The sequence below is a fragment of the Lutjanus erythropterus genome, chromosome 15 (genome assembly GCF_056507025.1).
Source record: "Lutjanus erythropterus isolate fLutEry1 chromosome 15, fLutEry1.hap2, whole genome shotgun sequence".
Lineage (NCBI taxonomy): Eukaryota > Metazoa > Chordata > Actinopteri > Lutjaniformes > Lutjanidae > Lutjanus > Lutjanus erythropterus.
Window position 1 is genome coordinate 19,254,645 of NC_139331.1, and position 116,125 is coordinate 19,370,769.

Here is a 116,125-nt window from a genome sequence, read left to right on the forward strand (position 1 = left end):
AAAAGAGATGGAGGAGCACAGGACAGAAAGAGCAGGAGAGATGGAAGAGATTAAATGTGGTGAGATGAGAGAAAAAGGTTAAAGAAGAGTAAGAATATAGTGCAGAGAGATGATGAGGGAGAGACAGAGCTGCTCACTGTGCCATGTCCACGCTGCCTGCGATGGCAGTGCCAGGCATAGAGAAAGAGTGAAGAGAGACAGTCAGAGAGTGCGACACAGTCTGAGGATGAGCTCTTGTAGTCTGGCTTAGAAAAGAAGACTTAATCCACAAGACTGGCTCGGCCGAGGGCTGGAAAAATTACACTTCTGTTGACTCCCTCACTCCTCAAGAGATGCTGCTGCTGCTGTCACTACTGTTACTGCTGCAGCCCCCTTTCTCCCTCCTCGCCTCTCTCCTGCTGGGCCTGGTCTGTAAAACTTGTCAGAAGAATCACATCACACAGGCACTGGCTGTACAGTACGAACACACACACACACACAAACACACACACACTCTGACCCACAGATACACAGTTACAGAGGGCAGCAGGGCTGTTAAAATATTCAATGCGAATCCAGTGGTGGAAGGTGAGCCGGTACCGGTAAAGGGTTTCCCTGACAACAGCAGCACATGGACCAATGACGCAGTGGGAGAGAGGAAGCGAGAAAGCAGAGGACGGATGCACTTTAATGTAATGTACTCACACACACACACACACACACATACACACACACACAAAGAACTAGGGTTGCACGCCTATGCTCACGCCAAACTAAACAATGCAGTACTGGAGCAGCCTCAGTGGAGGGGGTGTGTTCATAGAGCACATGGTATATGTCCCCGCCCCACTCTCAACTTAAAGAGCCATCAGCTATTTGACAGTAAATATGGAAAGTTTTCCATTCATGTCGTGCTGGCTCTTTACAGGGGCAGAAAGACACAAGTAACAATATGCAGTGCGTCTCTATTTATATCCAAGCAGTATTGTTGCAGCTGCACTACAGTAATGGATCTTAGGTTGTGCTTCACTTTCATTTTATACACATACATATGAACAGGTGAGAAATAAGGATGTAAACTGTCCTTTATTACCTCTCTAGAGGGGATCATGTGATTACCTGTGTGTGTGCATGCGTAATCAACAAACCCTGAACTTCTCCGCAGCTAATCTTGCTTATTGCTGTGACCATCATCCTAATTTTTAAATGCACATTCATGACTGTATACCGAAGGACTTCTGTGACTTGCAATTTTTCAGAAACCTTTTTTTATGCCTCCATGCCAACAACAGAGGAAATATGCTTTTGGATCATCCCATTCTTGTGAATGCCACCTCAACAACACTTTGACAGACTTTCTTCAAACTTTGCAAAAATGTTCACTTTAACTGAAGGATGAACTAATTAAATTTTGGTCACTGTGACCTCATATCCATCCCACTCTTGTGACCCAATATCTCAGGAACACTCAAAGGGAATCTTGTCAAATTTGGATCAAATGGATAGGACACTAGCAGCGCTGTAGAGTAACTACTAAGGCCTACATGTAACTAGTTACATGTAATTAAATTATAGATACTAATAAAAATGTTGGTGATTATAAAGTCGTTAAATCCAAATATTCTTTTCATGTTTCCTTGCTGAGATCTAAACTCTGCTCTGTATACTCTTTTAGTTACATGAAAAATTTTTGTATACAAATTTGTTTTCCTTTTAACCTAAAGTAGGCAGCCATGACCTTAGCATGTACAAAACAATTGGCATTATATATCTTTAACAATTAATGTTTCAATTACAATGGCAAAACAAAAACAATGCAGCAGTCAGAAGGTGTCCCTTTATAAAATAAAATAAAAATATATTAGGATAATACAACATCATTAACCAAGATAAAAAAGTAAAGAGAGAAGACATGCCGAGCATTTGAACCTGGCACAGACACACAGGGTAGGTGCCATGAAATGGAGGGAGAAATGATGGTACAGTTAAGTTATCTAAGTTATTACAGGTCACGTTATTGGAGGCCCGTCCAATAACAGTTCAAACATCAGCCTTAACAACCATGTGGTACATGCTTGTGCACACTTATCTCACCTCTACCAAGGCAAATACACACAAAGATAAAACCAGTATGACAGCTTGAAATCTTCATGCTGCCAAGAAGCTGCGGCTCAAAATAGCGAGGTGACAAAATGATTAAAGACACTGATAAGTCACCTCGGCTGAAACCCATTACAGGTGCATTTCTTGTAGCTGGCCTCACATTTAGGTCAACTTTTATTTTTTAATTTAGACAATATTTCAGTGCAGAGTATTTACTAAAGATCATCCGATGCAATATCCTCTCAAATGTTTTTTTATATACAGGATTTCAGGACAAGACTTGCTGCCTCATCATCCTCGGGGAGCACATGCTGTACAAACACACATACCGGTATTCATGAAAGAGCAATCTGATCTTTGTCCCTGCAGGATAGAGTACTGCTGTAATCCTACACTCAGACTTAAACCAGATAGGCTAGGCTACACACCCTTCTCACACCTACTGGGTGTGTGTATAAGAAAGACAGACACAGGAATGGATGGAATATTTGTACTGTTGTATAAACAGATACACTTAGCAATGCAAGTATAAAAGCTTATTCTTACTTCTTAATTCTAAAGACAAACAGCAATTTCAGTTGACATGCCACCTTTAAGTAAATGGGATGGTTGTCTTATCTGTTTTTCTAAAATAGTGACTGATTATGCTCAACTTCCAGCCAAATCTGGCCCTTGATGAGGTGACAGCTGGCCCACTGACCATTTTCTAATTCACAATGAAAATAAACTCACAATGTTTTCCCAGGAAGGAGATACAGATAGTGCAGTTTTGTCTGATGGGATAAATTAGACTGTTAGTGACAGAGGGCTGATCTTTATGTGATGGGCTTTCAGGCTATGCAAAGTGCAGCAGGTTCAGACACTGAGCTACGCAGTGGAAGACAACTATCAGCTGAAGAAATTAGGATAACTCTGATCCCATAAATGTGTATTCCAATATAAAACAGCCTAAATATGCCATTTATTCTGTCCCTGGTATGAGCAATTTATGTTTATGAATCATTCTGACATTTGAGTGATTGCATGATGGAAGAGGTTACAGCTGTTTACTGTTGAATACAATCTTTACAAAGGTTACCAAAGCATTTACTCTAAAAATGCAGGTGGTTGCTAAATGCAGTAAAATATCTTGTTTATCCGTCAATCCTTGCACCAATTTAGTTAATAAGTTAAGTTAATAAGTCACTTAATTTGAAAATAAAGAATGATGAGTTACAGGTCTTCCAGTGTTTATTCATTTTATCTGATAAATAAGTTTATTATTAATGTTTGTTTATTAACTGGCCCCTGGCCTCCTGACATTTTGCACGAGTGGCTCCCAGACAAAGCAAGTTCAGTATCCCTCTAGAAGATTTTCCTTGTTGTTAAGAACACAACAACAACCAATATCAGCAAAAACATCAATGGAAAGCCTCTGTCAAATCTTTCAGTATTTGAAGTGTTGATCAGTTGGTCTTGTACACAGATGTTAATTCTCACCTGTGTTTCTTTTTCTGGGGCACTTAGTGAAACTAGGTATGCCACAGTATAAAATACAAAAAACCACAATAGCTGTCTTACAAAAAGGGCTAACTGATGTTGATTAATAAAAAAAAATTAGAACACCTCTGGTGCGATAACTCCACACAAGATATTTTGTCTACATGACGTGGACAAAATGACCAAACAGAGCGGACAATCCAGATTAGGAAGTTTTGCCATCTTTGTGGCACTGCAAGTGAAGAGGTGCTGCAGGAAAGGCTCTCCTCCTGCTAATCAGGGCATGTATGAACAGTACTACTGTGACTACTTACAGTGCAGGTGTGTAACAATGAGAGGACTAGGTAAGAGCAAATCTCTAGACCTCAGGTAACTCAGTTGAAAAGAAAGACGGGGTCAGACAAAATACATTGGGAGGAGATGTGTAAAAGCTTTTCTACTGTGCAAACAACAACCATTTCATGAAATGGTAAAAAAATAAAGGAATACACCCCACCTGAATGGAAGAAAACAGAGGTAAACTGAAATACATTTAATTTGCAACATGATGCTCTGAGGTGTTTTGCAATAGCAACCAGAAAGAAATCAATTTGTAAGCTGATAAACGATGAGATATTAAAACTGGTTTTGCCACAGGGTGAGAAAAGAGAGAAGACGTATTTTTGTGCAGGAATACTGTGTGAGTGGAAAACAGCAGATTTGAGAGAACAGCTGATAATCGCGTGGGACAGTGATCACAACATCAGTCAGCTTCACTGTAGTGATAAAAGGTGCAGTGGTGCAGTTGACTGTGTGTCTTAAAGCTCACAGCAGCATTGGAATATAAGATAAATAATGCATATGAAAGGAAGTTGTTCATGAATACTTAGCTAGTAGCAGGATTGGAAAGCTTAAAAGCATCATGTTACGGAAAATGGATGCAGAGAGTTTGCAGAACAGTCAGACGAATATAAGCAAGTCTAACATGAGCACGGGAAACTGAGAGATACTAATGGTACGGATAGAAAGATGAGAAAAACTGTGAATGGGTTAACAGAGCTGTTATGATTATGTTAAAATTATGTTAGGTTTTTTTTTTTTTAGAATTTTATATTAAGCAGTCTTTTTAGTCAGTACTTACTAATTAAAAGATGTCAACAATTTGAAGCCAACAAGGTAAGCTGTCTTTTTATCCTATTACTTCAACTAACCACATTTTTTAAATGATTAGGAGAAGTATGAAATTCAAAACTCCTTGTAAGGTAGCTAAAGTTACACCAAAAGTGGAATGCTTCTAAGACAGAGGAGTTGATCACTTAGTCCTGGAGGTGTTGTAGACATAAAAAATGATAAAAGATGAGTGCAACCCACTTGATAAACTCAGTGACACACCCACTAAACCTATAACATCTATGTTAAGGTTGCCAGTGATGATGATGCTGATGATGCTTGTATCACGGTCTTGTGCCCACAGTATATTCACAGTCAGTTAACATCTGAAATAGGATTCCTGCATGAACACTTGCACTGCAGTACTTCATAACAAAGGGGATCTTTACATCACTTCATCATTCTGTGTAAAATGGCTCCTCTCTCTCCACTGTTCATACACAACTACCTGAACAGACAGATCTCAAACTTTAACTAGTCTGTTTTTTTATAACCCTAATTCAACACCTGAAGCAAACTCATCCTGACTAAACAAACATGTCATACTATGGAACCAGCACATTGACTAGAGAAAAAACGTTGGGCTCGCTAAATATGCAGAATTTAAAATTGAACGTGAAATAATGAATTCAAGTGTTACATTCTATCAAATATCAGTGATTTCCACTACCAACTGCATGAGAAGAAATTATAAAAAAAAAAGTGTGAAAAGTATTCCAAAGGTACACGCACAGAAACAAATCAAAACTTGCAGTCAGTAGTTTAGATATGCAGTCTGTAAAAGTCTGCATGTAACAACAGTGTCGGGTTTGTTGCGCTGCTCTGGCAACATCGTAATTCGCGATATCAAAGCAGGTATTTTGTCATTAACAGCTAATGGGAACACCTGTTGTGTCATTATTTTATATAACTGAGGTGTGGCCAGAGATGAAACATGCAAATACACTTCAATGGTCTTTTTTCACAGCAGCCTGTTTGTAGGATAAATTACATTTACTAATACTATTAATTAAGATTCCTTTCTTTTCAGATTCAGTGGAGTGTTGCTATTGTACATGTCGGCTCACAGGAAAGGCTCTGCTACACTAAATGGAAAAGGACCTTAATTAGTATCATTGCTAACACCTGTGTTTACCCTATTTCATATCAATATAGCTTACAAAAATGCCTAATTTTCAAACTGGAGAATTGTGCTACAGAACTTGCACATGACCTTTTTTTTGATTCAGTATTGGATTACAAAAATTATCCACAACACTGCTTATAAGTGGCCACTGCTTCAACATTTTGCCCTAAATGGCAAATTATTAGACTAAGAGCAGCTCAAACACTGCCAAACAAACCACAATATTAGTTTGCTTTTACATTTTTTTTTTTTTGTGACCAACTTTTTATTAGTTCATTTTGACAGAGTAAACAGAAAACGGGTGTACATATATGTATATATTTTCCTAAATAAACTTGAATTAATTCATATCATATCATGTAAACAAAAGTACCTAGTGTGCAGACAATATACAAACATGACTATTCATGTATAACTTAACTTAATTTCTTAAAGACACCTGCATACATAAACAACACAAACAACTAAATCCACAAACTTATATACATTACATGCGCAGACGCCTACATGTGCACACACACACACACACACACACACACACACACACACACACATGTAAATGTCAACAATGACATGTTGAGGTTTAATTGAGATTGCATACCACCACACCTAAGTGTAACAGTGCAGCAGCTATAAAGTGAACTGCAGTGAAACTTTCAGTGTCCATTTTCAGTGCTGACGAGATATAACAAATGACAAGGCCTTAAATTAACAATTCGGGTCACAGGTATCTTGTTATCCAGTGATGTAAAGAAGCTTGGGGTATTAACAAGCCAGTCCAAACTGCAGACTTAGGATGTTTATGAATAATCGTTAACTGATTAATTGCTATTCAGAATTTTAACAACAACCATCATTGTATGTTCTGTGCACCATTTCTTTGGAGTTTACAGGTTTCCTCACAGTTTGGTTTGGTCCACCTTGACAGTCTAGAAATGGCAGTAACTGCACCCTATTTGACAATGTTTTGGTTTGTTGAATAGGAAGAGGAGGACAACAGCAGTTGTCCCTGATAGCTTTACTGAATTATTATTTTTGCCAGTTTTGCTTGTTTAAATTGTTTGTGCTTCATGAATTAATGGTCCACATAAATAATGTACCCATAAATAAAACCTAATCTATGAAAAATGCATGCACTTTGTATCTTATTAATTACCAGTGATCACCTGATTATTGATTATTAACTGTTCAACTCTCTGAGAAGGAAAATGCACATTTGCAACATTGGTCTTTAACAATATAACTGAAGTTTGGCCAGAGGTAAAACGTGCAAATATGTCTCAATTTTTCAAACAAGAGCGAATTTTGCAGCAAAAACTGAATCTGCCATTTTTAGATTATATTTAGATCATCCACATTATTCTTGTTTCTTTGATTGTGGGGACAGCTGTACACTCTTTTCATTGCTTTCTCTGCAAAATATTAGCTCAAACACTGCTTTTATTTTGCTTTTAGACCACCAGACAAAAGTCCAACAGAGAAAAATAGCTTTAAAAAAACGCACTGTAGTGAAGCTATGAGCGGCCATATTCAGTACTAAGGTTAACACAATAAACGACGATACCATAAATTAAGAGTTCGGGTCACAGGTGTCCCGGTATAAAAGTTTAGAGTATAAAACAAGTCAGTCCAAACGGTGAACGGAATAAACACGTTTAAAAAAACACCCGTAAAAGTCGGCAGGCAAAGTTGTAGCCTGAAGACACGTTATAAAGCTCACTGCCCAAGAAGAACGAGCCTCTGTTCAATTCCATTAATTCACCTGTCACGTCAACTGAAGGAACATTTCGACGAGTTGACGAAATGTCAGCAACAGGTGTCAGCCGGCGCTGCTGGAGCTCTGGATGTTTAAAACGACGACGACAAAGGTACAACTGTGAATATTTATGAGTTTTAGAAAACTAGTCGTGTTTAATACACGTAAAGTAACCGGTCGAGTGAGTCGGTTTGGTAGTTAATCCCACTCCCGTGACCGACCCGGCGGCTCCGAGCACTTCGGTCTCGTTGTAATTCAGCGTTCAAACGCCGACAAAACACCGGTGAAGACCCTCCGTTTAGTCAGCGCCTGACGGTTTAAATAACAGTTCGTCCGCGTTAAAAGTTTGCCGGAGTGAACTTTTCTGTCGGTGGGGAACTCACCTTGGGACTCGGGAGGAGATGCGTCGCTGCCATCCTGGTCCGCCATTTCTCCTGACGTCAGCCAGCTGAGAGGGATCAACTGCAGGAACCCGAGGGACCTGATCCTACCCGGCCGGGCACCCTCCCACGGACAGGTGGGTTACGACACAGGCAAACACCTCCTCTGGGAAGCACGATAAACTCGCAGACATGGGTTATAGTCGCATACTAGAGGCAGAATAAAGCTTTCCTCTCAGTCATTCGCAGTTTGGCTCATTTTGGGGCCTTAAATGCACCTTAAAAACAATAAACATTACCCGTGAATCTTTAGATTTTGTAGTCTTTCGTGCCCAGCTAATGCATTTATTGCCTGAATTAAAGCTTGTCTAAATAGTGATATTATAACTGCTTTTAAAAAGGGATTGCTAGATAAACTTGGGATGGAGCAAAGTGTGCAAGTGAAACTACAGTACATGGTTTGTCTAAAGTATTATGCTGACATCTACTGGTAATAAGGGTATATCAATATGGTGAAATCCTTGCTATACCTGTCAATGCAAATTAAATGAAATCATACAGTACTTCAAACATATGATGGAGGAATTATAATGGGGCCCTGGACACAGACATGTGAAAGACTCCTTATCTCCTAATATAGTAAGACACAGACTTCATGGTGAACTCTTTTTGTTGTCACATTACATCTCTTTGTAGTTGTTTTGTACCTTTATGTTGACATTTGCATCATCTTTTGTATCTCTGTGTGATCACTCTGTGTCTTTTTGTAGTAGTTTTGGTCTTTTTTATAGTTATTTTGGATCTCCTTGTGGTCATTTTGTGTATTTTGTGGGCGTTTTGTGTCTCCCTGTGGTTATCTGCATCTTTGTAGTCAGCTTGTGTATTTATCAGTGACATTTTGTAGGTGAAACCCCAGGGAGCCCTGATCCTTCAGAGGCTCTGCGCAGGTTTGGGAAACACAGCAGAAGATTTTTCTTTAAATTTTTGACATTACATTTGTGGTTATGATGGTGGAAACACTACTGCTTTTTTCCACAGGCGCCACTAAAATCAACACAATATGAAAGTTCCTTTTAGTAACTTTCAGTAAAAGTAATAAGACACTGCAGAAATACTCTGTTACAAGTAAACGTCTGCCATTCAAAATTTTAAGTAAAAGTACAAAAGTATTAGCATCTAAGTATACTTAAAGTTCCAAAAGTCAAAGTACTAATATTGCAGAGTGGTTCATTTCAGAATAATGTATATTATATTTTCATATTATAAACAGTGATGTATTATTTGTAAGTATCACTTTTGATGTCGCAGCTTTGCAGGCATAGGTTGGACCGGTTTCAAGCACTTTAAATACTGCTGGGTAGTTTATAATCTGGAAATGCAAAATAACTAGTAATTCAAGTTATCAGATAAATGTAGTGGAGCACAAAGGAGGGAAAAGTAGTTAGCACGAGCTCAAAGAAACACCTCTCACAGCCTTTAAAATCAGGAATTCACCTGTATTCCTATATTCCTATATCGCCTATATTCCTACAGCATTTCTTTGCTAACTGAAAGGAGAAAAATAACACATAGGGCCAATGTTCCTTGTGTATGTGCAGATTTCAAGACCACAATAGCTGGCATCAGCATAACTGCTTTTTTGTTTTTATCATTCTCCCTCCTTTTCTTACCTCATACAATATAAGCAACGAAAATGAATATTTAGCAGGCTCATGATATCTGAACAGGTATTAAATGCAACAAATTAGGCTGAGTGAAAATATTAAAACCAAATATTACAATATTTATTTTTTTACCAAATACGGCACTATTGATATTTATCCATATTGCAACCCCAAAAATCACAAACCGTTCATGTTGAATGTATCACTATTCTGTCATGTGTCCAGCAGAGGGAGCTCTCCACTTGTAATACTAATTTTTGACTCTACACTCAGTTTACAGGGTTCAATACCTTTCTCATTAGGATTCATTGATACATCAATACAATGTTTAAATCACCATTATCACCTAATTGCAGACCTTTTAAAAATTTATGAAGCATTGTTTGATGCCTGATATATTTATGCATGAATAACAGTAGCACTGATGTGAACATTATGTGACATTAACACAAATTTATCGATTCATCAAACACCAAATTCTGTCAGAAATGCCAGTGAACACACACAGCGCATGAGTATGAGGGCTGTTTCACCTCACAGTTACCCCTTTAACAAAGAGGCATTTCAATTAGACAAAATGAGACGTGAGACAAAAATAAAACAGACCACTGTTATTTCAACTAACCCAGTGATATTTGACTGAGGATTTACTGTTCCTGGCTGAATGTATGCTAATCTCCGCTCATTTCGCTGCTATTTGCCAGACTGTGTAGGCTTACCCCCCTCTGGACCCCCAGTAAAATGGCTACTGATTGGTGCACAGAAAACTGCAACCATGGCAACCAGCTGTTTGGCAATTCCTCTGATGGAGGAGGTGAAAGGAGGAGATTTTGGCCCGTAGGTATATACACCCAGACTCACACAGACAGACAGACACACACACACTTCTGGGCATCTCTGTGGTGTCTGACAGGGCTGAAGATAGAAAGGATGTGAAAATGCTGATTGCAAACAGGGAACTTATTTACTTATTCAACCCTCTTGTATAAGGTTCAACCCCTCATCCCCTTACTTAGTTCTCAGACAAACCCCCTCCAGACAAAGCTGTCCCCTGCTCTTCCTCTTTGGTGTTGAGGGTCTGTTTTTGTGTTTGTGCTCGATGTCTGTTTTTCATTTTGCCATGAGGCCCTAAGCTTTGGTCATGACGTAGAGGCTGAAGTCAGTAGGTGGTGGTTTAGCCTGCGGAGATGTTCAGGGTCGTGTGTGTTAGACTGTGTTCACATGTGTATGATGAAAGCCTCCTCGAACTGTCTGTAATTGGTACTCAAGGGAGAGGGATCTTGAAATTCTCCCCACACAGGGATAAATCCACATCATGAAAAGAATATACACATGGAGTCTCTGCATGGCATGGAGTATTTACCTGCTGAACTGTAGCGAGGGAAGAAACACAAGATTTTGCGTTTGACCTAAATGCGTGCAACATTTGAAGGGAATGGATGTCAGACGTGTCCACTTTGGGATCCTCATCCTCTGTTGATTAACGCTCAGAGAAGTCTGGGGGTGGGCTGCTGAGGAATAAGCAGATCGAGGAAATGACTGATTTTGAGGACAAGCGCCTCTTTGCTACTCACTGGTTCATTTGGATTAACTTGTATGGCTGCGTGTTTTTTTGTGCAGTTGTGCAGGAACTGGAGCATGGGCCAGCAAACATCGGGGTGGAGGTCTGATAAGTTTCTAGATTAAGCAGGCTGGTTTAATGAGCGGGATCAACCATCCAGGGACAAACTGCATCTATTTATATCTGGAGGGATGTGGTATTGCAGCCCCTTAAAACAGTGAACGCCCTCCTAGATGTGATGCAAGAACTGCGCCACTGCCCTCTGAAACCCACGCTGAACCACAATGACTTTTTGCTGCATCAAATAGCACACTGTGCCAAATACCCACATGGCCAATAGAAACGAGGTAGCCAGTAGGGATGTGCATGATTAGTTGACTAAACAATTAAATGTTGCTACCCTTGCTAGTCAGTACCAGACATATTAGCTGCTTAAACTATTCATCAATGCTTTATTTATGCGCAATGCTGGTTAACTGTTGCCTCTAAGATGGTACGCAAGCCTTCTGCCACAATCCAGGGCAGCAGCACCTGCAGATGTCAGTCCCCCTCTGTCTGAGGTGCAGAATTTATTGTTCTATAAGGTTAAACATTGTCCAAAAAGTATTGCATGTATTAAGAGCCATTTCAAACCATTAATCACATTCTTCAATAGCCAAATGATGTTTAAAATGTGTGACACTTTGCAACCTGCACTATGAACATTGCATATTAGCCTACAAAACATGAAAAGCAGTGTTAGCAGCAGCCTGCTCTCCTGGCAGGATAGGTTTGGTGGAAAAAAAAAAACCCTTTAGGCCTTATTTAATGCGAAAAGTTTCTGGCGAAATGAGCAATCAACTCCATAATTGTCTTTGGATTTAGAATTTAAAAAATCCTAAACCCTGATCGGTGCACAGACGAACACAGCCTTTTTCCAGCCAAACCCTGACCACTTCAAACCCGTGAGATGAACACAGACAAAAACACAAATACACAAATCTTTACTGTGAACTAGCCAAAATCATTATTATGATTAAGAATTTTGAGTGCCATGTAAAATTAAACTTTCCATTTGTAACTCTGTATTAGGTCATTAAAGGATGCTCTGTACTGCACCTGTAATTGCCATATTTCTGACAGCATTTGAAGGCAGCATAGCAGCTAATTATGTGGTGCTGCTGAACAAGTGTAGAAAATCAAGGAGATAATGAGGTAAACAATGCATAGGCTGCAAAAATCCCTCTCAAACCAGCCTGCAGAGACATGCCGCTGTGTTGACGCTAGTAACACATCGCCACCTACAAAACACTCATCTCATCAAATAAGCAGATGTCACTGGTGGTATCACATTAGCAATGAATATTAACAGTTTAGCTGCATGTAATCTTAGTAATCTCAGTCTTGAATATTGGCTAGTGCCTCACAAAACAAGAATGTGCTTAAGTTTTAATTTATTCAGTTTTGCAGATGTTCTCATGATGGTGAAATCGCACCCACTCTGGTAGTTAATAATGAAGCACATTACTGTACGTGATTAAAAGAGAAATATGTAATATATTTACAGTACTACATCATAAGATGACCATGACATGTCACCAGAGATTAAGGAAACGGGCTAAATTGAAATACTGGCAGCATGTTCTTCTTTGAAGTTTCCATTCCAGACCATAATACCGGTTTTTGTTTGCCCTTTTCACGTTAATTAGAGCTCATATTAATGCCGAATGTTTGTTAAATGACTTAGTGTCTTTTTATGAGTCGTAAGAAATCATCAATAATACTTTACAAGGAGTAGATGTTTATGACGGTTAAATTGAGCAATATGTTAATAGACTCTTTTTTGAACATGAGGGTCTCACAAAATATCTGCTCTAACTGCTGCTGTCATTCAGCAACCCACATAGTGTAACACTGGTGCATTTTCAAAGCAGAGATGAAAGCAGATGATTAACAGTTAATTGTTATTAAGTTGACTGCACCACACGTGTACTATAACCTAGAATAACCTTTTTTGCTTCTGTTCCTTTATCTCATCACTTTTGCTTTAAGACTGTCTGGATTCTGCCTCTCTGTCTCCGTCTCCGTCTCTACTTCTGTCTGTGTTGCCCCGTCTCTGTATCCTCATGTTACCTTTCAGGCAGCAGACAGAAAGGATCATCTCTCCATAGCAACAAACAACTCCAGACCAGACTCACTTTTTATTTTTCTCATCACGTTTTTAAAACAAAGGGAATAATCAGATCAGAGCATTAATTCTGCTTTAACCTACCCAGAGGTACCATTCTGTGGAGTTATTGGTCATTATTGTTATTATGATGAAATATAGGTCACTCTTTATTTTCTTTTGATGAGGAACATATATTTTTGACATGAGCTCTTTATGTATGGATCAGGGCCAAATCTTATATATTCCCTGCAATTCTAACCTGTTTCTCCCCTGTTACACATTCCTGTTGTTGTTTATACACTTACAAGGAAACTAAGCATGTCTGTGTTGTTTTGGTAGCATGATGCTAATAGCCTGTTTAATTATCTCTGTCTCTACATAATTCACTAGAAACAGATGGCATAATGGAGAATGATCTGAGCTCACCCCCTGCAGATAGACAGATCCCCCACCAGGACTCCCCCCATGTTGTCTAAATAGACTTGCCCTGCCTTGAGCACAAATGCACACACACACTCAGCTGTACACTGCGTTGCTGTGTCTACGTATGAGATCCTTTACAGCTGACCAATCTCGTCCCACTGGGCAATGCACAGAAAAGGGCCAATCACAACAAAGAAAACAAACCTCAAAAACAAGTAGTTCATACACAAACAGGCCAGCAGACATATGGCTATGCGACCCGAGTAAATAGTGCTATTATTTCTAAATCCCTGCAATTAATCCCTCCGGTGGTCGCAGTGGTATTGTCTACAGTGTTTACAGCAGCAGTGTTTACTGTCTGACATCCAGGCATTTATTGTGCTGGGTAAGCCTTGGGCAATACGGAATTATAAAGCATCAGATACACAATATCCAAGCTCTGCATGCAGCCCTGCTGAATATTGTCTCCTACCTGTCCATTCTAATGATTTACAGAATATACACTAATGAGCACTAATGGGGTCTGTAATAATGTTTGACTTCTGAAGAATTTATCGTTATTTATCTTTAATAACCCCACAAAGGAGCGCAGGCTGTTTGTTCTTTCCTAAAACTGCATGCTTGATTACAGCTCATACGAGTCATGTTTCATTAATTACTTCGAATTAATCAGTACAACACTGTACCAGTGGTGGTAACTAAGTACATTTACTCAAATTCTGTACCTAAAGGTCCAGATCCAGGTCTAGATGGAAGCATTTGTTGATTGAGTTCATTTTTGCCATGGGATCCTAACTGAAAGTATCACAGAGACAGACAGACAGATTTCCTCACGTGCTGTTAGTTTTCATTTAACACAATATTTAAATTAACTGTAAGTTTCCTAAAATAATAATAATCAGAGTTTTTTTTTTTTCAGATAGCATGAATTTACATACCTAACAAGCCCAGTGTTCGAGAAGAAATAGGTAAAGATTGTGCTTTGGCTGTTGCTTCTTCTGTCTTCAATCGTTTATTCTTGAGGATCCCAGGGACCCCACTTGGTAGTTCTTGTATATTAAAAATGTTAGTAGGATGAGGGTTAAGTACAATTACCAGGTTCTTTTACTTTTACTTGAGTATTATCATTTTACACTGCTTTACAGAAATACAAGATTGATTTAGTTATAATTTTAAAACACGGTTGTATAGCGACATTGTTAACATGTTACTGTTGTAACATGGTAGTCACATAGACTGTGTATTTAATAGTGGACGGAGTTTCCAAGTCTGTATGTACACCAATGGTAAAATGACACTACTTCTCACTTGATTTATGACATTAGTGAACAGTTTTCTAATAAGTTTATGGTCTCAATTGCTAGTTTCAAGTCTTTTTCTATACAGCATGATGTTAATTTCGTAAATTATGTTCCCATTTAATTAAAGCAGATGATAAAGCAGGATATGCTTCAGGTCGGGGCTACCATGTGATTGACAAATCATTCTGCTTCTACATTGCCTACTTCTCACCTAAAATGATTTCAGAAACATATTTTAGTTTACTGTTTAGCTGAAACAGAACAGACAGAGCAATGAACTTTGTGACCAGGCAGACCATTGTTAATTTTTACTTAACAGACGAGCCAAAACTGAGCACTGTCCAAGCTTCAGTGCGTCACCTACCGGCTCCGTGTTTTTGTTTACACTGTGTATGCTCTGGTTGCAAACCGAGGCTTCAATACAGTTGTCCACAAACAAATGGCTTCACAGTTGGTTCATGCTTGATTAGTCACAATGGCCATTTTTCTGGGGAACAAACTTTTATACCAGTATCATAGTTAGGATTTAAAATTAAGGACATTTTCATAGAATCAAATTTTCATGCTTTACATTATTTACTGGTAACTTTACTTAAGAAGAGCATCTAAGTACTTCCTCAGGCGTTGCACATTACACAATGAATACCCTTTACCTTTATTCAACTCATCATCTGTTACTACTGCTGACGTTAGTTACTGAGATAAATACTAGTATAAAAGCTTTGAACTTGATCTTACTAAAACTCCCTCAGACTGCTGCACTAAAGCATTTCCCACATATTCAGCCAAATCCATTATGTGTGTTCGCCTCCAGCTGTAGTGGTAGTAGGAGCAGTAGAAAATGGTCAGTATTAGCAAGAACGTCTGTGTGATGTTGTACACGCCTACATCGTTTTATGCTTGAGGAGCAAGAGTTGTAACATTTATGTCTGGAGTGCTGGAAAATTGAATGGACTCAGTGTAGTGAAATTAAAGCGATTTCCCACGAGATGCACTGCAGCTTTTGACACAAACACACATGGTGTGCATGTGTGTTAGAGCGCGCGCACACACACACACACACACACACGCACACAGACATGCTGTGCAAATGGAACATGTGCATGTGTGTTATATAGTATTTATAAAGTCAAGAAAGGAGGTTATTCCCAGGGATTTGGTTGTACTTAAAGTTGAAGTACAATAAAATATTCAGCAAGTGTCCAACACATAATTTTATGGAAATTACTCAACTTGGTAACTTCCTCTGGCCCTTTTGACGATGCACTTCATTTCTACTTATGTTCCTGTCAGACTAGATCACTTGCAGGTTAATAAAGTTGGCCAAATACTGTACGTGTACAATTTCAGTCCATTTTTGACCTGATTTTAGAGTCAGACTGAATTTCAGCTTGATCAGGCATCATTTGCTGTGCAGTGTACAGGGTGGAGCAAGTATCAGTCAGCTGCTCCTGAATGGCTGTTGGATGTTCAGATTAATTTTTGGATGGCTATTGTCAGGCTCTTGTACAGTTGGAGCAGAGAGTCTTTTTTCTCACTGCACCTGTGCAAAGCGGCCAGCAGAGCATCTGAAATTGCCATAGCAGCACAACCCATCATGTGGATGGAAAAAATGAACAGTAAAACGTAGCTAGATCACCTCCAGTTCTTTCTCCGAAATGGACAAACTATACTGTCCACGTCTTCCAAGCCACCTGCAAACCCATGGACTTGTTAGTAAATTTTGGCACAGGTGAGCAAGGCAGTACATTTCAGTCGTGTTAGTATTATTGCTAACAAACAAACTTCTTCAACTTAAATGACTTTCCTCAGTAGAGTGTTTGGGTCATGGGTAAGGAGCTCAAATATCTGGAAGGACTTCAGAGTAGAGCCGCTGCTCTTTTGCGCTGAAAGGAGCCAGCTGAGGTGGTTCAGGCATCTGATAAGAATGCCTTCTGGATGCCTCCCTCTGGCCTTGTGGACATGTCCCACTGGGAGGAGACCCCAAGTGTAACTCACTGGAGGAATTACATATCCTAGGAACAGCTAGTGATCCCCAGGAAGAGCTGGAAATTGTTGCTGGGGAGAAGGATGTCTGGAATACCTTGCCCAGCCTGCTGCCACCATGACCTAGCCCTGGATAAGTGGTGGAACATGAATGGATGGAGGGAAGGACTCCAGGAAGACTACAACTCTCATTTTATTTTAGACTTTACACATACAGTGTGAGCATTCACGTCATGGCTTGGCGATCAGACCATACACTGTGAGCGAGGGTTGGGCTGATGAACAATGCCAGCGTCCATCACAATGGTTGACAGTCGTCGACCCTTGAGTCCTCAATCATTGCAGCATTATGATTTAAAAGAATTCTTTATTTGAGGTAGTGTGTCCCCTCAGAGTTGCCTTAGAGTTGTTGCCGAAGTTCCAATTTTTGTGTGTATGTGGTAGAGAAAACAAAAAAAGCTGTTGCTGCTGTTCATTGCACTACGTCTCCAGGCTGTGTTGATTATTTCCTTTTTAAACGCAACTAAGTTATAGATGTGGTGATGAGACAAAGACCCGGTAAGAATTTCACCATACATTGCAATGTTTCACTGTGGACATTGTCATATGCCGACTCTATGTGAGCACAAAAATTGATGACAAATCAATAGGCTTTGGCTTTAAATCCCAGGTGAGTTTGTCTTACAGTAGGTGTTGGAATTAAATAACATTTCTATAATCAGATTGTGTATAGCCAGCTTAAGGGGATGGTAAGGAGAGAGTCCTGGCCAATGTGTCATTTTTACCCACAATGCAGCAGGTCTAGTGTGCAGGGTAAACACAGTTCGATGTCAAGGAGAATACAGAAGAAAACATCACCCCATCCTCTCTTTCTCTCTGTCTTGATAATGTGTGATGCTGTGTGGTTGAATTGCCTGTCATGTGAATGAATGAGCAGGCTACCACAGCGTGACACGTCGCCACAGCATTTGTCTGATGCCGCATTTGGGTTCCACAGCAGTGGAGACGAGATGGGATCTATCTCCCAGCTGAAAGGAACCAGTGGGGGAAGACACTGCTGGTGTCACCCTATCGCTCATCTCTCTCTTTACCACCCTGGTCATATACAGTATCTGTCAGTCTTCTTCTATTCTCAGTCTGTTCCCCCTCTTTCTCTTTCTTTCTGTCTCCCTGAAGTATTGGTGTGATGGATCGCTGCTTCCACGAGGGAGAGAGGGGGAATAACATAGTGAAGTAGAAGAAGAGAGGAAGGGGGATGGAGAAGAACACATAGGATCAAGAGGGAGAGCGATACAGTGAAGAGGGGGGATGGGAGGACATACATACAGTAGGCTCTGCTGGGCTATTTCACATTAGGAGATGTGATGTATTGCTTATTGTGTTCCTTGAAATTTACAGTGGCTTCAACAGTACACTCTTAGAAATAATGGTTCTTCCTGAAGGGCTGAGGTTCCACCCGGAATCATTTGCTCCTGTTTGTAAGACTAAGGGTTCCATTATGAACCCCTTTCATCACTTTTTGGAACAAAGCATTCTTCAATGATTGTTGAAATCCTTGAAGCACTCCTTCTTTCCTTATAATATCAAAGGTAGAACCCCGAGTGTGTTCTAGATAAAATCCTTGGAATATTAAAAAAACATTATTTGTAGAACCCCCAGTGTGGGTTCTAAATGAAACCCTTGGAATATAAAAAAGTTCTCCATAGAACCCATGAGTTTGTTCCTGATAGAACCCTTGGAATATAAAGAAGTTTCTCAGTAGAACATCCTGGGTGGGTCCTAGATAAAACCCTTGAAATATAAATGGGTTCTTGGTAGAACCCACTGGTGGGTTCTTGATAAAAACCATCAGAATATAAAGAGGTTCTCAGTAGAACCCCATGACTGGGTTTTTTCTATAAATAGAACCCTCGGGGATGGTTCTGGGTGGAACCATTTCACCATTGAAGGGTTATCTGTTGAACCTCTGATGGGGGTTCTGGGGAAAATCTTTCACAGAAGGTGTAACCCTACTGGGTGCAAGGTAGAATGTCCTGAAAGGGCTCCTTGTGGAACCTTTATTAAAGGTTCTACCAGGAATCAAACAGAGTTCTCCGTGGGAACAGGCTGAAGAACTCTTTATGGGTCTAGTTATCACCTTTATTTGTAAGAGTATCAACTGATAGCAGCTCATCAAAATGGCACTCCTCGCTCTTTTCGGTCTCATTTCATTTCATACATCCATACAGTTCCCTCTCTTCTGTCAAGCAACTGCCTCCATTCACATCAGTTTTAATATTCTGAAGCACCATGACCGACAGCGACTCGAGGACAGTGCTGGTGTGAGATTTGCTGGTGTGCAGCCAGCTGACTGAACCGAGCATGCTGGCTGGCGGGGGGAAGCTCCCGTCTTTAACTATTCTCCTCACATTCACCTTGCAGTCCCAATTATTCAAGGCAGCGTGCGCGAGCGCTCCCTGCCAGCCAGCCAGCCCCAGCTGTGAAAAGTGGGTCATGGAATTTAAAGGCACACGCAGCCTTGTTGCTCTGCACAGTCGCGCTGGCACCGCTCTGGCTGTCTGTTCCTCCCAACACGCTCTGCAACAGCATCAGTGTGTGTGTGTGCAATTCTGTATCCTGCAGTGAAATCCACCAGGCTGTTTGGGAATGTATGTCAGTGAATCAGAAGACATTCATTATCACATTCTCTGCGTGTGTGTCTCTCTCTCTCTCTCTCTCTGTCTGTCTTCTCTGTAAACTGGCCTACATTCTTCCACATGACTTCCCTTAAGAAATAAAAATAATATATGAGCGTTGATCTGCAGTGAGGTTGACTTGTTCCCTCACAGATCAACGGGCATGCAATTTAAGTTTCTCTCATAGCGTCCTCACACCGGTCTTTTAAGTAACAGTCTTTAGAGATCAGTGAACACTTTCTACCTAGCAACAATGTACAGTAGGACAGTAGGCCAGTCCATATGGGGCTAGACATGCTGCAGAAAAGGCTACTCATGCGAACACTGAGCAATAATGTCATACCCTGATGAGCTCTTTACAGAGTCAGACAGCACACAGGACTGTCCTACTAAACTACTGCCACATTGTGTGGCACTGAGAAGGAACACATTGGCAAACATGATGGTCTGATATGCCCCTTGTGCAGAAACAGAGGCACGTGAAATCACACATACCAAGTACCACACTCAAGTGCACCTGTTAAGGCTCAAACACTCATCAGGAATATGTTGGGAAGTAGGCATATTTGCTTTCTTCTTCAGAATTAGATGGGAATATTAATACCACTCTCATATCTGTACTGTAAATACAGCTGCAGTCAGCAGCTGGTCTGTCTAGCTGGAGACAGGAAAAACAAAGTAATTTTTACACCTAGATATTTGTACATATTAATCAAACATGAAATAAAGTGATAATTGTTGACCATTAGAGTTGCTAGTAGCCTGGGTGTATTTTGTTACTTAATAAATTTTGTTTTGTTAATTAACAAATGTTAAGATTCCTCGCTGGTTGCTCCGACACACACTAGTCGACTAATGACTTGACGTAATGACTGCTAATTGACTGGAAAAAATCTTTAGTCAGGGACAGCTCTGCTTTGGACAGACCCAGACTAGCTGTTTCCGGTTGTTTCCAGTATTTACATATAAGGAACAGAATATAAGAATATTTACTGGACAGTAAAAATAGAGGTATATTGCGTCTCTGGCTACAAGGAACTTTCATAATGTGTTGATTTTTGAGGCCCTGTGGGCAAAAACAGCAGTGTTTCTACTGCCATAACCACAAAATCTAATTTAAAAAAATAAAAAGATCTAAATAAAAATCCTCCTGGTTCTTTTAAACTGGCTAACATATTACTTACTATAACTTTTGCTGGGAAAATGTAATCTGAGGCTCATATAGTCTAATTTCAAGGTCGGGTTTCAATGGTATAACATTTTCACGGCACGATAACCATCACAGAAAATATCATGGTTTCATTGTATTATGGTATACAATAGTACATATTTTTCATATTATATTTAGTTACAACAACCCTTGAAGGCAAGAAAACGGAAGTATTTTGTGGTTGAACAAACGTTTTATTATAATTTCATAAAATCTGATGTCCTATAGTATGTTTTCTATATAACTAACAAATAACTACGGCATACATATTTTTTAAACTCTAATGTAGTAGAATTTAATACTGTACAAAAGCAAATGTATATGATAACCATCAATTTTCCATGGTTTACTGTGAAACTGGTGTACCACTGGTGTAGGCAACATTATTTCAAGGAAATCTGACCCGGTGGCAGGCATTAAGAATAACTTTACAGAAAATGTAGAATCAGTCCTCTTGCTGATGGTCTCGTTTGCTCATAAAGAAGCACCAGTATTAAATGGAGACTTGTTTCATAACCAGTTAAAAAATAACCCCTTATAGTATATTAAAATCTCAGCAAGAAAGCAAATCGGCATATTAACCGAAATTGTTGAATTACTGCTTAAAATGAGGCATGAAGGCACACATCTTTTACCCATTTAAAATTCAAAAGTACACAGGGAAGACATCTGTTTAAACAATACAGAGTCATTCTGCATTTTTATTATCAGCAAAAACAAACCACACACCACATTACATTTTAAAAACAAGAACGCTTATTGTGGATGTACAGAAAAACAAAACTGCAGCTGAAAAACTGAATATTTTAGTCTTAATCATAATAATAATAATAATAATGATCATAATAATAATAAAGGTATAAAAAGGAAAGTGTTTATTTTGTGAAATAAAAACCTTTGGGCCAACAAAATGTTCCCCTCGACATGCGACTTTAAAAATACATGCAAACGTAAAGCTTTCTAGTATGGACACTTTCAAAATACTCTCAACATGAAATCCCATAAATTATAAAATATCAGCCTATTGCCCCTGAACTATTTCATGACAGAGAAAATCCTATGGAGTACCTTGAGTCCTGGATGCATCTCAGTTGCCTATAATGGCGTCCTCTTGAACCTTCCCTTTCCGATTCACTGATCCAGAAAACACATGATCTTTTTCAAACATATCGAGCATTGCTAGCTGAGGAGGACGCCACTTAAGACCGTATGCACCCCATCAATAAAGACAGACACATTTCTTGCAGATTCATTTCTCTGGCATCAATCAACAGTGAAAATGCGTCTTATTATACGACCAGAACCTGGGAAGAACATCAAAAACAGCACCATTTTTTAAATTTTCCTGGATTCTCTCCAACGTGACAGTCACGTTGTTTGAACACAAAAAAAGTTCTACAAAGTCAGACATGGCAGCTAAGTCAAAAAGTATTTTTTGCTGGATTATAAGTTCATAATATCTATACTCTTTTATCAGTGTTTTTTTCTCTGCTGTTAGCATGCAAGACGGGTGCTTTGCAAGTGTTATGTTAAAATCAAACATTGCCCTGCTTTTGTCTTTGGCAGCTGAGGGTATAAGTATATCACATGGCAGGTTTAGGTCTGCTCCATTCCGGTTGGTTTCGCGATTGGCTGCTCGGAAGTGAAACTGGGCCCAACCCCATAACACGAGTCATGATTGTTCCAGAGCTTTTTGAGTGTGTTGGTGCACAGAAGGTCATTAACAACAATAAATAACTAAATCCACCTCTTAAACCTGGGATTATGCAATCACAACATAATTATCTGCAACCTGGAAAAGTCTTAAAATTCTGCGCCCACCCCGAAGATGTTTCACAAACTTAACAAACAATCTCTGTGGAAATGCTGTGTCACACTAATGCCTCCGTGACGTATGACATTTAGGATGTAATACTCCCAGTTTTGGCACACCTTCCCCTTACAGGACCTGACAGGTTTAAGAGTCAAAAGTTTCAAGTTGTCCTCGGGTTCTGACTCAACCGTATTTGCCTTTAGGTTGTCAGTAGTTAAGGTTCAGTGCTGAGAAAAAGGTGATCTGATCCTGAATATCCTTAAAGGCAACATCAGCCACTGTTAGAGAGGCAGGTTAGCAGAGTTAAGTGAACCAGAGTGTGAGAGAAACAACTACAATGTCTGGGCTTTGTGCTTGAACCTAAACGACCAACTGATATGTATTCTGATGAGGGAGAGCAATGAACGACACCGCGTAACACGATAAGTGAAAGGCTGCCAATCATACAGGTTTTGTTGCCTCGTACAGAGAACTACAACACCCATCATGCCTTGCTGTGGTGAAAAGTGTATTAGAAGAGTGGGTAAAAGAAAATCTTCACTGGTTTAGCTTTGTTTGCTAAAATGTCCCCACTTTTCCCAGAGTTTATGTATCACAAAAGGACAGAATTGATGTATTAACGCCTTGTGCTTAAAGTAAAACTACAGAGCTTTCTTACAAGCACTGACGGAGTAAGGATAAGTAGGACAAAAAACTGTTGAAGACCACGTTTCACATGAACAATAAATGGCAACATACAGTACATTTCTTTAAAAGAAGTAACAGCAAAACACCTCAGTAAAAAATAACAAAATCATGAAGCACTGTGTTTACGTAGTGCTACAGCTAATTTCACACCTACTGCAGTACAAACATATTTTTTACCACCTCCCTTTTTGAGATTTGTTGGTGTTTTAGTCTGTATGGCTGTTGGGGTCACAGCATCGGCTTGTAACATGGCTCTGAAGTATGGAATCGGGTGGTGTTCATGTTAAAGCACAGTCGCAGTTCTGGCACGTTCCAGGGCTTGACGTTTTATTGTGGCTGTATGCGAATGAACTGTGTTGGCTCTGTTTTGCTTATGTACCTTTCAAACAGTCAAATATTATAATACATCTTGTTATTCTATGTGATTGTGAAATGAATGACTAGTGCTAAATGCATGGAGTTTATGGTGCAGGTTTGCAGGTTGCAGAATAGTTACTAATGCTGTTATGTTTAGATAAGTTATTCTTTGTGATGACAGTCCATGTTGAGTGGGTTAAGTAGGTGGAGCTGAGATGACGTAGTTTATGGTTGATTGATGGTTGACATTACGGCCATTATAGGCCCTTCTTAGTTGGCGCACTGAGTTTTCTCATTCCCCTTATCCTGCACAGCAACTCACGGACAAAGTCCTGCAACGAAGAGAGAAGAAAAGGGTTAGAATGACCATTGTACACACAAGTATTTTGTTTGATAAATAAAGATAATATATAAAATAATAAAGAGTAACTAATACTTGCATTATAATACTGATTCTAATGAATTATAAAATGGTTATAATGTATTACAACTATGAGAATTATAGTGCAATTATAGTGATTCTTGCCAAAACATGTCAGTGACCAGCACTTACAAAGAATTATGATATTCTATCTTATTAGTCATAAAATGCTTTAGAATTGGTTATGGTTATTGTTATAAGCATCAAGAATGGGTGCTTATAACTACAATTATACAGTGCTTCAAACCCAGTATGCCATATTATAAGTATTTTTATAATGCATTGAAATGCACTAAAGGCATGGCCGTCATAGAAAGTGTTAGCAAGTGATCAAATTAAATACTCAGTAGACACAAGTCACAAATTAGAAACTTCAGATGGCTGGAATCTAGGTTCAGTTTCAAAGTTTGAGAAACTAAAGCAGGCAGAAGTGTCAGTGAAAACAGAAGTACGACTGTAAATAACATGAGTAAAAGCAAAAAAAAAATATAAAATTTTAAAGAATAATTCAACTTTTAAAGGAAATATGACCACTTGTTTTCTTGTCGAGATTTAGATAAAAAGACAGATACCACTTTTATGCTTCTACATTAAATATTAAGCTACAGCCAACAGCCACTTAATTTAGCTCAGCATAAAGACCAGAAAGAGGGGAATGGCTAGTCAAGAGCTGTCTGACGGTCACAGAATCTGCCTCAGCACACCTCAACCCCACTAAATGACAAATTATATAAAATAGTCAAAAACATAGACCTTAAAAAACACATTGTCTTTAAATGTTAAATAAACAAAATATAAGATATTAATAATTACTGGCTTTCAAGGTGCCGGTGGGCAGATTTTAGTATTTTCTGTCTATTTGTATGTGTCCCATAAGTGACATTTTACATGTCTTGTGAGGTTTTTATACAATACTTGCAAGATTTCAGTTTCATTAATGGGTGCTCAGCTCACATGTTTGATATTACACATAAATACTAATAATATTGTCTGTGGATTTACTGTCATATATCTAAAACTTACAAGATCCCAAATTATACATTTATTTAGCTTCAAATTTAGAGAACAGGCATTAGAATGGTATTGATCACCTCATCTTAACTCTTGGCAAGAAAGCGAATAAGAGCTTTTTCCAAAATGCTGGAAAAAACCCCGCGGCAGTTTGCTTTATAGTCTAATATTGGCACCTAATGCAGGAATACAAATTGTGAATGTTGCCTGTATGCATAGTGATAGACAACCAAATGAATTAGATTATTTTTTTTGTGCCATGGGTAATTATACAGGAGAGTGGAGCCCAGGATATTCGAATGTCTCTCTTTGTGCTGAATGCATGAAGAAAAAAACTGGTAAAGTGACTGAAAACAAACACAGATGATCAAACTATGGTGATACTGTCCTTTTCAATGACAGTGATGAAACCCTGGATTATGAAAGAACTGAGTCAATACAGCCGTAAACGGTTCTTTGGATTGTCCCCATCGGAGAGACCTGTTCTACCTAGAACTAGAACTATCTGTGAAAGCTTTCACCCAGAACCCCCTGTAAGAGGTTCTTAAAGGAGGGCTCCTCTCTGGGGGTTCTATCCAGAATCTTTCACCCTAAGGGCGCTAACACCTAACCCTTTTGGAACCCTTATTTTTGAAGCAGGACAAAGAGAGACCCCATTCTGGGTTTAAAAAAAGAGGTTGTCCATGATGTTATGACTGTAGTTAAGAATATGCTGGAATATAATCCCCCTCATTATAGCAGGGGTGACTCTGCTCATGACCTAATTACTGATGCCTCCCCCTCCTCTATCTCCCTCTGTACCTCTCCTCCTCCTCTTCTGTCTTCTATACTTTGTCTTTCTCCCTCTAGCTGTCCTTTCATATATCCCTCTGTATCCCTCTCCTCCTATCTCTTCTTAACACATTCTGTTCCTTCCTTCCCTCCCTTCAGCTCCCGTTACTTCCCAGCGTACCTCTCTCCATCACTCCTTACCTTTGTCACATTCACCTTTTCCCTCCATTGCCTCTGTCTCTCACCGTTTATCCCCAGCTGATGCCTCCTTTGTGGGATTGTGTTCAAAACGGCATCTGTGCTACTTCACTCTCAGGGGATTACAATGTGTGTGTGTCAACCTGCTCAGACACTTCTTTAGCTTTGGACACCGGTGACCTTGTAGTGGTTGTCACGGGCTGACCCAATGCCACACACACTCACAGATGACAGATGGAGCGTCCAGACCGGATGAGATTGCCATATGTAGAGGTAATGTGATTGGTCTGTGCTGTACCTTTAATCACCAAAATAGCTTAACCCTACCTCACTCAAACACAAACGCTTAACACCTTCGTACGCATGGTTAACAATGTCAAACAGAGCCTTTTCTTTTAACACTTTGTCGTATTTAGGTCGGGATGACCATGGAAAGAGAAAACGAATGTGTGTGACTGTCATCAGACATTAATTAACCACACGCATACACATCTGGGACGCGATGCTTCAACATACAGCACTCTATACACCGCAGATCGACTGGTGAATGTGAGCATCAATAATGTCTGTCTACACTCAAGCTGCTGGGTCATTGATATCGAGCATTGTCTTGTATAGATGACAGACACAGTGAACACACTCACCTCTGTTGGTTTGTAGCAGTCTGTTAATGATTCCTGTGTAAAAAGGGAAAAAGGAAAACTGAGTGAGATGTTGAGGGATTAGATGTTTTCAGACATTTCCTTTGAATCACTACAGCATTCAGCCTTTTAAAATAAAATGCTAAATTGTGCAGTTCAACATTCTTGAGTCTGTTTTTTTAGTGGTTGGCGTATGGCTTTTCTTTGTGTGAATAACTGTCCAAATGTAGACAGCAACATGATGGACCTTCAAGATATTTTCGGTAAAGCTAGAATAAAAATAAATGGTGGAAAATGCTGTTTAAGAATTCCAATTTGGCATCAGTCTGCTAGAATCAAACAACAAGAGTGTCTTTGAATGCACCAGCTGAAATATAACAGGCAGTAAATAGGCACTGGTGCCAATTTATCCACTGACAGAAGACTCGATGAACCATTATGGGAAGCAGTGACATGACATGTTTGACGGTAAAACAAACAACAACAACTAACATAATCTCTCTGGGCAACTTCACACCTTCAAAGCACGTTCACTGAAAGCACCGACAGGCTCAGACTGTTATTCTAAGTGTCTGACAACATTATGGAAAGGATTCCAGCAATCACCAGCTCTGGGTTGGTGGAAAAGAAAAACCCTTAATTCATTATGCGAAAATAACCAGGCTTGGTGATTGTTAGAACAGTGGAAAGATGAGTTTTTGGTGGGTTTTATTGTGTTTCTGTCATGTTTGAATGAAGATGACAAGGAGGATGTTAAAATTACAGTTTTGCCAAGAGATTCTGGTTAGTTTGGCAAGGACAATAAAACAGCTGTTTCTGATTAAACGTCTTACTCTAAAACATCTTATGTCTACCTCTGTAGCAAGTCAGACATTTAAAATAACAATCTGAGCCTGTCACTGGCAAAAACAAGCACTTCTAGTGTAATTACTTTGATTGTGCACAGTTTTGCTTCTGCCAACTGCAGTGCTCTCCCTCAAACAGGACCACTTTCAAAGATTGTTGTGACCATTAGTCACTTAAACACACAAGCATGGGTAAATAGGGTCCATGTTTAAAACACTTAATTTACCCTTTAATGTACACTTTTAAATCAAAATCTAGATGTGGCAATTACATCAAACTGAGTCAACGTGAGGCTTTATGAATCTAATTCATATATTCACATATAGTAATAGAAATAACTGGAGTTCCTGGTGAGTTATGAGATTAGTCAGAGGCTGAGTTGTCACACAAACACACACAAGCACACGCCACACACACTGCTGTCAGTGCATATGCTGCTAGATAGCACAGCTAACATCTGTACTAGGATTTTGGGGGCTAGAGCGGGTGATTAAGCACAAACTGCACCAGAAAGCCGGCAGTAAAACTCATGAATAACCCGACACGATGACTCGCTTCACGTTCTGTCTGAACACAGTGGGGTTTGCTAAAAATAGACGTGTAGCTACGAAGACAGACACACAGAGTCACAGGGGTATACCTGCAGTTTGCTGGCTCTCTCGTCATCACTGTTGACCTCCAGCAGGTCATCTATGTCTATCTCTACTTCTGGCATCTCTTCTTCCTGAAACACAGAAACACTCTTGGTTAGTGAGCTGATGAAGCAGAGGCAGGTCAAGAAGACAATGACACACAAACCAGAGAACAGGAAACAGGAAGCTTTGTGTTAAATGATTTCTATTAATGTTTCTTTTTGAGATACTAACCCTTCATTCAAATCAATCCTATTTACACACTTTCCCTCGCTTTCAGTTCACTGCTCAGCGCAAATCAGCATCTGTATTCAAAACATGTATCTGCTCTAAACAGCCCTGACATATATTTGCTTATTAGGAGCAGACATCATATGGAAATGTCATTGTGCTGAGCTGCCAGGGCTGGGCCGTTTAGCGGCTCTGTGGTTGCAGGCTGTATTCTGCTCAGCACCACTTCAAAGGTCCTGTTTTCCTCTGGTTCATTTTATTTTACCACAAGGCTTGTGCAAAAGAGGCGTGCAGGGAGGAGCAGCCCTTCCCTCCCAGCTACCACATGATCTATCCTCCAAACTCTTCCTTCTGGGAATTACAGCCAAAGAAACCATGTTCTTTACAAGTGCAGTTTCTTCATCCTTTACCAACGGTTGAACTGCTCGCTAACAACATACCACATGATTGCAGCAAAATGGACTGTGCTGCTAAGGCTAGGAATAACTCCACATTGGATGATACCACACTTCATTCAGGGGCTAACCTTGTCACTTTAGGAAATAAGGTGGAGTTAGGAGTTAGGAAATAACATGCAAGACTTTTCTTGGTCTTGATAAGCTGCAGTGTCAATTAACTGACACATTGTAACCTATACTGTACATTTATTGCTAGAGTAACAACTGCTAAGTTTAAGTTTTAGTATGTCCTACATGAGGTCAGGGTGGTGACTGGGCATGTAGCAAATGGGGCTTTCATGGAGAAGCCTGCAGTTTGCATCTCATTGCAGACCTGCAATTATGTTTTCCTTTTTATCAACTGTAACCACAATCTTTCTCTAAACTTATAGTGTTTTAATTGCCTAACCTAAACCACAGTTTATTTGCCAAAAGCAATATCTTTCCTGAGCAAGAGCAAGTAAGAATTTCAAAAAAAGTTGCCACTGGACTTGGGTAATGGTACCCCCAAAGTGCTCATGTAGGTTCAGAACAGGTCATAACTGATGGTTGTATAGTGAAAGAAGACCCTAGAAAACCAATGTATATACAAAAGGGTGAGAAGAAGAGATGTGCACTTCTGGCATGACATCCCCAAATTTCAACCCCTGAATTTACTTTGATCCACTAATTATATAATATTAGACTGTTACTATATTATTTGGATGTCCCCAGGGATCACATAAAACCATGAATGATTACAATTACAATTTTCCCTAGGTTGAACCACAGGTTGACTGGACTATCTTGGGTTTTGCACATATTTGTGAGGATATTCAGCATCTCCTTTTGCTGCATCCCAGTGCAATATTCTTGAGACCACTGGGTATCATCCTCCATCAGTGTAGTAGACCACTGAAATCCACCAAACTCTTCAGCTATTTGTGCATTTGGTTGATTTCGGCTCACTGTTTTTGTTATTTAGTGGAATCATAATGGCTCTCACCAATCCATGACCTGTATTAAACCACAATCAGCAGTTTCCAGCAAATAGATTCACACAAGCTGTCTGTACGCTAACAGCCAAGACCGAGGACACAAAGTAAATATCAGGCTGATGATAAACCGGTTGCAAATTAAGGTTTTGTGGCTGGTAGCTTGTTTGAAAGTTGATTAAAAATTGTTTCCATAGTTCTTTACAGACTTTAACATGGCACTAATGCTGTAATGACTCACATGAAAAGGTTGTATGGCATGTAAGTATTTCACAACAACCCACTGCACAATATGGAAACTATTGTTAGACTTAACACCAAAATAAAGAAGTGTTATTTCAGACTGAATACTCTTGTTCAGCCTCAAACAAGGCTTACAGATTTCACAACAGAAGCGCCAGAATTTCATAACTATTAGCGCTGCTGTAATCAAGCATTTTGACCATTTTAATTCTAGACTCAGTCTCTGATGATAAATACCTTATTTAGAGAAGAATGCCTGGCACTGTCTCCATTTTGGTATATGCAGCTGTAGTGGTTGCTTCTGGTGCTATTTGTTATTTTTGTCATTTTTGTTGATTATTTTTTATTTCTAACTGTGCAAAAAATTAAAAAAAAAAAAAGGGTTAGGGGTTAATTTTGCAAGTTCTAGGAGCTTAGTCAAAATTTGTTGCAAACATCCCCAATCTCCCCTATTTTATGTTGCTCAAATTGTTCAGTTATTCTACTGACTGGGACAAATTAGTCTTAATTATTTGAATTTTAATGTGGGCAAATGGAACGCAAGACTGCTCGCAAAGACTCTTTGACAGCGACAGTGATAGCTGTCAAGTATCCAAGATGCATCTCCAAACACGTAAAAAAGTAACAATCTAACCTTGGAAATTTCATGACTGAAATAGTTAACAGTATCACATTTTATTTGCCTTTTGTGTAATTTATATACACCATATATATATATGGCTGTTTTAGTGTTAATACTTTCTTTGATGTATGGGGCTGACTGACTTTAGTAAATGAGTACTGTGTAACATGACAATAACATAGGAGGATGATGTCTGGTTCCCTTTATGCTGCAATAATGAAACAGTTTCTATGGTTTTAAACCATACCGTGTATGTGTGTGTTTGTGTGTGTGTTTATGCCTCTCAGAGGACCCCTGTATGCCTGTTGCCTGAAGCATGCACTGGTATTCAGACACAGGAACATGAAAGATGGAAGGATGACTTGATTTTAGCTCTCAGCATTAAAACTCAGTCACTGTGATTTCATTTTTGCGTGGGTGGGCTGATGTGCGCTGAATGGAATTAGCTCACAATTATACCTTTGAAATTACAATACCAAATGTAAGACGAGTGGCAAGTGTGGTACATTATGTGCTCTGTTCTCGACTGTGTGAATACAGATGAATTACTTTACCTAGTGTGCGATTTTCATGTAAAACTAACTGTGAGGACGACATGTTTCAGGTAGAAAATAAACAGACACCTAACCTCATATCTGCAGTTTACATACAGTCAAAAAAATCTACTTGACATAAGAGACACTCAAACCTGGCTCATTTGCATTCATTTAACACACACACACACTTGACATTCATAGACACACTTGCACACAAGGCTACCCCACCTTCATCCTTATTCCTGAGCTGTTAAGAGGCATTTACACAACCAGCATTTTAAGCATCTCAGTCTCTCTGCAGACGAGCGTCCCCTTCGACCTCTTTCTCTGAAATCTCTCTCCTTGTCTTAGCGAGAGGGTCTCGTTCTCAAATCCCCCCTCATTAAGGAAACAGAAAAGGAGGGATGAGAAATGAGGGAATGTGGCAGAACATATCAAAGCCCGTCATCTATTAGTATAGAAGTGTATATGTGCTGTGGAATCAGAGGACTGAGGTTATATGCAAATGAAATGCATCAGAGGAGAGATGAGTTATTTCAAACTGAGGAGAAGAGAGATAAATGGATGACAGAGACAGACGTGGAAAGAGAAAATTAGATAGTTCTGTTAAAGAGAGGGTAAGAAATTATCAACACAATGCTGTTGCCATTTTGAAATCTCATATTATTAGTTTTTGTGGGTTTTTCTCCACGTCAACAAAGCCAGCGCATCAAGTCAATACTAGAATCTTTGAATGTTTGACATTCGTCAAACCAGATAAAACTATTTTGTCACATGAATGTGCAATTTTGAAAGAAAGTCCTCATTAACTAACTCATTCCTGGTCAGTCCCTCATGTGGGTGTTTTGTTTTGGTGTGCGCCCATTGTACGTTAACATCAGTAGCCTAACTTTTTGGAGAGTATGCAGTGTTGCATTTCCTTGCATCTTTGTGCTATTTTTTTTTTTACTCAGAGGATGTGTATCAGTCAAGCTACACACACACAGCTGAGTCTGTGTTTTACCAGTCTTAGCTATCATCTTGACAATGATTTGATGTCCATGTGCAGATATCTGCACTACTGTTTTCCCTATATGTAAGCCTAGGAGCCCTCAAACCCTTTCTTCCACAACTTCATTGTTACTGCTCCCTTGTAAGGCAGTGTAGGTTGAGAAACCCTCCCATCGTTTCGGTGGATTCCTTAGAAAAACACTGTCCAAATGATCAAGCAACATTATTCTTAAATTAGATCCCACAACACTGACAGAGGCGGTTGAACTAGTTTCATGCCCTTGGGACAGATGAAATCCATTAAGGATCCAAACAAGAAAGGTTAACTTGTTTATACCTGACAGAGATTACCTATGACCTCTGAAATGTGAGGAGGTCACAGAGGTCATGGTCTCAGTCACAAACGCCAGAAAGAAGAGATGAGATATGTAAAACAATAAAAAGTGAGTGGTGTCCTGCTTGCATGTGGTCTGCTGGTTTCTGTTGGCTACAGAGAGACACTTTATTTAATAATAGAGACGAATAAGTAAATTAGAATGAGAAACAGTGAAGTGAAAGGCTGTCAGGAGAGCAAATTTAATACACTGACCTACTTCTATCTATCTATCTATCTATCTATCTATCTATCTATCTATCTATCTATCTATCACGAGTCAGTCTGACTGGTGTGTGTGTGTGTGTGTGTGTGTGTGACTATTCCACTTGTCAGCAGGCAGTCCGTCACCCCCTGTCAGTGTGATCGTTGATGACTAGGGCAAGCATGGCCTGTGTGTGAAGCATGACTGCAGGCAATCGCCAACGACGTGCAAATCTTCACACACACACACACACACACACACACACACACACACACACACACACACACACACACACACACACACAACAATTTTTGCCAGCATCAATCTTCTGCAGAGAGACACTCACCACGGGGCTTTGTGTATTGTCTCTCTGAGGAGTTTGTGAGAAAGAACCTAAGTGTGTTATATATACTGCATGTAATGACAAGAATGGAAACACTCACACACACACACACACACTTAACATGCAGGTAAACACTGAACTTGTTGTTGTCCTGCTGGTGATTTAGAGCCTAAAACAGTTGAGGTCACACCCACTACCTCTGGGGAAAATAATTTTCCATCTTGCCAACAGTGGACGGGTGACAAAATGACAGCACACAAAAGCAAGGAGACAGAAAAGGACAGGCAAGACACACACATACACACACTGACTGGGGTACGTTCAAAATAATGTGAAAATGAGGTGTAATTGCTGATGTTGTAAGTTTATAGACACACATATACTTAATACCTATTTATGGAATAGGCATTCCTCCACCATGTGTAACAACAGGAGATCTTTTTGTTACTTCTCTAATATGATCCCAAGTGGCAAAAAAAAACACAAACATAAACTAGACAGAAATAAAGAAACAACCTTACTGTGCCTGACAGCACACTAATGTACAAGAGAACAACAAGGAGACAGAGGCTGTCATTTGCAAACTCTATACAAATTCTTCCTGTGATTTGAGTATGTAGGACGTTCACATGACAGACCAGGGCTGCGCAATCAAATCACAATATTATCAAAATTGTATTACGGCCAAGAGCATTTTCAGTGAAAATGAAAATTGTGATGCTAAAATGTTCACACTAATCATGAATCAGATCGCAATTGCATTTTGTGCAGCCCTTCAACAAATACAACAAATTAATATACTATATATATATATATAATATAAGATTTACTTGAGGGACACTATTTATCCATGATGTAACACATGATGGAACTGGTTCAGAAAACACCAAAAAAATGTAAGAAGAAATATGTTATATATCTTTTGTAATTTATTATTTATTATTTATTACTTTTAAAATGACCGTAATATGTCATCAGAGATGACACAAACATGTTAAGCTGAAATACTCGCCTCTCTGACAACAACACAACAGTCATAGTGTCCTCCTTTATAATTTCTATTCCAGGCTGGAAAAACTATTTTAGTTTCCCTGTTTTGCATTAATCAAATTAATTAATGCCAAATGTTCGCTGAATATGAATATGTTTCTGTTCATAAGTTGTAACAAATCAATAATCTTTTAAAAAACAGTTTATGTCTTCAGCTCATTATTTGGACTACAGATTGCTCCTTTAAGAAAAAAAATGCATGAAAAATATATATATATATATATTTGATATTAGAGAAGTTATACTATACCCTTGTCAAAAAAAGTGTATGCTCTTGTGTCTAAGTGCCAAAATACTGCACTGGCAACATTAGTGTTTAGTTTATAGTGTGTATATACCGTGAACTTGTGCTGGAATAAAAAAAAAGTGTGTGGTTGTATGTATTAGAGAAGAATAAAAGCTGCATTTGTTGCAGATGAGGGTAAATTTGTGTGTTTGTGTATGCAGAAGAAAGAAAAGAGAGTTAGTGTGTATCTTTATGTGTAGAGGATAGTGTGTTCATGAGAGATAATAAGGAGCAAAGTGTTTGTTGTAATGAAGGCCACTTTGAGTCGACTATGTATGAGAGCCAGCGAGTAATAAGAGAGATTGGGAGAGAAACCGAGAGTGAGACAGCCCAGGCAGCTGGTGTGTTTGTTGTTGTTGTGCAGAGAAACCGTGTGCATGTGTGTCAGACGTGTCTTCACCGACAGCTAAGCAGCCGGCAGCGTTTTCAGTCTGGTTTGTCTGTGATGAGGTGAATCAAAGCTAATGTGGACGGCCCGACCCTGTGACTCACCACAAACCCTATTCAGACTCTGTTCAAACACTCTGCGCGAACAAAGAGTCAAACTCCTTGTGACAAGGAAATCACTTCACTCGATCAAGTGATTCATGATTGTTCCTATTCATAGCCTACTAACGTGAACTTGAACTACCAGTTGTATTGAACAGTGACAAAGACTTCCCAGGGAGGTAATTGCTTGTAAGGTCAGTTGTATCAGAAGATAATTTTAAAAGTTTCATTTTAAGTACATCACGCACAGAAGTCCACAATCATCAGTTAATGATTAGTTAATGGCTGGGTAGGTACCTGCTAACTTGTGCTTGAAATACCACAGGACAAATTTGGTTTCACCTCAGAAATAAATTTTGAGACTCTAAAAGATGCTTGCTAGTGCCAGTGCTAGGTCGGCTACACAAAGTCCACAATCCACATCTGATGTTCGCTGTGTAGCTAGCTGCTAACTTGTGCTTAAGATACCACATTAGAATTGTTTTACCTCACAAATATAATCTGTTTGAGGAGAGACTCTCGGGAGACCACTATGACTTGCAAACTAACGCCAAGTGGTAAATCGAAACTGTATTAATAGCTTGCTCAGCTAGTAGTAAACATGTCAGCTTGGACATTTTGACATTTGTTATAGCATATAAAACCATTATACCATCGAAATGTGCAAAATATAAATGGGAAATTTGCAAGAACAAGAAAACAAAGAAAAGAACAAGCTGCATTGACTGTACTTTGGTTAGGCTAGCTTGGGATAACCTGATTTTAGTAATGGAAAAATTAATTTCATCATGTCTGATGATATGATATGAATTTCCCGTTAGACCGAAAGCCCATTTTTTCGACACTTTGATATCCCGAAAACAAACGGCCGTTGCTCAGCTGCAACTGCAGTTAGTTAGTTAGTTTAGTGGTTGCCGGTCCTGTCTATGGTGCGGAATCAGTGAGGGTTTTGCCCTCTTTAGCCTATCTTTCTGGCCTTACGCCAATGACATTACAAGCATTTTTACTGTCACAGACAAACTTACAATGTCAGAATAAAATTTGAGTTTTCCATCAGTTGGTGCCCCAGTCACCCCAGCTAGTTTAATATCCCAAAAGTGAAACTCTTTATGACTGGTTGTTGTTAGTCTAGTTAGGTTCAAAGTGTAAGGTCTGAAAACTATACTATTAAGTATGAAATTATACCATTACACCATTGATTATTTTAGGACGATACAACAGCACCACTGCAGCCCAGGCAGTTGCAGAGTGGGGTGCTACTGTAGCTAAAATATTTTGTCTGGACAGTCATTGCACCTGGCAGGTACAGATGCTGAAAATGAAGGCTTAGCAGTCGACACTGCTGTCTCTAAGCTGTCATTTTCTGTCATTTTCAGAGTGTGTGTGTGTGTGTGTGTGTGTGTGTGTGTGTGTGTGTGTGTGTGTGTGTGTGTGTGTGTGTTTTGTGTTTGTGTGTAAGAGAGAGCCAGACAGAGACACTGTGGTTATGTCCCAGTGGTACAAAGTGCACAGGAACATCCAGTCTCTGCCTGTATAGGTATACTGAAACTGAGTGCCTCAGTAATACAGACAGAATGTGGCTGACAGATCTCCCACATAATTTCAATACGATTGAGCACACACACATGGAGAAGAAAGAAGTTATCCAGTAAATAAGATAATAACACCCATGCTTCTTTAATCGCAGCTCTGTTTGCAAGTGATAAAGATTATAGAGGAAAACAGAGCAGAGATGTAGGACAGGTGAATTTTATTAGTAACAAGATTCTAAAATGTTCAGAGGACATTGTAAACAAAAAAAAAGCCATTAAAGAGTAGGGTACATAAGAGAAAAACAAATTAAAGCAACTGAGGGAAGGATTTAATAAGTCAAACAAAGAAAAAGCAGGGGATGTTTGTTAAATTAGGGGACATGCAGAGATGAGAGTAACAGAGAGGTGGAAAAAAGACTACAAAAGAGAAGTGAAAAGAAATGAAGAGAGGTATGTATGAGCGCAGTAATTAGAATACATAAGAGGAGAAAATGAGATACAGTGAGATGGGGAGCGCACAGATAAGTGGGTCACTGTGATGATGAGGCAGAGGGGAAGGAAGAGGAGGATTGTGCAACACGGCAAAACCACACAGCTCAGCTTTCTTCCTGTCGCCACACTGCCATGCTGTGTCACATCAAAGCGAGGAGGAGCTCAAGGTGGGATGGATTCATCTCATGAGACGGGCGTGAGATAAAGGAGGGAGAGAAACTAGTGCACACAAAAGAAATGAAGGGTGAGGGTGGGACGAGTAAAATAGCTGAGAGGCCTGGAGGATCAAGGTGAACAAGAGGACAAAAGCAGAGAGGCCAGAGAAACGATAAAATAGAGGCTCCCCATGAAGGGAAAACACTTGGAACAGTAACGACAGAAGGTGAAATGGTAGAGAGAAGTGTTTCCACAGCTCTTTTCTCCTCCATCCCTCCCTCCTCCGCCTTCAGGCACCTCCCTCTTCCCCCCCAGCGATGCAATTTGCTGAAACCATACAGCACGGATGAAGTGACTTCACTGGATAAAGTTAGCTGCTGCAGCAAAAGCTCTTTCCCACGCTGATTCAGCGGTACTCTAGAGGACACTGTATATCAGAGACCGGAGCTGCTAGGAAAAGACAGCTGGGAGGAGGAATTAATCCTCAAAGGAGAAGTTCAGTCAAAAATAACAATGATTCTGCATGCTGCTTTCTGGAAGTTAATTGTGATGTAAATGTATTAATCATTCATTCACCACTCATTGTGGTAGCTACTTCTCCACAATAGGATTGTAGTAGTAAAGACATTTTCCGTCACAGCCTCAATCAATGAGCTGACAGGTCAGCTAGGTGTTAGTATCCATTTTTAAGGCCAAGTTTACCCACAATAATGCTTCAACATATCTGCCTGACATCAAAATCATTGCATTGTGGCTCGTGTCTACACCACAGTTTGATATAATTCACACATTATTGTCGCTGCAGCTGGATGGTACAGTCACAGTCTGTCATGAGAAAATAACTCCTGTTCTTGAGACTGTTTTCTCACACTTCATCTGGATGAGAAACATCACCTTTTCAGGGGAGAAAGTCACGAACTCAGACTTAAAGGTGCAGTAAGTGATTCTGGAGAAATATACTTGATTGTTAAGTCTCATCTCCAGTTTGTCTGATAAGGATATTTTGGCAATGAGACTCAACAATTAACCATCTTACAAACCTGTGATTGTTATAGATAGAGTGTCGGTGACCTACGCACTAAAGCAGCCAGTATGCTTCCTCAGCAGTGCTTGTCGGATGGTTAAATTGCTTCAGAAACTCACTTCCTATGACTTTATCTACCTGCATTGGTCCGTACCAACATGGCTTGTTTTTATGTATGCTTTAGAACTAAATTTGACTTAACTTGACTCACATTCCCAACCTCAGATTGTGGGCAGCTGTGTCTGAGCATTTCTGTTACTTTCTGAAACAGACAATCTGACATTTAGTCCCGCTCCAGTGCTAGGATTGGTGAGCCATTCAAATGTGAGGAAGGAGCCAGGCTCAAGCTCCCGTTTTTCATTTGTTACAAAACTATTTCTGTCACTGTGAACAACCTAATGCAACACTATAAATGACTTCCAGGAGAAACAGTGCACTATAATAACCTGGTTCTGATCAAGCATAACCACCACTTACTGACAGAACTGATGTAGCTCGCAGGTAACTTCAGTTTTCCCCTCGCCTTTCATAACTGAGACAATTGCCCTGCTCACATTCTTTCATTCACTGTGACAGAGAGCAACATCTGCAGCAAGCAAAAGTATCAGAGTGAAGACGGCTTATCTAGATTGCGTGTTACTGAGAAGTAAATGATAACTGAGTCTTTCTTCAACTTTCTAAATGTTGCCTTCACTATCAGCAATCTAGCAGCACTGCAAACTTGTAGAAGAACACAAGCAGCCAAACCCGACCAATCACACTTCTTGCATTCTTCTTGCGTGTGGTATGTCTGTAGCCTCGACATGTTACATTTTTTTAACATACGGTGTAGCTTAAGCAGATTCAAAACTGCACATAATACTACAGATGCTGACCCTCGTATCGATCGCATCTCACTTAACTAGAAAGACGACGTCATATTTGAATTGCAGAGATGCCAAGATACTGTCACTAAACCGGGGACTCTCCGAGATCTCAAAAGCAAACATCGCAGGTCTTTTTTGATTTACAAGTTCCAATTAATCAGAGCAATGAAACATATGACAAGCTGTGCTTGGTCTGTTTCAGAGCTATGGCGGCCGCCTGTTACAGCTCCCCAAATTACAGTGAAGCACAATATTTTTCTGAAAACATTTTAAGCAAGGAATAGGCAAGGTTACAACAGAAACTTGATTGATGCAGTCTTTCCCATGTTACAGCAAAATGGTGTGTCAAAATATGTTTCTGTTTCTTTTAGGCAAGAAAGAGGCAATTCAGCAACAGAATCTTATTGCATAATTTAACAGTTAGATCTGACTTTTGTGAACCTGAGGCGTTGTGCTGGACAGATCTACTGATTGGATGCAAATGGATAGTAAATCATCATTTAGACCCCACCCCAAATTAAATATGAAATGGTTGTGATTGGCCCGATTATGGTAGAAATATCTGCCAGAACAAATGAAAGCTTGAGTTCAGCAGATTCGTATGGTTCCAGTAGATTTAAGAAGAGGTTTCCTAATGGTCATCTCATAACCACCTTGAACAAATCTGTCTTAAAACTCACACTCCTATAGCAGCTGCTGACATGTGCAAGGTCAAAATCCTTTAAAACACTTCACCCTCCTTTGGTTAAAATCCTGATTGAAATCCCAGACTAAGTATTGTTGTGGGTTCAACCATGAAACTGTCAGCATCTGTCTTGTGACTCTATTTCACAGCGTTGTGATTCTGGGGCACATGATTAATTTTACTGTGTTTACCAGGCATACCGTTCCTCCCTGAGGCTTATGTATTGACAGCTGGGGCCTATTTGAACCTTTGCTCTTGGTGCAAAGCAAAGCCTCCAGCCAAACTGGACTTAAAACGTCAATACCAGCAGGGTCATAAACAGTCAGCCAGTCAAATTAATGGATTTATTCAAATTCACTGGCAATTAGACTCTAAACCCATTAAACCCCAAATCATACCAACTTACACCCAGTTTACCAAGAATAAGTTATTTTTTTTACACAATTAATAGACAAGTGTTCTTGCTGATTGGATCCATTGCTGCCAAATGTGCAGAGTCATTCAGCAAATGCAAAAGTAAACATACAAGTAAACTACACACCCACATGAACACACCCCGCTTTGACTTTGAAAGTCAAAACAATCATCTTCCTTCTCTCTTTCAGGCAGACGTGTGAACGACAGCAGTGTTTTGCATCTTTTCACAGTGCCAACCACAAGAGACTGAGTCAGTGTTCGTACACAGCCAGTTTATAAATTGCGTCGGCCTGCCGACAATGAAACCAGTGATTAACTGGATCATCTTGGGATGGGAGGAGATGTCATAGGAAGACAAGAAAGTCAGTGTGTGAGTGTGAAAAGTCAACATCACCTCCTTTCACAGTCTCAGCGGCTTTCCATTGAGCACAATTTGCATTTGGTTCTCCCTATAAGCTATCAATCTTCAATCTTTCTGCAGATGACATCTTGTTTGAAATAAATCTAGAGACTAATTCACTGAGCAAACATAAATTCAATCTGATGGTCCAGGTTGAAGCAAATTAAAGTGATTAAAATGGAAAGCATGACAATTGTCTGTGATTGCCAACTGCCCTTTACCATTACAAGATATTTTTCTTGTATCACTAGCCTATATCTTTTGGGACTCGACGGCTATATTTGCAAGCGCTATAATTCAAGTGAATAACCTGCAGACATTTTGTTCTTTCCAGATCTTTTCATTTTTCACCCTATCCATCTTTATTTGCACTTCTATGCAGCAGGCAGACTGATATGCCTCCCCAGGGTAGGTTAGAACATCTGAAATCCCAGTGACAGCATTAAAGTATGACAGCTAAGCCCATAAACACAGCACACAGGGTTAATAGAGTGGGAAACCATGAAGGATGAGGAAAAAGGGAACCTTGAAAGAAGTAAAAGAAGCAGGCAGACAGCAAGAACAAAAAAGAAAAAAGGAAAACTTGCTTAGATCATTTAATTTCAACATTTTATCATCATTATTACCTCTGCCAAGAGGGTTGTCTTTTTGGTTTGCTTTGTTTGCTTGTCTGTCCCTGGGATTACATAAAAATCACTGGTGGTAGAAGGGTGTAGCACGGGCCAAGGACGAATCCATTAAATCAGCTGAATACACAAATTATTTTTCAATTTAAATGGATAGTTTGGATTATTTGTAGTGGGGTTGTATGAGGTTCTTATCCGCAGTCAGTGTATTAACTACGGTAGATGGTGGCCGACACGTCTGCAGTTTGGAGAAGCAGAGAAGAGCACCAGCATGGAAGCTAAACAATGTACCGCTGTGGACAGGGGCAGCAGCAAAGTGTATTTTAGCCACTTAAGAAAGGTCAACCTAAAAAATCTATATCAGTTTTAGTGTACACTGTATTTAGAATATTTTCACCATCTTTTCTTTGCTGTCAGACAACGTTTTCTGACAGGAAACCACCGTTATATAGGCCAAATATCACTCTCTCCAAATTTCTATTAGTGAAATCAGTAATGTTACCTTGCAGAACTGAGTGGTGTACTGACCAGCATCTACTGTAGGTAATATACTGACTATGGATTTCTCTGCCTATATCACACATGCGTGAACCCGTCATGAGCCTCAAACGTCACTGTTTGGTTTTTCCAACCAAAATAAGCATATTTAAAGGTTATCGTGGGCTTGCATAATTTGCATATCATAGAAAATTGGACTATTCAGCACTGTGTTCTGCGGTGACATGCATCATCATGAACTGGCGAGGTTATTGCATTACAAATGTGGCAATTACACCTTTTTGCATATGTGATTAACGTGTCAGCTACAGACATAAAATGGCTAATCCATCACATATGTATGTGAAAGCCACAGGAATGACAGTAGAACAAAATGCTCAAGGGAAAGCCACAGAGAAGAGGAGGCGGAGGAGGATAAAAACAGGTAGGTGGGTGTCCCTGTGGGTCAGAAGTTGAGATGAGAGGCAGGAGGAAAAATGTCAGAGGATGACAGCAGGATGAAGCATGTAGAGAGACGACAGAAAGGGGAACAAACACATTGTAACCTTTGTACTTGGTTTTGTTTTTGGGATATTTGATACCTTTCTGCTTCTTGTGTGTTTATAACTGTTTAACAGCTGGTGGCTATCTGCCTGCTAAAAGGCCTTCTTGTCAACACCTCTGATTTGTTTAGCAGCAGATGCATGCATCTGCAGGTGTTAGATGAAATGTGTCAACACGTGCTCGGACCCAGACGCTATGCGAGTGTCTATTTCTGTCCGTGCAATTTAAATGGGGGAGAGATAAATGTCTGGCTTCAAAAGCACAGATAACAATGACCTTCTCCACCAGATCCATAAACACATCAGGGTCACACGTTCAAACAAAACATCCAATTGACTGGCTAAACCTCCCAATGGGTGGAGTCCTGGCTATAATAATTAAATTAATGGCTGCCATTCTGGATATAAGTTTATATTGTGTGCATTTATTTATCTTCCTCTTTTTCAGTTTAATTCCCACACTTTCTCACTGCCTGTGCTTCCTGCTCTAATTGTGCATGTTTGACCTTCAGCAAAGTGTAAACCTCACTGAACTGGTATAAAATGCACCCAGAGCTGTAACAGAGAGCTACCAGCTTCAAAATAATGAGGTAATCAAGATTAGCTTACTTCCTGTTGTCAGTCAGTGCAATGTGTTCAATCGATCAGTGGATTGAATCATGTCCATCAGCTGTCAAAGGTGATGGATGCTCAGTTGAATGAGCCAATTAAAAGGCAAATACTGAGGAAACATCTTACAAGCACGTAAAATATCATCTGCTTACACCTGTATGTCTACAGCCTGTGTATATCTGGGATGAATTAATTTAGCAGTTCTGGGAATTTTGTCATTTATTTTTTTTTTTGTTGTTGTTGTTATTTATTCCTCCTTTTATGACAAGGAAACTAAGAAATCTTCATTATAAAAAACATGGCACCCATTTACATCTTACGTTATAGGCTATCAGAGTTGTTATATAGGCTAGCAGAGTTGTGTCCGGCCAGTAGCTCCCTGAAACAGCAGTGGGGTGTGGAAGCTACTGTTGTCCGAATCCGACTGAAAGTAACCAACACAACATTTAGCCAGCCAATACTGATGCTTCCCCGCCACTTTTTTGCTCTGTGCTCGTATAACTGTTTCATATACTTTGATATGCTATGTGCTATGCTCATTGGTTGTCTCTAGAAGGGCAGCCTAGATTTGCAAAACTCTTGCAAGACTTCTACACATGATTTCTTCATTGCACATCTTGTATAAACTAATTATATTTTCTAATATGACAATGCTGTGGTTTAGATCTGGGTAAGTTTAAGGACAGCGAACAAAAGGTTGGGGTTAAGGAAAGATCGTGCTTTGGGTTAAAATGATCAATCTAGCAAGCTCTGAGGTTTGGAGGTCTCGGGTTCCCTTCTAAACACAACCAGGTTTGTCTATGTTGAAAAGAAAATCCAGTTTTTAAGATGGTAAAAAGATGTTTCCGACCCGCACACGCTCACTTGATGGATGGACTATCTTTCTACAGTTGCCACTGGGTCGGGTGATTGAACAAATATATCAACAATTGGCTAAGCTAGCTATCACACTAACTAACAGACAAATATATAATGTAGATTAGCTAGTTGTATTTTGGTAACATTAGCTAACTTACGATGTGACTATGTCGCTTTGTTTTTCTTTTCAACATAGACAAGCCTAGCACAGTACAGTACTGTACCTAGTACAGAAAACAGAAAGGGAAAAAGTCGATTGTGGTTCCAAATGGGGCAACGAAGGAAGGGTCAACTGATGCTACATAACGGATAAACATCAGCTACTGCCATTTGTGAATATCAACTTATATGCTGAAATCAACGTTTGGCTAATAAATCGGTGCATCCCTAATACATACAGTATATCCCATAAACTTAATTGTAACACAATGCTTCTGTCTTTGTGCATCAATATCTTTGTGTTTATCTATGAAATGCTATTCCTAAACCTATTGACTGTCGCTAATGACTTGGCTTCAGTTGCACTGTTTACTCCTCCTCTGCTAACCATTGAGGTTCACATGATACGAGGTCATTCTTCTTCCCAGCAAGAAAAACATGAAAGACGAGCAAAGGGAAATGTTATCGACAAGGTCACAGGGAAAACAAGCGGGAGGAGGGGACAGTGACACACACACAGAGAGATGACATTTTTTTTTCCACCTAGAAGTCAGTGTTGACGCTAGGAGCAAGAGAGGTTAGCAACAAATCCCAGATTCCTTTGTCCATGGCGCACACACACACATGCACTCTGCCTTGAGACAGCCCTCCTACGCAATTACCAACCCCCCATATTGCGGTGATTATCCAGAGAGAAAGAGAGCGGCAGACAGAGGAGTTATCCATAAGAAGATGCTCCATCTCCTAGTTCCCCTTGCTCCATTTGGTCCAAATATGTACACTGGCCTGTGAGATTGTGTGTGTGTGTGTGTGTGTGTGTGTGTGTGTGTGTGTGTGTGTGTGTGTGTGTGTGTGTGTGTGTGTGTGTGTGTGTTACAAGTGCTCATGCTCATCCATTCATGGAAAAGTACCCATGACCGCTCGCCACCCCAAATCTGCCAAAGAGCAGCAAAATATCATCAACCCAAAAAAGCATGTAGGACCTATTACACACATCCTCACACACCCCATAGACACAGACATAAATACACACGCACACACACACACACAAGGCCTGAGGGCAGAACGCTGTATGTGGGCAGTGTCTGTGCTTGTACACATGAATAAGCCTCATTGAGTGGGGCTCTATTGACGCCGAGCCACGAAAAAGTAGGGCATTACAGTGTCTGCATGTACCCCAACAACACACACATTAAACTGCAGAGTCTGCAGGCAAGCAACAGATTTACCACTCTATCAATCTCTGTCGCTCTGTTAGTCTCTCTCTCTATCGCACACACACACACACCGAGTAAAGGCCTTTTTCTCAACAACCATCATTGATTGTGTTGAGGTGCTCTCAGACGGAAAGACTCATCACGGTGCCGACACATTCTGCCGTTTAATCACCTAGACTTGACCTCAGCGTTAATCTGCGCTCCAGTACAGTCTGGTTTAGTCTCTCACAGTGGGCTGCTGAATGAGTCAGTGAGTTAGTGGTTTTATTTATTTTTTTTATTTTCCAGAGGTTGTGAAGAAGCTGTGCAAAAGATGTAGAAATGTGGATTATGGTGCAGTGGAGTTTATAAGTCATAAAAGCTTTTAAGAGATAGTTAGGGTTTTTTGAAGATGGGTTGTATGAGGTAGAGCAGACTGCTGTGGACAGGGTCAGCAACAAAACATGTTTTAGCCACTTACCCAGCTAAATCAACATCAGTTTAGGTGTACAATATATTTTTACTACTTCACCTTGCCATCTGACAGCCCCTCTCCAACAGGAAACCAGCATCAAAAGCTGTTACATCACCAATATTATGCAGAATATGGGACTTTCTAATTTTCTCCTTCCTCGATTGATTTGTTTGTTATTGTGTGACTTCGATGTCTATTGTAAGTAATTGCACTGACTACGGATAAGAAACTCAACCCCACTCAAAAAGTATGAACTAACTATATGAGGATTTGTTTGTCTTATGTGATATTAAGCCAGGTATCTTTGGATTTTGGACCATTTGTTAGAGAATATGGGTAATTTAATGACATTCCCTTGGGCTTTAGTACATTTATATATTTATATACATTTATATAATCAATAAAATAATCAACAGCTAAATGCATTGCGAAAATAATCTGCCCTAATTAAAATACAGATTATTTTACATCAGTGGTGGATCATAGCAAAACTGATATTTATTTAAACAAAATTGCTGGTGATTATAACTCTAAATCAGGGGTTCTTTGAGAACAGTTCAGTTAGTACAGTTCTAATTGGTGGACCAAATCATATAATAAATGTAAAGGAGTTGCAACACAGCAACAGCCTCTTTATAGCACAAAGCAACTGTGAGAAATGGCTATGTCAGACACAACATATAGAAATGACAGAATAAGATACTGTAGTCAAGGCCTCCACTGTATTTAGAGCTGCACTGAGAGCACTTGGGTCCTTGGCTCGTCTCTCTCCTCTCTCTTCAAGCAACCCCTCCTCTATGTTCTTTCCTCTTTCTCCTCTCTCCTCTCTGTCCTTTGAACAGCAAAATGAACAGTAGCAACATTTCCCAGGAGAGCAGGGGGGAATTCATCTCTGACAGAATTCACCTTCTGTTATCCTATCACCCAGAAACAGAGAGGAGGAGCAGAGGGACAGAGGCTCAAGGCAAACTGAAACTAATGTTCAACAAAAACATTTTATTGAAAGACAATAAGACAAAAGGAAGAGGAAGAAATTAGCGATAAGTAAATGTTTGTTTTTGTAGTTAAAGAAATAGATTGACGTTTAGGGAAAATACATTTGTTCGCTTTCTTGTGAAGAGTTAGAGGAAAAGATTGATACCACACTCTGGTATGGTCTGGTCTGTAAGCTAAGTAGGAAGCTACATCTAAGATATACTTAGATCAGCTGAGCACAAACACTAGCCTAGCTAGCCTAGTTCTGACCCTGTGCACAATTTTCCATAAGACGCACAAATTGTCTTTTTTTTTTACACTCTAGTTTTTATATACAAATTAAACAACTGACAGTTGTTTGGTGGATTTTGTTACCTCCAGAAAGAGCCAGGCTAGCTGTTTCCCTGTTTCCCAATCTCTGGTAGGCTAACCAGCTGCAGAATATAATCTGGCAGAATATTTACAGGACAGTCATGCTCATTTTTTCCATTTTCACACTGTACATTCAAGAAACCTGTTCTTATATTCACAGTTTTTTGGACTTGTTATTGTGTGAAAAAAACTTAAGATCTTTGCTTGCCCTGTGTTTTTCAACCGTACGACCTGATACATATTTTGTGCAGGAAAATTTGTAGACAGAAATTCTTATCTACCTTTTTTATTGAAAAGAAAATCCGATTTTGTATGAGTTAACCCTTTCTGCAGTCCATTACGCTCAGCATCAGCACACAACCACCACCCCCACACAGACACACTCTGTGATGCTCTCTACTATCAGGTTTTCTTATGAAACTGATACAGAGTCTGACCTTTAAGCTGGACCAGCACAGCCAAATCAGCAGTCTCGCCCACTCAACACACACACACACACACACACAGAGAGAGAGAGAGAGAGAGAGAGAGAGAGAGTCAACACTTAAACAAAGAATACCCCTCTGTGTCTATCTTAGGTCTGAACATGGAGGTGTTAACAGTTCTGACATGAGTGTGACTTCCTGTTTGCAGTCACGTGACCAAACATCATCAATAAAGCAGTTAAGTCCACCTGCTCAAACACTGCCATCATCTATCTATTCATGGACAAGTAGACAGATGCACAGATGAAAGTAAGCCTTAACAATGCACCAGAGTGACAACGTGTCAAAATAATGACGTGTTGGTTTCATTACCTTCTGTCCTCTGAAATCCTGCCAGCTTTCATGTCTTTCTAGCACCAGTCAACACTGTGCTTATTCCAGCAGCCAGTGTGATATCAGACTGGTATCAACGCCAGAGAGAGCCAGGGGATTATCATGTGATATCATCCCATTTGCTGTGTGAAAGACATAATATGAGGAGGTGTCATGCTGCTGGGAATATCTACACTGAAATCTGCAATGCAGAGCTGCCTTCATTAGATTGAAGTCAAGGAAAACGGGACAGCCAGACAACCGTGATGTCGCAATAGTGACAATGCTTGCAGGTTACAAACACCTTGCTTTACCCTCCCCTTCCAAGCCTGTAGGAGAACCTACGATGGCTGCAAAACTCGAAAGGCACTATCTAGAGCCAGTGTTTGGTTTGTTCACTCTAGGCCAGAGTCCTGCACTGGGTCGGGTAACCCGCAAAAAGATGTGCATTTATATAAGTTCACAGGTATGGGCAAAGGTAAAAATTAACTACTTGTGGACAGGCAATATGTGAGAACAGTAATGTAACATGCAATACAAGGGATAGAGGCTAATATTTTTAAGCACTGACACTGCTGGTTTAACAAGCCCCTAAATTTGGTGGCCAAAGTACATTTTTGGTGGCCCAAATGTAAACTTAAGTAAAAACATTGCATAAAAGACAATTTAACACAACTGAACACAGCCCTCCCTAATGGTGACACTTGTGTTTGTCTACTTTTCCCATGAATTGTGATATGGTGTTTCCTGAAGGCATTGTTTCTGATCCTATAAAACAAGCTATACTTCTTGGGTAGTTGAGAAAACTGGTGGTACAAATTGCAGTACATTACATCCTTAGATAGGTCCTGTTTTAGCCACTCAAACTCATGCTCCCATTCCCTTACTGTTCGCTGCTATAAAAGTTTGCTAAAAGGTCCGAAAGAAGTGTGACAATGTGATATTGTGTTGGTGAAGGCTTGTGGTGGGGAGATAAAACTTGGTGGCCACAGAGTAACTTTTTTTTTATTGTGAAAACAGGAGAGCTGTATGCAGGACTCTATTGTGGACAACTGTTGAAACATGGCAGTGCAGCCAGGAAGAGGACCCACGCCCTCTAAGGTAACGAAAACAATACAAGTCTTATATTCAGGAGATTCGAGCGACACACTCATGAAAACATATTTCTGGATATTATGATCAATTACTGCTTAAACCTATGTAAATCTTACACACTTAAAAAGCTTGATTTCTGTCAATCCAGAAAGCTTTACAGAGACTGACTGTACACCACTGCAGGTGGGTGTTTTTTAGTATTTAGCTAACTATGCATTTGCATTTAACAAATCACAGGCTGGCATCCATTGGCAGAGAGAGGCAAATGCTGCATGACCGAGCTGTGACTCTCCGAGATCAACGCTGGGCTGGTGCACTCCAGCCCTCATCGAACAGCATCAGATAGATCATTCGATCCGTGCGGGGGAGCATCATACGACTTGTAGATCAAGAGCACCTGCTGATGGCAGACTGACACACAGCCAAGAGCTGTCGGCTTTGAAATGTAAACCAGTCCACACACACTCAGACGGGCCATGCAGCTCTTTTCAACTTAAGAGAGAACCACAGCAGGACTGTAAAGAGGGGAGGACGCTTGTGAACACGATGACAGCCATAAAAAAAAACCCAGCAGCTTACACTCTCAGGAATAAGGGTTCTTCCTGACATGCTTTGGTTCTACCCAGAAGCCTCTGCTTCTGAAGAACCTTTTCATTATGAAAGGGATTGTAGAGGGTTCTTTGCAAGACTATGAACCTTTTGCATCCAAAGAACCCTTTTTGGAAGAAAGGATTCTTAAAGGATTGTTGAAATCCTTAACGAACTCTTTTGTCAAATTTTTTTTGTGTACCATAATATAAAAGGGTTCTTGGTAGAACCTCATGAGTCTGAGATAAAACCCTTGGAATGTAGAAGGGTTCTTAATAGAGCTCTCTGGGTTGGTTCTGGATAAAACACACAGAATATAAAAAAGCTTTCAGTAGATACCCCTGAATGTATTCTATATGAAACCCTTAGAATATAGAAAGGGTTCTTCGTAAGACACTCTGGATGGGTTCTAGATAAAACCCTTGGAATGTTAGACAGTTCTTATTAGAACCCACTGAGTGTGTTCTATATAAAACCCTTGGAATATGAAAGGTTTCTTAGTAGAACCCTTAGAGTTGGTTCTAGACAAAACCCTTGGACTATAAAAGGGCTCTTCAAAGAACCCCCTGAGTGTGTTCTAGTTCTTTGAATATAAATAGGTTTGCAGTAGAATTGCCTGGCTGGGTTCTTGATAAAACCCTTGGAATATAAAAAGGTTCTTGATAGAAACACTTGAGTGGGCTCTAGATAAAAGTCTTGCAATATAAAAAGGTTCATGTTAGAACCCCCTGGGCAGGTTCTTGTTAGCACACATAGAAGGCAAACCCCTATGACGAACCTCTCTCGAGAGAGTTCTGGGTGGAACCACTACACCATAGAAGGGTTCTCTGCACAACCTCTCATAGGTGGAACAAATAGTCTAGGTATAACACTGAAACGATTCCAAGTGGAAACTTTGTAAGTGGTTATACCAGGAACCAGAAAGGGTTCTCCTGTGGGGACAAGTTGAAGAACCCTTTATGGTTATAGTTGGCATCTTTCTTTCTCAGAGTGTAGGGTAAAAAGATTCTCTTTTAGTGATGTATGTAGTGGATAGAGGCAGTTGAAGCCACAGGATATTGTAATGTCTTTGCACACATGCAGACAGTCTATTTGCACACAGAATGGGGCAGCAATATTTGCATTATGGTGCTCTTTCAGCAGAGAGGCAAACCGAGACAGACAATAATGCTTTGATGTTGACATCCAGCATTCTGCTGTGATTTGTGCAGGTGTCTCCCTTCTGCACATGCGCACACACTGCAGTCAATCTTAGTAACAGTCAGAGATGCAGCAGCATATCCCATAAATGAATAACCACACACACAAACACACGTATTCTCCTTCTCCATATTTAAAACACATCCCCCTCAGTGCAGTATGGCAAGTTCATGTGTGCACGCACGTGTGGACGCACGCTCATACCGCCTGCTTGCTCTCTGATTGGCCGAGCCTGAGGTGACAGACACGCTACTGTATGCCTGCGCTGTCTGTGCACGCACATATGTGTGTGTTTGTGCAGACCCTCTGTTGCGAGGAAGGGGGTCAGAGCCAGAGGGGAGGTGATTGGCTGGTGAGGAGAGTCACAGCATCAGCACATCCTTAACCCACTGCCCTTCTTTCCTCTCCTCCATCTCCATCCCCTCCCCCCACCAGGCTCTGGCAGCATACTGCGTGTGGCAGCGGGCACACACACACACACACACACACACACACACACACTTACACATCACCTACAGAATTATTGAATCTCTCTCTTCACATACACTTACTGTAGACCTGCACGCACAACCCCCCCCCCCCCCCCCCCTCCTCTTTCTCTTTAAATGTTAAAGAATGCGACTTGTGGACGTGAGAGCGCACATTGATCGGGCTGTCAATATCGTCTGGCGACAGATTCTCCCTCGAAAGGTGAAAAAGGTTTAAAAGGTCAGAAATTTGGCACAGAAACGCTGGAGGAATCGATTCCAACACAACCAGAGCCATGCAAACGTGATTTAACCTGCCTTTTGCTCTCGAACACTGCCAGATTTAGACATGAATACCATGTAAAGGGAATAAAATGAAGTCATTGCAGAACATCCAACTTGGACATGGATATAATCCAAAAAGACTGACGCGACCGGTGCGTAAAAGGCGCAACCGTGCGGTTTCTCTCGCTTCTCAGTCTTTGAACCATGCCATCCCTGTCTCCGTCTCTTTCAAAGACCGAGGATGAGAGTGAGGAGACAATATATTGTGTCAAAGTCAGAGTGCCTTTGTGTCGCTTAGATACCCCACAGTCATAAACCTGCAGGTTCAGTGTTGCCGAGGACAAAGAGACAAACCTGCAGACACCGACTGATGGAGGGTGTTTGGGTGAAGTATTTTGACTGGAGCATACAACAAGCATAAAGGAGCACCAAAAAAAAACACACTGAGTCTAGATTTGCGACAAGCGTGAGCGTAAGCCCATAAATGTCTCATTCTCTAGACTGCACTTGTCATTGTCCACCTGTCTCCCTGCATGCCCATATGGTTTTGAAGGTGTCTGTGATTTCTCACCTCGCAGTCGTACAACTCGCTGAGCTGCTCGATGATCCACTCCTCCAGCACGAGTCTTTTCCGCAGCTCTTTCCTGTCGTACTTGACCGTCACTTTGCCCTGCTTCTTCTGCACCGGGTCGTCCCCGGCGGTGATGGGGCCGGACCCCACGCAGCCCACCCCGGTGGCGGATTGGAAGAAGACGCGGCTGCCGGCGGTGGGCAGCGGGGCACTAGTCTCGGTGCTGGCGGCCGACATTGCGGGATATGGAGGTGCTTGTTATTTAACAGAACGTGTGAATGAGTGTCTGTGGGCTGCGGTGCTGCTGCTGAGTGGGACTGTGGGTGCTGCACGGCAGACAGGAGACTGTGAGGAGCTTTTAAACAGCTGCTATTTAAAGCGCAGCGCCGGAGACAGCCGAGGAGGCGGAGCGCACACTGCAAGAAATGAACATCTCAGCCACTTGTCTTGTGTTAAAATTCAAATCTGTGCCCATTTAAAAACAGTAGGCAGGCATAAGGAGAAATATATGACAGGAAGGAGATTTCGTTTAAAATCTGCATTACATGTATTCAATTTTTTTTAGATTAAATTAAAATTTGAATTCCACATCGATTAAAAAATACAGAAAGACAATCATAGCAGTAGTGCCAGGCATAAGAAAATATGAATCAAAGCAGAAGAGTTGTAGGTTCGAGGCCGAAGAACAAGGGAGTAATGTGTGTATCTTTAATTACAATATTCAGGGAGATATATAAATTGTTTTCATTCTCACACAGAAATTATACGTTATATGCTGTTTTCTACAACACTTCTATTCTCAAAAGGAAAAAAATCCACCTCCTCCTTTTTCTTATGCCTGACTTTATTCTAGACGTTTCTCAACATTTTGATTCAATCCTTGAAATGCCAAATAAAACACATTTTTTCCACCTCACAGAAAATACTCTCCTGTTAAAAAGAATTACGGGTTTCTAACAGTGTCTAAGGGAACTTTCAAGTAATGATTGTAAAACATGGCAGGAACAAGACCATCCCACTACTGCTAAAAATGTCACATTTTTGAGAGAAGTTGACTGAAAACGCTTGAAATGACTCTGAAATGTGGTTCTATAGCATGTTCACAAAGTAGAATCTTTTTTAAACACTAACATGTGATTAAAGAAATATTTCTTAAGGTGGGTATTTTTTGCAGTGCGCCAGCCAAATTCCCTCAATGGTGCTTGTCTGTGCACCAGTGCACACTGGAGAGAAACCAGATGCTAGAAAGCCTCAGCAGAGGGTCTTTCCCAGCTCCCGTCATGCTCTTCTCTTACCTTGTGTGTATCTCATTTATTGAACTTGGAAGTATTCGTGTCTATTCATATGATACAAACATATGTAGGAAAGACAGATATGCACACTTGCTACTGAATCACCAGCATGTTTTTAAATTAGTGCAATTCTGAGCCCAAAGATTTCAGCCTGGCATGGGAAGAGCTCTCTGACGCCACCTGTCGACCATATGGAGAAATATATAGTACATGGATACATGGTTATTATGGTTAAATAACTAAAAAAAAAACTAAACTAAATAAAACTAGGAATGAAAAAACATTGTAGTTAACTGAAATAAAATAAAAAGCAGACTAGAAAAAAGATGGGCACTTTACAAAACTCACTAAAATTAAATAAAGGAATAAAATAATAATAATAATAATAATAATAAAAATACTATACACAAAGTGTTTTTTAATTTTTTTTATTTTGCCTTCACAAAGTGTTGTTTTTGTATTGTACCTTTTCTAAAGTTCTTGTCCCTGACAACCTCCAAATTATAATAAAACCAAATACAAAAATATTGAAACTAAACTAAAACTAATCATTTTTTAAACAACATCAACTGAAAACAAAACTTAAAAACTAATGAACTATAATAAGTCTGTATGGATACAGTGTTTACATATCGAACGAAGGCTGGTTATCTCACTGTTCATATAAGCTGTACAATAAATGATGCACTTTGGCACTAAACCAGCAAACACAAATGTGTAGACAATGTAAAATAGTCTACGTTCAATGATCCTGTGTGGCACACTGTGGGCCACCCACCTTAAAGATAATCATGACACATACCTGCACAAACTGTTAGTTTTTTTTTTTTTGAATATGCTGAAGCAAATACAACAAAACTTTGCAGAGAAATATGAACTAATTGAACGTGAACGTTTGAGGGGAAAAACTGTCAAGCTTAGCAATTTGGGCTAATCTTTAGCTAAATGATTTATGTGGTTTCATACATTACCAAATCACCAACACATGTGATACACATTTTTAGAGGATAAATTTGCAGTCATAACACCTTATTTATTTTCACATGCAAAAAGAAAAAAAAAAGATTTACCCAGAGCTTCATCTTACCCCACTCTCCCCTACCTCTGTTATGCTGGTCGTGGTCTGATTATCTGTTGAGTGGTGATCAGTCCATGGTTTTGATCATTAAACAGCATCAGTCCTGCTCTGCAGAAAATAACTCAAAGTTCTGACATGAGAGCAGCAGCCAGTCAGAGTGGAGGATTTTTTTTTTTTTTTTTTTTTTTTTTTTTTTTTTTTTGCAGAGCTAGCGGGTGGGACATAACAAAGATAGGTCTGACTCAGCAGGTAGAGATCCAATCCAGATAACTCAGGTCAGTCCCTCAGCTCCCGCAGTCATGGCTCTGTCCTCTGTCCTCACGCCTGTCTTGGCCGTGGTCTTGTGCTTGGTGGTGGGCTTTCTTTTCGTCCTATCACGGGAGACAAAGACCAAGACGGAGACCTCCTCAGGGAAAACTAATAAAGTGGCGTCAAAAGCGGACTTTAGACCGTGGGTAGACCAGGACTTACGGGATGATACAGAAATCACAGCAAGAGAAGACGGTGAGTTGTTTTTTCTTTTTCTTACTTGGCAGGGCTGAACTTTTTTAACAGGCCGCTAACAAACCGAAGCAAGTTATATGTCAGCAATTTAAGTCTTAGAATCAATAATTAGAATCAGTGAGTTTTCACTCAGGAAAAGAACTTCTAACCTAGAATTTGTCTGTGAATCTTATTGTGAACATTTACAGTCTCAGCTTTAAGTACAGTCTATGGCTGAACGATTTTGAAGAGATATCTAGTTGCAGTTATTTTGACTGATATTACAATTGGGTTATCATTTGTGATATTAGAGGAAAGGATCATTTTTACACAATTATTCTAATTTTCACTGAAAAACACATCAAAACGATTATGGTGTGTTATGTTTTTTTCAGGGATCTGTATTAAACAAGAGAATCAGAGAATGATGTGTTGGCCAGGAACCCTCTTAGAGAGTTCTGTTTAGAACTCATCATGAAGGATTATACCCAGAGCCACCTGATTAAGTTTTCATCCAGAACCCCCCAGACGGATTTTAAAGGAGAACCCATTCAGGTGGTCCTACTGAGAACCATTTTATATTCCAATGGTTTTATTTAGAACCCACTTATTGGGTGCTACAAAGAACCCCTTTATATTTCAAGGGCTTCATCTAGAACACAGGTGGTTCTACTGAGAGCCCTTTTGCAGTATACTCCAGTGGTTTTATCTAGAACCCATCCAGATGGTTCTGCTGAGAACCTTTTTATATTCCAGTGGTTTTATCCAGAACCCAAGGAGTTCTCCCGAGATCCCTTTGTTATTGCAAGGGTTTTATCTAGGAACCGCCCAGAATGTTCTACTGAGAACCCTTATATATTCCAATAGTTTCATCTTAAACCCACACACAGGGTTCTCTGGAGAACTGTAATGGAAGTCCTGATGAATGGTTCTCTCAGACACCAGAGAAGATTTCAGGAGACCTTGATGACTTACACAGGAGTATTTAATGAAGCTCGACTGAGGAGCATTTAAGATCAAGCGAAACACTGTGACTACCAACCCAGTTCTGAAGGTTCCTTCCAGGAGGGAGATATTTAACAAGGATCTGAACCCCCTGAAGGATTATTGTCTGCCATATATGTGTGCACAGATTCTGTTGGACATAAGTTTAAACAAGGGACTATGCTTACCTTTGCTACACTAAATCATATTGTTTGTCAGCCATGGTCATGAACCGTACTCTCTTTTAGGGTGAGGCAGTCTGTCTGCTAGATAGGCTATGACCTTTGTTGCCTACCATGGTGGAACTGGGAGATGTGCTCTCTGTCTTATCAGTCCAGCTGCTCACTGTAGTCATTCATTTCTGTAATTTACAGAAAGAAGATAAACCATTGACTTATTGCTAGAGTGCCTGCTGAGGTCAGTGACTCCTGGCTGGGCCTGGTTCTACTATGGACCTCTGAATGGCCCACTGAGAACCCTTTTATAATCCAAGGGTTTTATCTACCCACTCAGGCTGTCCTACCGAGAACCCTTTGATATTATGGTACAAAGAACCCTTGAAGAACTTTTTCTTCTTGAAAGCGTTCTTTGGATTGAAAAAGGGTTCTTAACGAGGCCCGCAGTACTACAAAGAACCGCTGATGAACTGTTTCTTCAAAAAAAAAAAATGTTGTTTAGATGCCCTTTGTGAAGAACCTTTTGGTGTGTGTACAGTGTACAGTGGTGGGCTACAACTAAATTTAAGTGCATTTTAAGTATTGTAGACTACTTAAATATAAATTAAGGATACTTGCTCTTGCACTATTTACATTATTTACATTTTGTGCAGTTTTATACTTCTGTTCTGCTACATCTCAGAGACAAATTTTGTACTTCTGATCCCATTACATTGTCAGACAGCTTCAGGTACTTGTTATTTTAAAGATGACAACCTTAGTTGTCATATAACCTTGTCACAAAGCTGAAAACACTGCTGTTTGTCTGACTTCATGAAATGTTGACTTTTTAGAGCCACGTGGTTCTCACAGGACAATGACACCCAGCAGTACACAAAGTGGTTAAAATGAGGTCAGCCTTAAACATCTACAACAGTAAAACAACATAACACAACATACACATTAATGCTACAGTAATATCCAAAAAAAAAAAAACAGAAATTCACACACCCTTTTTTTTCAGACAACCCTTTTTGGAAGACAAAGTTCTTCAATGATTGTTCAAATCCTTAAAGAACTCCTTTGTCAAGGGTTCATTCTACCATTATATGAAAGGGTTCTCAGTAGAACACTCTTGGTGAGGTCTTGTGCTACCCTTGGAATGTGGACAGGTTCTGCTAGAGACCCCAGAGAGGGTTTGGATGGAACCATTGCACCATGGAAGGGTTCTCTGTAGAACCTCCCACAAGGGGGTTCTGGGTGCAACCTTTCACAGATGGTTCCAGGTCTGACCCTTTATGTTGGGTTCTAGGTAGAATTCTCTGAAAGGGTTCCAAATGGAACAGGTTCTGTCAGGAATCAAAAACAGTTCTCCTATGGGGACAAGCTGAAGAACCCTTTGTGGTTCTAGTTAGCACCTTTATTTCAAAGAGTGTACACCAGGACTTTTCAGACAAAAGAGATTGACAAAAAATATTGCTTTTTACTTTTAAAATAGCTATTTTGCAGATTCATATTAATAATATAAAATATCGTCAACAAATAAATGATGACGTATTAATATGGGTTAAGAGAGACACACAGTCTCTGCTTGGATCTCATCATGCCTTGCGGATATCTTGACATGGATGAAAGAACACCACCCTCAGCTTAACCTCTCCAAGACTATACAACAAGAGATCAGCTCAAATCAACCCAGCTCATGCCTACAAGGTCTGCCTGAAATTTGGGTGTCATGACTGATGACCAGCTAACTTTTCAGGTCTTCTTTGCCTCGATTTGCTCAGCCGTGACGATTTGCCCCGTGCAACATCAGAAAGATAAGACCTGACCTTTCTCATAACCAGTTTAAACCTCCTTGTAGTAGATTTAAGAGCACTGATATTGCATATGCCCTTATTAGCACCTTAGACTTTAGATTTTACATATCAGAAGCTGCTCACTTGGTCCTCTTTTTTGTCATCATCTTTTTAGAGGACGGTGATTGGGTGGACAGCAATGAGGAGGAAGGTGTTCCACATGTGCCCTACACCCCACCACGTTACCCTGAGGAGACAATGCTGGAGAGATCCAAGGATTTTTACACTCTGTTGAACCAGAGGAGGTCTGTCCGATTCATCAGCCCAGAGCCAGTCCCACGAAAAGTCATTGATAATGTCATCCGCACCGCAGGCATGTGCAAATTTACGTTAAGACAATGGGACCACTGTTAATGTGCTGTAAACCAATAAATGCAGCTATGTAATGTTTTTGTTTCCACCTCCTCCTTCCTTTGGAAAGGTACCTCTCCTAGTGGAGCACACACAGAGCCCTGGACCTTTGTCGTGGTGTCAGACCCAGAGATGAAGCACCAGATTAGACAGATAGTGGAAGAAGAGGAGGAGGTCAACTACCGTCAGAGGATGGGGGACAAGTGGGTCAACGATTTGGCCAAATTGAAGTGAGCAACTGTTGGTACTTACACGTTAACTTCACAGTAAACAGTATTCCATTCCCAACTCTTAATCCTAAATCTTATCCTAACATACACAATGACTATTAGTCATTATGGACCAATGCAAAGTAGAACTACATTTTTGTCTTTTCCTTTTCTCACAACTTGCAGGACGAACTGGATTAAGGAGTATTTGGATGTTGCTCCATATCTTATCCTCATCTTCAAACAGACCTATGGGATTCTACCAAATGGCAAGAAAAAGACACATTACTACAATGAAATCAGTGTCTCCATATCCTGTGGAATCCTGTTGGCTGCCTTACAGGTAAAGATTAACATCACCCTTTTGCTAATGAATGATATTTAATCAAGAGCATGTGAGTCAAAGTTAAAGGATAACCTCTGGATTTTTCAAGCTGGACCCTATTTTTCACACTTACCTTGTGTGAACTCCTCCGGACGACGGATGGACGACAAAGAGCTTGACTTTAGTCCAGTGAAAAGTGGTGGTCTTAGTCCAGATCAAACTGAACCCTGGTGCAGTTTGTTCCTAGTATGAAAACATTTTTTGGATGTTTTGGACTTTTCAGCTAATTATAGGAAATTATGACAGCATATCTTTAGAGCTGGAAGGTGTCACAGGGTGTTAAATAAAACGAGATGACGGACCCAAAAATACAGACGGGGTGAAGCAAAACAATCCAAATGTGCTTTAATAAAGAATAAAAAAGGTTACATGAAAGCAGGCAGGTCAAAATGTCCTGCGAGTCGAAAAACAAAGAAATCTAATAAGGGTAAATGAGGAGCACAAAGTCCATGAAAACAAATCCAGTGTCCAACAAATGAAACAGAGATCTGGAGTTCAGAGGATGACACAATAGGATGATGACGAACAGACACAGACACAGAGAAACACAAGGACTAAATAGACAAGCAACTGATTAGACACAGTTGAAACAAATGGTAATCAAAAAGGACAAAGACAGGAAGTAAGTCAAGACACATGAGGGAGGACAAGGACTACAAAATAAAATAGGAAATACAAACAAACAAACAATCAAACAAAAACAAACCATGACAGAAGGAAAAAACAATTCACAAGGACACAATGAGCCACAGGAGCACATCTGGTCAGGGGACATCTGGTCTGACGACTTTATGAAAAGTCATTCATCTCTCTCTATAAACAGCCACGCCAACGTCAAATGAATCTTGGTTTGGACCTTGGTCCAGACTTTGTGTGAAAGCCCCCTCAGTGAACAAAGGGCCCAATAAAGTTTGACATTGGCTCAAGTATTTAGCAGGACCACAACACATAGAGTGGGCTGCAATGTAATCTGTGGGGGCAAACTGCACCTTGTCAAAGTAAGTCCACTAAAAGTGTTTGCTTGTGTACTAACGGACTCAGATTGTTCTTCTAAATGTCTGACAAAATTACCTAAAGGATTGCTACAGAGCTAGACCTTTTTGTCCCAGGGAGAGTTCAGCGCAAAATCAAAACTGAATATTTTTGCTTGCTCTTTAAAAAGGGTCTATCTCTGAACCTGAGCAAAACAAGCACTTTTAGAGGGATTGGGATTACACTGCAGCCTGTTTCCCAGCTGACAACTGCAGCGGTCTCACTCGATAGTGGACTCATTTCAAACATTGTTGTCCCTATTAGTCACTGTAGCGGGAAAATTATAGGCTGAACTGGTTACTGTTTTTCCTCACAGTTGTTTCTCATGTTCTGTCACGTACTAAGCGGCTACCTGTCCTTGAATACACAACTGTCCCTTCAGAGTAACAATTTCTGACAACAGGTACATCCCGACCCTGCTGATAAGCACTTTAGATTCATTCTGTCCCAACCAGATTCATCCTCTCCCAATCTCTTTGTTTCCTTACCCTATAAAAGACAGTTTATACTCTTGACTGGTTATCAGTTCCTTCACACTCTGTGTGACTGTGTATTGATCCTTTGCCAAGTTTTATTAAAATACCACAAAGACAATCTCAGTCATTGTGCCTGTCTTCATTTTCAGATTTTTCCACCACATCAACTAGACACAAAAACATGGGAAAGTAGGGTCCAGGTTGAAAAATGCAGAAGTTACCCTTTAAGAGTACATATAGAACTTTCCAGCCTCTTGAAAATACATGTAATTATTCATGTAAGTATCAAGGTCTAATGTCTGTTCTTTCTGCCCATTTGCTAATTAGAACGTGGGTCTTGTTACTGTGACATCGACGCCCCTGAACTGCGGCCCCCAGCTCAGGCTCCTCCTCAAACGGCCAGCCAATGAGAAGCTGTTGATGTTACTTCCTGTAGGTTATCCTGCCTCTGACGCCACCGTGCCAGACTTGGAACGCAAGCCTCTGGATGATATTATGGTGCATATATGACAGAAACAATCTGCAGAGGACATAAAATTCAAATAGCTTAAAATCTTAAATCTTCATTGTCTTCTTTGCCTGCAGCTGAAAAATCAACAAAACATAGACTTAATTTGACATATTAAATGGCTTTGTTAAATTCTTGATTCTCTTTATTCTGAAGGCAAAATGCCCCTCCTGTTTATTTCAGCTCTGTCTAGTAGACAGTCAAAGGGACAATTTTCCTCTGTCCTGTAGTACTATTTATCCATCTAGAGTTTTTTTGGTGGGAGTTGCAGAGTTTTTGAGATATTGGCCGTAGAGATGTCTGCCTTCTCTCCAATATAATAGTACTAAATGCAGACAGAAAGTAGTTCCTACTACCTAGATGCACTAAAGGCCAGAGGAAAATATTTTCACTGTTGGGCGCAAACCTATCTCCATATTTTGACCTTTTTTTTGTTTTCATAAAGCAATGCTACTGGTCACCCTTTATGTTTGTCTGATTTACAAATATTTAACTGTTAAAAAGTATTAAAAAGAGGTACTAACTTTAACTTACCAACATTTAATTAGTTTAATAACACATTTTTTTGTTTCCTTGTTTGTTTTGTTTTGATTTTTTTCGTTTGCTGAAAAGTAACGGTTTTAGTCATACAAGGTTTTTGCTAACAGTGATGATATTTATTTTTGATTTGGGGGTGAACTGTCATTTTAATGAATAGGAAAATAAAAAGAAACAGCCAGTCCTATGGAATCTCTCTGTGTAGAACTACCTACTCAGTGCAAACTACGTATTTGCTGCAGCCATGATTAAATACCAAAGAAATTTACTAAGAAATAATTTCCAGATATATCATCTCCCTACACTCGAAAAATGATAGAGCCAGGTTTTCCTAAGTGCAAGCTGACTGTATAACTCTCAATGACATCATCGGGTATTTTTTTTGTCCAACATCACACCTATTAAACTGCCTGTTTTTGTACTTTCCTTCACTTTACTACACTGTTCATACTCTTCCGGTCCAGTGAAAATTGTATATCCTGAATTTGAATGATAAACTGAATGTTCCTTCATGGGTTGATTCTTGTCAGCTTCAAAAATAAACTTTAAATCCCTCAGGGATGAGCTGGAAAATGAAATGTCTCTGTGCCCATGATAAGTTGACTTTTTAGAGATACTGTATGTGGTTCTCAAAGGACAGCAAAGCTACAAACTCTGATGATCGATATGACGATCTGCATTGGTGTAGATGAAACCAGTGGCTCTCAAATAGAGGTCCAGGGACCCTCAGGGATCCATGGCAATTTACCAGGGAGTCCATAAAAAGTTTTCATATATATTAATTGAAATATTCATGATACATACAAATATTTATTTTATATTATCATTGTTATTATTATAATTATTCTTATTTTTCTTCTTCTTATTATTATCATTACTTTTTTTGTTTTCTTATAGGCTACATTTATTCATTTACACAAATTATTTCCTTTTCACAAACAAATTTATAGGCCTATCATAGTAAAGTCTCAGGCTAGACCTGTTATTGTTCTCTGTTACTAATACTTACTCTGTTACTAATACTAATACCTATTACCTATATATATATATATTTTTTTTTAAATCTGTATTTTATGTCTGCACACCCAGGATGAAAGACACCCTTGATGTGCGTGTATGTATGTGATGGTATTCTAAGTAAACGTGTGAAAAAAAAAAAAAAAAGATTTCTAAGGTTTCTAAGATGTAAAGGTCAGAGGTTAAGAGGAAAAGTAAATTATCTTAACAAAACGTTATTAGTTGGGAAAATGTGGTTTTGAGTTAGGCTCAAAACTAAAAAATCTATTGCAGTAAGTTGCCTTGAAATGTTAAATTTTCTCAACTTTTTCGTTTTTACAGTGTTGGTGTTACTTACATACTTTTAATTAAGTACGTTTTGAATTCAGGACTTTTACTTTTAATGGAATATTTTCACAGAGTGGTGTTAGTACTTTCACCAAAGTATAAGAATACTCCTTCCACCACTGAGAAGTGTTAAACCGAGCTCAAAGAGCCACGCACACTCGGCTCCTCACTCTCTGCGCTGCCTGAAGACATGGTTACGCACAACTATGACACAAAAAAGAGTGGCGCACCTTGCTCTCATACATGTTCATAGAGATGTTTTGGACAGTCTGGACACTGGCAGCCTAATGAGGAGCATCATCAGCGCCAACCCGGAGAGGAAGGCCACATTTGGAGTTGTGTAACGCCGGTAAGACACTTTTCTTTTCACACGCGGCGCCTTTACGCACGGAGCTCAGCTCACATAAAAGAGGCGTTTGTTTGCGTCATTTGACTCTTCTTCCGCATGAAATGAAACGATCGCGAGCCACTTACTTAAGTCAAACTGATCAAGTTCGTATAATAAGGAGCTGTGGAAAATATACAAAATACATTACGGCAAAAAGCAACACTGTTGCTGCAAATAAAGCAGGAGAAGAAGAATGCTGTCAGAAAATGCTGCCGTTTATTCTAACATGAAAAATACACATTAAACAATAAAACCCCATACAGCAGATTTAAACATGATGAAGTCTGTCTGACACTGTCCTATGATGAGAGAGGCTTTAAGACTGTCTGTGATAAATGATGATGAATCAGGTTATGAGTTTAGCATAAGTTACCATGGTGATCTAGCAGGTTAAAAGAGAGCCACTTTCGTGACACTGAAAATCCTGGATTTAGACTCAATATAGCTCGCCAACCCATAAATCTCGCTTCGTAGTACACCCCTCTGGTTCCATTATGTATGTCCCTTTGTTGGTTAAATAAAGATTTTTGCAGTCTTCGTTACTGTGCGGGTATTTTTTTTAATCATTATTATCAATGCAGCGAGTTTTTTATCAGTGCAGCGCAGAGCTGTTTTTTTCTCAGCCCCCCCAAGCTGAGAATATATTCCCGCGGCTGTGCTCCTCGGTGCCACCCTAACTGTCGCTTCTGGGGGTCAGTAGAGTCCAGGAAACGCGCTGACTCACCCACAGAAGAATAAGAGAGGCTCACAATGCGCAGGCGTACACCACGTACACCGATGAACAGAGCTGTGTCGGCTGGATGCTAGCTGGCTAGCTAACGATCTGTCAAGTCGAACACATTGGGCTAGAAGGGGGAAGCGCAGCGGTGGAGAAGAAGAAGAAGGGCGACCCAAGCGCCGCTACGAAATGGCCGGGCAACAGTTCCAGTACGACGACAGCGGCAATACGTTTTTCTATTTCCTAACGTCCTTCGTCGGACTTATTGTGATCCCAGCCACATATTACCTCTGGCCCCGGGATCAGAATGCTGGTAAGGCCCGATGTCTGGCTCACTGCTAACTTAAGCTAACTAACTAACCTCAGCTAGTGTAATGTGAAGCAGTTTGCCTCGTAAACGCGCCGTTAGTTGGCAGTCTGTTAACCTGCCTAGCTTGTTATCACGTGCACAAACTGTACAACCTAAGCAAACGTTACATTAACTTGTGACTGTGAGCAAACAGACGTTACAAAGATGGTGTTCACGTCTGTTTCAGTGTTCAGAGCTTAGTACAAGTCAGCCAGCGTTAACACAGTTACATCAACAGCTTTACCAATTACCAGCCTATTTTGGCTGTCAGTCTGTTCAATGTTCAGATTATATCTAGCCAGCATTGCTTGCTACAGTGTGTAAACATGAAGCTAGCTAAGTGTTAGCTAGCTAGTTAAGGTAAAGCAAGCTTTCTTTTATGCCTTTATTGACCTTATCCGGTTATATCCTTATCTTTGCACAGCTATCTGTTTGTCAACAAAAGAGCATATCTAACACCAGTTATGTAATACATGCTAGCAAACTTTACTCAGCTGCTGAATGACAGGTCAGCATAGACTGGAACTTAAAATGTTGCTAATATTAATTATATTAATGTCATGGTTTAAGTCAAAACACGTGGGAGTTAATTTATCCCAGTGAACGCCATGGCTTTAACTGAATCTGCTTTTGTCCAGGCTGCATGACAATAAAGTAATACTCAAGCTGAATGAAGGAAACATATGTCTCTCCCTTCCTGGCTAACATGTCCACAATAATGATACTTTGTCTCTTGATTTATATTGTTTACTTAAATCAGCAGTAATCCCACCCAAAATACTGTGGCATTATCAGTGTTGTTTTAAATTGGTTTTATGGTACTTAAAACCATTAAAGGTTTAAGAAAATACTGATACACTTGAGTATCTCAATATTTTGTTTTGTGAGACTGTATCAAGTCTGAAAAAAAATGCATCGTGAAAAACTAAACTTTTTAACTCAGGTTTTATGTATGTGGTGATGTGTTCTTTATGCCAGTTTTCTTAAAATTGCAAAATATCACCTTACTTACAGTATCGCAGTATCTTGTAACATACTGAACCACATGATTGCCTTGTTCTTTCCAGCACACAGCTCTGCATGTGCCTCTACCTGCTTGGCTAACACGTCCACACTAATTTTTTCTCAGTGAAAATACTGCTTTCTCTTAACTCACTTCAAGCAGCAGTAATTTTACCCTGATTGATATGGACTGGTTTGATGGTACTAACCTTTTCTGAAACGTCTCTCTCTGTCCATCCTTTTTTCCAGAACAACTGCGTCTGAAAAGCTTGAGGAGGGTACATGGCAGGTGTCTGTGGTACCGGCTCCGGCTGATGAAGTCACAGCAGAGCATTGTCCCAACACTAAAGTAAGTTCGGTGATTTGGATTTGCGGTTTTCACTGTCTAAATGAACATGATGCACGGTACACAAATTCAGGGTGGACAGATGCTTGCCAACACACATCTTGCAGGTGGTAGGATGATCTACCAGGCCGTTCTTCCTTCGGGGAAATTCTGTCACAGCACCCGGTAGCAACTCTGAAAGTTGATCACGCCTTTCCTAAAGTTAGCTTGAGACAACTTGACTTGATTATACTTCTGAATACTTCACTGTTTGTAGATATTTCTGGAATTATGAACTGTCTAAGTACAGCTTCTTTTTGATTACTTTCATATAAATGTCTTGACATATGATTTGCCACAGCTTGCTAAATTGCAGGTTTGCTCCCTCTTGCTTTGTAGTCAAATGTCACATCACTCACTGTTGTTTGGGTGTGACTTCCCTGAGCTGTTTGCATTGAGAAAGCTCAGTTATCCCCCCACCACTGATAGCTTACTGGTTCCCTCAAGTGTGTGCTTCCAGCTGGATGAAGATGTTGTCACTGTTGTGTGAAGATGAGGCAAGGGCCACGCTGTCCATAGTGTAGATGGACTTCAGTGCATGTTTTGGGTAAATTTTGATGTTGTTTTCATGTGTAAACCTCTCAGTTACGTGTAAACACTCTGTTGCACTGTTTAACATTTCTCTTAACATGACCCTGTTTTCTCAGTGTTGTTTATTCGTTCGGCGTGTGTGGGTTAATGGAAAGATGGGTGTTCAAGTGTCTCACTTATTTGCTTCGTTGTCACAGCGTTTCTCTCCTCTTTGTTCTGTCTCTGCCTTCTCTGCTGTTTGTCGTCATACTACCACTTTTCCGCTCCTCTTCTGTCACTAGACCTACATCCCGTTTTTACTCTCAAAATTCATAAATTCTTTATTTGCATGGTTGCATTTGTGACTGAAGCTGGAGGAGGCATCCGGCATATTTGTTAGGTGGAATGACTCTGAATGGTTCTCTTAAAATCTCAGTACCTGTTTCCTCTTCAATCTCAACTGAACCATAAGGACAGTGTTTATTATAGAAATCCAGCATGTATTTTTTTTTTTTTCTGGTCGAGCCACTCAGACAAACTCGGGCCAGTGAGCGGTTGTCATGGCAACAGATGCTGCAGAGCAGGCCATAGGGTTTTGCCATTGTCATGGAAACAAGTTCAACTTCCATGCATAAATACGAAACAACAACAGTGTCAAAACCTGTCCTGCCCTGCTGCTCTTATGCAGCAGATTAAGATAAAGCTTCTATTGTCTGTCAAATTACAGCTTTAAATGTTGAAAGAACATTTGCATTGCAGATTAGCTCTGCAGAATATTTAAACTCCAAACAGTTATAATAAATACTAAGGCACAGTGTGAAAATGAGACGGGCCTGATGCTGTCTCCAGAGAACACAGATGTTTGTTTGTGACATTTTTTTTTTTCCTGTTTATGTGTTGCCTTCAGGAAAGCAGCCTTGTTATTTGGCTGGGCTGTGTTCCTGCTGCTAGCCTACAAGGTGTCCAAGCTGGACAGAGAGTACCAGGAGTATAATCCATATGAAGTCCTCAACTTGGACCCGGTAAACACACACACACAAAAAATAAAGTTGTCTGTTTTCAATGGAGCCTCTGTATTCCATAAAGACATGTTTATCTTTTGTCATAAAAGATCCAATGAGTCATAAAACAAGATAAATATAATCTTTCAAGATTTTTGAGACTCCGTACTGTTTCTATTTTTGATTGTGTCTTTTACACTGAATGACAGGCCAGTTCAATTACTGTAGCAGAGGGACCATATTTAAAGAAGAAATCTGTCATATATTTACTGTAATAAATCATAAAATCACTGTGATATGTCATCAGAGATCAAGGACGTTAAATTGAGTTAAGCTGAAATACTTGCTTCTCTGACAGTAACACTACAGCCAGGATGTCCTCCTTTGAAATTTGAAACCAAGGCCGGAATGACTGTGGCTTTGTTTCCCCATTTCACATTAATTAGAGTTAAAATTAATGCTGAATGTTTGCTGAATGACTAAGTGTCTGTTTATGAGTTGAAAGAAATCATTAAGAATCATGTAGAAGGAGTAGATGTTTATTATCAGGGTTTATTAAATTGAGCCTGCCAAAGTCATGAAAAAGGGTGCAGTGTACACCAAAGTGTGTATTTTCAGAGCAGTGGTTGGGGTTTTTTTGTTTTGTTTTTTTTTAATATCCAGGTTAATAGGCGCAACTTTACATTGACAGACAACTTACAGTAGTAAATGGCTGATCAACTTGCAGTATAGGACTCGTCCTTGCTTGTTGTAGTCAGTGTATGATGTTGCAACTCACTTCGGTCATAGATTGTGTATTAAGTCTGATTTTGATCTGCTGTCTGTGGCTGCTGTCAACTCACTATTTGGACTGCCGCACTTATTTTTGTAGGCATTATTGCTACATATTGTTTTTTTTTTTTTTTAAAGTTCAGTGACAAAGGAGTGGACAGTTATATTAACTATGTTTGACCCTTTAAAGTAGAAAATTTAAATATGTGTAAAACACTGCATGTTTTTTTCTACTTTATTTGTTTGCAAAATTGTAAAAGAAACATTATGTTCCAAAAATACAGATAAAAAGAGTGCACCTTTGTAATCTTAGATTAGAAGTAGCTTGTAAAGCCTGACCAATACTGGATATGTTCTGATACCAATATTAGGGAGTAAATATACTGGCAGATATTATGTATTTATATATAAACTCTTAAATGACATCAAGGCATTGAAACAGCAAACTTTGACTTCTATTTTTAACTATATAACTAAATAAAAAAAACACAAATAAAAGAAATCGAATTTAAAAAATATATCAAATATACATAAAATGCTGCATAAAAAAATCAAAACAAGGCCTCAGCCAATATTGGGCCAGTTTGAATAAACTCCCTCTGCTTAAACAGCTTGAGTTATGACTTTTTAAACAAATAAGTACCTCTGTCCTCAAACATAACCAATAAATGGGCTCACTAGCCTGCTAATAAAATGATGATCTTAATGATCAAATGACGTAATCAATCTATAAACTTAGAAGTAGATTGTTTTAATAAACACGGTGTTGCATTGGCCCATTAGCCACCAGTTAAAAAGGCCTGCTGAATGTGGTTTAGTAAGGAGTTGCTGTAATTATATTTTTGTCTCCAGGGTGCATCGCTGTCAGAAATCAGGAAGCAATACCGTGTACTGTCACTCAAGTTCCATCCTGATAAAGGTGGTGACGAGGCCACATTCATGAGAATTGCCAAAGCTTATGCTGCGTAAGTGTCATTCAGGTCTTGGCTCTGTAAGACTGCATTAGCATTTACATAATCAGTTAACAGATTAATCCATCTGGGGTGATTGATTTATCTGCTTCCTTGTCTTTTTCCCACAGTCTGACCAATGAACAGTCTCGAATTAACTGGGAAACATACGGCAACCCAGATGGTCCAGGAGGTGAGTGAAGTTACAGTAAATCCCACAGCATGCATCAGCTTTTTTTTATGTGTTGACACTCCGTCTGTGCTGCTTCACGCTGGTGACTCAGCCTCTTGAAGACATGAATGTGTTAAAACAATGGAAGATGAAACATGGCAGCTTGTTCATTCAGCAGTGAAGAGCTGACACACGGAGCCCACGATTTAAAAAGTGTCTATCACTTTCACACACGCTCCAGCTGTGGGTGTTCGTAATGCATGATCGCTGAGCACCAAAAATAACGCCTTTATGCAGATTTTGATGGCTTCTAAAAATGGACTATGTGATTTGGCTTTTATTAATTAAAGGAGTGATTTAAAGAGATGTGTGATGCAGGTCCAGCTTTGTCCGCGATGCCAAAGTTGCCACATAGCCCAGTGCTGTCACTGTATATAATTAAGGGATTTTGCCATTTGGTCCATTGTCTCTTCTTTCTCCCTCTCTAGCAACCAGTTTTGGTATTGCCCTGCCTGCCTGGATTGTTGACCAGAAGAACTCGATGCTGGTATATATTTATTGATTATATCAATGAAGTTTTGATTGATAAACCTGCCCTGGTTTGCTTTAAATTTATTGCATTTGATTAGCATTGCGGCAGTGTCGCCAAGACATGTGATTCCATCAATGTATTTTAAAGGGATAGTTTGTATTGTTTGATGTGGGGTTGTATGAGGTACTTATTGATCATCAGTCAGAAGCTATTTTAGCCCAAAAAAATATATATCACTCTTAAGTTTATGCAATATTTAGAATATTTTCGCAGCTTTACTTTGCAGTCAGACAGTCTTTTCCGATGGGAGACCGCTATTATAGAAGACAAATATCGCTCTCTCCAAACCAACCAAACTCAGCGGGCTAAATCATAAATGTACCTTGCAGAACATGAGAGTTGCTGATCTATTGCTGCAGCTAATAACCCAAAGACCCAAATGTTCTTCTTACACTACACCTCTATTAGACTATGCATACTTTTGTGGGTCCAATTTACCATTCGATCTTTGCTTTCTTTTATAGGTACTGTTGGTCTATGGACTAGCCTTCATGGTCATCCTTCCTGTTGTTGTGGTAAGTCCTCTCTATGATTTAAACCCAGGTTATGTGCAACAGATTGTATAAAACAGTTTCCCTCCTGGATTTCTCACTCTTGTCTCTATGTTCCTTTTTGTTTTTCTTTCCATATCATAGGGCACGTGGTGGTACCGTTCCATCCGATACAGTGGAGACCAGATCCTCATAAACACCACCCAGCTCTTCATGCATTTCATGTACAAGACGCCCAACATGAACATGAAGCGTGAGTTTCCTTCCTTCCTTTGCATTAATAATATAATATAATCAGTGCCTTGTATATATTTATACTACACTGGTCAGATGTTTAATAAGCTTGACTTTGACCTGATAATCATCCCTCTTTCACTAAATCATGCCTTCCAGGTTTAGCCATGGTGTTGACAGCAGCATTTGAGTTCGATCCTCGCAGCAATAAAGAAGCCACCATACGACCAACAGATAACATTGAAGTGCCACAGGTAATAACAAACTATGTGCTCATGTTTACATCTTCATCACATCTCATCTCCTCTTAATTTCTTGCTTCATTGGAAAACGATAAAAGTTGCGAGTCTGTGTGAGAGGGAGAGACAGACTGTCCAGAATTCTAATGTAAACTCTTCAAGAAGGTCAGATTAACCTCAAGCGTGTGTCATAGATAAACAGCCTCTTCTGTCTGTCTTGCAGCTGATCCGTGAGTTGGGAAACATCAACGTGAAGAAGAAGGAGCCTCCGTTCTGCTATCCTTACAGTTTGAAGGCGAGGGTCCTAGTGCTCGCTCATCTGGCACGCATGGACGTATCAGAGGAGATAGAGGAAGGTAGGACACGCAATTTGACAAAAAATGGAATTGACTTTTCAAAAGACTTGTGAAAATATCCTGAAAATTAGGTTTTTATTACAACTTGTGTTATAAAAGCTACTAAAGGAGATGATAAATTAAGTTTCTGTTGCATTTCATATGTTCACATAACACGGATCAGCCTTTTCTAAATGAACACAAGTGGTCAGGAACTGGTTCTTTAGAGTTCCAAAAATGGGAAATAAAACCGCTGCACAAGCTGTCTGGTGTGATGTTCTGATGTCACAAGGTTTCATTTTGCACACAAAGCCCATGTTTACACTCCTACACAGAGGTGATGTTATTCTCAACTGGGGTAAGCTGTTTAGACAAGTTTTATGACTTTTGGCTGGACCGCAGGGGCCAGCCCAGGTTGCTGGGTGGCTGAGTAAGTAGCTGAGTGATGAAGTTACACCGCTGGCCAGTTAAGTGTATGTGATGACGTCACTGACAACAGCACGTCGTCGACACACGCAGCTGTGCCTGGTCGGCACGCTTCAACCGGAAAACAAGCTGCAGCTAAAAGACTTTGTTCATGATCACCTTGATTGTTTTAAAGACAGAGATTTGTGTTTTAGACACAGTGTGGCTCTTTATAAGCTCTTCAAATTGGGCATGATTTATTAGGTGAGGTTTTTTACGGTGACCATCCCCATTCAGGTCAGCCTCATGCCCCTCACACAAATCATATTCCCTGTGGCCACAGCACCGTAGATGCTTCACCTGCACTGTATGAACTGTTGAAAACCACTTGGCTGTTTTGTGTGACGACTCCTAGCAAAAAGCACAAGAGAGGCAGCGTGTGAATATACCTGACGTTATTCATACAGTTACAGTCCATGGCTGCAGACTAACCAGTAGATTCATGTTCTATACACCACAATGAAACATCTGTATTTCCATGTATGCACTTCCTTGCCCTGTCTCTCTCTGTGGAAGCCCATTTCTGCCAATGTGACGTAAAAAAAATGAAGATCCTAGAAGTCAATATGTTGCAAAACTTTATCAAAATATCGAGTTAGTATCTCAGTATAGTTACTATCTCAACATAATGATTCAAAATGTCAAAATAATGACTTTATCTTAATGCATAACCGTCTCAAAATAATGAGTTTGTTTAGTTACATTACAGCAGCAAAATAAAATAACAAATATCACCCCAAAAATCATCCAGAAAAGCAAATGCCCTCGTTCAGCCCATCATCAATAGACAATATATTTATCGAATCACCCAGTCCTAGTACTGGGACAGCATTACAAACTTAACACAGTTGGGGAAAAGTGTTTTGTTGCACAAAGTCGACTGATGACGAGTCAGTTTCAGACAGTGGAAAGGTTTAATGTATTTCAACTAAAGTTTAAAGCATAATAAAGCTATATTTTGTAATATGAAAATTTCAATTTTAAATTTTATCCCGATTATTGTGACCAAAACTGTCATGGTTATCATTTGTGATGTTTTGTTAAAATGGGCTGAAAATGTTTTTAAAAAGTACTGATAACCAGGATAAAATAATTTCACCGAAAACCTCTCAACGATTTGAAATGGCATAATGTCATTGTTTTTATTGATGACAAAAAAAGCCATGTTGCTGCTGGGCCTGCCTCAGGAGACTGTTGGTTTATGCTGGACAGTATTTGCCGAGAGTTTTTCAAAGTTATTACTACAATTAATATTTGAAACACCAATGCTTATTGGTTTATTGTCAAACTGGTTTTAGTTTCACTCGTCAGGAAGGTCAGTAACAAGAAACTGATTTAGATAAAATTATTTCAATTTTTTGTTTTGCTTTGTTTTCTGCATAATCTCTTGTTCTACACTTAAGTCCAGTTGGTGGCAGTGGTGCACCTTTAAAGTGGTTTTGCCAACTGCCAGTAAACACTGAAGAAGAAGGAAGGTCAGGAACGTGTCATTAAGAATATGAATTTGTGTGTTTCTGTTCCAGATCAGAGATTTGTGGTGAGGAAGAGTCCAGCTCTTCTCCAGGAGATGATCAACGTGGGCTGTCAGCTTACAATGATGGCCAACAGCAGAGGAGGTACACACACACACACACACACACACACACACACACACACACACACACACACACACTCTCATCCAATTTAATATTACCAGGAGTTATAACTTTGAATAAAATTCTCACAACCCACACAACAACTTTGTTGATTATTTTGCCGTTCGTAAACAGTGTATGTGTGTGCTGGCTTTCATGTCTTCAGGTTTTCATGCTCCTCGACTGGTAACCATAGAGAACTGCATGAAGCTGACCCAAATGATAGTGCAAGGCCTGCAGGAGTCAAAGTCACCACTGCTGCAGCTGCCCCACTTCGAGGAGGAGCACCTCCGCTACTGCATCTCTAAGAAGGTAACTGTGGAATGAAGAGAAAAAAGAAATATGAAGAAAGGTTTTTGATGAGTCAGTAGATCATTTGTTCTCTTCTCTTTAGTATAAAGTCCGGAGCCTCCAGGACCTGGTGAGTCTCAAGGGCTCAGACAGACGCAGCATGCTGCGTTTCCTGGGGGAGGAGAAGTACGACGAGGTCATGGCTGTGCTGGGCAGCTTCCCTCACATCACCATGGATACCAAACTGCAGGGTCAGTGCTAAAATACACACTTTGTTTGGCCACTGGCTGACCTGTGATACGACTGCAGCCTGAAACACCTCCACACACAGTCACACGTCAAATGGTTCAATCTGAAATCTATCTTAGTCTTTCTCACTCTAGCATAATATACAGTACCACTTCACGATAAGACTACCCTTATAAGTGATTTGTAATTGGTTTAATCAGGTCTTCAATTGAATCTGTTATTTTGATATGCAAAATGAAACTTTCTGAATATTGACCGTGGTTAAATGCTGTTAACGTATTAACAAATATGTGATGAAGCTGATGGGTATAAATGTGGCTGATGGTGAAGGCGAAGTAAGCTATGAGATCTGAGGCTTTAACAAGACACATAAATGTGGGCTCACTATTTGGCAAGCAACAGGCCACTGTTACCCTTTTTACCTTTTTGTAATAGCTTATTAATGATTTATAAAGTGTTTGCAACCTAATTGATAACTTTATTAAAAAGCCATTTATAATTCATTTACAGGTTAGTGCTATGGTGAAGTGGTATCTGGTACATTTAACTTGAGCATGACTTTTGTCATCACAGAAGTGGTGATATGGAGTGAAAGGCACATAACACATAGGGTGTTGTTCAGGACTGCTTTAGCAATAACTGTTTCGAAATTGTTGTTATGGGCCTCATGCATAACAATGAGTGCAGTTCTAAAATATGACACCACTCACTACTGCTATCAGCTAGATTAAAAACAATTCCCACAAGTGTATTGTGGTGCTGTAGAGATTCTGTGCTTTTTTTTTTTCCATTGAAAGTTCCTTTTCTTTCTCTCCCTGTGTCTCTGCAGTCCTTGATGATGAAGACAGCAATAACATCACAGCAGGCTCTATTGTCACAGTAACTGTCACCTTAACCAGAAAAAAGATGGCGGTAAGGAATCATTGCTTTTGGTTTAAACACCAACGTAGTTTGGCATGATAGCGAGTCACTAGAAAACAACTTTAGGTAATCAAATGGATTTTTTTTATGTTGTTGCTTTGGAGATGCACTTCCATGAATGAACACTAGAGTGTGCTGTTGACACTCCGAATTGTTGGAAAGCATGAATTAACTCTTTATTTGTATACTGTGTGTGTAGGAGGTGTTTGAAAAGGAGCAGGAGTCAACGCCGTGTCTAGCAGAGGAGGCTGCTACTACAGAGGAAACAGTAAGTATAACACACACACACACACACACACACACACACACACACACACACACACACACACACACACACACACACACAGCTCAGACCCACTCAGACAACAAATTCAGTCTGTGGGTCAGATCTATAACCATCAGTGTGATGAGAAAAATATTGAGTTAGTATTTCAGAATAATGATGTTGTATCTCAAAGTATTGACTTGGTATCTGAAAATGAGTCAGTATCTTAAAAATGGTTTAGTATCTCAAATTATTTATGTTATATCTCAAAATAATGACTCTAAGTATTGACTGAGTATCAAAAAATGATGACGTACTTTCTCAGAAAAATTACCTTGGACCTTAAAGTGATGACTTAGTATTTCAACATGACGAGAAACCTTATCGAAGTTTCTCATTATTTTGAGACACTTAGTCATTCTTTTGAGAAACTAAGTTATTATGATGACTTGTATCTTTTATGTTTCTCACATTACATTGGCAGAAATGGGCTTCCATAGTTCGAACAATGATTAAAAGTTAAATGATCAGGGAATCCTTTTGTGCATACCTAACCTTGTTTTGCGTTTATGTAAAGCAGGCAGACTCGAGTAAAGCCAAAACAAAAGTGTGGCAGAACAAGAGTAAAGGGGCTAAGAAGACAGCCAAGTCCAAGAAGAAAAAATTAACCAAGAAGAAGGCCACGCCTGCACCTACCAGAACCAAGCAGGCCAATGGAAATGTGGCAGGAAATGTATGTGTCCACTCACAGCTCAATTTTGTTAACATTTAATTACATCAGTTTGTCACATGATTAAAAAAATACTGCTCCGCTTACACAGTTTATTGATGCTGATATTACAGGAAGTTGTAGCAGCATCAGCGGCGGCAGCGAAGGAGGAAGAGGATGAGGCCTCAGACAAGGGCAGCGAGTCAGATGAGGGCGAAGCCAACAAGGACTCTCCTAGCGAAAGAGATGAAGACAGCGACAAACAGAGCGACACAGAGGTGGACGAGATGGCTGGCGACGATGAAGAGGTCAGAGAACTTCACCATCGGGCTTGATGATGAAAATATCCCTCAGTGTTGTGTTGCCTGATCTCATTGAGAAACACCTCTTGTAGCTGCACCTAATCCTGTCCTTCTCTCTCCACGCGGCCCCGGTCAGGAGTGGGAGGCGTTGCAGCAGAGCATCCAGCGGCGAGAGCGGGCTCTTCTGGAGACAAAGTCGAAGGTGACGCACCCCGTCTACAGCCTGTACTTCCCCGAGGAGAAACAGGAGTGGTGGTGGCTCTACATCGCTGACCGCCGAGATCAGACCCTTGTCTCCATGCCCTACCACGTCTGCACACTAAAAGACACAGAAGAGGTGAGTTTGTGTGCCATGTTCTTGTGGAAAAATGGACAAATATTACCGATGGCAGTGTTTCTTAAATGGGGGCACTAGCCCCCTAGGGGTACTCTGGAGTACTGCAGGGGATACGTGGGATCTTTAAGAAAATGTTATCCTAATCAGTCATGCTAGGAGTGTTACTGATTAATGATTAATCAGTGAATTGGTAGTCTAGAAATGGCAGTAATTGTGCCTCATTTTACATTCTTCTGCCAGACAGAACTATTTGTTGAATGCAGAACCCAAAACTTGAAATGGAAAAAGAAAGAAAATGAGAAACAAAACACACGTTTTGTATCTTATTAATGATTAATCGATTAATTGATTGTTAGTGTTTTCAACTACCAGTTAACAAAAATATACAAAATTTGTACCCTACGTCATAGGTAGTAGACCTTAATCACAGATTATAAATAAAGTGCATTTTCTGCCATTTTTGCATGAAAAATTACTTGGACCAATTAATAGATTATCAAAATAGTTAATTTCTGTTTTTAGCACAAGTGAATTGCCAGATGTACTTGCCTGACATGGCATTAAACTTGCCCCGGGCAGCTGGGCAATCCTTATTGTTGAGCCCTGCAACAAAATACCATCACTTACTGCAGTGAGCTGAGCCTGATGGAACCACGCTGCAGTTTACCACTTTATGAAGGCTTTTTGTCTTCCAAAAATGTTTTACACTTATCAGGGGTTGAAAAAAAAAGTTTTCAAACCACGGCTGTATGGGTTGTAGTTTACACACAGGAGGTGAGCGTATGCCCATACAGCAGAACGTTATCAACATTTTTGCTATTTTTATTTATCTTTCAGTTTATAAAATTGAGAAAAATCCCTGTTATTTATTGTTTTTTTTTCTATTAGTTTTTCATTTCAGCACTCATTCAGTTTATGCGTGGTAATATGCAGCATTGTAAGGTCTGCTCTGTGCATTTGTGTGTGTTGTATTAAAATGCTTCGAGGGTATATTGTGGCTTATGCTATAATCCGGCTGGGGTAGAAAGGTCTCAACAAGTTAAAGTCTGTGTGTGTTCACGTTTCTTTTTTCCAGCACACTGTAGCCCCTCACACATCCTGTTGCTAGGCAACTCTTTTGCACTTGTGTCATTATTTCCTCAGAGGAGTGTGTGTGGTATATGTGTGTTTATCTTGCACCTCTGATCCTGGTGTTTTCCAGCTACAATAAGGATTGACAGCGAGGTAAAAGCTTAATGAGGCCCGTGTGCGTCTGCATGACCAGCTGTACCCACTCTAAAGGAATGTTAATGGCAAGAGGTGACCTGCCCGTGCATAACGGTTCACTGTCTGGCAATCAATTAGTCTGTCACTTGAACAATTCCTTCTGTTGTTTGTGTTGTGCGACTGCTTCTACGCTGCGTGTTTGACAGACGTGTTTTTTGGGCAGGGGCAGAGGGGCTGCCTTCATCAAAAAGGCAGGGCCAGTAAATTGTCGCTGCGTTCACGGCTCATTCTCCGCTCACACGCTGAATAATAATTAGCCTCATTGTGCCGATAATTAGATGTTTGCCATGTGTAATTGCATGACATAGCAATCACAGCCTGAGGTAACGCTGGCCTAATATTTACAGTTGGACCACATCATCGTGTGGTGGTTAATTTGTGATTACCTACCGCATTGCGTCCCTCTGGAGGTGTTTGTGCGCCCTCAGTAACAACAGACTGGCTTTGTAATAGTTTGTAATATTCAGCTGTATTAGACTGTTTGTCCTTTACAGGTTTGTCTCCTTCTGTTACTTTTACTTATTGTTATTGATGAAAAACTACTTCTTCACTGCAAATGACTGTCACACCATGTTTCTTAATGTAGTTGCAATTTTATTTTGACATCAGCAGTGGGGTTGCAAAGTTTGTGCATTTTCCTTAACCAGCAGTTGACAATGCTAACAGTTGATTAATTATTAATAAGATACAAAACACAAGTTTTTTAAATTTCTTTTCCTTGATTTTACTCTTAACAGATGCCTTCTTCGGACAAAACAAAGTTAAATGAGGAATAAATATAGCCATTTCTAGATTATCAATAAATACATTTTAAGTGGTTAGTTCTTGATTAATAATTAATCATTTATAATCAACAGTTTACAGTCCAGCCACAGTGAAGCATTGTCACATGCTTTACTGTAACACTAGACTCAATACATCGAGTAGTCATGCCCTGCAAGTACTCTTGTGATTGGATCTGACAGCTCTGTATGTGTGTGTGTGTGTGTGTGTGTGCGCGTGTGTGTGTGTGTTGTTACCCAGGTGGAGCTGAAGTTTCCAGCCCCCTCCAAAACGGGCAACTACCAATATTCTGTCATCCTCCGCTCTGATTCCTACCTGGGACTGGACCAGATCAAACCACTCAAGGTGACAAAAATGCTGTGTGTGTGTGTGTGTGTGTGTGCACAGATATATGTGTGATTACTTGGAGGATGCCTGCGACTGGCCAAAACCGGTTTGCAGAGATAATACTTCCACCCTCCACCGGCCAAAATGTAGCAGCAGCTCACTGAACAATGATGGTAATTTCTGCCAAGATGTTAGAAATAAGCTGTTGCAAGCTGAGCATGAATAGTACTGTTGTTTTTTTTTTTTTTATTTCTAACACCTGATGGATATTAGTACACTTAAGGTGTGATGTTGCTGTAGTTGGTCAAGAATTGATGAGTTTTGGAAATAATCAGAATTTATTTTAAATACTGCAATCTGTACTGCTGTTTTTAATGTTTTCCAAGTCTTGGAAAAAATGAAGTACATGACAAAAGTAAGTCTTAAAATTTGGTTTTAATAAATGCCATTAGTTCTTCATTTGCTGTTTGCAGTAACAATAAAAAATAAAAATAAAAATCAAGTACTGTAGGGCTGGAGATGCTGAGACAACAGGTTGAAACATTGTTCTTGAATTATCCTCTTTCCTGATGTAGTCCTTTGTCTGACTATGTTTTGCTATTTCAATTGGGAATTTAATCAGTTAATTAAATTAATTTAGACAGGGTGACTCTACATGGTTTGTACTGCACATTCGGTTTGCAGTTTAAATTTTGATCTTCATTCACTTCATTAAAAATGAGACAGTGCATTCAACTCACGATCAGACCTTGAAGTCTGGCTGCCGGATCCTCGCTGTAGTTAATAATAAAAAAGAAAGACGAGCAGCACTCAAATTTGATTTTTTATGGCAATATTAAAAAGTCAAATTGGTGTGTCATCCTAGTCTTTCTATTTTTTTATTTTCTCTCAGTGCCATTTACATTCATAAAACAAAACTTTATTTATATAACAGTTGAAATAAATGATTCTGTCCAGCAATAAAACACCAGATATGTTTTATGGCAGAAAACTGTTGGTATGCTGACCTCTGAATATAAAGAGTGTAAAGTCTGGCTCATAACTTACACACTCATTTGATTTCATATTGGACTTCAATTCGGTGCTACATTAGTTTTGGACTTGTAGATGTCAGCTGCTAGATGGCAGTAAAACAGGACTTTTTAGCCTCTTAGAGATTTGTCTTGGTGATAAGGGTGCACACCTAAACCTGGTTTGGTTCAGTTTAACTCTGCTGCAGTCTACCTGTAGTTCATTTTGTCAGAAAGGTGTCAGTCCAACGGGGAATCAAACTGAGACCGTCTAATTCAAGCAAATGGACCAACCCAGTATTACAGTGGTTCCCAAACTTTAGCATCATCGCTGTGCTGCTCATAAAAGTAGTAAGTAAAATACTTTATGAAATAAACTTCAGCTGTTCCTGCTCAGCACGCTAGTGTCATAAGAAGATAATAAATAAGATGTCTGGACAAAACGAATAGAGCCTCTGAAAACTGCACACAGTTCAAAGTCTTTAAATTAACATCATGCACATATGAAATTAAACTTTGAACCTGTGAATTCTGAATTTGAGTTTTGACCCTTTGAGGTTGCTGTAGGTCAGTGTGGAGTGTTGGACCCGGGGTAATAGATTGAGTGAGCAATATGAAGTTCTGGGCAAACACGTCTATTGTCAATAACTGAAGACGAGTTGGTGTGTAAAATAACAAAATTCAGAAAATCCCAGTACTAAAAAGTGTAAGTCTTGTGTTTTTTTTCCAGCTGGAGGTCCACGAGGCCAAGGCCATGCTGGACAACCACCCACAGTGGGACATCCCCGACACGGAGGAGGAGGACGAGGAGCAGGAAGACAGCGACGGCATCGAGGAGAGTGAAGACGATGATGAGGACAACGACTGAATGCGGAGACACGCACGCACACACACACACACACACACACCCACAAACACACGCTCAGCGCCCCCACCCCCCACCCCTCCCACTGGCCACCCACCTACTCCTCCTGACCCCAGAACAACACTCGAAGAGTGGCGAATGAGGAGCAGCGAAGCTGTGATCGCCACACACACACACAGAATCACCAGGGACAGTTTATACACACAGAGCCCTCTTCCTCCTCCATTTTATCTTGACATGGACTGTGACCCCGCCCCCTCCATCTCCTCTTTTCTACAGAGACTTGTTCATTCACTTTCCGTCACTGGCGGAAGAGAATTCTGTGAATACTTACCCAGGCCCGTGTGAGAGTGGAAGTGCATGTGAGAGTGTGTGAGTGGGGTACAATATGAGCGAATCGTGTGTGTGTGTGTGTGTGTGTGTGTTTGTAAACTTGTATGTGTTTGTACAGGTATGAAAGATTGACACACTGTGGACTGGAGGACCTATTATCTGGGCTCTTTTCTTGTTCTTGAGGGGGAGATGAGGGGGATGTATAACAGCTAATTCTGTTTGCAAAATTAACAAGAAACACCTCCTGTATCGGAAAACATGACATCGCTCTCGCTCCTAATTTTTGAAATCACTAAGCACCGATGTTTTCCACACCAATGATACTTTCTATTGTACACTTAAAACTGCAGAAGTGTGAGCTTCAGCCCTGGTCGTCGGGGTTCACATCCGAATCAACCCATTGGGCCGTTTGCTCCTTTCGACGCACAGGGGCACAGTTGAGTCTGGTCAAGTTTTTTGTTGTTGTTGGGTTTTTTTTTTTACTAATTTTCAGCTGTCACACCAGCCAGTCACTTTCTTGTACGTACTTGTACTCACTGTATGTTGAAGGAGATGCATATGGTCTCCAGTCAGTTTCATTAAAAGGTTAGTTTTGATTGTTTCAAGTGATTTTGTATGACATACTGTCTATAGTCTGTGTATTAACAGCAAATGCTGGTTGGCACGTTCCCAGTTTGGAGAAGCAGAGTGGGCCACCAGCACAGAAGCTAAGTAATGAACTGCTGTGGACAGGGTCAGCAACAAAATATGTTTTAGCCACTTGTAAAAGGTCAACCTAAAAAATGAAATATATTTAGAATATTTTCACCGCTTTACTTTGCCAGTAGACAGCATTCGCTCATGGGGAAAATCTGTCATGTAAGACAATTATTGCGCTCTCCAAACCAACCAAACTCCATTAGTGAAAACGATAATTTTACTTCACAGAATGCAGGAATTGCTGGTCTTCTGCTGCTACGATCTTTTAGTTTGTTTGTGTTATTGTGTGACTTTGGTGTTTTAAAAGAATAGTTCAGATTCACTGAAGTCACACAATAACAGAAACAAACTAACAGATTGAGGCAGCAGTAGACCAGCAACTCCTGTGTTTTGCACGGTAAAATTACTGACTTCGACAATGGAGTTTGGTTGGTTTGGAGAGAGCAATATCTAGCTTCTGTAAGAGATTTCCCAGTCTAAGACGGCTAAGATAAATGATGAAAATATTCTAAATATAGAATACACTTAAACTATCTATTTTAAGTAGACCGTTTTAAGTGGCAAAAATACCTTTTTGCTACATTCACATTGCGAGCATGCTCAGTTATGATTTAATGCTAAGATAAGATCTTTTTTTGTTTGGCTGGATCATGATGTATATGGCTTCACAGAGACACATTTCATCCAGAAGTTCAGGATGTCAAGGATTATTTTTAACTACACCCATCAGCACCTCTTCACACAAGTCTTGTAGCAAGACATTTCAAGCAAATCATATGATTTCAGCTATCAGTATTAAAAAATGTTTAAAAATCGGATGTGTCTGATTTAGTACCACATATGAAAGTGTCCCAAATCAAAATTGAAAAGATCAGATTCCATTTGATTTGTGCTGTTCACACTGGCATGAAAAATAATCAGATCTGAGTCACATTTAAGAGAGAGAGAAAAATAGATTTGGGCACTTTTGCCTGCAGTGTGAACAACCTTTGTTGATCCTGTCCTCAACACCTCATTGCTTAGCATCTGTGCAAGTACCCCTGTCTGCTTGTCCTATCTGGGAGTGTGCTGACCACCATCTACTGAAGATAATACACTGACTATGGATGAGTACCTCATACAACACCACGTCAAATAATCCGAATTGTCCCTGTGATCCACATCTGGCTGTGTTTTTCTGACTGGTTGAGAGCAGGTGGATTATGGAATGAATTGTGACCTCACAAGTATAATGGGGGAAAATGACAAAACTTGCAGTGTTAAGATTTGTTTGAATTATTAGTACTTTTTTTTGTCCATATTCTTACATGAAAGTTGTGAGTTTTCAGTCTTTTTAAGGGGCTCAAATACTGATATATATATATAGATATATACATACTTGTGGCTTTTCAGACAAGTGACTTCCTTTCTCTCCATCCTTTTTTTATTTTAAAATTGTAGCACATTCCAGTGTATACTCATTGTCCAAAAAGGCCTTATGAATACAACTGAAATACCACAACAAACAAGTCCTTGGGTGCTATGCACCAGTAGTTCTTGGGAGAACAGAAAAAAAGTTTTGTTTCTTTTGTGTTTGTAAAAATCTACAGTGTTTTTCTTTTGTTTCAACTTAGAGTTAGTCTCATCACGATAACCTATAGCTCAATCTTGGAGCACATATCACTGATCTTGCCATGGCACAGCCTCTAATAAGTACAGTTTTGTCTGCTGAAAGAGGATTAACAGTTGTACGTGACATGTGACTGTGGTAAAGAGATTGGAGTATGAGGACCTCAGCACACAGCACTCATAATCTGAAAAGTGTCTTGAACAAAAAAGCTGTTGAAATGAACTTTTAAGTGTAAGACTGGGCATAGTCTGTGCAGCACCTTTTTCCCCTTAGTCGGTAAAAGCAGAACGAGTTCAGTTTTTTCAGTACATCTGCCATTTCTGCCATAGAAAGTTTATTCTTTTTTCCACCAAACCTCACGGAGAATTTTTGTTTTTTAATTTTTGTGTCTGAGGAATACAGAGTGCTTCTGGCTAACCAAGAGACCCCCCTTTCATTTAATACTATTTTTTTTGTTTGTTTTTGTCCCAGTTAAGCCGTAGTTATTACAAATGTAACGCATATGTCTTTGTCTTGTTTTGTTTCTAACCCTTATTTTTACATCTGTTAGACTCATGAGTGCAACGAAAAAAGAAAATCAGAGCTTCCTTGTGCGGCTCTGTGGGCTCTCACTGTATGTCGATGACTTGGCAGTTTTAAAAGAGATGACTAATCTTTCACCGTGAATATCCACACTCAACAGTTAATTGTTTCTTTTTTTTTAACGGTATATACTAATGTGTCATGTTAGTGTGGGAGAGATAAACGTATGAATATCTGTGGGGACGCTCTCCTGACACCACATACACAAACAAACTCACAAACGCGCACTATACCCTCCTGTAATTGTGTTCGAGGCAGGTGTATGCTAACAGGTAATATTGTACTCTGAGTATTTATCGCTCTGCAATAGAATGTAGCATCAGTGAATTACGCTGTGTGGAAAAAAAAAACTGCAGTGAGGTTAAATACACACCATCTCTCCCATGACAGACCCAGTCCAGGCGACTGGCCGGCAGGCCGCCTCAGTTTGGACAAACTACCCAATGACTATCTATCTGCCACTTTTGTTTACAAAGGAACTGTCATTGTAAATGGAAAAATATATTATTTGTATTTAAAATCATTTCAAATAAAAACTTTTAAATGAGATGGTTTCATTTTTCCACCCATGTGCTCTAAGTAGCCAATTATAGACAGGGTCCAGTGTGTAAAATTTATGGGGATCTACTTCGTTAGCTTAGAACAGGCTGTTTATATCTAATATCTGATTTTAATTGTTAAGACTGTTCTGCCTAGTCCTGGCCTACTTTGCTGTGATTAGCTACTACTACTACGCTGTCATTGGCTAGAACTCCTCGCTTCAACAACACATCCTTGTGATGGCCAGAAAGCCTTTCTAACCATAGATATATTATAAGGAACTAGATATTGAATGCAAAGATTGCTTCAGTTCAGTCCAATGAGAGTTGCTCGATGTGTAAGTCAAAAAAGTTTTCTAGCTTGCAGGATGTATGGCTCACTGAACATGCGCAGTAGTGTTTCTCCCCTTGACCCCGTCTAAGAGTTCCCGCTCGGCCTGTAGGCTTCACATTGCGATGATATCACGGATTTTTAAATTGCTTTTATCAGCTGGAGGAAGGTTTTACAAATACAAACACTCCATACAACAAAACTTCATCATCGAAAGAGTCATAACTGACCAGTAGCAATTTTAGGGGAGACCATAATTAATTGTAACAAGGGGCAACCGTAACACACTCAGTTCCTCCAATCAGAAACAAGCTAGTCTTCTTTCTAAAGTCAATATGACTGTGAACAGATTTGTGATTTATTTTTTTCAGTGTTTCAATTGCCTCCACCATGGAGAAAATACTGCAGTAACACTCTGAGTTCTTGCATTATATTATTCTAGTCTTCTCTTTATGAGTGAAAATATCATTGTAGCATTAACTAGCACGTGTTTCCCCTATCAAAAAAAAATTAATGTCTTTCAAGGAGTCTGATTTATGAAGGAAAATGTAAAAAAAAAAAAAAAAAGTTACAATTGCTCCTGGGCTCCCCTATGTAATCTTCTGCCCCTGTCTTGAGGGTCAGAATGGAGTATTAGTATAATTCTACTTTATTGTGCTCACAAAGTCTGCATATTGGAGTAAATAGGGGCCCAACAGTGAATTGTTTCCTCCTCATCTGAACAGATGTGGGAATTCCCTGTCAGTAAAGTTTGCAAATTTAGGGTCAATTTGTCAAGATAACATCATCATTGGGTTAATTTCCTTCCTAGATAAATGAATAAGTTCACAAGATAGGTTAAGTGCATGTAGTTTAATGGAGCAAAACGATCCAATGATGATATGGATGGTGATATAACCAATATAACTAGCTTGGTTATATCTTAATAATGAAGCAATAAATGGCAATAGGAATAAATAGGCTAAATTGTTAAATTATTTTGGTGATTTTTTTTATGTTTGGGTTTAAGTCAAACACAGACTCCGTGTCTGTGAAGGAGTGTTTTTGTGTTATTATCAGAAGTGGGCTGAACCCCTTCAGTCTCAGTGTTATTTATCGTTCCTCCTCTCCGTCTGCTGAACCGGTGCAGGTAAATGAGAAGCAGCTTTAAAACCAGATAGGAAAATTATCCTCAACTGCAGCCCCCCCCCCCCCCAACCCCCAGTTTAACGACCCTGTGGTCACACGTTTTACCCCCTTTGAACTTGTGCCCTTGAGGACGGTGCAACTCCTGTCCAAACGGACCAAACCTCGGGACGACGTCGGGAAGGTCAAACTGCAGAACCGCTTCCAGCCCGCGGTGCTCGCTCGCTGCTCTGCCGCAGCTGCAGGGGTGGAACCCGGACTGACACCAGCCGAGAGTTCCCCCGGTTGTTTCCGCCGCTTCTGCCGCTCCATGCGCCGGCTCTGTGTCTGTACGCTGCCCGCCTGCTGCTGTGGAGGAATGGATTCCCGCCGCTGAAACAACCCCATCGAGATAGGTAAATACATGACACTCATTTCTGTCAGATTCATGTATCGAACACGCTTGTGAATATTAATATAATGTACGAATAATAACTAATAATGTAATGTAGCAGTTTAACCTACAAGGTCACAATAAACTCATTTCAGTCCTTATGGAAGTCAGTGTAGATAATTATAGAGCTGCCATATGCTGCCTGTTAGTGTCATGATGCTTTACTTCAGACTGTTTCTATCAGAGGACTCAGTGTGCTGTTCAGTTTCCACCAGAAAACAACAAACTCATCTTTGATTTCACCCAGTCAGTCTGTACACTATCAGAAATAAAGGTGCTAGAACCACAGGTTTCCCAGAGAAGAACCCTTTTTGGTTCTTGGTACAACCCTCTATAACGGTCGCACCTGGAACCCTTTCAGACCATACTACCTAGAACCCAACATAAAGTTATAGCTATCTGTGAAAGATTATGTCCAGAACCCACTATGCGAAATTTGAACCTTCTGTGATGTAATAGTTCCACCCAGAACCATTTTATATTCTGAGAACATGCAGAACCCTCCCAGGGGATCTATTTAGAACCGTTTTATATTCCAATGGTTTCATCCAGAACCAGCCCAGGGAAACTACCAAGAACCCTTTTATTTTCTAATTTTCTTTAATCTAGAACTGATCCAGGGGGTTCTACTTAGAACGCCTCTCATATTCCGAAGGTTTCATCTGGAACCAATGTGGAAAAAGACACACACATTCCTGGCCCCGGTGGGTTGGGTGCCGGATCACAAAAATATCTGAACAGAAAAGGAAAAACTCCACACACCAAAAGTGGTCCTGTTCAACGCAATTGTTTGTGTGACGTTTCAAGCTGTCGGCTCTTCCTCTGACTGCCGTCTGTTCATCTGGAACCAAACCGAGAACCCTTTTATATTCTGAGATTTGCATCCACAATCCCAGGGGGTTGTACTGAGAACTCTTTTATGAGAGTTTCTCTTACTACCTTGTTTTCTTTTGTGGGTTCTACAAAGAACACTATATTCTACAGACGAGGCAAAACATTACGGAATCGCACACATTGTGGTCAAACATGTTTAATGAGTAAAAAAGTTTATTTAAAAATCTTGGAACAATGATGGTTTCATGCTTTCAACAATCCTTGAAGAACCAAAGAATGAAAATGGTTCTTACTGGAACCCTTAGTCTTACAAAGAACCTTTGACAAGCTCTTTCTTGACAAACTCTCAAAAATGGTTCTGGGTAGAACCTCAGCCCTGAACCTTCTTGGAACCCTTATTTCTAAGAGTGTGTGTGATAATGTCAGTGGTTTTTATTTCCATGACTGAGTGTTAATTAATTATCGAGGCCAAGTTCATTGTTTTCTCACGAGGCACCAAAAAAGTTGATCACGGTAGGCTGAGGTAGGCTTATTTGCCTAAAGCAGTGGTTTTCAAACTGGGGAGTAGGGACCAAGAAGGGCCCTGTCGTGGGTGGTAGGTGGTCCCCAGCAAAATGCTTCCAAAACTTTTAGGACAGTTTTGGAAGGTGAAACAATAAGAGAAGAAATAGGGTTGGTTGTTCTGATTGATTGATTGATTGATGAAATAATTGTTGATCAATTTATAGTGACCATTGATTGGCTATGAAGGTGTTCTATAGGTATATGTCTGACATGAAACAGTTTGAGAACCCCTGATCTGAAATATGTTGGGGGTTTTTTAAGATTGGCCAATAACAGTTACTAACAGTGGGATCACACTGAGCCAAGGAAGTTAGACCTCCCTGTGTGTTTATCTAAAGTCTCCTAGCAACAACACAGACACACACACACACACACACACACACACACACACACACACACACACACACACACTGTTCTCTTCCATGGGCCTCGTGCTGAGCTGAATTTGAATATGCTGACAGTTGACAGTTGACCCTTCACAAACCAGACAAAAATTTGTTTGAGGCCACAATGCAAAAGTTCAGTTGTGGTGGTGGTAGTGTGTGTGTGTGTGTGTGTGTGTGTGTGTGTGTGTGTGTGTGTGTGTGTGTGTGTGTGTATGTATGTGTATGTATGTCATTGGAATAACTGATGAATTATTGCAAAAAAAAAAAAAAAAAAATGCAAATAATAAAGAAAACTGCAACAGCTATCTGGCTGTTTTTGTATCACCAGGATCATACTGGTTTTTGAATTCAAAATATACCCACTGAAGATTAAAGTTTAATAATTGGTTGCACCTGAAGGACTGCATTTCTACCAGTGTTGGTGAAGGATGTATTCAGGTACTTTACATATGTAAAAGTGCTAATACCACACTGTTAAAATACACAACTACAAGTAAAAGTCTTGCATCAAAAATTTTACTTAAGCAAAAGTATGCAAGCATAATCAGGAAAATGTGCTTAAAGCTGCAACAAGGAGTTTTTAACTAGTTATGAAACAGTCAGTTTATTACTGATGATAACAAGACTGTCCGCAAAAAGATGGATTATTTCTGTATAGGGTAATTTTTCATTGGTGTACAATTGCCTGAAGAATTGTTCAGAAGCTGTTTATATCTCCACCATGTTGCAGCGTCATATTTCTACAGTAGCTCAGAACAGACAAACCAAACACTGGCTCTAGAAATAGCTTTTTGTGTTGTTTACAAGTTTTGTGGCCGCTGTAGGTTCTAGTACATGGCTGGAAGTGAGACAAAGTCCAGTCTGCAAGCTCTCAGTGAGATGCCACTAAATTCTACACACTGGTCCTTTAATGTAAAAGCAGGATTTTTCTGTGGTAGTCTGTTGTGGAGCTTTTAACTATTTTGTATTGGACAGCAACTAATGGTTCATTTCATTATGGATTAATCTGCTGATTATTTTGTCCTCGAATAGATTTGTTTTTTTTATGTAAAAATTCTGAAATTACTGAGAAATGTCATCACAGTAACACCTTCATAATCCTTTGTTTTGTCCAACCAACAGTCAAAATGATTCAAAATAAATTAGAAGAATTACAACAAAAAGCAGCAAATTGTCACATTTGAGAATACGAAACCGAGCAGCAGCAGTTGTACATTTTCATATGTTTTGTGTGTAAACATCTTAATTTGCAAATTAATTAGTAATTAAAACTGTCAAATAAATAGTAATAGAGTTTAAAGTACAATATTTCAGAAATCAGAACAAAGAAAAGAAATTTGAAACAGTTTTATTGCCAAGTAGGTTTTCACTTACAAGGAATTTGCTGTGGCATGTTGGTGCACACAAACACAATACTAGAAATACAAATAAAAATTAAGATAAATAATCTACACATTTACACAGGTGGATAGTAGTTGAAGTATAAAGTAGCATGAAAAAAAATAATATTCAAGTTAAGTTCAGTTTGTACTGAAGCACAATACTTGAGTAGATGTACTTAGTTACATTCCACCACTGATTTCCACATGAAGAAATAGTCCAACATCTTCAGTTAACACAGTAGGTGTAAGTGTGATTATCTGTTATCCATTTCTTTTTTAGAATCGAATATATTTGATCCTGGATCACAAATGCAGGCTGGCATCCCTGACTTAATCTGCCGATTTAATTACATACGAATTAAAGTGCAGTTCTCTTTTGGAAAAACAAGAATTACCTTCAGTTGTTGCTGATACAAACACAAGGACAATCCACAGTTTGTTTTGAGTTTATCTCCCCTTGTAAGGCAATTTTAGAGAAAGCTTTTTAATAAAGAAAAGGTGGTCAGCACTGAATTGCAGCGGGAAATGGTTACGGGATGATACATCATTGGTCCTTTCACAGTGACTGTATAAAATGAAGAGGCTTTCACACGTAACACTCAAGTGAGGCTGCAGCTGCACTCTCATAAAAAGCTGCGTGACTAAAGAGTTGACATGATTACTCGGCTACAGTTTCTTTCATGGGTGCTAACACTTACTTTTGGTGATTCTTAACTGTTGTGCCAGCGTGCAGCTCAGCACAGCAGTTAATCTCACCAAAATGCAATCAAAACACCTCACACACTTCTCAGAATCAACACCACAACACTGTGACACGTTGTCTGCCAACAGTAACACAATGACTAAAAAAAAACACTAGTCAAACAACAGCAAGCATTACGATATGTATCACTATTGTCTTTGAGTGGATTTTATTTATTTGCTTGTTTGTTTATCACATAATTTATCATAAACCAAAATTCCATTACACCAAAAAAAATTGGTCACTTCTTGATTGCCTGCTACAATATGCCGCATACATGAAATGCTGCCATATGTTTTAATAGGCTTTATTTATTTATTTATTTATTTTTTGATCAAAATTTTTTATTATTTATTAACAAAATGTAGATGCAGAAAATAGAGACCAAACTGTAGATCACCAAACTCCTTGAACAACAGAGACAACAACTGCAACGACGAAAACACTTGAGCATCTTTCATGAACAGCAAACAGCAGGAATAAAAATAAATAAATTAATAATAATAATAATAATAATAATAATAATAATAATAATAATAATAATAAAGTTAAATTAATAAAAATAAACAAAGGAGAAAAAAAAGAAAAAAGTAGGCAAAGTGCCAATATAAATGCACAGATAGAAAAAGCATAAGCACAAAGCAGAGTATAATAATAGTTGACCATAATTTGCAGTAATATTATTACTTTAACCAATGTTAGTTATGTAAGAGAGTACAAATTTCAAAGCTGCTAATCCAAATAGTTTATAGCCAACATTTGGGCAACAGAACTAAATCAACATTTCAACCGAAAGCTTGTTACCAAGTAATGAGTAAATTGGTATTATTCAAAAAAAATGAATAAGTAACGAAAAAACCCATTACACACTGTGTAATGCTTGTCAAGTATTAGTCTTTAGCAATAGCAACCTTATTCAATTACAAATAACAAACATATAAATATAAATACAATCACACACCCTCTGAATTCAAGTTTATCTCTTTTACCAAACTAAGACAAGCTCCATTGCTCCTCATAAAACACACTTCATTTACACACTACTAAAACAAGATAATATATAACTCACCAGAACTGTCCTGGATAGTCTCTCCACTGTCCCAAGAGTCACCAGCTCCGGTTTGGTCAAAAATAAATCCTTAATTCACTGAGTCAGATGTGAAAATATTCTGGCTGTATGCCATTTTCCTCTCACTCATCTTTCAGGTGAGTGGGTGTGTACAGAGCAGCTGAATGAGTCTCATTCCTCGGTGGCAGACCGTTAACATGACAAAATAAAAGACAAAAAAAAGCTGATACTTTTGGCCAATCAGCCAACCCTGTTAATTATTAGAAATTGTAGGTTACACAAATGTAATATGAGAGCAGAGAAGTTTAGCCTCTACAACGTGTAAAGAAGGTTTTCTATAAGAAAACAAAAACCATAAGACTGAGTTTCTCTTAATTCTCTGGGGCACTTTCTCCATCACTACTTGGTGTCTTCCACAGCTTACGAATGAAAAGCAGCTGTGTGTGTGTCTGTGTGTGTGTGTGTGTTGTGTGCGTATTTGATTTTGTTAAAGAAATCTCTCCAACAAGCTACTCAGCTGGCTGAGCTCCAAGCCACAAGTGTTTTGGTAGAGTGGCAAGATAAAGTAGTTTTCTGCTCTCATGGGACTCCGAGCCTTTAGATGGAAACACAAGCATTCCCTCGTGTGTGTGTGTGTGTGTGTGTGTGTGTGTGTGTGTGTGTGTGTGCGCGCGCGTGTGTGTGTGTGTATGTGCGTGTGTGTGTGCTGTCTGGGTTGCACTCTGTTTCATCAAATCTAACTTTTTCATTCTGGTTGTTTCACGGTTCTACAGATAGCAGTTGTGTGTGTGTGTGTGTGTGTGTGTGTGTGTGTGTGTGTGTGTGAGTGTGTGTAAAGAACCATCTTCTTTCATGTTTTTTAGCATCGCTGTTTGATGTTTCTGAGTGTTTTTGGTAAATGTGAAATATTGGAATTGAGGGCGTTTTTTGTTTTTTTTTATCTCAATCCTGACCAAAGTTGACAGTTCAGCTCTGAAAAATGTTTTATCCACTTTTACTGTCTCCATTATCCGCTGCTTGTTCTTTTCTCATATTTCCCATTTGATTTTTATTAATTTTTTACAAGCGAACAAAACAATTGCAATAGATATGTGGTTTTTGTTCATTTTGTTAGCGTGAGAGCTGAAGTAATCAAATATATTAAATCTGCAAATTATTAAAGTAAATCCTTTAAATATCGCTCCTTTGTCAGTTTTCATCTTCTCTGCACTCCTTTGACCATGTTTTTCTATACATCTCTCATTTGTCACCTCCATATTTCTCTTTATTTTCTCTCACTTTCTGTCTGACTGTCAGTTCGTCCACCAGTTTGGTCGAGACAGTATCTACATTTATGGTCCCCAGAGGATGAATCTTAATTCCTCTTGTGTCACCATGAAGCTGAATGATGCTGGGTGGTTTGCCATGAAATTTAGGTTTAGCTATTCATGGTGGATGAATGCTATTGACTGATCCCTTAATTTTTCATCTAGGACCACCAGCATGTTAAACTTTTTGTTCACCCAGTGAAATATCTTAACATCTGTCTCATGAATGACCGTCATGGTTCTGAGTTGATGAATCCTGCTGACTTTTGATTTCTGGTTTTTCCTCGGGGACCACCATGAGATTGACATTTTTGTTTTTTAGAGTTATGTCTCAAAAACTGTTGGCGTGTGAAATTTGGTACAAATATTCATGGCAGCCAGAGCTGGCGATCAGACAGTCAGCCTGAAATATTACTACTTGTTTTGTCCTGTTTGGTTTATTTCATGAAATCAGCTTCAATGTCTGGGTCTGGCTGCAGTTTATGCCGCAAAATAGTGATAGTGGGAGACTAATGACAAGAGAGCATCATAGATAGCAGATTTTATTTATTTCAAAGAAGTTTACTCTGCTCTCAGTGAAGTAACACAGTCACTTCATAATATCTGGTTACATTTTAAATAAATTAATTTTGTCAAAAGAATTATAATTTATGACATCCCTTTCAAATTGTATTTGCTGATAATCTACCAAGCTTTGGAAAGAAGTGTTTGTCTAAACCACAGGCTGTATATGCTTAACATATTTTTTATGATGGGACAGGATGTTGTAAAATTCATGTTGTCTAATGGCACAATCCAAAATCTAACCTCCAAGTGGGCAAAGTACGCTATAAAACTGACAGATTTTATCCTCTAAGTCTGACAGTGTAGAATAAAGCCCTGGGTAAACTCTCAGCAGTAATTACTGCAGGACTAACAACCACCAAACAGACAATAAGATCTAAAATAGGGTAATAGCGTGATAATGTGAACGTTTCCATCAGCTCTAACAAGTTTCACATCTTCCCCCTTTCCCCTCTTCACCCGCCTTTGTTCCGTCCAATACCGAGGAGACTGAAAGCTTAGTTAGTTAAAGTTAATCAGTAAATCCGGCACCCCGGGGGCCAAATTGCATTCACTTTACAGCACAATAGACACATTGTCCCCAATACTTTTATCATTAGCAAAGCCATATTCTCCAATTAGCCACCAGTTTATGTCTTTGACCTCTGAACACACACTGGTAATTACACAACCACCTCCCCCAATCCCGTTTTTTCTTTGTTAACGCTCCCTCTACTCTCCCTGTCTCCCTCTTTTCCATCTCCATCTCTCCTTCAGTCTGCCCGCTTCTTGCTGTTTCCACACTCATTTTGTTCTGAGGATTGAAAGGACTGAAATTAATTTGTAGAGGACAAGATTAATGTTGGGAAATGGAATATTGGAGCACTTTATCATGAGCTAAGGCTGATTAGTCGAATTCAGATTGATTAAAAAATGAACTGTTAATACACTTGCATATGACTGCAAGCCTATGGATATGCCAACATGCTCTTTACCTCACAGGTAAATAATTTGATCTCTATCGTTTGTCTTTGTGTTTCTCCAGTGTGATGTATCTCGCCTCCCACTGGCGGGCTGCGAGGGCATGAGACTGCGAGGAGGGCGGGATTGCAACTCCCACCTGGAACGGGCCCCTCCTCCGCCTCCCCCTGTTTCCTGGTTGCCCGGTGTCCTCAGCAAAGGTGTACGCCTTCGTCTCCGTTTGGATCGTCGTGACAACCGTGGGCGGGGCTGCTGGCAGCTGGTGGACTTGGAGGCGGGGTCTGAGCCAGGTGGGCGTAGACTGAGGAGCCAGGCCGCTGACACCTGCACACAAAGTAAGAGTACTTTATCTTGAAAGTCATTTTAACAGACCGGACTTATTTGTTGGAAAATACTTTGTATTTATATTTTGGTTTGCAGTTTAAAGTCAGTGGTGGAAGAAGTATTCAGATTCTTTAGTGAAAGCAGAAATACTACAATGTAAAAATACTCTGTTTAAAGCAAAAGTTTTATCTTAGGAATTTTTGTGTAAGAATTATTAGTAAAATACAGTCATTATGGTGGCAGAATGGCCTCTGTCACTATATTTCGAATGTTTTATGATATAATTAATTTAAGAGTAGTTTTATTTAAAGGTGCACTGCATAATCCATCTGTTGAATTCATTCTCCAAATTAGTAGGAGGCAGCTTATCAGTAGCAGCTAACTGATGCTAACTATAGCTGCCGTTTGCTAATGAGCTCAGTAACCATACAGCTAGCGATTTGGAGCACCTGGGAGGTGTTGGTGTTTACACTGCTAGCACAGGAGCTTTGCACCACCGGGAGGAGGAACGTTTTAGGCCTGGGGAAGGCAAGAGAGTGGGCGAGAACTGGGCTCAACAGTCTCCAGTCCCCAGTCAATACCCCTGTTGTTGGGCTGAGGGAAGACTGGATGCTGCAGTGATTCACTGCTGCCTTTTGAATTAAAAATTGGTATTATGAGAGGTATTATGAGTCAGAAAAAATATATTGGAGTGAGTGGCTAAAATACCTTTTCTTGCCGACACTGTCTAGCCTTTGTGCTAAGCTCCAAACTGGCGGTGTGTTGACAACCATCTACTGTAGGAAATACACTGACTGTGGATGACTGACTCACACAGCCCAACTTCAAAAAACCTGAACTGTTCCTTTAAGTATTCCTAGACGTAATTTCTCATATTTTCCCTTTTTTTCCCCCTGACCCATAACTGATGAAAAGAGCAGAACTCCTCACCTTCCCTGTCTTCTGGAGTGTGTTGTGTTATGAAGGGGCTCAGTGGAGATAAGGAGGGGCCGTTTCTGTGTGTGTGTGTACTTGCACATATGTGTGTGTTTGTGTGTGACTGTGCCTATTTAATACACACATTGTTGTTTATGCGTTTATTTATTCCCACCTTATCACATGACTCTGGCGCAGGATCCGATTTCACTGTCTGTTACCATGGTGACGCCCTGCCTGAGCTGTAAATAAATTCAGGGGTTTGTTACATTGTTACATTGATTAGACCACACACACACACACACACACACACACACACACACACACACACACACACACACACACACACACACACACCAATCTATTCTACCACAAGGCGAGAATATATTGTTTGTAGTTAAAATGCAGTTATTTTATGCATGCATTTTGGTGTGTGTGTGTGCGTGTGTGCGTGTGTCAGTGTAAAGACTGTTTGTTTATATAGCATGTGTGTAGTTTATTGATGTGTTAGCATAATTCACAATTCAGTTTCCCCTCTGCATAAGTGAAAACAGATACAAATCTCCATCCCCTGAAGCTTGTGATTAAGTTATGCTAATCATTGCTGATCATTGCTGCATTACTGTGGCCATAACAGTGGGCCCCAAATGCCTTCCTCTACCACACAGCTTCCAAAAGGAGACAATATCCAGAGTCGGAAAATAAAATTGGGCGTAGGGGTTCACTGATCGCTTAATTGCTTAATTAGCCATAAACAAATTAGGCTGCGGTCCCAAATGTACCGCGCTGGGGTTTCGGTGCAGCGGTGCACATCTTTCCCCTCGCCTGCAAAAGCTGTGTTGTCTCATATTGTCAGCCGGTGTTAATGGGCTTTCACCCCCTCATATCCAATTCTTTTTAAGTAAAAGATGATTATCAGCTCTCACTCAGTCTGTCTGTGTCTGTAATGTGATGCAGCGTAATGGGACAGGACTGATTGAGGAGGGACATCAGGATTAATCTCACTGTGTAATTACTTTTATGATTTATGGTTGCCTTCCTTCACACACACACACACACACACACACACACACAGACCCCCTACCATCACGGTCAGTGCAGATGAAGTGTGTGAACGTGTGCCAGAACTCAGTATCACAGCCTTATTGTCCTGACCTTGCTGTTTATTGTCTCCTTTTTATTATCATGTATGGGCTTCAAGTAATTTGTCTGGCCTGTCACATTCAGCGTTAAAACAGCTTGTGACTCCTGACAAATCTCTTTACACACTGGCGGCGGCTGTGCGTGCAAGCGAGGGCACGCCGCCGTTTGATCCTCCCTGTGAAAGGTTAACCTGATTTTGATTGAGTGTTTAAACCCACCACTGTGGCTTCTTTGACCGCAGACAGGAATCAGCATGGCAACCTGAGTGTAACTAATCGATATGTGGTAGTGGAGGGGAGAAAACCTGACTTGTACTCTGCACTTGTAACCAATAAGAACAAATAAGCACTCTGGAACCTGCTTTTTTTTTTTCTTTTAATACCTGCACCTCAACCTTGCCTTCAGCTGGCCTTTATTTCTTTCCATGTGTAGATTTTTTATTATAGATAAAACAAAAGCGGCGTACACGAGCTGACATGGAGGCAGAGAGAGTCTATAAATAAAAGGAAGGCGGTGAGCTTTGACAGCACTACAATCTTTTATCACAAACAAAAGCAGCAGAGTAATCCTGAAGGGTTTCTGCAAGAAGCTTTTGATGTTTTACAGAAAAATTGATCTCTATACCTGAAAGCCACTCTGTATGTGAAAAGATCAAGCTTTTAACAGTGATTAAAAGAGATTTAATTTAGGATTTTGGAGCAATTTTAAATTAAATTATTCAGAAAGAGTACTTTGGCATAATCAGAAACTTTTAATTGAAGTAATAGGCAAAAAAGCAAAAAATTGCAAATGGAAATGACAACTTATCTCTCAAGACTTAAAAATAATAAATAAAAATATTATTTTCCTTTTTATTTATAAGTGTGGAAATGAGGGGTTAGGGTCAGGTGAGCCTTTTTGGTAAGATTTCTTAGAAAACTCAGAACAGAGTGTGGTTTTGTTCTCCCTGGAACAAGTTTCCTTTGATTTTTAATTAAATATACAAAATTTAAAAAAAAAAAAAGAAAGCATAGTTTGTTTTTGCAATTTTCACTTGCTCCTACAATTTCAGCCTGGAAAATTAGGCTGTTCAGAATGTAGTAGTTTATGTTGGTAACTGTGATTTTTGTGCTGGTTTATACTTTTAACTAAGAGTGAGGTGGGTGTTAGATTTCTGGAGGCCAGCTACATTTTGCATATTTTTGAGTGTTTGTCCCTTGTGTGGAATCAGTCCCTCCATGATTTTGCAGGCTTTTTTGGGGGGAGGATTGTTGCAGTCTAAGATGCCGAGATTTCATGGAAGGTTTTCTGAAAAATTGTCATGTTTTGGGGCGTTTTTTTTGCAATGAAATTGCAATAGCATGTGAAAATGTCAAATAAAAGTTGACTTTTTTTATATAATTCATTAAAAATGACGGAAAACTTGTTTTGATGAGAATAAAACTGTACTGTTATGAGCGTTCTAAGTCAGCCATTCTCAACCAGTGGCTCGCGGCCCACTGGTGGGCCTCAGAGCACCATCTAGAGGGCCCATGAAAGTAGTGGTACTGCCAAATGGTTAGCTTGAATTCCAAAAAAAATATTTTGGGGGGGGTACTTCACACATAAAAACAAAACCGTCAAATTAAAATGCATAATTTCAACAGAAGGTGGTCCTCTATTCTAGCAAAATATGCTTTATTTGCCAATGAAGAATTGCATCTGGGGCGTATTACTCAAAGAAGAGAAATCTTTTGGGAGCAAGCACAACATTATAAATGTCTGCAGATCATTGATAAGTGTTACTCACGGCTGCTTCCTGGCTCTCATTCTGTGCTGCTTGTCACAAACACTTGTCATGTTTTGTTTTGTTTTTAATTCTCCACAACTATCTGGTGACCCCCAGAAATTATCTCATGACCCCCTTTGGGGTTCCAACCTCCAGGCTATGAACCACTGGTCTAAGTTATTGTTATTATTATGTATTTTTTTTAAAAAAAGCGATAAATATATTGTGGAGAAAAATCTTAATAATTCAAGGACAGATTACAGTTTGTAACCTGAACACCGGTAACACAAAACAGTGCACAGCTTGAATCCCTCGTCACCCGCTCTGAGCCTTTTTTTGAAGACAGAGAAGAAAAACCCTGAGCTGCGGCAACTGTAATTACATTACAGCCACACACACAGAAACACACGCGCGCGCGCACACACACCGTTTTTGAGCTCAGCAGGTCTGCCGGCTGCCGCGGGATGTTACAGGCGTGTTGCTATGACGACTGAAAGGGGACACAGAGGAAGGGGGTTAGGGTAGAAAGGAGAGGGAGGAGGAGGAGGACGAGGGGGTTGTTTCGGAGGAGATTGAGGAAGAGAGAGAGAGAGAGAGAGAGAGTTGCCGGTGTCTTCTTGACAGTGTGTGTAGCAGCAGAGAACAGTGGAGAGGCAGACTGCTGGAGATCCATCAGGGGAATATTCAGAAGAACCTGCTGCTGGAGTGAAGCGTCACACAGACAGACGGCGGTGTGCGTGGTAGGCAACGCTCAGAATGATAATTTTGTGCAAATGTTGCTTCTTTTTTTTTTTTTTTTGAATGGGATTTGGTCTGAGAGGAAGAGGATGGAGGCATCATGCATATTCACGTGCTCTTGTCTGTCTCATGTTTTTCCTCTTTCTGCAATGATAAATAGTCGTCACAGGAAGAGGATTTAACTCTCTGTAGGGAAGTCGAGCCGGTCGTGTCTGTTATTCAGAAATAAAAGAATAGAAGGTATATGTCATGACAGCTAATTAGTAGAACATCAGCTTCTGTAAAAGCGCAGTCAGTCAGCACACTGCTTCAAAGGCCATGTCAGGTAAGCGATTGTGTTGCGTGAATGAAATGACGGAGAGATGGATTGAGAGAGGAGTGTATTGTGAAAGTCATGGCCATGTGGATGAATGGTATCAAGACAAAACACTCGAAACCACTGCTTTGTGTGTATGTGTGAGAATGCACACTTGATTCATTGTTTGATTATGTGGGTGTTGTGGGTATGTGTGCTTTGCTTTCACTTCCTGTGTGTGTGTGTGTGCGTGTGTGTGTGTGTGTGTGTGTGTGTGTGTGTGTGTGTGTGTGTGTGTGTGTGTGTGTGTGTGTGGCTTTGTCTCTCTGTGCAGTAATGATATTTATTGCAATCTTTGCAGTTGAAGTAGGGGGAGGGGTGTGGTGGAGTACAAAGCTTTATGTGGCTTTGTTTCTACTATTTCCTATAGTTTCTGTGCGTGTGTACGTGTGTGTGTGCACGGAGGGGGAAGTCTCACGTCTGCTGTGTCTAAGTTTCCGCTCCAGTTTTGCAGGCAGTCGTGCGTGCAGTTTAAAGCTGCCACTTCCTGTTACTTTGAAATAAACACTTGATAGCCTCTCAGTCTGTCTGTCTCTGTCTCAGGTCTGATGAGTACTTTGTCTGCCGGCTCAGAGATGCAGACCCCCGCTCTCAGCCCCCAGTTCATGGCGGGGCCCCCGGGTAAGGTACCTGGCAGAAAGAGAGGACGGCCTCCCATCCGTAAGCTGGAGTTCCAGAGTCACTACATCGAGCCCATGTTGCCTCTCAAGGTGCCAAAGAAGAGAGGCAGGAAACCCGGCTTTAAGGTGAGTCTGTGTGAACCATAATCTTATGTTTTAAAGTTTTCTTGTACACAGATGTTGTGTCTATATCCAGATTTGCTATTCAAATGTATTGTCTGTGTCCTTGTAGGTGTTGAAAGCTTTCGCTTCATCTTAAAATGTTTGCAAACACAGTTGCAGAGGTTGCAGATTGCAACTAAGTGAAAGCCCCTTGTCTCACTCTCCCTTTCAAGCCTACAAAGGCTGCAAAACTTGCCATATGCCATATTCTTCTAGTAGATCCCTTTTGCCTTCATTGACCAGCATTAGCCACTAGGCCACTGGACACCAGTGTTTTGAATATTGATATTACTATAATTACAGGAATTGGAATCAGTTCTGGTAGAGAACCAGTGATTGTTTACAATGATGTCCATAAAAATTCATGGCAGAAACATGTTGAATGTTTTTCTTTTTTCTTGATGTTATGTCAAAGTGTATCTCATTCATCTAAAATTCAAGGTTTATGCTTTCACTAATGGTAGGCTGGAGCCCTAATTTACCTGTTGGGCGACAGAACAAAGAAAACAACAACTTGAGTTTACTCAAAACTAGCAGTTTTTCTAACCTGAGGTGAGATATTGCTGTTGGTTATGTTAAATAAAGACACTAGCAGCACAGTACATGAAAGCATGCACGAATGTCAGAGCACCGCGTTTAACTACGTCTTTAAATGTTATAGTTGAAAATTATGACAGAAATACACATTTTCTGAATTTACTTATTTCCTCAATTCAAATTAAATGACAGTTGTCTGCCTGTAAGTTACTGTCGCTGTTAGCGCAGCATCACTGTAATTCTGTCTATTGGTGACATTATTGCTACTGATAATGGCACTGACATTACTAATGGTGTGGTGCCGATTTTGAAGTGGTCATGCTGTTTGTAATGGAACTGGTTTTAGAAGTGCCAGTGATCAAAATTTTGTTTTGATCATCTGTCTGTTCACATAGTGCCACCACTTGGTCAAGATTTTCACCCTTCAAACACATAAGTAGATGATTGAATATTTCTAAAACAAATGACTGTATTCCTGTGAGCCTCAACTACCTCAGAACAGTATGGCGCCATCCACTGACCAAGTGTCAAATTTTAAGCATCTGACAATTTTGTATTCTGATGTGTACCGCCCCCCCCCCCCCGATCATCGTTTTATATCTTTTTATACTAAAACACCATTGTTGTGTGTGTGTGTGTGTGTGTGTGTGTGTGTGTGTGTAGCTGAAGCCCCGGATGGTGATGTCCCCACTAGCTAACTCTCCTCCCAGCAGCACACCAGAGCCGGAGATGGGCTCCCTCCCACAGGATGCTGCTATTGTCCCCCACTCTGCCACACCACAAGTCCTCACAGGTAACACACACACACACACACACACACGCTCTCATCTTAACCCTATCTATCTAGTAGCATAGTCATAAATTGTAAAAAAAAACAAAAAAAAAACAGGAGGGATACAGTGTGATGATGCAGAAGGAAGACGCTGATTCAAGTTATAACATCTAATGATCTTTTGCAGGAAGGTGGCCCTAATATTTTTACACTTATTACACACTCACAGCTTGATTTGGTGGTGTGACTTTGTGGCATGAAATGCGCCCTCCCTTCCTCGCTTTTGTTTTTGTATCTTATCTTTTTCATCCCTCTGCTGCCCTGCTCCGACTGCGACTTCAATTCACTGCTTAAATACACGCTTCTCTCTCTGCAAGTGTCTCTTCTTTGTTCTCTAAATACACAGAGGACATGTTCTCTGTCATGATGTATGTATTTACATGTAAAACTTTACACTCATGTGCATGTCTGCGTGTTGAATCAAAAACAACACTAGTTTCTGTGGGGTTATTGCTTATATTTACATACTTTAACATCACATCTCCCTTTTAATTCCCTTTCAGTCTTCTTGTCAAGCTTTTCTTTCCAGCTTCGGCTCTAGAGTAAATCTGACATTTTTTTAAAATTCTTTCATAATACATCTCATACAATCCACAGTCCTTTCTGTCTTGCTTTCATTTTTTCTCTCCTTTTTTTCCCTGTCCTGCTCTGAATGAGCAAATATTTAAAGATCGTCCTCAGTGTATTTGAGGTGGGAATGGGAATCTCATGTGTCAAGGACCAGCGCTTTGCTCTTTGTTCTTGCAAATCATGAAAAGTGTTTGATGTCAGACTGTAGACATACAGAAGCGAAGCGAGCGCACACATACACACACACACACACACACACACAAACCAGTGTGCTCCCTGTGGTGCCACCCAAACACATATGTAAATCTTTTCTCTGGTGAAATGGAGAAGCTTTTCAAAAATAGTCTGTGTATTTTAGGGATGTCTTTTGGGATACTGTCTGAGCATTGTACAGTCCCTTTCAAATACCAATAAATTTGAATATTTTATTACAGTAATTTATGAAATAATGTATTCTTTTGTCCTCCATTATAGTATTTATATGCTTTCATCAAGAATATTTGATATGTAAAGATGTAAATATGCAAGAAAACTGTTTCTCAAGTGTTAAAATATTAAGCATTTACTGTATCATATGAGGACACCTCTGTACTGTGTGTGTCAGTGTAAAAGCCTCCTAACTGACATGCGCAGATCTTATCACATAATTGATTTTTCGGAATACAATACAATACGTTTGACCTTTTGTGCGAGCGCGAAGTAGAGGTAATTCAGAATCGTCTCAGTGGAGTATTTCAGTCTCATAAATCTGTCATCTGGTAAATCCATAACTGCCCAGCTCTGGCATAACCAGCAGGCATCTACATTATTGACAGGCTGAAAAACGGCTGGCACAAAGGGAGCAGATTCAGAGGAATTACTGACTACCTTTCAGCTGTTTCACATCCAAACAGTTACAGGCTGATGGGGCTTTAGCTCAGCTTATCTGTGTATTTATTTAACTCGCCGTTTAAAGGACATGAAAAATGTAACTGCTGTCTAATATCGCAGTACATAAGCCTGCAGACATGCATTCGGTTGAAAGCAGAATAAAATATTTATATTTAAACAGACAGCAGGCGCCTTGCACATGTTTGATGGACATTGGATGTACAAAGCTGATATTCTATTGTAAATGTTGTGTAATGTGTAATGTTGAATAAACCATTTTGTCCATTTTGTAGCATGCTAGCGACTCTCTTAAGCTTTACTTTAGATATGCTAACATCAGTATCCTAACAAAGTAACAAATGATAATAAAATATAATAATAATAATAATAATAATAATAATAATAATAATAATAATAACAATAATAATAACAACTTCATTTATAGAGCACCTTTAAAAACAAACAAACAGTGAGGCCAAACAGAAGCAAGACAAGAGCTAAATTGAAGTAAAACTGAGACACAAACAAAAAAACACTGAAACATAGTAAAAATAAGACAGAACAGTTAAAGAGATGTGATGGATAATAAGATGACATCATGTGATGTCAATATAAATAAACACAAATAAAAGGAATGAAAGATAAAATAGAATAAAAAAAGAATAAAATAACAGCAAATTATAAAAATGTACAAAAAAGATGTTACTTGTTCTGTTCTCATAAGGGTTCAATATTTCAACTATGTAGCTTGGGGCCAGACCTGGACAGGCTTTATAAGTGATCGGTAAAAACTTAAAATCAATTTTAAAATGCACGGGTAACCAATGGAGGGAAGCCAGGATCTGGGTAATGTGATGTCATCTGTTAAAACCAATAGGAGGCCTGTGCTAATTTAATAACGTTAAACAACTGTAGCCACTGCCTCTCATGTTCATAATCTTTGTTCAGTGAGTTGGGATGCTTGATAATTAGCACTAAACACAAAGCGCAGCTGTTGGAAATATTATTAATTTTAGCTTTAAACTGGCTTCATTCATTTCTGACAGATATTTTAATATCTGTGTCAACGATCATGTATCCTGCTGCGTAGAGTCCCTCGGGGTGCTGACTTCCTCTGGGTCATTTTCTCAGCTGCTTTCAAGATGTGTCACATCACTGTTGTTGTGTTGATGATATTCTGCCAAATCCAGTAACCTGAATGATCGCTTAGCCGCCACCAAAGACTGGATGCCTTATATTTTCCACCAACTAAACCCTAACAAAACAATTATTTTATTTGTGCCTGATAAATTTACCACTGCAGTTGATCAGGTGACTGACCTATTTTTCTCAGACCTTGAATTATTAATCCGCACTTTCATTTTATCCCAGACTCCTAGGTTATTGTAACTCCTTCTCCCCCGGTCGATAAGATCCTGTTGATTACATGTAAGGCACCAAATGACTTTGCCCCCAGTTACATTTCCAATTTTCTTGTACCGTTTTCCACCTCCCTGACCGCTCAGGTCCTCAAATCTCTGCCTTTTATCCGTCCCACACTCTGACTGCAAAACAATGTTTGACAGTACCTTTGCAGTTTTAGCTCCAGCCCTCTGGAGCATTCTGCAAAAATCAACTAAATTTGCCAAATGGTTGGACTGTTTTAAGTTGCTTCTAAAAAAAGTTTTATATTCTTTGTGTGTCTGTGTTAAGCCCTTTGTAACTGTGTGTTTTAAAAAGTGCCATATAAATAAGGTTTTATTTACTTACTTACTTTGTCAATAAATCTATTAGTTGTTTGGTCCAGAAAATATCAAAAAATGGTGTAAAATGATCAGTGTTTCCCAAAGCCCAAGGTGACATCCTCAAATCAACTCAAAGATGTTCAGGTTACTATCACTTAATAGTTGATAAATGATCCATTGATCTACATGTTGCAGCTCTAAACCAAAGTATTGGACAAATTGAAATGTTGTCCTGATGATGGCACTAAATGGAATGAGAGGAGATCACGGACGTTATTTCAATGAATCCTCAGGGGTACATGAATATGTGAATCAAAATTCATGGCAGTCCTTCCAGTAGTTGTTGACACATTTCATTTAGAGAAAAAAATTGGGAATAGTCAAATATATTTTTTCAGATTGACTTTAATGATTCCATCTCCTGTTGTTCCTCCTCCAGCAGAGACGCCGATGCCTGATGACTACTTATGTGACCCACCAGTGGACTCCAAGCGCTACGCTGTAGATCCCAGCGACTCCGCCTTCAATGTCATGACATCACAGTATCCACCAAAGCACTCCTATGGCTACCGTGGCAGCAGCTGCTCTGCTCCAATGGGCTTGTGCAGACAAGCATCGAGCCCGGCGAGCTTCCAGGAAGTGAACAGGAATGGTGAGACTGTGTTTTACATTCAGATGTACCGTCGCCACCACAGCGCAAACCACAGTCACAGTAAATAAATACATTTATTTCCTTCATCAGTGCAGTTTGCTTATGCATATATTTTGTTTTTTCAAAGGTTAACCAGCTTTGTACAAAAGCCTTTAAAAGTCCTATAGACGCATGCTCCACCTGCACAGGTGTTTTCACCTATTTTCATGATTAAATCTCCTTTTAGTACAGTGGAGATAATGTGCCAAAGGTGCTTCACTGACATCCTTGTTTCTTTTTACACTTCATTCTTATTGGTCTGCTGTCATTAGCGCCCCGTCCACCTTAAACTTGAATCAATGAGTCATCTTATTTAAAAACACCTGTGTGGCAGGAACCTTGAACCTTGAACCTTGAAACCTTGACCTCTCCATCGACCAAATTTCACAAAATTGAATTTTGAAGCATTTTGACATTTAAGATATACTGGCATACTTTTGTTTAACATTGCTTCTGCATAAAATGGACTTCAAGTGGATCTGACAGTTATAATATTAGCTAGAAATCTTTAGAAGAGCTGTAACTTTACTGGTTTGCTTTATTTGCATGAGTAGCATTGATTCATGCTAATGCTGCCCGAGTGAGAAAGTCATGGCACCCAACCAAGACCAAATCAGCAATTAACACCCTGCATAACCACAAACTGATGTTTTTGCACTTTTTTATACTAATTAATCAAACAAGATACTTGTTAATTAGTGAGTTTTAGAGGTGTTGGTGGGTGCCTTTTGTCGCCCTCAGACAGAGCCAGGCTAGCTGTTTCCCGTTTCCAGTCATTTTGCTAGGCTAAGTTAGCTATATCTGGCCTGTAACTTCATATCTAATAGATATATATACACTCATGTAAATGTAACACTTTTTTCACTCCCATTTTTCACAAGTTGAAGTAAAAAATCGCAGATTTCTTCTGTGCCCACAAAAGGTTTGTTCCTCTAAAATTCACAAATTTGTTAAACTTTGTGTTACCACTTCTACTTCCACCTGACAGGTGTGGCATACAGAAATTAAACAGCATGATTATTGCTCAGGTGCACCTCAGACTGGTCAAAATAAAAGGCCTCTCTAAAATGTGCAGTTTTATCTTGAAAAAAAGACATTTATCAGCCACTGAACTATGGCTATTTCACACAGGGCTACAGACACCAAATTATTTTCCGAGTCATCACCTGCCCTACTCTGTCTCTGATGGGCTAGTACCTGTTTCCTCTGTTGGTTGGGTTAGGCATGAAGTGTGACTGGTTGGGGTAAGAATATCAGGGTAAGCCAATCAGAGGCAGAGTTCAGCAGGTCACAGTTTTGCCCTCCTAGGAAAAACAAGTGGTGTCTATAGCCCTTTGTAAAATAGCCATACTTAATGTACATTAATGCCTTTTCTGGAGGTCAAACTGCAAATTTTAGAGTTTTGCTTCGACTCATGAAAGAAGGGAGCTAAATCAAAAATGTTGCATTTATATTTTTGTTGTGTGTCTATATATTTATATATAGAGACAGAGAGAGTAGAGTGTATAAATCTTCTCATTTAACTCTCACCAAGAAAGTGAATAAGCATGTTCTCCATTAAGTATTCAAGCATCTTCACTCCAGCTGTGTTCCCCTGTGGTACCCAGTTTACAGCCCAATGGCGGACAGCGGAGACTGCAAGCGTCCTGCTGGGAAGGACCCATCCAGCTGGGGTGTTGAGGATGTCGTCTGGTTCATCAAAGATGCTGACCCTCAAGCTCTGGGACCGCACGCCGACGCATTCAGGAAGCATGTGAGTCCAGACTGGTACTGTATTACTAACTGCACAGAGCTTTATATCCCAGCATGCATGCAGGCATTTAGAGTGGGAGCCCCTTGCAAGCGATAGGGTACTCTTAACTTAAATACCTGTTATGAGACAGCTGTAGGGCTACTTAGCCGTCCCCCAGTCACCTGTGTTCTTGGATATAAATCAGCAGATATGGAAACTAAACGAAGACTGTTACAGCATTTTTGAAGCATAGTGAGGTCAAGCCCCGAGCTGTATTACGAGACTTTTAACTCCCCATAAACCACAGTGCTGCTTGTGATCCTCAGGCAGGACTGGGGCTTAAAATTTAATGTGACCGGACTTTTCTTATCATGGCTGCAAGGCTCTGAAACAGCCTGAGCCCAGGATAGAAGGGCTGGTAATGAAAGTAACTTGATTTAAGGTATAAGAACTTTTAATATCTGCTGTTTTCACCTTTTATAATGTGGTAATTTTGTGTTTGTACAGATGCAGCCTTGTTTTATTATTGTATATATGAAGTAAACAATACAAAGGGGTGAAAAATAGTGTTATATTGCAGATTAGTCACATGGTTCTGTGATGTGTTTCAGGAGATAGACGGGGACGCTCTGCTCTTGCTGAAAAGTGAGATGATGATGAAGTATCTGGGACTGAAGCTGGGACCTGCTCTTAAACTCTGTTACCACATCGACAGGCTTAAACAGAACCGGTTGTGATTTGCTGTGGAGGAGCCAAACCCCTGATCACCTTTCACTAAAACTGCACCGCCGCAGATTCCCTCAAGCTTTCTCAACCATCAGCAATACATCACGAACACCTTCGGATCCAGATTGCGCACTTGTCGGCTTTTACTTCGTCTGCACCACTTTTTTTTTTTTTGGGCTGTTCAAATTAAGACTGTTTACAGCTGAAGCGTTTGATTTAACCGTCCATGGCTGTTTTCTGGGTATATGAACGGCTTTAGATTGTAAATAGCTCGGCTCCACGTGGCAGCTACTGTATATTGACATGTGACCTGCACAATCTGCACACAGCTTACTATTGTTTGTGCAGATCTCAATCATTGATGCCGTATCAACACCTCTGAGGAACACAGAGACAGGGAGCTTAAAGGGACAGTTCAAAATTATTTGTACTGGGGTTGTATGAGGTACTTATCAGTAGTCAATGTATTACGTAACACATCAATAGTTTGGAGAAGCAATAGGAGTTCAGGCACAGGAGCTAAGCAATATACTGCTGTGGAGAGGATCAGCAGAAACACGTATTTTAGCCTCTCCAGAGTAACCAAACTCCAGCAATTTTACTTCACTGAACACAGGAGTTGATGAGCTACTGCTGCCTCGATCTGTCAGTTTGTTTGTGTTATTGTATGACTTTGATGAATCTGAACAAACCTTTTTAAAACACAGAAGGCGCACAATAACACAAACGAGCTAATGTATGGAAGCAGTGGCTGTTTAACCAGTCCCATATACTGCAAGGTAAAATTACTGATTTTGCCAGTGGAGCATATGCTTAAAGTGGCTAAAATACATTTGCTGCTGACCCTGTTCACAGCAGTACATTGCATTGCTTCTGTTAGTGCTGCTCCTCTCTACTGTTCCAAATTGGGTGTGCTGACCGCCATCTACTGTAGGTAATACACTGACTATCAGCAAGTACCTCATACAACCCCACTTCAAATAATCCAAGCTATCCTTTACACAAACTTATATGGTGCTTTACCTCAATATCATATTTAAACTTAAAGTCTTTGGGTTAAGTCTCAATGCTGCTGCAGTTTAAAATAGTAGTTTTGTGAGTTAGTTCTGTTGTAAAATGATGATGATATTGACCATGGTACCACTCTTAGATACACACTGTTACTAATAACTGACTTTCCAGCAAGTATTGAAATCTTTCAACTTTAACCAGTAGCTTATGTGAGTCACTTTTGAGTCTATCTAAATCTATCTATCTAAATGAAGTCCAATTTTTCTTATTTCTTTTAAGTAAGAAATTCTGACACAAGAATCAGATTTTCACTTTTTCTTATCCACTTCATTTTGTATCAACATTCATTTTGTATCTGATTATGAAGACGTGAGAAACTGCATTAGAGATGTCTTTGTTGTGAAACAAAGTAATTTGCTAATGGGAACAATTTTAAATCACAAACCGCAATGTAAGAGTGAAGCGATAAGCATCTGACACCCATCAGACCTGCGTACAATCACACAGCGCTCATAATGACAGGAAGGAAAGGAGACAGGCAGACGCTGGGGTTTTTGTTCTCATGTTCTCATGACTTGTGCATCATGTGACATTTGCTGGTTTTAGGATGACAATATTGAACAGCAGGAACTTTGCAAAACCTATTTTGTGAGGCGTTTGTTTCACTGGGGTTGCAGAGTAGTGTGAGAGAAAGCAACTTGTAGCAAACTTGGTGCTCACTGAAACATTACTGCCACTACAACCACAACACTTAAACAATTTAATCACTCTCCTCATACACACGTCCTCAGTATCTCTTCTGGATAAAGCTACAGTTTACATTCTTCTCATGCAATACCTCTCCTGTCATTTTAAATATAAACGCCTCAGTGTCATGTTTTGTTCTGACTAATGAAGCTGTAAAAAGATGACTAAAACATCTTTTAGCATTAATAATAAAAAAAACATTTTCAGCTACCAAATAGAGTTTTGTCATATAAACTTGTACAAAAAAACAACTTCTAAACACAATGATCAATCACATGCCATATATGACAAACTTGTACAACTTGTGCTTGAACACAACGCTTTATTTGGAACTGACTGTACAGTACTTGTTACTCATTTTAATATTTTGTGTTCTGAGTGTTTTTACTTAACTTTGTTAAGGTCATTGTGCCACAGACTAATGTGAGTACAGTATGTATGTCTCTGTATGAATTCTCTTTCATGACTGTCCGAAGCCCTATAGTCAGCTATGGGCTGCATTAAATTTTCACTTTTTTTCCAATCTGATTAATTGATTTCAGTGATTTGCAAGAAATGTGGCAATTGTGTTGAGTTCTTTCCCCAAACTAGAACATTTCAAAATGTTTCCCACAAACATTTATCATGCCTGTGAGCCATATTTAATCAGTTTTGATTCCCAATGACCTTCTTTTTGTTTTTCGTATGTTTTTTAAAGCTCATGTTTTCCAGATAAAATAAATATTCTTGTTCAATGAAGTATGACCTTTTCATTGTTATTATTGTTGTTGTTGTTGTTGTTGTTGTTATTATTATTATTATTAGTAGTAGTAGTAGTTGTTGTTGTTGTTGTTGTAGTATAGTATAAGATTATTTATTTAGCATAAAAACAAACAAGTATATTTATTTCAACACAGTCTTTCCAGAGTTTTACCAAGGAACTATTACTACTATGTTTACTAATTTTTTAAAACTTAGTTTGTTTATTTCTAAATTTATGTTTGTTTGTTTGTTTATTCATTCCTTTAAGCATTTATTTATTTAAATAATACTGTATTTATTTCAACACTAAGGGTTTCCAGACTTTTACCAAGGAAAACAAAAAAAAAAACTATTACTACCACTTCTATCAGTCATTTAAAAAAATATTTTTGCCTGTTTGTTTATTCATTCATTCCCTTTTTCTTTAAGTAATATTTTATTTATTTCAATACAAGGGTTTTCCAAACCCTTATCAAGGAAACTAAAAAAGAATTATCATTACTACTGCTTCTTTTTGTTCTTTTTATTATTTTTGTTTTAATAATTTATTTGTTTGTTTTTTATCTATTTATTTATATTCCTTTCGTGACCTTTATTTTGGAGAGTGCGAGACTAACGCTGCCGTAGTATCGCGAGAATAGACGGGACTCACTTCCTGTATCGAGCGTGTCGATGATATTCATGCGGCTTACACAAATGTGTGCATCATCTGTCAGCCAGAGGTGAACATGGCAGACGTCTCGGAGAGGACACTACAAGTCGCCGTCGTGGTTTCTTTCGCCGCCGGCTTCCTGGCGGGCTGGCAGGCGAACAGAATGAGGAGGAAGTTCCTGGACTGGAGGAAGAAACGGCTGCAAGACAAACTGTCAGAAACTCAGAAGAAGATCGACTTGGCTTGAATGGGAAGGTGACGTGTGTCCTGCTAACTTTGAGAGGTGAGTGTTACTCAGGCCTGTGGTTACCTACATATCCAGTACATATCCAGTACATATCCAGTTTACCGACATATCACTTCAGCAGCTGTAACACTAAATTATCAGAGAAAATCCCACCTGCGGTTCTAACCATCCGAACCGAGCTGCCTTTTCCTTTAATGTTCCTTACCTGGAATAAGCTGCAAGACACATTTAACTGACTGTTTTGACATGTTCAAAGAACAGTGCTATAACTTCTAAAGTGACTCTTAATAACCCCTGATCCATGTACGTCTTGTATCTGTTCATTATGTTTCTTTCTTTACAGTTGTGTCGGTACCAGCATATATGTTGCTCCATATGCAACTACGAAAACTTTTTGTTTTTAAAAGAGCACTTGATTTAAGTTTCATAGATACACATATTTTACTCAGTGTTTTGTTTTATTTATAGTTATGTATACTGAATTAAAATCCTAGTGAATGTTCACTGTTTTAGTGCCCTGATATCATTTTGGACAATAGAGTTTATTATTTAACTGTAAAATATCCCACCTTGATTATATATCTTTGTCACAAATGTAAATCGCTTTTTGGGGATCATTGCAAAACGTGTATGTTTATGTATTTATTCTATATTATATTCTTTATTTAAAAAAATATCTGTATATCTATCATTTTTTACCTTGTAATATCAGTACTAACATCGTCAATTTTGGACAGACTCAAGTTCATTTTGTATCTGATTTCTCACTGTTGCCTTTACTTTAATAAAGTCTGCTTCTAAGTTTGTAGGGGGAAAGGTTAGATACTGGCCTCACCTGAACATAGATTTCAATCAAACTGCTGTCAATTATGTAAGACAACCTGTTGGGTAATCTGTCAACTATTCTCTTAGTGATGAAGGGTTAAAGACTTTGTGACTGTGGCTCTCCTGCTCTGAACACTGAAATTGCTTTTATAATTATACCAGTAACTGTTTCTACAGTATATTTATTTAACAGTATTGTTTTTTTATTGCCAGGTCTGGGGCTCTCTGGTCTAGATGAACGCTGGTCTTCCTTGTGAAGCTGCTGTGTCCTGGATGTGCTACATGTCTGTCACTGTGGAGAAGAGGCCTCAAGATCACCTCCCTGTTCTCTGCACTGCCCACATTTTCCCTCCACACCTTTAAAATCAAGGCTGAACTTGATATTTCCTGTGGTCAGTGGAAATACAGTCATTACCTTCCTACACACTGCAGCCTCTTTCTGCCATCGGACACTAACATGGAAGAAGTTGTGGATCTGCCTTCAGTGGTCTTCCGTCGCAGCTTGTCTCAGTTTCTGTCTATGTCATTGCTGGTCAAATAAATTAACTGTGTTTTTCATTATTCTCTTGTTTTTGTTCAGTTGGACAGCAGGTTCTCCACACTGAGGTTACACATTTCAAAGTTTTGGGTTCTCTCTCACTGCTGCGTTTTCCTCAAACATACCGCATCATACCTCATCATCATCATCATCATCATCATCACTGACACACATCCAAGGTGACTTAAGCGTGACAGGGCCAAAAGAGTTAAAAACATATGAACTCATGCCCAGAATTCAAAGAGGTTTATAACAACGTGTTATGTAATAACTCAACAAAATGTAATACTTTTTCACTTCACTATGCATTTTGTAATAACCTGCCACAATTTGTAATAATAATACATACTGCAGTGGTTATTACATTATGCAGGGGTTGCACTTTTTTGATCATATTGCAACAATATGGTGCATTTAAAGGGTAATATACAGGGAGCAGGTCATTATGAATCACGCTGAAGGGATTTATTTTTCCATAATTATCTGCTCACTGTACATATCCCGCTTATTACAGCCACTTCTTTTCAAAAAATCAGTAGCCTCGCATGTCTGCTGCCCCACCGCTGGTGTATGTGACATTTCAGGCATTCACCTTACATACCAGCATACTCACCCATGAATACAGTCTATCAACAGCTTATCAACAAAACATCAATTAAACAGCAGTTCATCTTGATTATAGGTGCCAAACTGGCTGCCAGTTTAATTTTAGTATTAATATTAAAAGCTGAATTTGATAATGTCATAAGTTTTCCTCTTAGTTATGGCACCATCTGCAGGATGAAAGCAAGAATCACAACTTAGCAAAGTTAAAGTGGTTCTCTATTCAACATTACACTAACAGAGGATGTGCATGGTTTTGTGATTTTCAAAAGAAAAAAATCTTAAACTGCATCATCACTTTTCAAGTTAAAATGTTCAAAAGACAGAGATTACTTTATATTTTAAAAGAAAAAACTATGATGGATCATCCTAATTAATAAATAATTATATACTGATTCAAAACAAAATGTAGCTCTAACTAACTTTTCAAGCTTTTATTTGCCTTGTTTTCAGTCACATCTCTCTCCATCTGCTGAGGAAGACTGTAACATGCTGTTATCCAATGTCAGTTATGAACTTATCAGGGTGGCTACAGCTCCTCAAAGCATCTTAACTTCACATATGAATGAAAGTCATTAAAAAGTATGAAATAGTCTCACATTCTGGTTTGGGAATGTCTGAAATATGTAGTTACTGAATGCTTTAAAGTTCTAAAATGGTCTAAAATTCACTCTAACTGTGAGCTGATTTCGAATGCCTCTGCTGTCCTGTTACAGTTCTTTAGTTTTTTGCTAATAAATGTATTTAGACAAATGCTCTTTAACTCAACCAGCTATTGTTATTTCGCCTTACTTAGAATTTTGATCTGACAATATGTATTCACTCAGATGACTACACCTATATTTTCACATTTGATGTTTAGTTTTACTGCAAAATTTAATTAAACATTGGAATAAAAAAGTCTTATTACATTTGCCTCGCTGATACAAGACACTGTTAATGCTCAATTATCTTAGTTGAATCTAATATATGGTTTAGTTGTAGAAGGTTGTGCATATACAGTATAATGTCGATGTTTACACCTGTGCTTTTTTGGCTTTGCACGTACACAGCTTGTCTACAGGTGGTGCTAGTGCACTTTAATAACCTACTTTCTGCACACAAACCAAGCTTTAGCCTACAGCATTCTAGTCACTGGCTCTGAAATTAGATCCTGTGAGCAGATCTCTATTTTTCATCATCATCAGGAGTCTAGCGGGCCTATTACTACCTCTCAACAAGCTTTTGACGAGACCTTAAGAAGTCCCTTTTCCTGTAGCACTCCATCAGTGGCTTGATGAGAAAGAAGGTGGAGAGGATACTGCAGAGGGTTTGAGAGGAGAACTTAAGATGACAGATAAATACAAGAAAATCCTTACTGAGCCTCATCTCGCCCAGAAATAAACAATTTGCATGTCTTGGTATATTTACAGAAAAACAGCCATACACTGGTGTAGCTGCCAGTGCTTCAGAAACTACAAAAATCATATTTCTTTGCAGATTTTTAAAAGAGATGAGTGAATGCTTTATATGATAAAGTAGTTACATTAACAGAAAAAAAAACATACAGACAGATTTTAATGGTGGCCTTTAATCACTTGTGCATTAAACTAAAATCTAATTTTAGTCACTCAGCATTATCAGTTGCAGTTTGGGTTAGATTTTATTAAATTAATGTTAAAGTATTACATTAAATTGCATTGAAATTTCTCATTAGAAAGCTGACTTACTGTCCTTATGTATTACACACACAGATGTCTATCTGATCTGATATGAACGCTGTGTAAACTCCCTCTTTTGACATTTTTACAATGCCTGAATATAGAAGTATTTGAACTTACCCTCACATATATGAATCTTAGGACAGATAAGTTACTGTTACACTACTGCCTACAGGCTATGCATAAGACTAATCACAATTTCTTTCAAAACAGCTAATCAGAAATGCATAACTTGAGAAAAAAAAATATTGAACTAGAGGAGGTCACTCAGTAGAGTGCAGATACCAAGCAACAGATGGTGAAGCACCGACTTTAATGACACCACAACTGCTAAACGCAATCAGCTGAAATGTGCAGTTCTGATAACATTAACATGACTCTGACATGTTGTCCCGAGCTGAAACAAGATTTCAGACTCAAGCCGTTGTTGATGACTTCATTGTGAGTGAGAGGGGCGAGAAGTCAGCTGTCAATGGTCGTATAAAACAGAATAGAGTTACAGCCTCCCGGTTGTACGTCTCCATCAACCAGTCAAGTTACAGTTCACGTCCATGTCTCTCCAGACTCATATAATGTCTGTAGTGACGACTTTGGCTTGGAACTTTGAAGGAATTTCATAAAAGGTATTAAGTGTATTGTTTTTTTGGCAAAATGAAAATTCTCACTATACATGTGTGATTATGTGAATAATTTCAAATGAGAGACATGCTGTCTTCGCTTAGAGACTGCCTTTTTTTCAGAGGAGGACAGAGGACTGGTAGAGAGCTGAACATTATGATGTCACAATGATGTTGACCTTTGACCTTTTGGATATAAAATGTCATCGCTATCCTGGCCAGAGGATCACGCAGTTGTTTCTGTGTGTGCATTTTGTACGCCTTAAGGCATTGTTGAGATTGCGCTCACAAGCATGGGATGACCTGAAAACAACGCCTTTGGCCATAAAAAACATAAAGGCGTACAAGTCATAAAGAATTAAAGAATTAAGGAATTCTGTCCTCAGCATACAGTCATAAATGTGCACAAAAAAAAACAGGCTGATTGGTCCAGTAGTATTTGAGATAAGCTCCAGACAGGATGCAGGTCCATTGCTCACACACACACACACACACACACACTCACTGACGCATGCACACACACATGGAAGCCATTGCATGATAATAATAAAAAGCACAAAATATATATAAATAGATCAAACACCCAATTTGTTGTGGCCACATTTAGTAATCTGTTCACATAACACATGGATTATAGAACATTCTCAGGCATATTTCAGTCTCATTGACTCTCTCTTTACATTCACTTGAATGGCGTAGCCTAGTTTTTAAGGAGCAAAAAAGGGGGTTGACAGACAGCTTAGCGGGAATTAAAAAGTGTGAGCGAGTGTGTTGACAAACGGAAGGGAAAATGAGTGTCATGGGAGGAGAAGTGCGTAGCTGTTTGTGTTTTGGGTGGTATTCTAGAGAGGGCCTTATTGTCCCTCAATGTCTAATGCTGTGGCTAAATTGTGATGAATAGCTTGCTGGAGTGTGGTGTGTGTGCCAGTGTGTGTAGACAACAACTGTCTATTCCCTGTTTATTTTGTAACAAGCTGTGTGTGACTGTGTGCAACGGCAGTGCCGGTGCATATAGCTGGGAAGTATTTTCAAAGCAGACGAGAGTGATGGTGACCAGAGG

At 39.6% G+C, this 116,125-nt stretch overlaps 5 protein-coding genes and 1 long non-coding RNA gene across 8 annotated transcripts; 5 read left to right on the forward strand and 1 right to left on the reverse strand.

Annotated features, from left to right (window-relative positions):
• The first annotated feature begins 7,989 nt into the window (after positions 1 to 7,989).
• LOC146314327 (uncharacterized) lies at positions 7,990 to 49,594 on the forward strand. The gene is made up of 3 exons (XR_014771896.1): positions 7,990 to 8,109; positions 48,800 to 48,880; positions 49,112 to 49,594. It is a non-coding gene; the product is annotated as an uncharacterized LOC146314327 (long non-coding RNA).
• Positions 21,610 to 52,477, reverse strand: ppp1r14c (protein phosphatase 1, regulatory (inhibitor) subunit 14C). The gene is made up of 4 exons (XM_084736897.1): positions 51,986 to 52,477; positions 28,327 to 28,410; positions 26,844 to 26,876; positions 21,610 to 24,130 (listed from the first exon to the last, which is right to left on the reverse strand). Exons 1-4 carry the CDS (start codon positions 52,220 to 52,222, stop codon positions 24,056 to 24,058), a joined length of 429 nt encoding a protein of 142 aa, XP_084593023.1. The 5' UTR covers positions 52,223 to 52,477; the 3' UTR covers positions 21,610 to 24,055.
• Positions 52,478 to 54,639: 2,162 nt separating this feature from the next.
• Positions 54,640 to 61,123, forward strand: iyd (iodotyrosine deiodinase). The gene is made up of 5 exons (XM_084737480.1): positions 54,640 to 54,859; positions 57,952 to 58,149; positions 58,258 to 58,417; positions 58,583 to 58,739; positions 60,617 to 61,123. The coding sequence occupies exons 1-5, from the start codon at positions 54,655 to 54,657 to the stop codon at positions 60,797 to 60,799; spliced, it is 903 nt and encodes a 300-aa protein (XP_084593606.1). The 5' UTR covers positions 54,640 to 54,654; the 3' UTR covers positions 60,800 to 61,123.
• A 2,562-nt stretch (positions 61,124 to 63,685) lies between these two features.
• On the forward strand, positions 63,686 to 81,168 carry sec63 (SEC63 homolog, protein translocation regulator). Of its 2 annotated transcripts, none has more exons than XM_084737195.1 (20): positions 63,686 to 64,097; positions 65,385 to 65,484; positions 66,938 to 67,052; positions 68,655 to 68,767; positions 68,884 to 68,945; positions 69,413 to 69,471; positions 69,981 to 70,031; positions 70,152 to 70,260; positions 70,401 to 70,495; positions 70,704 to 70,836; positions 72,804 to 72,896; positions 73,081 to 73,226; positions 73,309 to 73,456; positions 74,284 to 74,366; positions 74,575 to 74,643; positions 75,221 to 75,373; positions 75,484 to 75,657; positions 75,788 to 75,988; positions 78,278 to 78,382; positions 80,105 to 81,168. In XM_084737195.1, exons 1-20 carry the CDS (start codon positions 63,974 to 63,976, stop codon positions 80,240 to 80,242), a joined length of 2,271 nt encoding a protein of 756 aa, XP_084593321.1. In that variant the 5' UTR covers positions 63,686 to 63,973; the 3' UTR covers positions 80,243 to 81,168. The 2 variants fall into 2 exon arrangements, with proteins under 2 accessions (XP_084593321.1, XP_084593320.1); XM_084737194.1 differs by having other exon boundaries at positions 63,687 to 64,097; positions 75,218 to 75,373.
• A 4,400-nt stretch (positions 81,169 to 85,568) lies between these two features.
• On the forward strand, positions 85,569 to 107,897 carry scml4 (Scm polycomb group protein like 4). 2 transcript variants are annotated; one of them, XM_084738180.1, is made up of 7 exons: positions 85,569 to 85,852; positions 93,763 to 94,033; positions 99,464 to 99,666; positions 100,903 to 101,032; positions 104,678 to 104,887; positions 106,534 to 106,679; positions 107,270 to 107,897. In XM_084738180.1, the coding sequence occupies exons 2-7, from the start codon at positions 93,802 to 93,804 to the stop codon at positions 107,393 to 107,395; spliced, it is 1,047 nt and encodes a 348-aa protein (XP_084594306.1). In that variant the 5' UTR covers positions 85,569 to 85,852; positions 93,763 to 93,801; the 3' UTR covers positions 107,396 to 107,897. The 2 variants fall into 2 exon arrangements, with proteins under 2 accessions (XP_084594306.1, XP_084594305.1); XM_084738179.1 differs by having other exon boundaries at positions 85,579 to 85,852; positions 104,675 to 104,887.
• Positions 107,898 to 110,529: 2,632 nt separating this feature from the next.
• lnc.lemp (lncRNA encoded micropeptide) lies at positions 110,530 to 110,826 on the forward strand. The gene has a single exon (XM_084737639.1). It carries the CDS (start codon positions 110,612 to 110,614, stop codon positions 110,780 to 110,782), a length of 171 nt encoding a protein of 56 aa, XP_084593765.1. The 5' UTR covers positions 110,530 to 110,611; the 3' UTR covers positions 110,783 to 110,826.
• The last annotated feature ends 5,299 nt before the right edge of the window (positions 110,827 to 116,125 follow it).

Coding starts and splice junctions, on each gene's coding strand:
- ppp1r14c (XM_084736897.1), bottom strand. CDS start 52,222: ATGTCGGCCGCCAGCACCGAGACTAGTGCCCCGCTGCCCACCGCCGGC. Junction 26,877..28,326: donor AGAGAGCCAGCAAACTGCAG/GTATACCCCTGT, acceptor CTTTTTACACAG/GAATCATTAACAGACTGCTA. Junction 24,131..26,843: donor ACTGCTACAAACCAACAGAG/GTGAGTGTGTTC, acceptor TCTTCGTTGCAG/GACTTTGTCCGTGAGTTGCT.
- iyd (XM_084737480.1), top strand. CDS start 54,655: ATGGCTCTGTCCTCTGTCCTCACGCCTGTCTTGGCCGTGGTCTTGTGC. Junction 58,150..58,257: donor TAATGTCATCCGCACCGCAG/GCATGTGCAAAT, acceptor TCCTTTGGAAAG/GTACCTCTCCTAGTGGAGCA. Junction 58,418..58,582: donor AACGATTTGGCCAAATTGAA/GTGAGCAACTGT, acceptor CACAACTTGCAG/GACGAACTGGATTAAGGAGT.
- sec63 (XM_084737194.1), top strand. CDS start 63,974: ATGGCCGGGCAACAGTTCCAGTACGACGACAGCGGCAATACGTTTTTC. Junction 70,032..70,151: donor TCATCCTTCCTGTTGTTGTG/GTAAGTCCTCTC, acceptor TCCATATCATAG/GGCACGTGGTGGTACCGTTC. Junction 73,457..74,283: donor CATGGATACCAAACTGCAGG/GTCAGTGCTAAA, acceptor GTGTCTCTGCAG/TCCTTGATGATGAAGACAGC.
- scml4 (XM_084738179.1), top strand. CDS start 93,802: ATGAGACTGCGAGGAGGGCGGGATTGCAACTCCCACCTGGAACGGGCC. Junction 94,034..99,463: donor CGCTGACACCTGCACACAAA/GTAAGAGTACTT, acceptor TCTCTGTCTCAG/GTCTGATGAGTACTTTGTCT. Junction 101,033..104,674: donor CACACCACAAGTCCTCACAG/GTAACACACACA, acceptor TTCCTCCTCCAG/CAGAGACGCCGATGCCTGAT.
- lnc.lemp (XM_084737639.1), top strand. CDS start 110,612: ATGGCAGACGTCTCGGAGAGGACACTACAAGTCGCCGTCGTGGTTTCT.